The 115,504-nt window shown below is 33.3% G+C and overlaps 3 protein-coding genes across 5 annotated transcripts; 2 read left to right on the top strand and 1 right to left on the bottom strand.

Annotated features, from left to right (window-relative positions):
- Window positions 1-34,200: 34,200 nt before the first annotated feature.
- Window positions 34,201-113,816, top strand: LOC126858592 (serine/threonine-protein kinase meng-po). 2 transcript variants are annotated; one of them, XM_050609057.1, is made up of 2 exons: window positions 34,201-34,223; window positions 110,351-113,816. In XM_050609057.1, the coding sequence occupies exon 2, from the start codon at window positions 110,351-110,353 to the stop codon at window positions 111,515-111,517; it is 1,167 nt and encodes a 388-aa protein (XP_050465014.1). In that variant the 5' UTR covers window positions 34,201-34,223; the 3' UTR covers window positions 111,518-113,816. The 2 variants fall into 2 exon arrangements, with proteins under 2 accessions (XP_050465014.1, XP_050465013.1); XM_050609056.1 differs by lacking the exon at window positions 34,201-34,223 and adding an exon at window positions 106,669-107,026.
- LOC126858616 (uncharacterized) lies at window positions 92,344-95,478 on the bottom strand. Its single transcript, XM_050609100.1, has 2 exons — window positions 95,427-95,478; window positions 92,344-93,413 (listed from the first exon to the last, which is right to left on the bottom strand). Exons 1-2 carry the CDS (start codon window positions 95,433-95,435, stop codon window positions 93,105-93,107), a joined length of 318 nt encoding a protein of 105 aa, XP_050465057.1. The 5' UTR covers window positions 95,436-95,478; the 3' UTR covers window positions 92,344-93,104.
- LOC126858581 (uncharacterized) lies at window positions 96,637-100,956 on the top strand. 2 transcript variants are annotated; one of them, XM_050609040.1, is made up of 8 exons: window positions 96,637-96,782; window positions 97,468-97,811; window positions 98,009-98,259; window positions 98,458-98,991; window positions 99,438-99,563; window positions 99,699-99,830; window positions 99,927-100,097; window positions 100,244-100,956. In XM_050609040.1, the coding sequence occupies exons 3-8, from the start codon at window positions 98,043-98,045 to the stop codon at window positions 100,483-100,485; spliced, it is 1,422 nt and encodes a 473-aa protein (XP_050464997.1). In that variant the 5' UTR covers window positions 96,637-96,782; window positions 97,468-97,811; window positions 98,009-98,042; the 3' UTR covers window positions 100,486-100,956. The 2 variants fall into 2 exon arrangements, with proteins under 2 accessions (XP_050464997.1, XP_050464995.1); XM_050609038.1 differs by having other exon boundaries at window positions 96,638-96,782; window positions 99,924-100,097.
- Window positions 113,817-115,504: the final 1,688 nt, after the last annotated feature.

Here is a 115,504-nt window from a genome sequence, read left to right as displayed (position 1 = left end):
CGATAAATAATAAGCACTGAAGAAAAATATTTACAAAATTCCGCTCTTAAATATTTTATATTTCTATCGTATACAAGGAATTTCCCTTTAAACATTAATTTCCGTGTATAAAAAGTTTTTTAAAATAAATTTTATAAATTTATTTATAAATTAATATAAATTATAAATTTTTTATATATGAAAAAAATTTTTTTTTTTCTTTATACAGATATGATAAAAGCAATGAGTGGAGATATGCTTTTAACTCTTGGTGTCAAAGAAAGAAAACATTTTCTATCATAATTTATGATTAATCTTCAGTCTGTCATGCTGCATACTAGAATTTGGTTGCATCAGGGTTAATGGTCCGAATACGATTGCTTCTTCTCGGAGGATCTTGCCGTTCCAGTATCTCTTTGGTACTTGGAAATGCAAGAAAATCATTGGTAATCCTAAAACTTTCAACCGCGTGAAACATATATCAGTGTACTCGCTTCAATTCCCAGCAATCGTTCACCATCTTTGGTAATTTCTTTTGCTCTCTTTCTCTTCTTCCTTCCCTTTCCTTTACCTTCTCTCTTTCTCTCTCTCTCTCTCTCTCTCTCTCTCTCTCTCTCTTTCTCTCATGCTCTGAATTATAGAATGTTAAAACGAAGCGGTAAGGCACACCTGCTTCTCGAGAAAGGAAGAGTGAGAGAGAGAGAGAGAGAGAGGGTGAAAAAGGGAGGGCGCATCAGAAAAGATCGATCGAAACCACTTGCGAGTTCGCATACGTCCTCGCGGAATTTCACTCCAGCTCGTACGAGACTACGGTGGCAACTTTGCGATTCCGTATCGACTACGTATATCGGTCGGACTAACGAGCCGTCGGGAGAGAAATTGTTTCTCTCCCCGTGAATACGTCGATCGATGAATAGCCCGAGGCCGAGTGTAGACCGAGGCCGTCTCGAGCTTTAAGCGCACCCGCCAACTCCTTATCATGCTGTATTATCGAGGTGGGTTTACTATTACTCGTGCGCCATTTCACACGGCGAGCTCTTGTAAATTTTGAGTAATAACTCTTATCTTTTTTATATCACTCTCCGGTGTGTTAGGCGGCTTTTTAATCGGTCAAATATACCGGGTATAATAATTTTCATGATACTTTCTCGCGATTTATTTCTACAGGGTATTTCTAAGTGCAAAATCTGTTTCTCTATTCGCTCTTATTGATCCTAGCATGCAAGGTTCGTTTCTAGTTTTTTTAATTTGTTTAATAACTGAGGAGAAAAAATATTTCTCATTTTCTTGTCTTCATAAAACGGTATCGATCGCTCTACGTAACGCTTAATTGCCCTTAAACGGTACATAGATTTTCGATTAAGCTCTATCTAATCTTAATAGTGATAGAATGAAATTTTCCATTCATCGAAAAATTATATATTTTTTAAATAATATCTATAAAATATATTTATAACCGTCAAAAGAATTGATTGAAAGTGATTTTAAAATCGATAAAATAATTGTAAAGTCAGACGCGTTTTTTCGTAAGATACATCACGGATCGAAATCTCGCGAAAGTTCAAAATCTGGGCGAAAATGAGGACGGAAGTTGACGGTTGCGCGAACAGTGTGGCTCGTTATCCGCATTATCACGACGTTGAAATTTCTCCACGGATCGGATCGGCGCGTTGAAGAGAGTCCCGGAGTGCAATCTCGATGACCCTTCATCCTGCCAGCGTTCAGAACGCGCTGCAACCGCGCTCACGTGGGGGACAACGGCCGCACCTACGTGTACACGTCCGTCCGACCCAATACGTTCCCGTTCTACTGTCACCTCATTTACCGTCCCCTGACCGATCGCTCGCAGCTTTCACACTCGCCCCCGCTGCCACGCGCACGAGCTCTCAAATTCGAGGCTCCCTTCTGCCACCTGTTCCTATACCATCTTGCTCCTCCCCGCAGGGGGACAGAGCCAGAGAGTTTATTCACTCTACACGTGGATACCGGCGTTCGTACACGCACACGAGGCGACGCATACGCGAACGGATGCGGTCACATAATCAGCACTATTGACGCTATTATAGCTCCGCTACGGCAGCCCTACCGATGCTGTCGATGTCGCAGCCATCCAGCTCTCAAATGCGTGACTCATCATCGCTAATCCCTCTTCCTCTTCCCGGCGATATTTCGTATTCTCGTCGACAAACCTCGCCAGAGACGTACAAATAAACAGACCACGCCGCTTAATTGTCTTCGTCCCTCAGGATTTCCCGAGGATTACCCTTTGCAGCTCGGTAGACTTCCAGGTTCTTTGTTCTATCTCAATTTCTATTTCGCTGTCTTTTTCTCCGTCAACGTTTTTATGAATATTTTCCGCGAATTCTAAAACGCAATGCATCTAGGATTTTTTTTCGAAACGTATCGCTGGATAAAAAAATATTGCTATTAAGACTAGTAGAAACAAGAGATGCTCAATTTCCTCATTTTTATTTCATTATTTTCCGACGATCAAATTTCTCTCTTTTATTTTTTTTTTTCACATATTTTATTCGTTTACTATCTCTATTCCTATGCACTTCATTTCTCCACATAGATAATTTAATATTAAAATATTAGTAATCAAATATCATCGACTTTTCTCTAATAACCACGGCAAAAGTTTCGCTTCGACATCTATAACTAATAGTATTACAATATCGCGTAGAATCAAACATTTTGCATTGCTCTTGTGATTTAACACGCGGACTGTCGTACGTTCAACACGGTAACACGAACGTCCATGGGAACACTTATTGTTAGATTCACGCGCGCCCGATAAATTTACGTTGGTGCACTCGACTCTCCGCTGTAAAACACTAATTTCCTCAAGGCGCACAATTTGCGCCCGCGGTATGCTCCGCGATTATTACCACGTATCGCAAGGTCACGCTACGGTTATCATATTCGTTTTTTTTTTTTTATTTCATCGTTACTCGTAATACAGACCTTTCGTGTCGGTTATTAAAAGCGCCGCGGGAGAGCACGCGCTGCGTGATACGACGCATTATCGTTTATGAAAAACCTGGTATTATCCGATTTTATTATAAAGCTGGCCAGCAACTTCGCTTACGGAGATTTCACGTGGCCTACGTGGCTATCGATCGGCTATTAATTTAACGTTACGTTTTCCAATGACTTCGTTCAACTTTCCGGGAAGACGTACCATTGTAGAATCAACAGCAATTACTTTCAAAACAATTGAGATACATCAGGGAAAACGTTTCGATACAACTAAGTTATGCTTTCCTCGAGTTCTCGATATCGTTTTTTCGCGAATACATATCATTCTCTATGTATATATTGATTTGTGCAACACACATTTGTTGCAATTTCTTATTTATAGAACCAAAAGTTTCAATAATACTATTTTTCCAATAATAATAATATTTTTTGAAATATTTTTTTGTATTATATTTTCTTTCAGGAATATTTATTTTTATTGACCTGTAAAAATTAACATTCTTAACCGCATGAATAATGTTTGCAAAAACTCGGCATTTTTTGGTCCATAAAAATGACTCACGGATGACGCACTTTTGTGCATCTAAATGAAAACGAATCAAAAACGTATCTTTACGAAGGAACTCATCGTTCGACATACGATGTGCACGATTCGTGACAGATGTTAAATTTGGCGGGCGCGTGTAAACAACGCGATTTGACGCAGATGAGAGATGTTTTGCTGGACTTGGCGGGCAAATATAGAGGAAACTGCAATTTCGTCGACGTGTGTCTAATGAAGCGACGATGCCGCTACTTCTAGAACCACTTCGAGTCGCAATAGTACTTGTCCGAGCGAAAACTTTCATAACAGCGGATACATTAATTCCGTCTTTGAATGAACGCAATATTCGTCACAAATCCTTCCTTCATCTGACATGTTTAAACGATAGCAAATTCGCGAATACGAACCTTTTTAGTCGGTCTTCAGACAAGCGCTTATTACTATACATACTTCGCGATAAGAAAGCAGACGCTCATAACGATTCGAATAGCTTGTCTGAAATTTCAAAAGAGCCTCTTGAATAATTAATTGTAAAGAACATCGTGGATGATTCGTGAGCAAATGACCTGGTCGTGACAAATTAACAAAACGGAACATCTTGAATGTAAATGTCGCCGCCGAGAGACTCGTCGTTTTTCTTCCCCGACAGCTGATTAATATCAATGAGCGTGGAATCTCTTTGCGAGCAAAGCGAATGATAAAATTAAAAATTCGTCTTTACCTGTTCAAAGGCAAACTCGCGAAGAAGACGCGTCATCGAGGAGCGATCACATAGTGAAACGACGCAGAAAGTTCTCCTAGCGTTTCACAAAGTTAGAGAGTTAGGCTTGCTCGGGATTTTTTTTCGAGACAATTTTCCTAAGAGAGCGCATGCTACCTTTTGATGATTTACTTCTTCCGTTTATACTACTTTGAGAGCGAACAAACTTTTGCACGTCGCGAGACTGCAAAGACTAATAATAAGTCTGACGCGGTACCGAAGCATTTTTCTGCAACAAAAACTTAATGACTTCGTCCATTTTTATTTCTCCCTTAATACTTCCACTTAGTCGTTTTCAGTGCACAAAGTTCCAACTTTTTAATATAAATTCGTACTTGTGATGATTTAACGTTTATTGATTTAAATTTATGTATTTTTATAATGATTAGAAAGTATTGATAATTATATGCAATATATTTTTAAAATATAATATATTTTATAGTTTCTATATTTACGGTATAATGTACTTTTAATTTAACATTTCTATTTTAATATTATTATTTAAATTAATTTTATTTTACTGTACATTGTTAAAACTACATGTATGATGCAAATAAATAAAACGCCTAAATTAGTATCCCGCTGCATCAACTGCGAGATACAACAATTCTAGCAAAATAAGAAAACAAAAAATTTGCTTATCTACGGGTCAACGCGGAAGTGCAAAAGTCCATCCAAAAAACTTGGGACACCCATTGTAAAAATTATACTACGGTTGGGATATCATGTAGTAATTTTTCAGTGTTATAAATAACACGAGTGAGGCTGGCATCGGTGCGTTAATGAATCTCTAGCGAGCAAATGAACGTGTGTGTGTATATATATCTTATAAAAAAAAGTATTTGTTTGCAGATAGTTAAGACTCCAGGGCGAGTAGTCGGCCTATTTTAATTAAAATTTGATGAAATACCAGCCTTTGCTTGCCTATTTCAATTCGTATGATTTGCGGCCGCAGAAAACACGTAATAAATGCCGAGTGGCGGAAGTGCAAACCATATTACCGCTTCATATATTTGAGCGAAGTAATGTAAGAAATGACAAATATGCCGCTTGTCCGTGATGCATCGTACTATCAAGTTAACACGATGGATCACGAAGGATATATAAAGAAAGATAAATATATCGCGTTGCAATTCAGTAAACGAATATTTCGTTAATTCAATCGCGATTACCGAGAATTTAAACCGCTTTTACAACCGATAGCTACACGATCGTTCGCACATACAATCGAAAGATTTAGAACGAGTATCGTGGAACGATGGGGAGGAAATGGCGGGGGTGGAGGAAATCTGGGGACGAGGGGGGAGGGGAAAAAGCATACATTGGGTCTAAAACCAAGCGCAAATATTGATTTTCAATTATACCATTCGTGACTTCGCGCAATGTCGCCGCGTGGGAGCCTCGCGCGCACAGCAGAGTCTTAGCATAAAATAAACCTCTCCCTCCTCTCACCCCCCCCCTCCCCCCAATCTCTCAAGGTCCATCTCGATGCACCGCCGTCGCATCGATCTATCGCAAACTATGGTCATGAGCTGCTCTGATACTTAGAGTAAATACATGCCAAATTAATTTCATTAAAAAATTTCTTTTCCTGATTTTTTTTTCATTTTATAAATAAAAATATATAAAATATAAGAGAATGCGATAATTGGTGTCATTAACAATGACCAATTGTCAATTTATATGACGCTTTCATGACGATTTTATTTGTACGAGATTATCGACAACCATTTGTATTTATAAGAAGAAATTTAGTTTGTTACGCATAAGAGTCAAACAAACTTAAGGAGTTAGCGAGAAAAATGTTATTCTTTTCGATAAGACGGAATATCGGCACCTTTATTCGGAGATTTGAAGTATAAATATACGAATTGCCTTTGAATTGTTGTCATCACGTCGTTATCGCACACTATTGAAATATGTATATAAATACGTGTAAGAGATACGATAAAATTTGATCGCGAGTATTGGAAAGCGATGATTTGCGAAGGAATCGAGACGTGAAGAGCTTTTACCGGAACGAGAAACATCGGGCGTGCGCTTCATCGAAGTTGTACACGGACGTCGTCTCTCTCTCTCTCTTTCCCCGCGATTTGCCTCGTGAAATTTCACCCCCCTCGTGGACTTTGATGGTCGCTCCAGCGCCCGGAAAGAACTAGCACAAAAAGAGTGGCCGATAGGGGAAATATCGGTTCTCCGCATTGGATTACTTCCGGTGAGGCGATTTTTCGAAAGAGCGAATCGAATGTAACGTGACGAGGCGAATCGGAAGGAATCGACGTGGAAAGCGTTATGTCGAATCGATATGTCTACATTTCTACAAACATCCTCGTGAAACCTCCGAAAAAAACGTTCCGGAATCCGGGCGTCGTGCGCGCAGCGCGTTCACGCAATTGCATTAAATTTCATAAGCTTTTCCGCCCTCGTGATTCTAAGCTTTAAAGCGCCGCGTGCCATGACAAAGCGAGCGGCTCGAAACTGACGAGCGATCTTGTCGACCTTTAAAATATTCGACCGATACCAACGGAACTTGTTATCGCGATCAGCATGATGTACGCTCGTGCGTCATCGACGAGTAAATAAACAGTCGGGATCAAGTAAAGAGATTTGATATTTGTTGTCACAATAAATCGTGCGTAATTTTTTCCGTCACATGAACACTTAAATAGTATACCATCAGGATTCACATGAAGCGGACATATTCATATAGCTGTTCATCAAGCACAAGAACATCAAGTTTCCCATGGCATTTTTATGTTGAGGTTGACACTTGTTTACCATAATTCGCGCTGCATGTTTTCTTTTTCTTTTATTTCAAAGACTAAAAGAGAACACTGCAGTTACGAGAGGGATTTGTTTTTCTCCGATTTTTTTTTTTTACTATCTGAAAGTATACTCCCATTTTGCCACTTGAAATCAAATGTTTCTTCAAGCAATAACGAAGTCTACGCTTGCTTGAAAAACAGGGAAAATAACTGGAAGAAACGCGGCGGTAGAGAATATAGTGCTCGCTCTATGTGAACACTCATAAAGAAAAGAAATCTATAGATCGACGATACTCTGATACTTGTTTTTTTTTTTTTTGCAATAACTGGAGCAATCAAATACATTGATTATCTTTCATTCGTTTCTTGCGGTTTTGAAACAATGTAAAGTAAATGATTCTCGTGTAAGGAATTAAAGATTATTGTAATGTATCGACATTTCCATTTTCGCTGAAATTTAATTTTATTCACCTAATTAAAAATCCCATATGTGATGTTAAGTTGATATTGAATTTACAACAAGTTCATTAATTTGGATGTAAACAGATCTATTAAGATTATTGATTATGCTTATGCAACAAGATTGTCAAACTTAATTGTCAATATTAATCATACTGTCAAATTAGTCAATTTCTGGATACCTCTAGATATTCCCTGTTGCATAAGTCAATTGATTTGTCGAACAATCTTGTCATGTTGGTATATGTAATAGCACCCTAAGGTGTGTTTGCGATTTAAGTAATTTTAATACGATAACTCACAATAATAAATTTCCCTTACGACTAACATATACAATGATAAATTTCGTACACTTGCATAAGAGAAAAAAAAAATAAAATTATGATAAATATAAATATTATTTGACGAATAGATAGTCTTGTCAAACTATTCTTTTTTATAACTTGATTATAATTTAAATTGTAACTAGGAAATAACATTAATTAATTTTTATATAACATTATTTTATTCATTTCTATAATAACATTAATTAATTTCTATATAAAACAAAAATATTTTTTTTTATAATTTGACTTTTATATAATAACCGTCTTAATATAAATAACTCTGAGACATCCTGTATATCATAAAAATTCAAGACATTTGTGGCAGAGATAAATTGAATAAGATATTTGTAAAGATTTTTGCACGATACTGTAGCAATAAAATTGCATTCTACTTATAAAATATTGATTTATGTATGTATGGGCAGTACGATAAATTTGCATACGTATTTGCTTATCATTTTTTCACTATTTCATCTGCCTTATTGGTGGGTGCGTGTGTGCGGATAGCTGTTGAATAAATGATCCAATTCCACTTTCTTTGAAACATTCAATGTCATACGTCATGACGCAGACAGTGAGTTTCTTAACGGATAGTGAAGTATATAAGTTTCAGAATGCATTTTCTATTTAAATACTTAGGTACACAAACACCATAGACGAGTGATGTCCTGCCAGAGTTGAATACTGTAGTGAAACACTTCCAGCGGAGTCGATTTATAAATCTAGATTCCGCAAACCGCTTGAAGTGTTCGAGCTGTCACGCGCCAAACTTCGACGATTTATCGGATGTCACTAGGAGACAGAGGCAAGTTCGAGGGGTGAACTTATTTTAGAAAAAAAGTTAATGGATCGATGCTTCGAAAAATGTGGAACGCGTAAATAAGTCGTATGGAGAATCGCCGGAATATACCTTTAGGCATTCATAACTATAACAATATTTTCTTGTATCGTAAAATTTATTTGCGTACTCGTAACTATTTCATTCGAATAAATATTTCAGTATCTTATAAGGGGAAAACCATGTAAAATATCAAATGATATATGGATAATTTTATATGAGGATCAACTTTTCATTTTCCTCCACATCTAAAACGGCTTTAGCTAGAGTAAGTGTACAAATAATGTACAATCGCATAAATTCTACTATATAGTGTATATATGTATATATATATATATATATATATATATATATATATATATATATATATATATATTCAATATCCTGGTAAGGTCTTTTGACGTTCTATAAATTATATCAAAATCGTTTCTACAAAACATAACAAAATGTAAAATTTGATATTAATTTTTTATATAAATAACTACCAATAAATAATAAATAATAAATAATAAATTTTATACATATAAATATAATAGGATGTAAAATTTAATATTAATTTTTTATAGAAATAAAAAATTAATATTAAATTTTACTTTCTATTATATTTTATAGAAACGATTTCGATGTAATTTGCGGAACGTCGAAAAACCTTTTCAGGATATCGAATCGTTGCGTCTTCTCATCGATAACCCGGCATTGCTTTTTCTCCGATGAATTGCCCGGCAAAACTGATTTTCAAAGCATTCTTCTCCCGACTCGGACGTTCACTCGTTGGAAGAGGACTCGTCGCAAGTCTATGGAATGGAGAGAGCGGTGTCGTTCGTTTTGAAACGACGTTTTGCGTTAGAAAACGAGAAGTGGAAGTGGACTACGACAAAGAGCACACTCGCGATAAAGACGGAAGACGAGGAACGGGGAGAGAATGGAAAATGAAAAAGATGGACGAATCAGCCTGATGCTCTATAACGGATCTGACTCGCTTTGGATTTTTGCCTCGATCGACAATCTGATAATGCAGTCTCCTCAGGGCTCGAGCATCGGGTCTTTTTTTTTCGTGTTTATTTTCGAGACTTCGTTATTGAGCGATGATGACGAGCGTAAGTCATCCGCTGCGTGTTGATCAAAGTGTACATGAACTATCTTTCGCAAATATCAAAAAATTCGCGAGGAGCCAGTTATAAAAGTGAAAAGAAAAAAGGAGGGCACTGAGAGATGAAATAGGGCGAGAAGAGAGAAGAAAGGAAAGAAGAATGAAGAGAAAAAAGAGGAGCGCACAGTACGGTACGTATTACACATTTGTCGGTATTACCGGAAAAAAAGAGAAGAAGAAGAAAGCATGAATTAATTCGACCCCCTCTTAATTGCTGCCGATGGCTTTAGAACGAGCCCGCAATTAACGCCCGATTCCGTTAGAATCTTTGGCCGTAAAATTCTTTGCCGCTGGATATTCCCGCACGATCGAGACTCTTCTAAATCATTGGCGTCCCGTGGCGTCGATCTTCGGAAAAAGTCGAATCATTTCCAGCTCGCATCGAAACTCGATGTGGATGCACACCGTGTTGTGCGCATTCTAACAGAAGCTTGGAACGATTTCATCGCGTGCAAGATTCAATTTATCTCGCTCCGAAAAAAAAATCTCTATTTCCCGTTTTCTCGAAAAATTTCACGAGATCGACATGTAATAAATTTTATAAAATATGCGATGAGTGAAAAATTCGATAAGGTTGCCATCGTATTTTGAGCATTGATAATTTTGCATATTTATAATTTTGAAAACACGCAAAATAAACACGTATAAAAATACAATTAAATGTAACACAAGAGAAAAGAAGTATTTCAGTTCAAAAAGATAAATCGGATAACAAATAACGTCGATGATGGGCGAGTTGTGCCTTGGGCAAATAACTATAAATTTGCTAAAATCAATATATCGCTTTAGTTTACATCCGCGCACAATTTAAATTGTTGGAGAAAATCGCATTATTTTTTTTTTTTGCAAAATAATCGACATAAATATACATGTACTTGTAAACTGTTGCATTTTTTCGCGAGAGTTTTGAAACATAAAATCTGCCATGAGAGGTCGCAATTTCTGAAATATCCGTCAGCAGCATCAACATTTTTCGCAGTCGGTGATGTTGTATTGGTCGACCGGGTTGCATCTCTAAGTAAATTTGAATACAAATGCGCGAACCGGTCTCGCTGAAATAATGTCGTTAATTACTCGTTGAAAAGCAGACTGTGCCAGCGGTCCATTCGTCAATTCCACGCTCACAATACGCGTTGGATACTATGCAGCTAGTAGCGATAGCCGTGATCGATCGTACCGTATCGAATGATCGCGTGGCGAGCTGTGGTATATTCCGTGCGGGTGGTTCTACGCGTTCACACACATGTCAACAAACTATATCCGTGTATTATCGCGTCCACGACTAAAAACATCACATTGACGTGGCTGAAGAGAGCGACTGACACATACACTGGCATTCCCTAATGAACTTTCCAATTAAAAGGGGAAAATGATAACGGACACTATCACAGCTTAATCGACGCACAGAGAATGCTCGTCGTTTTACACATGAATTTTATGAAAGCAGCAATTTGTTCAATTTAGGTAGTAATCAAGAAGAACATCTCTCAAGGCAATTACGATCGAATAATGCGGGTTACTTATATTTCAGCCCCTAGAATATAATATCATAATGAAATCATTTATGAGTCGCTCGTCTTTTCTCGTTCATACATCTTATATCTGAGCCATATCTCATATTTGCTTCTAATAATAAAATAAGAATAATTCCTTCTTTCTCTTATCATATCATTCTTATAATATCATTCTAAACGCCATCCTTGAAAATATTTGCGCAAGATCAATAATAAATGCCAATCTTTAATTATGCCAGGCATATCTGATAAAAGGAGGATCAGTTTTCCGATTGCGTAATTAACGGGTGTGGAAATATCGAGTTTATCGATTGCAACACACGTTAATGGCGATCGAGTGTGCGGTGTGTGACCACACACATATTTTACTTCCTTTATCTTCTTTTTATGATACTCGACCATATTTCTCCGGAACGGGGCTTCTCGGCGCCGCTACCATCCCCGAGGACCTCCCTTCCAAGACGCGGGGGTTTCTCCTGTAGGTGCTCACCGACTCGCGGCTCGATGCGCGTAAAAACAGACAAGAAGGATATTCCTTTAGGGAACCTCGGGAACGTCGAGCCGAGAAGGCTACGTCGGCACGAGAGAAAACGGAGACGTAAATAACGATAGAATTCAGAGAGGAAAAAAAAAGCACACAGAAATGAGACGGATACGTCGTAACGGCGGCGGAATAGCTGCGTTTGCAAAAAGAATCAAGCCATTCCAAATACGTAAAAAATCACTGGCTGTGCGATTATATTCGCATAGTCGATGCGCTACCGAGTAACTTATTTGGAATTCTTAAAAGCGTCAAAAAAGCGTTCAATTAAAATAGAATAGAAGTAAAGCTGTAATAAAAAATCTAACAGCATTTTTTATATATAATATGTCGATGCAACATTTCGATCGCGAGCAATTTGAAAAAGATTGGCGCAGTCAATACCTCGAGATCTATTCCGAGTAAAGATACTTTTTTACGTTTTTTTATTCTAGATTTCAGTTTCATGTATACACACATATATACGAGTTTGTCGCTCAAGGCACATTTTTAACATTCAGATATTGAGGATATTAGAATATATGTATGCAGATAACATTAATATTCAAATGCTATTTTAAATTTAAAAAATTAAGAAATTTACAAACTTATTTTATCATTTTATTATTTTATATTATTTTATTATTATATTATATTATTATATTATATTATTATATTTTATATTATTTTATTATTTTATTTTATATATATTTTATTATTTTATTATTATTTTTTAGGAAACAACAGATGTATTTTCTTTACTTATTCGTAATTAACTCTTTATATATATATATATATAGATCAGATTGACCTATCTAATCTAAACTTCTCTAAAATTCTGGAAGATTTTTTAATCGCGTAGAGAAAATTCACGGAAATCTTTTCTCTTATAAAAATAAAAGTTAGATATCGAGAAAAGATTAATCAGAAACAAACAAAACGAACTCGGAAAGCTGCGGATTATACGGCTTCGTTTATCCGTGATTATGAGTATTCCCGCACAAATAACGATCGACGTATCAAAGGTCGAAAACTACTCGACCTTTTAGGCAGGCCGAAAACATCGATTATCCGATGACCTACTTGAAGGAGAATTATTGCCGCCAACCTTCATTACAAACTGTTTTCTCCAACGGCGCAATTCGCAATCGGTACTTACGATACCACACATTGCACCACACGACCACACATTACCACCACCATCACCGTCACTACTGTCGCTACTACCACTATCAATGCCCTAACCACCGGCGATTCGAGAAACGATGGAATTAAGAACAACGGCGGAAAATCAATGAACTGTCTCTACCACCGCGAATTTATGGTGGTCCAAGTCCGATAGCTAACCAAAATCACTTTTCGTTCACCGAATCCGATAAAACGAGTCGTATTTACTCGATTTTTCGCAACATTCTACGTATATATATATACGATTTCAGAAGATGTCAATAGACCTTGGTTTACCTAATCCAAATTGCACTCCAAGAATTCGAATAAAATTAATGCTTTATGCATAGCATGTATCAAAGCTATATCCTTCCCTGTGTGCTTTGTACGCGCTGATTGTTAAGGAAATAATTAATATTAAAAGTTTTTTCTTTTAAGCATTTAAAGGCAATATGCTCTGGATTTGGAAAACACTTTTCAGAGTTATTCGTAAAATATTGTTTATTTTTATACAATTCTTTATTTTTTTTCTAGATTTCGTTATATGAAATTGAAATAAGTTGCTTAATTAAAAAAAATATTTGGTAATAATTGCAAATTATTTTATCAAATATGTTAACTAAATTAAATGATTTAGTGATAGTTATAAAATATCTGATAAAGTTGCATTGAATGATTTAGTAATATTTATCAAATATTTAATTACAATTCTCAAAGATTTTATAATAAATATTAAATATTTAGTAATTGTTACTAAATTGTTTAATTGACTCAATTATGAATAAAATGTATAGTATAATAAAATTTATAAATAAATCAATTGAAGATTTAGTAACTATTATCAGATATGGTAATAATTATGAAATATTTAATTAAAAATTACAATTAAATATTTGATAATTATTACCAATCAGTTCTTTCAGTATACACAGGAAAAATTTGACGAAAATAAAAAAGCATAAATGAAGCGTCGTTTTGCACAAAATTATTTGTTTATTAATCGCTCTAAAATCTGTCGCCCTATTTTACCTCAGTTGATATTTATCAGTGTATATTTATTTTACCAGGCAACATCGGAATGCATTAGCATTAAATATTCTTCAGACATTCTCGCATAGCGCGACCTCGCAATCTTGCGCTCTTATAATTATTTATTTAGTTCATAGCGTTTACTGTAATGCTTCGTTTACTTGTAAGCATATTTATTCTTGAATTGCCTAGATGTATCTAAAAACACAATAGAACACATCGAATAATTCAAAATAATTTAATGCATTCATTTATCGTCTCTATCGCGAAATAATGTTACATCCGCGTACCGGTATACTTTATTAATCCCTGCGGTTAGAATTAATTACTCGTTATTTGCATATGGATGCTACAGTGATCTGAAGCCGCCTTGTTGATCGTACGATTACGTGTCTGTGTGTGTTTTAATCAGTCACTTTAATTACGTAACGAAGTATATCCCACGATGTCGTGATAAATTGCTCGATTTATCCGTCTAGCTCCTTCGTCGATTCATCCCATTATCTGCACGTCACGGATAATCTCCGCATACACTTCGAAGTAACGTCACGTCCCGATAAACGTCGATCAGTTGTCTGATATTTCGCGGAATGTATTTTATATCGGCAAAGAACGTACGTCAGAAATATTCGTGCAAAAGTTTTTTTTTGTCTTTCCACAAAATGTAATAAACTTCTTAATTATATTTGAGACGTCGTATTATTGTCTCTCTTGAATTCTACGACGAAACTCTCGTCGAAACGAAGAGAACAATTAACGCGCTAGCCTTCCATTAGATGTGTTGCCTGCGCGCCAACTTTTTTCATCCGCCTGAATTTTAACCGCGTCTTCGACGGATAAAACCTGCAGGGAATAAAACAATGCAAGTTTCCATTAAAAAAAATTAATTAGTTAAAGTTGCATTATTAACGGCGTTTGAGAAATGCTGTCAAGCTTTAAAATATTTTACTGTCATTTAGAAGATTCTAAAGAGAAACGTGTATATAAACTAATCGTTATCTATAATTAAATTAAATGTTAATCAATTTTAAAACCGACGAGCGGTTCTTCTAGATTATATTTTTAGCAATCCTTAAATTGAACAGAAAGAATTAAGACTGAAATATTAATTATTACAGTTACTGATAAATGCTCACAAATAATTTGGATTTTTCCACCGCTAAAGTTTCCATCTGATATTCATTTCGAAAAAATTTAAATCAAAAGTGCTCAGAGTGTATTATATTTAAATTCCGTTTATATAATATCAATAAAACTTAATAGGATATAAACGTAACCAATGTAGCTATTTTATATACGATGGCTCACAATTAGTCATTTAGAGATTTTGTTATATGTATATGTATAACAATCACGTATTTTTATCAAAATTTATTTTCACAAATATTGCTTTTAATTATTTTAAAAAATATTGAAAACATTTTTTAACTACATATATAAACAATATGGATTCAATATGAGATAAAAGTGCAATTTAATATAGTTATTATACGTATAAAATTTGTTGCACACATATATTTTTCTTTTTTTTTTTTTTTATACCTTTTGAAAACATTTTTCGCATTTTGTAGATTTTAAATTAATTCTGTTTGTGCAAATAAAGAGAGATTCAATAGGATAGTATAATTAAGCTAACTCGCGCATTAAATTTGTGATGATAATCAATATGTATTTATTGCAATATACTTGTTTCATAAAAAAATATTTAGAATCGCATTTTTGCTTCTATATATTAAATTAATATTAATTTAATTAATATTAATTTCTTCAAAATAAATTAGATAATTGTGCGTGTGATATTTTCTGAACAAGTAATAAGTAAAATTTTCTTTTTATTACTAAACAATAACATTTCTAACACTAAGACTATTTGGATGTGTTCGTATTATCTTCGAAAATAACTGTCAAGTGCATAAATCCCAATGCGCGTGAAACGTCACTTTCTTCCGTTGAGATACTTGCGGCCGAAAAACATCTTTACGTTCAGTTCGTGTTCAGCATGCAGTTTTCCCAGTTTCGAAGGGAGAAACCGTTCGATTGTACTCGAGACTTAACGAGAGGCTGTTAATGTCATGACGTAAATGAAGGTTGCATTTATGCGCGATGCATACTTGATACATAGGAATAAACAATTCCTGGTTGTCTGTCGATCGGTTTTCTTCCTTTCTTCCTCTCTCCCTCTCTCTCTTTCTCTCCTCCTTCCTATCGAGGGATCATTAGCGCGAAGAATAGGTACATTTTATGCATCCGCCAAGCCTGCACGAATATTTACGGCCCTTTCAAGAAGGGCGAACCGGAACTTTGGAACGCTACGAGAGGCGCTATCGGATTCTCGGTTAATAGAGAAGCCGCCTTGGTAAACACGCGCGTCTTCGGAAACTTTGTAACGCTATAATGACGATCTCGCGGTCGTTTCCATTCTCGTGGAAAATTCGTGACGTCATTTTAATAACGTTATACAAATTTTGCATAATATTAAGTATATTCGTGATGCATCTTGATAATCCCTAGTCCGTCAACCACGTTTCTTGTTGTTATTATTATAAATCGCATTGCAAAATGAAGAGTGACTTGTATTATTCATTCACAGACTAGAAAAAAAGTATTTTTTTTAAATCTATTATTATATAAGCACTGAAAGCGTAATGGATCCGCGACTGGACAGCGATTTCTGGCGGTTTAATTCGACGAGCACCGGCGCGACCACATACATAATGAAATATATTATTCGAAAATTACCGGAAATTCTATTATATTCACCGAAAATATTACGCTGTTCAGCCGCGTGCTCCGAAATTCTCCGACGAGCTTTTGTACGCGCTGCATTCCTAGTGCGAAATCTCGTTCGAATTCGACCTCGCGTACGTATACGCGAAAGTAGTGTATGCCTCTGTGTGCGTCGTAAGACTTGCGCCGGCTCTCGCACATAATTCTTAGGAAAGTCAATTTTCGCATTCCCGAAAGGACGAGGAATCGCATGATAAGAATCGCAGAATGTATTCGCGACGTTCATTCGTCCGTCCGGGTAGAATTTTCGTACGATATATAGGATCGTAAAGTCTCCCTTCGCCAACTATCGAGAAAGAATTGCGCGCGCGCGCGCAAATCAATGGTGCATGCCGATAAGTTCTTTCTCGAGGGTCTCGACAGATTTGTCGGATCTCCAAAGAGATAGAAGATATATCGATCGATTGCGGATCGCACGACAAATCTTCCATGTTGCGTTTTCTTAACATTTTTGTTTATCTTACTTACAATATATGATATAACTTTTGCAGGACATAAATAAACAATTCTTGAAACCTCTCTTGGTAATCTCGAGATCGATTTTTCTCTCACGAGCGTTGAAATAGCATATATATTTCAAATAATCGATCATTGATGACTAGTTTTTCAGAAATCAATCTTATGATTTTCGCATCGTTTTGCAATTAAGATTTTTTAATTTGTATATATTAATGCTTTATTAATATATTTCTTTGTATATTTTTTTGTGTTTATGTGTTTTATATAATTAGTACAATTCTTTTAATTTTTTGCGCAAATTATATATGTATATATGTGTATACAACTTGCACAAAAAATTAAAATACTTGTACTGATTATATAAAATCAAAACATAAAATATTCAAAAATTAAAAAAAATATATATAATCGAAAAAATCATATATATTAGAATACGCACACTAGATATTCTTTTATTCGGATCCTGTGTGTTTTTATAATGATTTTTCAACAGCAAGAAGATCAACAATGATCAAAGCGCGGCTGCGACGCGTAATAAAGCTATTCATCTAGCTATCTAACTTTTGTCGTTTGCAAGAGCTTCGAAATAAATTCCAATTCTTCTCCGCGTGATAAATGCGTCGAAATAGCTCAGGAGAGATTAACGATTTTCCAAGGTTTCATCTTTGTGCCTCGCTCAGGCTCAGATTAGAAATGACTCAATGATAAGCTGATTTTCGCATTGACTGCTCGAAAAGTTGCATCGACTTAGCGTTTCATACTCGCGTGTGCACGTTAATTAGGCTCGCAAATTAGCAAACGATAAACCGATTACGCTAAATATTATGTAGTATGTTGCGGAAAATTACGCGGAATATTGGTGAAGCTCCGTATTACGATCCGATGTAGCGAGTCTTTCTTGAATCCGATTTCGTATCGCTCGCAAAATTTATAAACTGCTGGTGGCGATCCGATTTCGATAAATCGATGCACCAAATTTCTTAACTCTATCACGTAGCGAGAACTTGCGGCAAATGTGAGGTCGGAGAATTCCTCCAGTACGCGAATCTCGCGTACGCGACAATCCTGGTAATCCCGACAACATGATCGAAATAGCTGCAATTGTTTCCGTGTATGTACAAGCATAAAAGTGGAGATTATTGCAATACGGTGCAATTGTAATCCTGTTCTTCATCGACTAACTGAATTTACAGCTTTCAAAGAGAAAAAGCATTAATAAATTACAATAAATAAAATTATATAAATTATATATACACACATATGAATTATGTAAAATGCACAATATTAAATACTTAGTCACGTTCCTCGATATTCAGATTATTTTAAATCTAAATATTTATAATATTATAAATTTAATTAATTTATATGAATTTTTATATGCAACATAAATTTTGGTGATATACATATTTATAACGATATATTATCAATCCCATAATATTTTTTTATCATCATGATTTTTTTTTCGAAGAAAGAATCGACTGTATTGTCTGTTTAGGCAGGAAAAGCGCGCATTAAACAAGATTCGCCTGACGAAATTTCAGTAATAAACTTACCGAGTAAACGATGAAAAAGACTAAATGACAAAGGTGACTCGACTCCGTAAAGAACTAGTTGAAACTGACAAAAGACATCGTGATATACAATGTGTCGTATAATAAATATATATAGAAAACATAAACTTGTTATAATAATGAAAAAAAGAAAGAATAACCCATAAAATATAAAAATTGATTTCTTTAATTGTATTATAAGTAGAAAAAATTGCAAGATATAAAAATATTATCTACGAAATGCAATGTATATATAACTGCAAATCTCGACATAATTAAAAATGATGGATTGAGAAACCATGGCAGAACACACAACACTCGCAAACATTCTTTTTATATTATATTTACCTCTCGTACCACATGCATATACACTGCATCTCGTGCATTTTAAGTTCTCATTATACATGTACTTTAATTACAGAAAAAAAGAAAAAAAACGATAATATTAATAAAAACTGGGAAGCTTTAATTTTTTAAGGCCATTCTCATAGGTATTTCTCATATATTTACACGACACCTTGTATATCTCAATCCTCTATCATTCGTCGTTCTTCGTTTCCTAGCATTCCTGACACGTCTTCGCCTATACGCGAAGGTATCCGAGCTAAGAAACGTCGGAGCGCTGAAAGTCGTAAAGTCGATTTCTTTCTGGTTCTCCTCTCAGGACTTGTGCCTTTCTGCTTCTCCCCTTCTGTTACGTTTCTCCTTCGTGTCTGGTATGCGTGTTTCATCTTATCGTTACGTCCCCAGCGGTACGAAATAATCTCCATAGAAGGTAGAATTTAACCGGGGTACTAATTAAGTTCGCGTCTTTCAATTATTCTGCTATTGACAGTTGGGCAATCTAGTTTCGCGGCGCACAAAGGACAGCCGGCGACCCCTCGATTTCTCGTTCGCGACCTACGTAGTCCTTGGCATATTCTAATCCTATCTGCATTCGTCAACGATATATATATATATATACTGCTGTCATAATATATATGAAATCAGAAAAATCGACGGATGTTGTTCAAACTGCAATTACTAAATAGCAAATTAGAAATAGGGATCATTTTTTTTTGCAACAAGATATCGTAGTTTCGAAGTTATGTGAAACGCGCTCGATGACATTTCTCGACATCAGCAATTTTAGCGACGAGAGGAGGTAATTGAGAACACCGAGACTTGGCCCCTCAATCGAGAGCGTCAAGCTGTTTCGCTTCAATTTTGTCCGCGTGTCGATGGCGTTCACCAAGTTTCGCTCTGTTCGCGCGCATTTCCTGATGAGTGTTCCAGAGAGCACAGAGCCTGACGAAAATCGATCAATACCGGATATGAAACATAAAATGATTGGCTTTTACATAAAGGAAACTCTGGAATAGATTCATATCATTCATATACAAGCTATTATAAAGAAAATGTTTAAAATTGCAAAGAAAAATACTATATAATTATTTATACACGTAATAAAATTTTTTATGCATTTACATTTTGTATATGGATTAAAAATGTGTATATAGATACATACATACATATATAATATATATGTATATGTAGTACGTGCCTCAATCGAGAAATATTTTAAATTATATTTTAAATTAATATTTTAAATATTTTAATTATTTATTTATTTGTATCCTTGATACAAATAAATAAATAAATAAAGAAGTATGTAAACGGCTAAACAAGGAGAAGTGCCATCGAATCTATTTTGGTCGATAGTCGCCGTCGATAGCGCGCACTGATGCCGTTGACGATGGCTGGAATTATTGTAACGGCGAGTGACACCTTTGATCTCGTTCCGCGCGGATCGAGAGCGCGCCGAAAAATTGGAGGCGACGCGTTACAAAGCACAACATACGGCACGTCGTCGTGCCGATACGCGCGCCGACAGTTTTCATATCTCGCACGATCGATATACGTCTGCCCTGAAAAATAATTGACGAACGCGCGCTCGCGGTTAGAAAGATATTAAAACCGATAGCGGGCCGAATTGAGCTATTGTGCCTTTGGAATTTGAAACTTTTCGGCGCTGACGATAATCTCATATGCAGCGGCATAACAGACAGCCTTGTAGATTCTACTCTGCAGGTGAAGGGGTGTCTTATGTTAAAGAGAGAGTAGGAAAAGAGAGATATTATGTACATATAAGGAAAAGAGAAAAGAAGGAGAGAAAAGATAATTATTCTGTGAATAAATGAATGGGTAAAATAAATTAATAAAAAGTAAATGAAAAAGGAATTAAAATGTGCTATATATATACAGAGAAAATAATTTAACAAAAATAATCTTTGTCAAATAAAAATTGCAACGCGTTAGGCGATTATTTATTTACGTATCCGAGTAAACATTTGTGTCAAATATAAACCGAGAGGGAAATATATAATACTAGGTATATAAAATATTTCCTCTTCATGTACAACCGGACGATATATCTGATTAAATATAACCGCGAAATTTTAAAGCTCTAGACAGGTGTAAATTAAGCGTCACAAACGTAATTCCGCTTTGGACGCCAATTGTTCCGAGCGCGTTGAAAATGCATGCGCACTTGTTTGCTAAATGTTATCAGTGTAATTTATTATTTATCACTGAATATTGGGTTCGGTCCAATGATGATATAATTTGCAAATTTCAATTTATATCATATATATTCTTCAATCCCCATGATTGCCATCATTTTGTTTGTTTAATTACGCGCGAGCATTGTAATGTGTATGCATTTTTAAAGCAACATTACAAAGCCTTGTGTAAATTAAATTATATATCTTATATAAAGTGTACAACTGATGAGTATCGAGGTATTCGGTATTCGCGAGATGTAATAAACAAATTCACAAGCATTAGGGACAAAGAATTAATGCACAAGTATTTTAAAACCTTACTCTAGTATTATTATAGCTTTTCTTGAGCGCGGATAATTTATTTTTGTGTCTAAAAATTAATTACGTTAAATTATCTTAGCATTAACAGGCACTAAAAAAGATAATAGCTTCCTTAAACGAATCACTGTTTAAGCGCATTTTCGCAAATCAGAATACGGGAAGAATTAAAATGCATTTTTAGAAATGAAAAAGAGTGTTATAGATTATAAAATTCGTATAACAAATTGTGTATCAAATATTGTATATCGAAAAGAGATATTTTCTCTTGAGATTAAAGCAGAAGGTAAAAGAGGATAAAGCAGAAGTGAGAAGAGAGAAAGATTTAAAATCATACACATATGTTTCGGACCGAAACGATAGATCCACTCGTCGCGTGATCAAATTAGGACGATTGAAATTTGTATGACAAAACGTATATCGTAAAAGTATATCTTTTCGTTATTAACCGTACGGTTCGCAGAATATGCAAACGGCGCAACGCGATGGCATTGCTCGAGGACGCACGATCTTGAGTAGCCTCGGGCAAGCGATCGAAAAACGTGTCCTGTCACTGTGGAAAAATTGCCCAATAGTCCCAAATCGATTCTCTATTTTACGATGTGTTCCCAAGCGATCGGGCACGATCGGTCCGCCGCCAGAACTGTATTCGCGCGAACTCGAGAATTTCAACCGACCTGCGAGACCCGCGATAAAAGGTGAGATTTGCATTCGCTGACGTCACGTTCTACCAACTGCCACAGCCAGCGGCAGTAGTTGCCATTGCCGTTGCATCCGGCATCATTCGGCATCAGATGAAAATAAGTAGAAGAGAGAGAGAGAGAGAGAGAGAGAGAGAAGGAGAGAAAAAGAGAGCTAGTCGAACGTGTTGTAGATGCACGTCAGATGCGTTTGTTTTTCAAGATTGTATTATTGTTTGGCAGAAGCTAGATTGTCTAAAGTTAGAATACGATACATGTCTTAGTCTTAAGAAAATGTATAATTATTACTTTATTTAATTAGTCACTTTATTTTTATTTTTCTATAAAGAACCAGCACACACATTGCTATTTCAAAAAAATAAAGCCTTTCATTATATCTATTATGGCTATTTGATATAAATTATTTTACGGAACATACAAACACGCACATATATATAATACTAAAGTTTTGTAAAGAATAAAATCTATTTAAAAAAAAAATAAAATCTAAGCAAATAATTTAGATTTTATTATTCAATATTTTTAAAGCTTAGCTTAAAAATTGTGATTCTTTTAAAACTACGATTAGACCTAATTGCCATATCGTATCGCATAATAAATTTTCTTAGATTTTATATGGCACGACAGAGGGATTATATGCGAAACTTTGTAAGATTATGTCATTCTGATCGTAACAACGTAAATGTTAATATTAGGCGATATAACGTAAATCCAGGAGTCGGCAAACTTTTGACATTCGCTAGTCGCATTTATCACTCAGTTTTAATGAAGAGACCGTGACTGATGAATATTGTAATGACTAGAGAAATAAAAATAAAGTGCATATATATATATAACACTTAAACTTTAATTTTGAAGTTTGCAGGCATAATATAAGATTTATTTTTAAATAAAAATAAAATTGTATTAATCTTTAATAATTGCCACTTGTCAGATTCTGACACGGACGATGAATAATGTAGAAATACAATTATAATTCTGTCACTTTACTTTCAAATAATGTTATCTTAGTGACAACGGAACGTTTTAATTTTTACATCGAGGAGACCATAGGAGAGAATATTCAGTAAGTTAAAGATAGCTTTCAACATAATCATATCTATTCTTGTAACTTTTCTCTCAATTTTGCATGCATATTTCTTAATATATTTCTTAGCGATATTTATATGCACATTAGCAGCTTTACTATTTTTACAATGTTTAAAGAATAACATCTGCTTTCTCTTTTAAACGGACAGAGGCTTCTCTTTATAAAAAGATCCACTCATCCAATGTCATTCGAGATATCATCGCGAGGTGGAATCTGTCTGATGGTGTGAAATCGCGCGGAGCCATCGAAGTGGCAATGCATGTCCAAAGGCAGTATATCCTCATAGACCTAGTCCCAGGAGGTAGGTGGCTGGCTTTCATGGCAGTACCGGAGGGTATTTATTTGCGTTCCGCCAATTAGCTAGCCATTAGTCGAGGTTGCGGGGACGCATATATGTGGAACAGATGAGTGGTGGAACCCGTAACCCTTTGGCCCTTTGGTATTTGTCCTATTTGTTCTCTGCTACCTTGCCTTCTAATTTATCTTTCTTCTTGAAATACGCTCCGTATTGTAGATGCAGAAGCATCTTATATAAAATTGAAGCTAATAATGCTCTACTTAATTGTCATCTCATTACGTTAAGCATCATATGTTATAAATTTAGGGAAGCGCTTAATGTGATTAAAAGATATTGTAATTATTATTTTATTAATACATAAATCTTTTATTTATTTATATTGCGTTTTGTATAAAGATAATTACTTAAAGCAACAGCGCAATAATTATTATACTTTTTATTATACTTTGAGACTGGCACACGCCTTTCGCGTCACTTGTCGTATCCTATTTCTACTTTTATCATTGTTTACTTTCTGGAAATTTTAATCATCTCCAATGAAAGTTTCCTCAATAGAGTGTGTCGTATCGACAAACACAAAAGAAAGAGAAAGAGAGAGAGAGAGAGAGAGAGTGAGAAAGAAAATGTGATAAAATTCAATGAATTTTCTGTCTGTTGACGTCTGGCTTAAAATGAGGGAGATCATTTACTAATACAAATTAATGCACAATGTAAACTAATAGTATAAATCAGTTGTACAAAATACCATTGAATACACACCGATCCTTTCGCGGTGTGAATAAGATTCTAAGAGAAATTTGCATTCGCAGAAGCTGATATTCGTGGTCGACAAAGCTACGTTCGCGTTCGCGATCATACTGCCTTCGTCGAAATCCACGCTGCTATGAACCGAATTATGCGGAGCGGGCATCGGGATACAATACAGTACCGCAACAAAGATATGAGATTCAATTTCATTCAATTAGAATGCACCGGCTATACACCGATGGAATACAGAAGGGAGATTTGCCGCTCTGTAGTCGGCAATCCGAAGAGAGACGTCCACCGCGATGAGGGACTCGACGCGAAAGCCAGCGGTCGCTTAAACAAAGGTGACAATCGTTCGTCGTGATTCGCATAATTTCGCTTGACGCGCGGCAAGCGTCTACAACGCTCTATATCTCCTCCGTCGTGTCGCGTCTGTCTCTTTATATATCTGTCGGATCCCTCTAACTGATCTTCTCTCTGTCTCTCTGTCGAACGCTGTCTACCAGCAGTTCTGTCTGCGGTAGACCGCACGTTCAACATCATGAAATTATAAACAAGATGAGCGAAATACTCTCGACACTTTGTTCTCGCCTAATTATTCAACGATGCGCGAGATTTTCGGTGAATTTCTCTACCAAATGTGAATTTTATAAACTGTCTTAGAGCACTGATTTTAATCAAAAAAATTGTAGAAAAAATTCATTTAAAAAAAAAATAAATAAATATTTGTACTTTTGAAAATTATTTATGGATCTTAATGTAGGTATTAAAAAAGGTAGTAAAAAATTAGATGATACTAAATGCTGTATGTAAAATAATTTTGGAATACTCTGTATGCGCGTATATTAAATGAAAGCTACTTCTATCTTTCTCATGTGATGCTTGACAACGCGTTATAATTTCATCAAGAGTACCAATATAGTATGCTTTTAACGTACATGTTGGACAAATCCGTAATGGCATGCATGCTAATGATTTTTTTCTACAAATTCTCGTTTTAATAATCGAGAATAATGGTACAAGTCTTTCGAATTTTTAAATATTATTAATATATTATATGCAAATAACGCGGAAAATGAATATATTTTGCAGATGACAATGACTGAAACAATTCTTATTGAGAGCAAATCAATTAACAATATCATAGAAAGCTGCGTCAGATGCAATCTTCGCATTATTTGTTACTATCGCTTCAGTTCCTCTTGATTTTCCAATTGACATATAACGCCGAATATAAAAAAGAGCGCGTGTCGCGAAACGAGTGCAATCAAATTTTCTCGATGATTTACGCCTGCCGCGCGATTCCCTGGGGCGAATCAATTTTGAAAGAGAGAGAGAGAGAGAGACGAATGCAGAGCAGGAGGGTGAGTTCCGAAGGGATGGAGGTGAAACGGGAGAGATGGAGCGGACAGGGAGAGAGACGCAAAGAGAAAGTGCGAGAGGGTTGAAGCGCGCGAGTAACAGCTTCGTCGGGGAAGTCCGGTGCGCCGCGGCGCGATAGCGACAATCTGCATTAATGCGTTTCTCGACCATTGGCCAGAACTGCTAAATATTGGGTCGGAATACATGCAGACATCGCCATTAACATGTCTGATGGGCAATTTCCGGCGAAACAAGCCGAGCGCGATGAGTACTCGGTGGCCGAAGAGTCGCGTCGCATGTGTCCGAAAGACCAAAGTTGAGCGGAGCATCAAGAAACCGATAAAGCACCAGAGCGAGATGAAAAAAAGAGGAGGTCTCGACTCTTTATTAGCGACTGTCTCTTGGGAGTACTTGAAAAAGCGTTCCCGCGAAACGGGGGAAAATGTCACAATGAGAAAACGATAGAAGAAAATATTCTATCTATACTCGAAGAATACCGAGTACGTGCGTGCGCCGAATGAAATTGAATTATTATTTCACGAGAATACGCAAAAAATCATTATTCATTTAATTCAGAAATTGTACATACGAGAGAAGGTTGAAAGAAATTCAAATCAGAAGGAAATCGAAGAAAAAAAAATACATACGTATATGTAAGTCAAAATTGTAAATATTTAATATTTCTTTAAAAAAATTAAATATAAGAATTTAATAATTATCAGCTGATAGTTATAACTAGTGATGACATGAAATATATTGCAGCAATAAAGAATTTAGTTAAAATTTGCCAACATATTTATCAGACGGCTATTATCGTTAGATTTAATATCTGAAAGCTGCCCGATTTCAATTCAACGATACCGATATATTCCATTGTAGTGCAACCGGAAGTTAAATATAATTCTCACCGTCGCTATTGCCAAGTCAACCTGTTCGCCATGTCACGCGGCGATCAATAAGAGATCCTGATGCGTTATCAGAACTGTCACCGCAATCGCGGGGAGATTAAATCACAGCTGGAGAAACTCGACGTTCGAATAATCGAGCGTGATCGTGCGGGAGAAACAAAATATTAATAAAAAAAAAAAATAGTGAAGAGCGCAGATAACGCGATAAACAAGAACGTTTCATTCGTTCATCGATAACGCGTGCGGCGAGTCGTAGCGTACGGTTTATACGAGCCAGAAGATCGAATAAACGGAAAATTCAATGTTGCAGTGCTTCCGAGAGCAAGCTCCTCTCTCTTCCTTTTGGTATAGGGAGAGAGTGAAACGAGGTTACTGTGTTTTTTTCTCCCGTTCTTTCACGATGCGCCATTCATAAAAATCGGCTGCTTGCTGGCCACTCTATTTTCCGCCCGACTTAAAGTCGATATCGTCTACTGATACGCGCTGAGCGAGATGGAAAATCATAGTCCCCGATAATCGAATCGATCATAATTGACGACGACGATGATATTGATCAGTGTGAAATTTACTCGATTTAAGGGGATAAAGATATTTAAATTGATTGCTTATAAATATATACAGACATAAAATATTTAACTTTATATGATATGTTTTGATTTTCCGTTCTGGATTATATAATTAATTTCAAACTTTAAGAGAATATGTTTTTAAAAAATATAAAAAGATGTAATATCAACATCAATTGACATCTTTGGAACGTTCTCGTACGATATTGTTGTTAGACAAATTTGCAATTGTTTTAATTAATGCTTGCACAGTTGAATGATCTGAAAAATGCATGGCAACTAGGTTTTCAATATGTTAATATTCCGCAAAAGTCTCTTTGATTCTCAATTAAAAATATCCGAGAGATATAATGTTATTTAAATCAATAGAAAAAAAATAATTGAACATTAAAATAATTGAACATTAATATATATTTGTGCATCGCTGGTATATGCTTGTTTACGGATCAATAAAGATGTTATCTATGCATTTATGAATCTATGTATGTACGAAATTATGTAAGTGATGGGATTAGAAAATTGAATCTACTAATTCTCTCTTTCTCTCTCTCTCTCTCTCCCTTTCCCTTTCTCTTTCTCTCTGTCTGCTTGTCTCACTCTCCGGAAGCATGGTGGTCGACGCAATATTCATTTCGAATTTCATCGATAAAGCATGATAATCGAATTCACATGCTAAACTACGGTGGTTATGAAACTATTAACGCGTCGTTGTCGAGTATGTAATTCACAATTACACACAGAGTGTAAAATATAAACCCATTATTAACTGTTATTCAATTGTTGCAATATTTCAGAAACGACAGATTTTTGCTCTAATAAAAAAAAAAGCAAGTAATAAATGAATTAAAATGTGTTACCCTTTGTCAAATTGATAATTACTATATCGATATAGAATAAAAGGTTGAAACAAATTTTATACATAATTTTATCGCTGTGAGAAAGTGTAGATTTATCTCCGTAATGCGCATGCTTACCTCATAGCAGCAAACAGAAAACTTTCAACTTTATGAAAGTTCTACTTTCAAAATTCATGCTACGTTAATTCTGGACGTGGATGTGACGGTGGTTGCCTTTAACGCACAAAGAGTGTTTAAGTTTCACTGCAGCAATATTGAAAAATGTTAATTTAGTTCTTAGATCGCTTGATATTACATTAGTTACTTCGTAGAACGAGGAATTTAGATACATTTAATATTCAAATGTTGAAAGTTTCGATAAGAAAATTCTTAAATTTTTAATAAGGTTTAGTTAAATCTGCTAGTGCACTCTATTTGATTCATAATTGAATATCTTTGAAGTAATATTCAGAGAGATTTCCTTAGTAATAATATGCGTATGCCATTTTTATATATTAGTACAATATAAACGCTATTTATTTTGTGTATGTGTGTGTGTATAATTTCTTATATGTTAACTCTAGTTCTCTGTTTTTTCAAACTTTATTAGGTTTATTAAGTAAGACTTACACACTCATTTAACATTTATTTAAACTCTCAAACGCGTCGCTCAGTCATAAGGAGTTCATCAGGTTTTTATTGATAAAAAGTAATGCACAGCGTCGCGTCAAGATAACCATTCAATATTGCAGAAAAGAGGTAACAAATACTTGCATCGATTTAACATGCCTTTTTAAAAGTAGAAAGATTCTTGATGAGAGCTGCTCAGGACATATTATTAGAATATTACAAAATGTGTGTGTGCGTGTGTATTATATAAAGTATTATAAAATACGCCATTATATAAAGTATTATAAAATAAGCCGAAATTGCAAAAAAAATTATCTTTAAAATATTTAAAATTTATTTAAAATATATACTTTACATAAAATTTAATATTTTTTCTCTATATATATGTCGTAGTAAAATATTTCGGCAACAATTTATCACAAGAACATGGTACTGTTAATATACGTATTCGGCCTTGGCAACATAAACATTGACGCGCTATTATTTACGTACCTCGATTTCGACTCTGTCTGTCATTCGCGCGACGACATTCAAGCTGGAAAGTAGAATTCCTTCTCTAAACGCGATCGCGACTAATATAAGAAAATTATTTGCTATTTTAATATAATTAATAATTATTTAATATTTATAATCGACTATAGATCTTCATATTTCGTATATTTCGTAAAATTTATTCATTTAATGAAATAAGAATTTAAATAATAGAAAAATAAATTATAAATTATCGTTTCATTGCAATCTTTACGGATATATTCATAATAATTATTTCTTTAACAACAGAGTCAGACATATTTTGTCCTCGATGTTATATCATTTGACTTTTTAAGGATCTAAATATAATTTGCATTAAGAATATGCTATAAAACGATCAAATCGAATAATTCACATAAGCTCCGTAATATATTAATCGTGTAATAAATAATTAATGCATGATTTAAAATACTTATATAATTTAATATTTTGCATATATATTTCACAGTACGTAAAATATTTCGGCAGCGTATTAACAATAATACCTAACATTTGGCTTCGATGACGTAAGCATTGGCGCGCTATTGTTTATGTTTCACAGCTTTGTTATCATTCATACAGCGATACTTGAATAGAACTATAAAAGTGGGAGGGGGAGAGCGAGACGGTCAAATTCCTTTCCTACGTATCATTAGTACGGCGACACTCGAACGGAAGAGTAACAATACGATACGCTCCGTTTTTCCTTCCTAAATGCGATCGCGACAAATATCGCGAAATAATTTAATAAGATTAATAATTAGTTATCTTTTACATATCGTAAATAATAATTATGATTTAATATTATAATTAAACATAATTATATTGCTATGATAGGTCTAGAAGCGCGTAATAATTATTTCTTTAAAAATATTTAAAGTTAAATATATTTTGTCCGACGTTTTATCGTTTGACTTTATCTTTCGACAGCATATAAATATGATTCGGATTAAGAGCGCGTAATTAAAAAATCGAATAATTAACATAATGCTTCGTATTATATAAATTATTTAATAAATAATTAATGATAATTTATAATACTTTATACACTTTAATATTCCACATACACATATAATATCATTGTAGTACGTAAAATATTTTGGCAACAATTTTTTTAATAACATAATGTTTAACTTTGGCGACTCTGTTGTTTACATATGTCTTTTTCATCATTCGTACAGCAACATTCGAGTATAACGTAGTGATACGGTACGCTTCATATATTTTTAAATTTTATTCCTAAACGTGATCGCGACTAGTTTCGGAATAGAAATCGCTATATAGTTATTGCAATTAACGATTAATTTACTTTTAATAAACAGCACCAAATCGTATTGTGAATATAAATAATTATAAATATAAATTTTTATCATCACATATTTAAAAATTGTAAATTTCATTACGAGCCTTTGATCATCGATCCTTTCGGATAATAATTATTTAACAATATTTATAGTCAAATATATTTTATCCGCTCAACTTTTCCTAAAATGTAAGCATAAAATAATTATTAATTAAGCGATTGCTATATGATTGCAACGACGCGCATAATTTTGACCTGATATAAATGAACCAGCCGCAGAATTATACTTTCCATATTATTATCTTATAATATAATAATGTGTATATCTCGTGTAATTGTTCCGCGATCGAGAGTGCCGTGAAAAGTATTTCGCGATCGTTGCGCTTATGACCAACCAATTAATTAAAGTGTTTTCGCGAGTGAATGTGAAGTAACGAGTACGAAAAGACAACAGAGAATGAACAAGAGAGAAGAAGAAGATCTGAAGCAGTATCAGGTGATATACTTAGCAACGATATGCAGTGAGTAATTTATAAATTGATTATCATTTGTATTATTTTTAAGACATACTAGAATATTATAAACACGCGCTACGCGCGCGCCATTTATTTTATGTGTATATGTATGATTACTTACATATTAATTCTAGTTTTCCACTTTTTCAAAATAAATTAAATAAAAATTACACACTCACTTAATATTTAAACTATCAAATGTGTTGCTCAGTTATGACAAGCTTTTTATTGATATAAAGTAATGTTCAATGCATCGTCAAGATAACCAATTAGCAAAAAGAGATAACAATATTGCCAGTATCGATTTAATAAACTCCGTAATATATTAATTGATAATTTAATAATTGATTTATAATTTAAAATACATATATAATTTAATATTCCGTTTGTATATACGTCATAGAACGGAAAATATTTCGGCAATGAATAATCAAAACATAACATAGTATACGGTCTTGACGATGTAAACATTAGCGCGCTAGTGTTATGGCTTTATTATTCTTACGGCGACACTCGAACAGTAAGGAACGCGATACATTCCACAAAATTTCTCTACTCAACGCGATCGCGACAAGTATCTAAAAATAATTTGATATCATAAATAATTAATTATCTTTCACACACTTTAAAGTTTGAATAATTATATCATAATGGATAAATTCCGAAGCGCGTATTTTGCGTGACGTTTTAATCGAAAATCGAAATGATTAGAATCAAAATTGTAAATTATTGTTTTATCGCAATCTTTCTTTCTCTTTCTCTCTTTATAAACAATAATTACATTGTTTAAAAATACTTGATTTTTAATTATATTTCATATTTTCTTGTTTTCTTGTCTTTTTTAAGAATGGATAATCTCACGTTATACATATATAATTTTGTAATATGATATATGAATCATATTACAAAATTATATAGGTATAATACCCTCCTAGGGTGTAACCTTGGCGTGGTGGGAGGGCATAGTACCTGGATGGTACCTTAAGGGCCTTAAGGCCTACTGAGGTATTGAGAAGGGGAAACCAAGCACCCAACGCCGTCGTTGCTGTCATCGTGCCGCGGACGGCTCGTCGTATCGTTAGTGCTGTCAACGTGCCGCGGACGGCTTATCGCGGCGTCGGTTCCGTCAACGTGCCGCGGACGGTTTTCGCGTCGTCGCGTGTCCATACTGCATTGCCACGAGTCGTACAATGACTCATATGTGGCACGCACATCTGTGGAGGACTTAGTGCGTTGCCTTGTTGCTCGTCATCGGAGCGTACGAGCAACGAGAGAGTCGCGTAACCGCATAACCGCGTTTTCGCGTCGTCGCGTCTTCGCGCCTTCGTCTTCTATCCCGTTTTCACGATTCGAGGATCGTACTTCGTTGCCGACTAACTGGGATATCTCTCAGCGTTGCTATCGGTAATATATTAATACCCTATTAATATAATTAATTTTATATGATATTAGGTAACGTTAATACAATATTAATGTTATATATATTATATAAATATTTATGTATTAATAAATTTAATATATTAATGGAGACGCAACGTTAAAACGCCTCAGTATCGCGGCTGAGGTGAATGCCGGCCGCGTAGCAACGTATGATCGTGCATAATATAGATGCGACGATCGCGCGGTTAATCAAGAACTTCGGTTCGAGAATTGGCTGTTGGGGCACGCTCTGCTTCGACGAACGGTTCGGCCCGAATCGGTTAGAATTCGATCGATTTTTGAATCGTCGTTCCCTCATCTTGTTCCGTCTATCAGCTGTACTGTATCGCATTGAGGACAGTTGGCTGTGTTTTATTAGGTTCGATTTTCGCTCGCTAGAGAAGCTGATTTCTCATCTTCTAAGTGATCTAAATTGTGACACTTAGGACTTGGGTATCTTCATTCTCGACCCGTCTCTCAGCCTTATGATAAGCGTAAGTTTCAGTCTGTATGATAGAAACTTGGTGGTTCTCTGTGATCGTTCCTAATAAAGTTCGAGTCGGCCCTCGGTGAGAACAAGCGCGGGCAAGAATTGAGCGTCGATTCCATCAATCGATTTCGTCTTCTTCCTTTGCTCGCTTAACCCTTGCTCGGAGTAATCGTGAATTCCCGACTTGTCGACTCGCAGTATGATTCTCGTGTGAAACGGGGTTCGATCGTACCGAAATTCGAAAGTGCGGAAGTGCCGCTCAAAGTATCGCGCGTGTGAATGTAGTGCGGAAGTATTTTTTAATAAAAGTGCGGGTGTGCCGTTTAAAGTATCGCGCGTGTGAATCTACCTGAGAGGAGGAGGAGGCCTAGGACAGGCATCGGGCATCGGTGGAGCAATTCTGTGGTAAGTAAATTGTTATTTGTATATTAATTACATACAATTTAAATTGACTACCTAATTACATAATTTGATTTTTTTTATATGATTGAAACAAGAGAGAATTAGAAACGCAAAAAATTTTTATATAAAAGCTACAATCTTGTAAAAGTTTCCATTTTTTAATTATAGCCTTTATATGAAATTATTAGTGTCTTTTTTCAAAATTTATAAAATTATTTTATTAATCTGTTTAATATTATATGCATTGAATATAAAATTCAATACAATTCTTACAATAAATTTTTTGACATATTAATTATTTTAATTATTAATTAATAATTTTACTACAATTTGCATCTCCTATTTATATGTTACAGATCAGCGCAGCGATCCTAACATTCTGAGAGGAGGAGGAGGCCTAGGAGAGGCATCCTGCACCGGCGGAGCAACCCAAGGGTGAGTATTATTATTTTTATATTAATTATTATAAATCCCGTACACGCATTAATTCAATTCGATCATTGTTTGAATAGTTTAAACAAGAGAGACTCATGCTATAAAAGTTTTTATTTAAAATAGTTTTCTTTTTAAGAATTTATAAAATTATATTTATCTACCTTTTTATTATTATACGTATCAGATATATAAAATTCGATGCGTACAATAATAATTTCTTGAAATATTATTTTAAGCGTTGCTATAATTTGGATTTTATATTTGTGTGTTGCAGACAACGTAGCCTCAAGACCAAATCTCCGCTGTTGCGCATCAGTGCCGGTGAGTGACAAATTTTTATTTAATTCTAAAGTAACGGATTTCTAGAGAGTGTAGATAAATTATAGATTGTAGATAAATCTGTTACTTTAAATGTGGATAAGCTAAAATAGTTTTATTTAAATAACTTTTAATAAGTATTTTTGATATGCATTGCATCTATTGCAAAAATAAATTAAAGTCTAAGAAAGAAAATTATAAAGAAAACATTTTTTTTAATTTGTAAATTTTATCTAATTTGATTGAATCAAGAATATTATTAATTTTATCAATTATTGTTCGATAGTAACTTTTTCTTATAACATGCACCGATCTTATTCTTATTTCTTATAGCTCATTCATATCGTAGAATTTGTTTGTAGATACTGCTTTTAAATTTTGTTTTTACTAATATAAAACCAAATAATCAATTAATTAAATTATCTGTAATATAATAATAAATGGCATAAATGTTGTGTAAATTAATTTATCTTTATCATTAATTTATATTTATCATAATGTGCCATAATTTTTTAATCAAAATTTTGTTTGATAATTTGGTTTATTTTAGTTAAAATAAAATTATGAACGATCTAACGTCTAACGAACGATCGTAAAGTTGCACAAGCGTGAACTGTTTACGCTCATCTGCCGGTGTTAATTACTCGGCAAAAGAAGGAGCTTTTCTCCTTATCAGCGCAAGAAGAATCTTGCATTTATTCGCCGGCGACTAAATAGTCGGCCTTACAAGAAGGAGTATCTCCTTTTTCACCATCTCTGGTTAGAGATCGATCCAGAAAGCGGCCAGGAGCAACGAAAGGTAGGTCCAACTGGCCTGAAGAATGAATAAGCTATATAAGGATACGCAAAATAGGCGGCTAAAATCGTAGCAAAAGGTACACAAGATACAATTAGGATCCGCGAGTAGAGCACATGGTTAGGACACGCGGTTAGGATACGCGGTTAGGGATATGTTTTCCAAATCTTCGCTGGTTCAACCAGCAAGTAAGATTGTTAGAGTTATAGGAACATTTTGGAAAATTAAATTTCAAAATGTATCATATCCTCCTCGGGACTTAGAAATATCTTGATACATGACACATATGAAAAAATAATTTCTGAAAAGCAGAAATATATTCTACTATAATTTTCCTCTAGTTTTGGACTTTCGTAAATTATACGAAAAATCGAAATATCTCTTGCAATATCAGTGAAGCGCGTAAAAATTAAGAGTAAAAATTAAGAATTTTTTTTATATTTTGTGATGTGCTACACAAGACTTTGTTTAAAAAAAGCCGAAACGCGAGAAAATCTATTTATCCTACTAATTGGATAGCTTTATGATATCTTTATACGACACACAAAAAATTATCATTTTCAAAACGCGGAGATCAATTCTATTATAATTATTATATTTACCTATAGTTTTAACCATGTTCTTTCAAATCCATAGAGTTTTAATCATAAACAGTGTTAATTAATTTTTTTACATACACATATTTATAAAATTACTTACAGATTAACCCTAGTTATCCATTTTTTCAAAATCAATTAAATTAAAATTATATACACGTACTTAATATTTAAACTATTAAATGCATTATGCGACTCAGCCATAACAGACTTTTATTGATATAAGTTTATAAGTAAGTAACACAATGTCAAAATAATCAATCATCACGGAAAAGAGACAACTAACGAGTAAACCATTTAATGTGTCTTTTTTTAAGAGTCGATAATCTTTCTTTGTTTAGTTAATATATCTTTTAGGTTATCTAATTTAGTTTATTAATATATTGAAATTTTGTGTGTGTTATACATCATCATGAAAAAATATTAATAAGTTAAAATTTTGCTATAAATAAGCTAGAGAATTTATTACTTTAAGAAATTAAAAATTAAATATGGATTTCATTAAACGTTTTTTAGAAAATATGCTTATTATCTATTAAAATTGTATAAAATAAATAATTTTACTAGAGTCAACTAATAAAAATCAGTTTTGCTCGTGCATATTTTATTTTTATTTGAATAATTTGATATATTTGATATTTTTTAATATGTGAAATTTTAATATTTTATTGTGTAATTATTATCTAGAAATATTTCCATGAATATTTTATTTCCAGTATTGAAAGTAATTTTAAATTTTTATAATTTTAAATTTAAAATTAAAAAAAAATTAAGTTAATTAAACTCAATATCATTAGATTTATGACTAAAAATAAAATTTTATTATAATCCTTAAAAATAATTTTTTGTAAAAAAATTTTAATTTTAATTGTATAGTTTAGAAATCATTAGATTAAAAGATATAATTTTTTTAACAATCCTTGTGTGTGTGTTGAAGAAAATGTAAAGACAAAAAATAAGGAAAAAAAGATAAAAGGAAAAAAAGAGAAAAAAAGGAAGAGAGAGAGAGAGCACAACACATTTTAAATTTCTGATTATGACTAAGGAATAAACAATTATCCGCAGTAAATATTGCGCCAATTATTCTTATCTATACATATATATGTTACTAGATATATAGATTACTTGTTATTATATTTTATTCCTTAAATTGCCAAATAAAATTTTTATTCATCACAAAATAATGTCGACAACGAAATATATAAAGCTCTTTATCCTTTTCGTATTGTATTTTCCGTGCTACTCGAAACCTGTTTTCCATCAACCTTCCTGATTCGGCGCGTAAAATAGGACGCGATCGCGAAAACGGAAGACTGCGCGGCGTTAAAACCGATTGAACGAATTCTGGAGCGCATCCAACGGCCATGAATCGAATAAAGTCGAAGCGACGATTTTCTCAAGCTCACAAACAATATCGAAGAATCGGATGACAAATTTGATGCGCGTATCTCGACAAATTTTCTAAAGTAATAATTAAATTAATGCCAAATGCACAAATTCCGTAACTCCTTCAAAGCGAAAATCAGCGAGGTCAGTAAGTCGATCGTACAATTAGAATCGCAACCGATGCTCGAATTAACAGAGTTCGAGGATAGTTTCATCGATCCAGTAATCGTCTTCTGACTTCGAGTAAATTGTCGTAGCCGAGTAATACAAGACTTTAATTAAGAAGGGGGAAGAAGTCTTCTTATTTCTCTTTCTCTGTATTTCGACTTTCGACTTTTGTTCCTATCTTTTGCTCGTGTAATTTTCTTCTATTCGTATTGTTATTTTTTCTGTTATTCCAATTTTGCACGAAATAAATAAATTAAAAGAGATTATATAAAGAATTGAATTTATAATGATATAATTTTCAAACTTAAAAGTTGCTTTAAAGATTTTCATCTTTTCCTTTGACTTTTTCTATTGAGCGTACTTTTTAATTTGCGATTAAATGCGTTCAGAATTTTTCCTGTCTATTTTTTTTAAACTTTGTCAAGATCGATATATACGAATCGTTCCTTACATTTTTGCTTCATTTTGTCATTTCTCGTTTTCTCTACATGCACGTTTCTTTTCTTTTTCTAATTTTTCTATTATCTTTGCTTTATTTCAACAAACATAATTGGGTAAGAAGACTTATGAAAACGGTATTAAAAAAAAAGAAATTATTCGCGCGATGGTGGATCGTAAAACGAGACCCTACCGCAAAAGAGGGGAAAAGAATCGATCGGCCTAATCTGATTAAGACTCCAGCCGCTATTGGATAGTGACTGTACATGCGAATGTATGTACAAACAGATGTGGTATCTGTACGTCAATGCGAAGGCGTAGGGCACCCTTCGAACACCCCCCAAGCAAGCCGCACCCGATCGTAAATAAAGTCAAGCTCGCGCGCGGTCGCTTCGCGTTAAATAGAATCGTTCGAACGAACGTGCGGTGGCGGCAAACAATGCGAACGAAGTCGTCCGAAACGCGAGAAAGCCGGTTGTTAGTCCGCAGCGATATCGTTACGGTAAATTCTGCCCTCCGTTTATCGCGCGCTTAAATCATCCTGACGCGCATGCACGCGCCTTGTGTTGCGCGCGCGTATTTGGACCTACCGGAATATTACGGAAAACGCACCGCAACGTCCGGCTAAATCGTTAATCCGCCCGGACAAATGTTCGACAATAAAACCGCGCACGATACGATGGAAAAATGTGGAAAATCAACCGTGGAAAAATGCCACAGCTATGTGCGCCCTCGTGCCCTTCTATTAGGCGTAAAAGGAGGAACGATACGGGCGATAGCGCGACGTATGCAAATTTCCGTAAATTTATCGATCTATTTTTTTATTTTTTTTTTTAATCTCGCTCTCTGTGCACAGCATGCGATATAGTAATATTTAATACTTGTGAGAGAATCTCGGCTGGTTACAATATAGATTCTTATTTTCTCGTAATTTGACTTTCGGGGGCTTTTGTCTGCTGCTAAACAGCCGATTACCAAGCCGAGGAAAGTCGAGTGAACTAATTGTAAGAGTCGTAAAGTGTACTTCCGGAGAAGTGCGAAGCTCGAGTTTCTTGCGCGTGCACCGAAGCTTAAACGCAAATTTGGAAAGTCGCAATATTCTCACTTAATTGAATGAAGAAGTAGAACGATAATTAAATGCAGATGTGTTAATGTATTATATAACGTACAACAAATTTATTTTTTTTACAAAAAACTTTCTCAACTTTATTTTACTATTTTTATATTATTGTTTTCTAAATCTTATTATTGTATTATTTTTTTTATAAATTTTAATTTCTTCTCAATTAATTCGGAGAGAAACTTGATCTATCTCTCGCATAGTGCTACTTGCTTGAATGATATGCAAGAATCTTTCTAGTATTATGCAGGCAAAGTCTGTGATTTGAGGAGAAAGGAGCATCGAGTATCAGCGACGCGTGTTACTTGCGTCGAGAAAAGTTTCTTTTCGCGCAAGAAGTGCGAAACTTGAAACGACGACAAACTACTAGGCGAGATACCAATGATACTCACGCGAATACGTCGCTCTCTTCTCGTATCATTTTATGGGCGCGATTATAAAATTATTATTTACCGTAAATTCGACGTGTTTTGAATCGTATCTCATCGCGGTGTTGGATTTGAGAAAACTTATTCATACAAACGTGAAAACCCGCGGAGCGATCGCATTTGTTGTTCATACGGCACGTATGTATTCGGTATTCATCGAAATATCGCTCGCGAAATAAGTTTCGAAACTGAAACCGGGACGTATGAATTGAAAAATAGCACGATGAAATATTCGTGGACAGAACGCAAACGATAATTCGCCGATAAATGGCATTGTCGCTGCATGTTTATTCGTTTGTAAAATAATTCTTTTTTTATATCGAATATAAATATATATCTAAGCTTAGAATGAAAGTGCAATTCTGTCAATTTTCTGATTCTGGATAACTTATTACAAGACATATATTCTTTCATAATCTTTATTAAAGAGATTAAAGGTCTCAATGGTGATGTAATATCATGTAATAATTCGTTTAGTTTCTTTAGTAAAACTTTTTATTGTTCCATCAATCATTGATATACAATCTCGCTAGATTAAATAATATTCAATTTCGCTAATTTAAATAAATATTCATATCGTTAAAAATCGGACGTCTTAAATTCGCCAAGTTTAAAAACTTTAACATTGTCGAGATGCATGGAGATTTAAATGCAAAAATAAAGAAAGAGAAATAAAAAGAATTTTAGGTCAAGACACAATATAATGAACAATTAAACACGCTTAGTGTTTATTAATACTAAGATACATACGTTAAATTTGATTCTCAATTGACTTCTTCCCACGAGATTAGATTGTACGCGACGGAATAATCGAAATGTGTAGCTACCAAATTGTTTTACCAATAATCCTATATCGGTTTTGTCGCAAAACAATCAGCTCTAATATATGTATATCGTGCAGAGCTATCGCGTCATGACTGGTACAAAACACTGTCTACAAAAGCGTCTAAAATTGCGGCCGGATGAAGGATAGCGGCGTTTTCATCTTCGTTCGTGGTGAAAATCAGCGACGCGCGTCATGCGGCGACGAGAAAAATTCCCTCACGAGGATGAAAACCGCGATATTGAATGCAGAGCGATGTACAAAGTATCTCGCTCTGCCACAGTCATGCTCCCTCACATCTAATAAAAATAATTCTGTATATGATAATTCGATTTTAAAGTTGATATTTTCAACGGAATTTTATTTAGCATCTAGCAATAGCTCCAAAATTTAATGCTAATATTTTTATTAAGCTTTAAATAAACGTAGAGCCCGCGAATAATGTTACGAATGTTCGTCATCTAAGGAGATATTTTGCATTTTCGTTAAATCGATATAGACGAATAGCGAGATTCAAAAGAACAGATTGAGGATGAAATATCAGATAGAAATTGATTTGAATGATTTCGCGCGAACGGCTGCATCGGCCGATTAGATAACACGGATTATCAATTATCATGCGTACCTCATGACAACGTATCGCTTGCCCTCGTTGGATTTCCGCGTGCAAATCGCGTGATGCGAATCCCATCGATCGATTATTTGCCGTTAATAGATATCTCGTGCTCACGTCATATGTTCAATCAAAATTTAAAGTTCGTAGTCTCGTGATAGAAGGTACGAGACGAAGCCACGAAACAAAGTAAATATTGCAGAGAACGGCACGTTCCTACTCTGAACTGGTTGTTTGGCTGCTTTCCGTTTGATTGACACAAATTGCTCATCCAAGCTCTTTCCCATTTCATGCTTTCAGCCGTTACAGTTGTTTATTCAGTTTTCATACCAGCTCGTACCAATGCTCCAATATTTATTAAACAATTCTTAAGCGATGAGAATGCCGAAGCGCCATAAGCTTGCGGTAAAGTGGGCTTGTAGTTCTTACATTCTCGTGGTGTATTTTTGTATATATGGGGGCCAAATTGGATCGAGCATGATATAGCGCGGAGCGGATCGAGATTACAAGAACGATACATTTTTTGGGGCAGAAAATAAATTACCTTTTCAAAACTTCATAAATCGCGCAGTGATCCGGTCAGCCTTGATGAACATTACGTTGCGAAAAATCACATCGTGACATTTGTCTTCGTTCGTTTTGTAACATATGATGTTGCATGGTTGCATGGCCAATCGGTCCTGTACACATTTTAATCATGTCGGATAATTCAGATATATATTATCGGACAAATATACGAGCCGCCAGCGCAAAATCCAGTTCCCATTGTTATTGCAATCTCTAATGTGTCCTAAATATTTATCGAGAATCGATACCGCTGGAATCATTATATATCCTGCTACAGATGGAGTAATTCTGCCGTAAAGACGATGCATTATCACGTAAATGAATATGATTTATTTGTCTTCATAACACGCTGTCAATCGATAACTCGAATCATAAAGTAAAGAAAGTATAGCATAGATGGAATATTTTTTTCATTTATTGTACAATCTTTTAACTATATATTTATTAAGATTTTATATTTATGAATAAAATTAAATGTGCATTTGACTAGCGACTAATACGAAATGAAAATGTGAAAAAAGTGAAAATTGTGAACATTATGAACAGAATTTATTCATTAATTAACAGAATTAGTTCAACGGACTGGATGCTATTGAGATATATGATGTAAAAAGCTTAACACATTAATCATGTAAAATAATCCAATACAACTGACCTCATTTATTACGAGATGGCTTAGTAAAGTATAATAACTGGCAAATTAATAATTTCCTGCAAAAAAATATATTGCAAGCATAAATTTTTATAAATATTTTTTTCAAAAATTAATAATTTGTATTTTAAAATTTAATCACTAAAACATTATTAATTATTTATTAAATTTGATGCTCATAACTTTTTTAAAATTTCTTAACTTTTGTCACAACATATGACAAGGAGAAACACCTTTCATTGCGTTAAGCATGAGTCGAAAAGGCGGTAGCAGGCTTGCTCGTTCACAACTCTTGGTGTTACAATGAATGACAGCGAAAGAATACGAAGCAAGGGGGAGATGACTGGGTACGAGTAGACAAACGGGCAGACAAACGGGACTAGAGAGGGTGGTAAATGGGGGTCGATTCGCATACGCGTATAAAATATGCCGAGGCGGTGCTATCTCGCGGCCGATTGCCTGGAAAACTCACGCGAAAATATCGATCCTCGCTCGTAATCAGATTAAGCAAGACCAACGGCTCGACCTGACCATAGGTATAACGGGGCAGCGCGGCGGAGTTCTCTCGAGCGCCAACACCTTCGTGCGTATATGTGTGCGAGTACGCACACACTTACGCAACGCCCCGGACCCTCCGCAATGTAATGTGTATATGCGTACCGGCTGTTTCATGCATGCGGTCATAGACGAGCCACCATGATTCTGATGTTTGCACGCCGTCTCACTCCCCCCGTCCTTTCTCCCTTCGAATTCGTTCTTGCAGGGTCGTGAAACGCGATTCTATCGAGCAAATCGGTTAAAGCTTCATTCACATTATATCACATCATCGTACAGTCATCGGTAGAAACAGGTCGGAGGATCAATGAAACATTACGCAGTGTAATTAATATGGATGCAATATCAATGTGGACCGATATTGTTGAAGAGGATCATTTGACCGTCCGCATCGAGACAGTCCTGGTATAGTTAAATTTAACATTTGCTTGTTAATCACAATCAAATGAGTATTTAAGCACTTTAAAAGTAAGACAATTAATACTTAATTATCACGATACTACTTTTTTAATAAAATTTTTTTATTAATAGATAACTTTTTAATAAGACACTCAAAAATATTGACAATATTTTCCTACATTCTCCGACAAATGTACGATGTAAAAAATTTTACTTCACTTTTCCTATGCAAAAAAAAATTTCTATTTATTTATATACATTTTTACGTTTTGCTTTTCTCTTTTTTTTTGCAGTAACTGCGGAACCATATTAAATATTTCGTTTAAATCAATTCATTGTCATTATATCGATCTATTAAATAAATAAATGAAGAATTTGATAGTATCGAGCAATTTTCTACTCTCGGATAGTGTGAATGAAGCTTAACTTTAGTCGGTGATTGGTCGTAAATATTGTGGCGTGCCAACTCGGTCCCACATGTTTTTATTATTTCGTTTTTTATTATTTTAAGCAAGAAAGTTGAAGAAAGTTTCTTGAAGACAATGTGATCGACAACGAGGTCAACTATCAGATAGCGCAAGAATAAGAATTCTTACGTAAGAGATTCTTTTGACGAAACTCCTGAATAATATTTTTTCCTCCCTCGTGCTCAACGCGTGAGAAAGCTTCGTAAGCATATCACTATAATATTTTTAACATTATTATCAATGTCTTAAATCTTGCGTTACCAGTTCGTTATTAGAGCGAACTGTTCGAGAAAAAAAAGTAGATACAAGCATAAATAATAATCGACGGATGTAATAGCAAACTACTCGATGAAGAGAGAAGCATAAAGTTTGAAGACCAACCAAACGTAGAAACGCAATTTAATGTAGATTAAATTTCGGAATTTCTCGAGCAAGCGCGAGCCTGTTTGCCCCGAGTACACATTCCTAATTTACAACTATAATTTCGCACGAAGCAGCGGTTCAATATCTCACGGCAGCCCACTCGTGCGTCATTATAGAATCTCCCATTTTCTACAGCTGATCTTCCAGCTGATCGACCGTACGAACGAATGACCAGCTTTCCGTCCTTCGCGAAGTGAAATTTCGAGCGAATTGTCGCCGTCGCGCTCCGTAAGTGCTGTTGTATGTTCTTTCCTCTCGGTAGTAAAATATGTAGTCCGCGCGAAAATGCCCGGGATCTTATTCAATAGTTAAGTCCAATTTGAGAAATTCCACACGAAAAGCCCATTGTCTAAAGTTTGACGTGAACTGAGCGCGCACACTTGGAAAACAATCGCATCCATAGCTCTCAAACGTAAAGCTCGACAAAACCTCGGCTGCTTATACCAACAGTGTCTTTCAGCTCGTCAGAAATATCATTCCTACTTTTTACGTTGATATCATATTTGTACGAAAATAAAACGGCAAATAGAAATAAAAATCACGATAGTATTCATAGAGAAATTAATATCGACATCAATAAATGCTTTTTTTTATTTGACTCGATAAGAGAAAGAAAGAAAGAAAGAGAAGAAGAGAGAAGGAGAGAACGAGACAAATAAAATTATTTAACTTTTGTTTAACTGCCGTCAAACGCGTTCTAAACATGTAAGAAATTCAATCGAGGACACACGCAAATATTGCAGTATGACACGCACAGTAAGCATGCTACGTTAGTTTATATTAGTACTGAAATTAAATTGCGATTCTAATATTTGTATATTTCAAATATATATAGTGAGACTAAGACTTGTTTTTATTTATTGTTTTCTTGATCGAGTCTTCAAATTACATAAAACTCCACAAGATTAAATATAAAAATTTGTATAGAAATGCTGCATATAGTTGATAAAGTTTTAGAAAATTTTCATTAACAGAAAAATAGGAATATGATTGATTAACAAATACATTATACGATATATTGAGAAGCGAATAGAAGCGAGTACATTAAGAAATGAAAGCCGAGAAAAGAATATTTGCATGCAAATATTATAGCCACCAGAGAGTAACAAATCACAGGCGTTAGATTAAATGGTTATCTTAGATTAATAAAAAAATATGCATAGAATATCTGTAATTAATATTTATATGGAATTTAGCATTATTAATTATTATCATAATAGTTTATACTATTTTCTCTTTAGTTTTTCCGTTGTTTGTGTCAATTTTATTGTTGCATATCTACCTTTAAACGTAAATTTATAACGAATAAATTTATATACGAAGGATCGCATAAGTTGCAATGAGATAAGATGCCGTAATATATTTATTTTGTGGCACGAAGATTGCGATTAAAGGTTTTTTTCAGAATCGAAAAAACTCATCGCACGATATATTGTGCGTCGCGAGAGATATAGAACACAACGGGATTGGTATACAAACGAGAACTCCAGGCTGTGGTTAGACGAACGACCTACATCTACATATTCGAAACACGAGAGACTTCGATTCTTCTCCTACGGTAACTTCCGGTGGCCACGCGATACATATGTAAAACGCAAATGTTGCCAATTCCTCTTTTCCCATTTCTCTCCAGTCCGGATACTGAACATGAAGAGATGCATCCAGACTTGTAATGTATCGTATTGTTGTAACGTTACAAGTAAAATCTTACATTTTTTGTTACAACCTATAATACTTTATGTACATTTTCCATATATAAACTAACAACAAGTTTACTCCGAATAGGAGCTGGTTTGTTATAGAAACATAAAGTAAAATTTAATTTTATAAAAAAGAATAAGAATTTAATTTTATAAAAAAGAATAAGAATTTAATTTTATTAAAATGTGATTTTTATTCTTATAAGATATATAATCTACGCATGCTATAAATTTGTCAGTTATTAGACTAACTATTATGCTTACTAAAACTTATTATATGTTAGTATTTAAACATTTAATGCATTAGATTACAAATCAAAAATAAATGTTAAAATATTCGTGACATCTAATGTATACTTGCATGAATTATAACACGCGATGAAGTTACAAGTCGGGATGCAATTCAAAGCTTATGGTAATTTATGCATATTCGTAAATATTTTGCTGTCATAATAGCCATATTAATCGGTCATTTTCATTATCAAATTGATAGTCATAAAAATTTTAATAACCTTTCAAATTGTGGCGAATGACGAACGCGAAAAGAATGATAAAACGCATTAATCGTAATTGTATGAGATGGCTTATAATAAATTAAGAGACTTTCAATGCAATAATACGATTGATGGAATCATTATCGAATAAGTATTTTTTCATATATTGTCTCATATTCGCGAAAAAATGTCATTAATACATTAAAATTTGATCGATAATCATGAAATGATCGATATGATCGAGACGGTAGAGTAAGCTTGATTGAACATGTCAATTAGACACGCGAAAATACGAAAAGTCGAGAATAAAATAGTAAGAGAGATAAAAAATGATCCCATAAATTGGAAACTATGAGCAAAAGAGACAAATGTAAATGCAGATTTGATATTATATCACGTAACAATGCTCTCTCACACACACGTTAATCATTTTATTCACAGTGAAAAAATAAACGTATATTCCAGTACATAAACGTGTTTCTACCTTTGATCGAATCAGGATGGCGCCGATCTATAATTTGTCCGCGAAGCGGTTTGAAGCTAATAAAAACATCACTCTTCTTAAGCACCAACGTTATTCACTGTGCTCGACTTTCTACGAGTTCCATTTTTTTCCGAATGTCCTTTGGCTGCTTGTAGAAACTAGTTTTTCGTCCTGGAAACTGTGAACAAAATTGACGTCAAATTATTGTGAATATAATATTATATAGTTTAATTGCAATATCTCGTATGCAGTTAAACATAAACTCAAAAGATTACAAGATTATAATTGATTGATTTAATTAAGCCAAAATAATTATTAGTAGTTTAATTCTTTTGTGTCAAATCTTATATATGAAATACGTTATATATTTTGTATATAGCACACAAAATGCGCAATATCATCATAATTGGACGTCGTGCGCATTGAATATGATATACAACGTGACCTCGTACACGCGCAAATTGAACTAATCCTCGATAATGAACCATTATGGCGCAGGGAAACATCGCTCGTAGCATCGGTCGGCTTCTCGCGATACCGTAGATGCAGTCGCTTGACCGCCGCGATTAGTAACTTAACTGAGAATAGACGTGCATAATCCCCGAACATTTATCGTTTGTTATGTTATGCAAGGAGGATCGGTTTACAACGATGCCACGTGCAATTCGCAAAGACAGAATACCGAATGTCAATGTAAATCACGCCACACATACATACACATACGGATATAAAAAATAGACAAACCATAAAATATATAACAATCTAAATTAAAATATGATCAAATAGATATATATCCGCTATTTAAAAAATTTTTTCTCTAGAACTATGCAATCAATCAACATATTCTCTATTTATTTTTTACTTTATTGCTGGCTTTTTATATAAAATTATGAGAGAATTATTCAAATATAAATAAAATATTAAATAAAAAAAGGATTTAAAAAAATTAAATAATAAAGTGTATGTAACCATACACTCTATTATTATATGCGTTTGTATATATATATATATATATATATATATATATATATATATATATATATATATTTTGTTAAATGATGTGCGGGAAAAACAGGATTAAATTACTATGCGTACTAATATAAAAATGAGTGAAATGTGGAGCAGAAAAAAAAATATTAAAGATTTCTTCACATAATAATTCACAGATTCCAATTGGAGCTCTAACAAAATATTTGAAGAATTCAATTTGCTATACATTCCAAAGTAAGTGAATATATGCACTTGATGCGGGACACCGTGCTTCTTGACATAATATAAAGCTATTGCAATTTTCCAATAATAGCGCAATATCAGATTAAAAACATGTTAAATTAGAACGTTTATCCGTTTTTTTTTATTATTATTATTATAGCTGTTTTTTATTATTTTGTCTTGGTTTCTTTGCTTTTCCATCTCGATGCGAGAGAATCGAAATTACAATCCAATCTAAATGAGTTTAATCTCCCAAATATTTTCGGGCAGTCGGCTCGCGGAAAATCATTTTTGTGGGTGAAAACACGTAAGCGTTATCGTTGCTAATTGAGTTTACTGTACAACGACCTTTCGGCTGTTTTTGAATCGAGATAACTCGGCGCGGTCTGTATAATTCAATATGGATATAACCGCGATGTATATCGGAAAATGAGATTGCTATCCTACTTCATAATATACTCATCCGAAGCTCTTTTTCACTATAAGATAAAGGGATAAAATAACGATATATACGTGTGCAAAAATAATTAGATCAGGAATCGAATTTCCTCTCTAAATTTAATTATTGCGCTCGATCCCTTTACAGATAGATTATATCGATAACATACATACATACCGATGTTATTGGTGTTAATTATAACTAACTGTTAATAGAAATATTTTTATATTCATTTCATACATTATGTTTATGCAATAATGCTTGTAAAAACAGTAATCGATCTGATTAATAACCAATATTATCTGATTTATGAGAAAAGAAAGTATGTATTTTCATGTGATAAAAATATGATTAAAATATCATTAAAACGAAGCTTTTCGTTGATTGAAAGCTAATGAGCAAACTTGCGACAGTAGAGCAGACAACCAACAAAGCATCTATCTAATTCGTAATCTATCACTATTACCGTCTTGTCAATTATGATTATTCTAAGTTGACATTGCAGTGCACTTCGCGGATCTCATAGTAATTGAATTCCTCAAATACATACACGTTACATTTGCAGAATCGGAAGATAGTACGTATTAACTTTAACTCATTTGCTACAATTTTGCTCGCTATGTCTGTTATATCTTATGTAATTTTAAAAATCCATGTCATATCAGCGCATAAAACACGAGACTTTACAAAATATAATAAAATGTTGAATATATTCGTTATTACTTATATAAAATTAATATTTATTTAATGTTCGTTTTTCAAACATCAAATAAATATGAGAAAATTTGTTAAGAGAAATATGTTTAACAATAAGAAAATACTAATTCAATTCAAATAGTTTTTCTTTTTCTTTTTACATATATCAGTTTATTTATTACAAATAATTTCAGTAATTTGACTGAAATAAATATCGGGAGTCATTATCGGCCTATTTATTTTGGCATGTGCATTTTCTACTGTTTCGCGACATAGCAGATACGCGCGATCGATATAATCCCCGCGAATAGTTTCATGCGTAGGTGGATGCCCGGTGGGATTAACGATTACATTATGTTTTAACGATCTGGATCAACGCGGAATCGCCGAGTCGGGCAAAGCCGATCACCGCAATGCCCCGCGCACACGTCCGGCCGCGCTTGCCAATCGATTTGTCAAACTAATTAGAGAGTCGCACGCTCGCGAGAGGGATTCGCGAACTTGCGATCACGCGAACCGTACACGTGCGCCGCCAATTTGACAAGTTATCTATCTCGGATAGGCTTAGGCGTGCACGTACATTCGCCGGTTTAAGCTACTTTCTCCCTGTATCGTCGAATTTCGATTTAATATAAAAGGAATTTTTTATGAAAAAATAATAAGAGGCAATACGTATATAACTAAAGTTCTCATATGAATTACGTACAACATTTACATAGAAAATTAATTTCTAATTTAAATTTAATTAAATATAAAATTTTTTATTTTTTATGGTTTGTTTATATACCAAAAATGTTATCCATTTTTTTTGTATTTGCAAATAAATCAGATAATCTATTGGGACATTTTGAGAATAAAAAGTAGCTTATATATATATATATATATATATATATATATATATATATATATATATATATATGAATGTATGTGTAATATAGTAAAATATTAATAATATTGACATTATCGTTGTTTATTGGCCTGATTGTCAATTACATTTGTTATAAGCATCGTGTAAATTTTCACCGTCCATCACGGTAAATATAGCAATAATGAAAAATATTTGTTTTTGTATAAATAATGTTAATATAAATTGACAGAGCATAATGTATCGAAATCGTCTAGACTCAGGTAATATAGAAAATTATCCATTTATATATAGATATTAACGATATGTCCATATTAATTATCCATTTATATATATATATATATATATATTATATATTATTAAGTATTTAAACATTCTAACAAAATCATTTATTTATATATCCAAAAGTTGGAAAAATAAATCTTAAACTCGATATATTTGCCTGTCAGAAAGCAATAGAGAAAATATGCAACATGTAATTTGTACATATATGTAATTATGACAAAATGAAATATAATGTAATTAATGAATAATTAAGTGAATCAGCAGCAACTGACTGCATAAATAAATTAAATTAAATTACACGTAACAAACACTGTCTCGTAAACGAGTGCGATAAATGTCATTGAATCAAGATGGCAAGAGAAATAAAATAAAATAAACAGAAGCGTGATATAAAACCATGTTGTAATAGGGTTTTCAGTTTTGATTTTTAATCACATTCCCGCTGGTCTGTCTTCCGGTCAACAATAAAATCCTCTCCTGCCATTAAACATTACTCTGCCCGCATTGGATTGACCTCGATGCAGGTAGGATCACTGGCCAGAAATAGCTAACAACACATTGAAACACACTATCGGCTATTTCTCTTTTATTTTTAGTTTCCAGTTTCCAGATCTTTAGAGACGGATTCGCATTTTCTCCTGTTCTCGGCCGATACCGCGGCGGGAAATTCCGGAAAAACGGACGAACGCGGGAGAAAGAACGGGGTTTGGTGTGCCGGGCATTTCCCACGGATCGGGGAACGAATTCGTAACTTTCGGGGGAGGGGGAGAAAACAATTTTGCAGGAAAGCCACCGCCGATGGAGAGCGAGAACTGTCGAGAACCGCCGGCGCGCACCCAATAGGGGAATCCAATTTGGATTATCGAAAATTCATGGGGGGTGATCGGAGTGTGTGTGCGTATGTGTATTCACATACGCATGGCATTGTCCGATGAAAGACACGCGGTGGCAAACAAGCGAGCAACAGCGTTGTCTTCGTGACCGGAACACAGAGATTATTCAAAGAGCTTGTTTCCGAAAGGGTTTGTACGCGACTCAGTTTTACTTCTTTTTTTCTCGCTACGTTTTTTTTTTTTCTTTTAGAAGAGAAAAGGAGTAAAAAAATAGAGAGTAAACGAGACGAAAAGCAAAAGAATTTTAATCGCGATGGTGATAGTGTCAATTTTGTTTTGCCGTTTCGATTTCTCATGTAAAAAGGACAAATAAATTGTAAAGCATAACGATTTAATTACTTAAATTGATCAAATACAGTTTTCATTGCAAGCAATATAGCCGCCGTTCCCGGTTGATGCAATAACGAAGCAAGATAATGATACAAACAAATAACAAAATTTGTGGCATATTCCCGCAGAGTCCGAGCATTCCGAGCATTTATCCAGTTTGTTCATGATAGAGAACGGTACTGGCGACCGAGAGACACATGGATAATATAAAGCGTCGAGTTGGCAACTTTCAACGACAGCAAAGTGTGGTTCTATGTTTGCACTGTCTCATTCTCGTTACTCTTCTCCGTTTCCCTTGATCTTTCCTATTTTCTTACCTTCTTGTTCACCTGTTTGTTTAGCCCGTTCTGCTTTCTTTCCGCACGCCATTATATTCTATTGCGGTCGTTCGCGTTTCTTAGATTGTATATCATAATAACTTCACGATCGAAATTTGAAGGCAAGGAAAATAAAAAAATTATAAATATATTATACAAATAAAAAAAAATACTGAAAATAATGAAACCTTTGTGATTGTAATATTAATTTGAAAAATCTTTGAGTGATAATTAATTTCAAAGTTTGAAAAATTGTTTTCTTACAAAACGCGTTTTTTATATAAACTGCCTGCTTCTTGCCTATTATTTTCAATTGATCTTAAATATATTTAAAAAACGTATTTATCAGTATATCGGAAACTCACATATTTTAAACAAATTCATTTAAAATTTCCAAATTTTATTTCAAAAATCAATATGACAGCAAGCTTGACGATGCCAGGAACTATTTTCGCTCCAAGAGCGTGAATAATATCGGATAACGTACCAATAGGCCGCACGAGTGAGCGAGCACACGCGAAACAGCGCTCATTAATCATCTGAACACCTAAGAACTGCAACGTGTAACCAGGTGTAACTCAACCAGTTACACCCCCTCGGTCATGTAACTATAGCCTAAACGCACAGTCAAGGTATTCCCGCGCGTGCCGGCCAACCCTTTTGCCATCGTCTGGTCCATCTCACCCTTCTTAAAAGTGGGAGTGGGAGAGGGGAAAGGGAGGAGGGCGAATATAAAACGATGTGCCGCGCGATGTAGAACGCGATATATATTACGGCGGTATATGTACTTCGCGCGTGTATATATATCACGCGGGATTTTCAGCTGCGAAATTTATAGCGCACCAACTCTGGGGGCCACGGGACATCCCATGTAAGGTTTGAGAGGGAGGGTCGGGGGGTGGCGAAGCGGTGTACAGCGGTAACCCGTATAGATCACGTATGGCATCACCGCGAGGAGAACTTCCTCGCGGAAACCGGCGTGACCCGGCGACGCGCGGACGCGACCAGCGAGAGAGGAACTTCGTATTCCCTGTTGCAACACTTATCTTCCCGCATAGTCGCATTTTCCGGGCTCTCGCGTTTGTCCTTCCTCTCTCTCCTTTTACGCAGTGACGTTTCGCGACGACTCGCCCTGCGACGACTCCGTTCCGCGACGTTCCGGCGCACGGAGCAAAATTTTTCCAATCTAGGGGACAAAAGAATATTCTACTTGAGTCTTTCTACAAACATTCTACATTTTCCTCTGTATATTATTTAGCATAAATACATTAAAATCTAAAAGTGAAATATATGTAAAAACTATTGAGAAAATACATAGATATTAATAAATCGCAATAAATTGACTAGAAAATGAGCACTCGCAAAAAAAAATCAATGGAAAATATAAAATATATTTTTTAATTATTTGAGTCATTTTTGAGAATAATAATTTTGCATATAATAGTGAAATTTGTTTATTTAGCAAAAAATATTAAATTTTTATTCTATTACAATAAAAAAATTTATAGCAATTTATATTTTATTGAAAGTTTTTTTAAATTTCTAACAAACTATTTGTTTTGATAATGCATATTTTAATGCATACTTTAATAATTAATTATTAAATATTATATTATTATTCATATATATAACAAAAAAAATTAAAAAATTAAGATTATACCAACTTCAAAGAATGATGAACGAAACCGATATGTCAACTTGAGGGAAAATTGAAAAAGTGATTATGCATGATTACCACCGCATTGCAAGGGTTTTAAAGATTAAGCGGTTAAGGAAACGTGCTACAGTACTTTCATCGACATAGACAAATGCATTCGAGATTGCCACGGATCGAAAGAATTCGATCCGGTCTGTGATTTTAAATGGCGAAGAGCGGTTGATCAAGCGTCAAGGAAAGGATTGGGTTAAAGAGGAAACTTTGGTGTTCGAGGAAAGTGAAACATCCATCGATCTCAATGTCCGCTTGGGTTTCTTCCTCGGCAACGTTCGATGTCTTTTTTACACACATACGTACCCACATTTATATATAATTTAATATTAAATTATAAATATTTATTCTTATTCCTATTTTATTTCTCGCATGACTTATATGACATAATTATACTAAAGTATATCTCGGAATTGCAGAACAATAAGTTATTTAATATCTACGTAATATTTACGCAAAATATATGACTTCCGGGGTACAATTCTGTATAAATAAAATCCACATTACATCTTTTATATAGTATGATATATACAATGTGGGTCGAAAAGAGGAAATTTCCTTCGGATATGTAGCCAAAATGATTTCTATATAAGAAAGCTATTTCGAGAATCGATTTTCCATTAGTACGACGTTTTGTAGGAGTTGGGCATCGTGGCTATAATGCTCCCCCGCTTGCTTATATCGTTGAACATTTCGCGACTGTTTGCGACCACGCCGCTGATTATCCCCCCGAACCCTCTCTCATTCTCTTTGGCGCAAAAGCCGGCCCCCGGAGTTGTTGCCGGAATAGTTATACTTCGACGCCATAATCTACTGCCAGACCACGAGGGTAATAAAACGTAATCCGTTTCCCGCGCATGGAAATTTATTGATACCAAACTACGTGCCCCAAGTATACACGGAAAGTTCGCCGTCTCTCCCCTCGCCGAAGGGCGTTAATACTCGAATGGAGTACAATGATACACCGGCCTCTCGTTAAAGGGGGCCTAAACGATGAAATACGGTACGCGCTTCGCATGTCTGCCATACGCTCGCTCGATATCCCCTGTCCTGTTTTTCGGACAAATTAAGTCACTGCTCGATAAAAGGTATACAAGTACACGATATAATAATAACTTATATTTCGATCGTGCAATATATTATATATATACGAAAAAAAATCCAATATAATTGCCGTTCTCTTATATAGGTTCATTTATAAATTCTTGTTTATAGACTTTCTTTCTAATCTGACCTATAAAAAATAATTGATTTGCAATTCTAATTTTTGAATTGTAATCAATTAATTAAAAAACACAATCAATAGACATAACAAATTTTGTCTGAAATATTTCTTTTACAATATATAAATTACATTTTAATAAAATATTAAATTTTAGCATACATTTAAGTTTTACAATTTGAATCTTACAATCTGGATATTTAATAGTCTTATTCAAGTATTATGTACAATATTATTTTTTCAAAAAACTATAATTCTGTCTTAACATTAAAATTTTATTTTAAAAATTAGAACTAAAAAATAAACTTTTTTAAATAACTTAACGTTGAAAATCTAATGCTAAAAAAATTTTTCACTTTATAATAAACACTGCGACAAAAAATGTCACACTATGTTTCTCTTGTGTAGATTCTTCATTACATAAATTATGTTGAATTATTCAATTTTCGAAATACATACTTTTGTAAGAATTGGTTTTTGTTTAAAAAAAGATAATAGCTATCAATCGCTTTAAATAATATCGCCTGCATTATCTTCTATCAAATAAAATATAAAATTAATGAAATCGGAATTGGATCACTTGAGCTATTGACGATTGAATAAATAAAAAAACGGATACCATGGAATATTAATTCACTCGTAAAAATGTGAAACATATGTCTGTTGCTGTAAAATCCAAATCGAGAATTTTTATGAACAGTGGACGTAATATGATGTCAATTGATACAACGATACGTTTATAAAACTTCGAGACTAATGTGTATGTGTGTATACATGTGTTTGGCCATATACATAGTAAAAGGTAAAAATATTGTTTTTCAATTTAAATACGTACATTAATAAAGTCAAATGCAAATACGTACATTAATAAAGTCAAATGCAAACTAAATGATGTCTTTAAATGTCAAATAAACTTCATTATTTTAAACTCGATATAAAAAGCTTATATGAAACTTTTAAATGTGTGCTAATAAAAGTAATAATTTGACACCATTTTTTTGTCAGAAATTTTCAACTAAAAAAAAACCGATCATAAATTCTACGAGCGTCTCGTTAAAGTTTCACTTTCTTTTTGCGATCTTTTATTACCAACGCGTATGCTACCACAATACCGCAGAATCGTTTTCCCAGCCACGTTTTCTGTGACTTTTCTTGTCTACTTTTGCGACAGCTATGACGAAGTTTGACCGATACATTGATCGATTGACGTCTAAATTTTCACATCATTTCTTAGTAGAATCATATATTCATGAAATAATTATTTGATATATACTTTATTATAATTTTAATTATAGAAAGTAGTACTCTTCCATAAGATTATTATATTTGTTATAAAAAAATAAAAAAGAATTGAAATATATAATTTAGCAAAGATATAAGCTTTTATTTTCGCTGTGGCAAGAAAATGTGCAACGTAATTTAATCGTACAGCTGTAGGAAAAATCACAAGCAAAATAGTATAATTAACTTTTATTTATTATAAAGAAAGAAACACTGGGAAAATTAATTTATAAAGAGAGAAAAAGAAAGAAAAAAGAGAAAAAAATTGATGAGTTTTTTATTCATTTAATATACAAAACAAGGAAAAACTAAAGCTGCTGATGCTTTTCAGCCTATTAACATAAATGATGATGCTATTTAGTTAATGGAACCGAGTTGATCCCATATTAGTTATATAAACATATAACGACAGTATAATTGAAAAATTATCATTTTAGTGAAATATATTTTTCACGCGAAATCTCAAATTTATATTGCCACAAAGTTAGTCTGTACCGTGAAATTAAACTTCTGAGTTGTCTGGTGCGAAATGGAAAAAAACGGTTGCAGTCACTAGTTACTATCTATCCGATGAGCCCCACCTCTTATCGAACGCGTGAAAAACATGCATTCGCTCTCTCGGCGCTATCAACAGGAGAGACGATGTCGCGAGATACGCAACTCTATCGACGCCACCAATCGAGTCCGCTTTGAAATTCCGACATTCTCTCTGCCCGGGAATGTCGGAATTTCAAACTAACTCAGTCTTCGATGTTTTTTCCCCATTCTCGTTCGCGTCGTCATCGATACGAAATCATGGTGTCCCGATAGAACATTAGCCAGCGTTCCTTCCAGTCGCAACATTCCGCAAATGTACGGTCGCGCGAAGCGGTAGAAAACGCATTTCACGTTTAGTCGTAATTCAACATCCGGTGTACTATTCAAGGTGAAGAAGGAAGAGGTTGTCTCTTTCTCTCTCTCTTCCTTGCCTCGGGAAGGTAAATCGAAATCTTCGAGGCCTTAAGGGCCGCACGATGCGAATACTGGCAGTAGACCGAAAACGATGAATCGTATCTCCATCGTCGGCGACGCCGGCGTCTCTCCTCGTTTCCCATCTCGGCCTCCCCTTCTTCTTTCTTTCCGCTTCCTCGCTTCTTTCTTCGCCTTTGCCGTTCTCTCCGCGCCCATCCCGAGAGATTCGTCGGAGATTCAAGAGATAAAAAGATCGCCGCGTCATACCTATCGAAACGTTATTTCTGTATTCGTTTCGTCCTCGAACACATCGGAGAAAACGGAACTTACGCTTCCGCGAACGCACACGAATTTCCGGAACGATGCCTGCGCGAGATAGTTCCCGGGTTGACCGATTTCTCTACTTCCTGCGTACATCACCGTAAAAGATAGAGACATAAAAAAATATATTTCAAAACTCTAATACACGCGTTAAAGAAAATGATAACATGCACAATCTGTCTAAAATTGTTCTACAAGAAAAGATGTCGATCTTCGCATTTTCTCGTATCTATTGAAAGCACATTTTAATTTCAACTAAATTAATAAGAATAAAGGTTGAGATTATTTTTTACATCTGAATTTCCATTTTATACAAATCGTAAAATATTATGAAAAAGTTTAAATCATTTTATATATTTCATTTTTAGAAAATGAGATAATTATTTAATATCATGAAATATGCAAAAATTCAAACAGAAATCGTTATAAAATATTGATGTAGAAGTATTAAAATTAATGACATAATTATGTAAATATAAATTTAACGCTTTATTAATTGGAATGAATATACATTGCATGCCAAAATTAACGTTTTGAAAATACAATAGTACCGAAGAATTAAAATATGATAGAGAATAAAAACAGAAACACAAGCCAAGAAAATTTAATAATTAATAGCGCATCTTCCGAGTATAATTTTATGGTTTATTTATAACACAATTCACACAGTATACTAACATAAAAGTATCATTATAAAGTTTAGCATATTTATGATAAATGGAAAAACTATGTTTTTATCACCAATTATATAAATTTAAATATTGCAATATTTCTTTTCTCTTTTCCTCCCTCCCAAGGAACAAATGTGCTTCTTAAGCTACCTGTCTTGCTTACGATCGGTGGTCAATGCTACAGTTTGTCAAGTTCTCGAGAAATACCGACCAGCAATTTCACATAACGAAAAACAAATAGCCGACTATCCACCGACGTGCATGAGAAAAGAAAGCAGTCTTCAGCAACAGAAAAATGCAGAGATTCGAAAATCGGAAAGACAGAAACAATGGTGTTATTTGACCGTTGGTATAACAAATTTGTATATGCATATAGATTTTCCATCTCAAGATATTTCTGAGATTAAAGTGTAAAAATAAAAAAAAAAAAAGTAAACAAAAAGGAAGAAAGAAAAGAAAGAGAAACTTATCATGTGCGTATATTTTCAATCAAACTATATTTTCATATTATATATTTCATTTCTTAATTATATCGTTTGTATACGATTATATCGATTATATAATTATATGTATAGACAGAGCGTAATTTATATATTTTACGTGCATATATTATCATCCATTGTTATCAAGAAAACTGTGAAACGCGAAGAAGTTTAAGAACAGGATAATCGAGATCGACATCGCGTAAAGTAAAGGGTGAGGAGTGCCTTGAGTGCCCGAACATCGATTACGTCATTGACCGGAAAGGGATTTCCCATGGTGGAAGGGGAGCGACATTCGTGTGCAAATCGCGAAGAAAAGCCGATGTGAGCCGCGCGTTTTTAAGCTCCTTCTTAACTCCCTTCGCGCCGATCTCTCGCCTCCCTTGTGCGAATACCCGGGATTCGGGCTTTGTGCCTCTCGTGGGGATCGCCAAAGTGGAAATCCTTTTGACACGATGGACCGCGCCATCCACCGTGCTGTCACAGGCGAACACTTCCGCGACAAAGGACACGCGCCTATTGAGAGGACGAGCGAGTGGCGTGTACTGAAAAATTAAGTTTGCCAAGAGTAAGTACTAAAGGGACTCGCTCACTGCCTACCTAATAAATGCTTCGTAACGGCACTTGAGTCTTGTTACGCAAATTGTTACTTTTGGTTAAACATATAGGATAAGACAACTGGATGAAAATTATTATCGCAGTTACATATTAATTTAACAATATTTAACATTCTTCTTTTTTACACTCATATTTTGCTAAGCACAAAAATATATGAGAAGATATAATTTTTATCCTATAGTTTATTTGCAGAACAACCAAAGTACTGAACTGAAAACAAGCAATGATAATATGACTTTATGTATATATTATTTAAACTATCTCTTCTTCCGCTTAATCCAGATTGATATCGCATAACTTGTATTATAGCATTAGATTTTTTTTGTTTGTTTTTAAACAAAAAAATCTTTCACTATATAATATAATATATAATAAATTAATTTTATATATTATAATAAAACAAGTTAAATTTTAGAAAGTAGTTCTTTCTCTCTCTCTCTCTTCATTAAAAACATTTTAAATATCTTCTCTATAGAGTCCATAAAGAAAACACAATTTAATTTAATAACTTGATAGTTTTATAGCTATATATCCAAATTTCATGTAAATTTCTGTTCTCTTCCCGCAATGCTTTTTTCTTATTTATCGATTCTATTGCGCCGACCGATGTTGTCTCTAGAGAAAGGTGTCTAAGAAAAACATCCGCAGCTTGGTTTACGGAAAATCCGCGTAAATATTTGAATACCGTCCATTCTGTCGTGCGCCGACTCCGTACAGTTCCTTGTCTCATGTCGGATGAGAAAATCCTCCTTCTCGAATCTTAAAATCGTAATACGTTCGATATCGACCTGACCTTTCTTTCGTTTGCAAGCAAGATAGCAACAAAATCTCTTTAAGATAAACGCTTCTACAAAATATTAGTTTTCCAAATTTTAATTTGATTTATTTTAAAGAACACGATATATCCCCATTAATAATCTCGAAGAAATAAAAAATTTTATACATTGGCAAAATATATGAAAATTGTTCTCGCATCAAGGATTATTTTTCTTTTCTTGCACGCATACGCGAAAGTTTACGTTATAATTAATAAATCTTTAAATGTAATTTATTTTCTTTTATTTGGGAGTTGATGATTGAACTCTAGCGTGCCTAAGAAAAGCGTTGGTCAAAAGGTATTGGTAATTGTTACCTAGAAAGTTACGCTGCAAAAAATTGCATATCGCGATTGACACATAGGATTAAGCGCGATCGTGGCAAAGAGAATATAATAATAGTTAGACAGTTGTAAAACGTAAATCGCGGCGCGGCGAGAACCGCGTTGAAAATGCCATGCGGAGAAACCGTCGAGTGCCCTGGCAGATTGCCATTGTCGCCGGCACAATTCAATCGCGAAGTTAGCCCGCTCCCTGTAGAAATCACATAATGTGCGGTTACCCAGTCCACCCACTGCCACCCACTCGCCCGAGACCTGCACCTCGGCACAACTCGGGTTCTACCTGTCTCTCCCTTTCCCTCCTCCCTCCCTCCCCCTCCTCTGCCATCCCGTCCTCCACTGTGCTCGGTAGGCGCCGCGGGAGGCAACAAATCAAAAACACCCCCAAAGAGCCACCCCGAGGAACTCCTCGAGCACGACGTCTACTCAGAACTCGCGGGCACTCGCGAGAGCGAACGAATTAAAACGCATCGCGCCACGGGGTGCCAGTTTAGATTCGCATTGTTAGCGTTTCGGGATAACGAAGCTGCTGACGGATCCGAGGATTCGGCGTTGATTAAATTCGCAATGAGTGAGATGGACCAAACGATTGTTAGCTTGCCTCTAAGCCATTTATTATCACGGAGCGTTTATATTCTCGTCGAATCTAGAATGTTGTTTGCACATTCGTGATGTAATCTCTGCGTGCGAATAAATCGTTCTCGTAAAAGCAATATTCGAAAAATTTAATTTAGAAACGGTCGTTATATATTCTGTTAAATTAAAAATATACAATTGTCGATAGCATGTTTGGGCTAATGGTATTCATGTTTGCATTGCAGTTAGAATAAAAATAGCCAATCGCTTTAAATACGTTAAAATTCTATTTCTGTTTGCTCATTGTCAGAGGTGATAAGAAAAACTTTAATCGCGTACATTAATGAGAACAACATAATGCTTTATTTTTGAAACATTCGCTGCGCATTGCACTGAAATGTTGTACCCTTAACAAAAATATTTTAGAATACTTGTCTTTTAATTATCCACTGCCGTTCTTGGTTGTTATTAGATTGGAGCGAGTTGCGCAGCCGTGCTTCCTGCCTTTGAGGTTCTTATAGAATTTTCACGAACTTTAAAACAATTAATTACTATAATAATCGCTACTGATGCAGCAGCTTATTGACTGTCGGGTAATGTAAAGTCAGTATACTAAAACGTATTTTCCATAAAATAAGAAGTTTTTTAAACAACTGCATTTTTGTTATTGCATCATGTGATTTTGTAATAAATACACTAATTATCATTTATAATAATTAATTTATATATTCGCAACTGCATATAATATAGTATGTATTGCAACGTAGTCTGAAAGTTTGCACAATGATTGTTTAATATGTATAAAATTATTAAACGTGATCTCCATGATTGAACTGCAAATGTATGTGTGTAAGTTAAGTACAGAGCAGAAGATGATTAAATCGCAATCATTGGTCGCGATAGTAACAAATAATTATGGCTAATTGTTTAGTTATGCTCTTCCCGTGTGTAAACCACATGTATAATTAATCACCAATGTAAATATTGTTGTCACAATAATGATCACTAAATAATTGATTTGATCGATACAACAGCTATGTCACCATTCTTCCTTATTTCATGTATTATTACAATTTTTAATCTTTGATAATTAAACAATTTTAATTAATTTAATTTTTTATAATTAATTTTTTATTTAATTTTTAATTTAAAATATTTAATTTACTACGCCAGATATTTTTTTTTATCGAAAAATAACTGATATCACAAAATATCGCAAGATTTAATTTTATGATAATTTTATGTTGAAGCGAAGAAGCGTTTTTATCTTCTTTTCATCTATAATATGCAACCATGCGTCACAAAAGAAGGCAATATATTGTAGTATAATATATTTTACTTTGTAAATGCGCACACGAGTGTAATATCGGCTCGCAATTATATACATCAACGGAACCGTTTGCTAGATCACTTGCACGCGAACGTGCACGCAATGAGCAGTCTCGACACTTAATCAGCGTATTAAGTCAGCGACGACGCAAAGGGTTGTAAAGGCTTGTCAAAGACGCATCTTGATCTTGTCAATGGCAAGCGCAGCGTTATGAATGAGCAAGATAAGAAGCTGCGATAAAATGAGATGATTTCAGGAATACCCGATATTATCGCGATACATCGATAATAGCAAAGACGCGTGTTTGACATTTCGCCGATGAAAAGAACCTTTAGCTATTAAAAGCACCTATTGTGTTCTCGATTAAAAATTAAGAAATGCCAGATTGAAAATTGATCCATTTAAGCTTTAAATATGAGCAGAATAAACAAGAATATAAATATAGATATAGATTATAAAATATAAGATATAGATGTGATAAAAATACATGAATGGAATTTTATAATGACAGTTATAGAAAAAATTAAAATTTTTTATGAGTATTAAGAATAAAATTTATAAATTACACATTATAATAGAAAATTGATTATTACGATAACTTTTTTTATAATTTGATTAACGGACACTCCGATATACAATCAACATTCTATTATTATATAGCTCTTAAGAGATTTTCGTGTATGTATATGTGTATGCGAGTGGTTTTCACAAATTTTTTATAAAACAAAATTGTGCATCTGATGACTTAGATTGACTGTCGACGTTTGTAATCTCGCAAAATGCCTAGGACAACAGCTTTGCTATTCCAAGACTACTCTCACGAAATGTATGTCACTCAGACGCTAAAAAGGATTTACGACAGTGCCCAATTAGAGTAACGAAACGCAGATGGCGAGAAAGAGAGATGCGCAGAGAATGAGGGACTGAGAGGGCGGGGGAGTGAAACGCGAGCTGGTTGATTCGTGGCTCGGAGTGGTGAGTCGAAGTAGGTACTGTTTGACTCAAGCAGGTGTTTAATTTAGCGGTACTTCGTAACACATACGTCCGTGCCGTGCTATAAACGTAAAGGCAGGCGAAGAGTCACGATGCAGCAGACGAAGGGTAAGAGGGTGTAAGGTGGTGGTGGTGTGTCCTGGATTGAGGGAAGCGGGAAAACCTATCTCTCTCTCTCTCTCTCTCTCTTCTGTTTCGGATCCCATCACCTATCTTTCTCTTTCGCTATCACGCCTGCGAGAAAGAGAAGTAGAATGGGGTGAAGGAGCCGAGCGGAGTGGGCTCTTGGCTTTAGCGTGCGCGCAACCTGCCTACTCATGGTAATTAAATGCCAGGCAATTTACAGAGCATGCATTTACCGAAGGCACGGCCACGGCACCGCACGCGGCTTTCTGCTTATACCCGCAAGCTCGTCACCGTTATACAATGCCTGCCGAGAGATACACACGACTTATGCGCGCGCGGGGAAACTCATCCATCTATCCTTTCGGCCCTGAGTTTTCGGCCCTTCGCACTTAAGCCCACCGTAGTCAGTTTAGTCGATTCGTACTCACGCTCAAAACGATTAAGCGTATTTAAGCCGTTCGATCCGCTTTACTTTTTTCTCTCTTCAAATGAAAAAGCAAGTGTATATAGGTATTGACGAGAGTGTCTCGTATGACTTTTTACTTCACGTGACTGAGTAGAGGGTTAAAAATATTACAAAGATATACAAATTTTATCTAAAACAGAACACACACATACACGAAAACACTCTTAAACATTCCAATATATTCTGTAAATAAAATCTTTGTAAAACGCATCGCGATAGAGTAACATATATTACGCATTAGAATGCATAATATCTTTTGACAAGATATATCGCAAATATAATTTTACTAAATGCAAAACGCATTTGCAATGCGTTACGCTAATAAATCCGTAAAACTGAGAAGCTTCAACTGCAATTTGAGTGGCAATTTGCTTGATAAAAAATCATTTGCAATACATGCGGTGATAAAAATGCTTTCCGATGAAATCTGATTAAGTATCCATCACTATTTTTCCACATGAATACGCAAGGATTAAGATAAAATCTCTGTAATATATTGTACAAAATTGCGCTAAACCGAACAAATATAGTTTGCTTTTCACTTTGCAGGTAGCTTTTTTGTCGATAAAAATAACGTTAAATATCGAAAAATCATACGTCGAATGTGAGAGAATGTGGGAGAGAGAGAAACAGGAATCTATGAATAATTTGATATACTATGATTTGAAATATTATATATCTCTAAAAAATATAATTAAAAATTTAAATAAATATACATATTACTTTTATTAATTAAAATATTAATTAAGAAATAAAAAATCAGAAGTATATACTAGTATTTAATTAAATAGTACAATTTATTTTTAAACTTTGTTTTATATAAAATATTGCATATAATTATAATGATTTAAAATTGATGCAAAAATAATTGCATTTTAAACTATCGACAGAATTATACTTATGACTTTTCTCAATTGACTTACTATTATCGAATTCTCGATTAGACGCATATAAATATCGGAAACGCATTAATCTCATTAAATATCTTTTTGACACTATCACTGAATAAGTTATTTAAGTTCTTTTCTCTGAAACTCAAATGTTAATATATTGATTGACAATTAATTAAAAAAGACATGACCTCGGACAGTTCATATGTCATGATAATTTTAAAGCGTGGCTATCTCGGGAACTCTCTGCGACCGTTCGCAAGTTGTCAAATGTCAAACGTCTATCGTGGGAGTTGAAAGTTATTGTCGAAAAAGTGGCGAGATAAAAATTAAAAAAAGCATAAGATTCTTCGCAAATGCATGATTGAAAGATGAAAGTAGGAGGCATTGCAATAAAAGTGCACGGATTCATAGACAGAGCCGGTTTTAGATATCAGAAATACAAATAATTCTTTAATTACGCATTTTTAAATAAACTTAGCACACTGCAAAATTAAATATGCAGGATAATATTTATATAATAGAAACATATAACCGCTCTTAAAACTGGATGGGAAAAGAAAAGAAACATTAGCAGACTCGTTTGTTCGGGGCATGAAACAACTCAAAGTTAATCCTGCGTGGAGATGAAATCCTCGTAACCCCGAAGGAGCGAGCAACCAGGTTTGAGAGCTGCATGTCGTGTGAATGTCTCGTCGTCGTGACACCCTTCTGGTCCCTCACGATCTTCGTCGACGATTGACACAGAGTGGCAAAAAGTCCCCGGAGGGTACGTCACGCGCACGATAAAACCCCGGACGCGATAAGGAAAGTTATGGCCGTTAACCGATCGAGCGCGAATCGGAAGCTGCGACTATTCCTCTTCTCTCCAAAGCCATTTAATGTCTCTCTCCTTCGGCACTGGCCTGTCAAACGACAGAAAAGTATTGGGTTAACGCTTGGCTCTCTCGACACGCTGTGATTCGCTGTCGTTAATTTATTGAACGCCGTGCAATAAAGCGACGTATCGGAGAAGTACGAAAAACCGATCTAGCGGAGAGATTTACCTGTGCACCAGTTCAATTTGACAACTAGATTGCCACGTCGCATTTTTATTTTCATATGTACGTTACTATTACAGTTACAATATATAATATGAATATTACTGTAAATCTTTCGATGTAATATAGAAAAAAATATAAGCAATTTATATATATATATATTATTATTATATTATATGTGTAGAAAAATTTTAATCACAGTTTATTATTTCGATATCAAATATTGTTTCGTAATAATAATGATAATTATAATGAAATTATTATAAATTCTACTATTGTTATATATTATATTAGAAATATATATTATCATACACATACAAATTATTATTTATATGTGTTGGATAATAATATATAACATAATAATATAGATAATAATATATAACAATGTCAATAATAAAATTTGCAAAATGAAAAACGTAATATGCAAGGGCCAAATCCGTCTCTCGATCAATGCACAAATCTCTGAACCGCATCCCTCATGGGAGCCGACGTCTCGACGTCTCGTTAAGGTTCTTGTGCTCTGACCAATTTCCACCGGAACCTGTCGAGATAATGCCCATTTGCGTAACATGACGAATCAATTTCCAATCTGAGCTCGCCGATTTGATCCTTATTTCGAGCCAAATGAAAATCCTGCGTTGCATCATTATTGTATAAAAAGAATCATCATATCGCTGCAACGATAATGATAATTGCATAAAGTGCGAGAATGATTGTGATACCATTGAATGATTCTTATACCAAAGAAATCAAGCGCTGAATTTTTAAACAATCTAGAAATATTTGCGTAGCAAAAACTATAATATATATTATTATTATAGTTATTATTTATACAAGCAAAAAATATGAGCTTGATTAATGAAATTTTGATTATTTTATCATTTGTTGCAGTCTATGAAACTCTAAAATTGCAATATATCCGAGAAGTTTATAAAATTCGCAATATTTTTCGAGAAAAGCATTCTTTTAAAAGAATTAAAACTTTCTGTTTCTTTAGCTTAAAAAAAGTACGTTATTGATTTTTCGACCACTTTAAAGTCACTTCTCTTGAAAACTAAACCTCTCATACAAAGTCTCGCACTTGAAAATTCTATTCTACACTTTTGACCTATTTTTATACCAGAATTCATCTTTTCGTTACCAATACAATTGTGACGATCATATATACAGTATATCGCTGTACGTATATTCGCTCAATTTCGCATCATCCTATAGCCTCGCCTTTAAGACACGCGCTGTGCAGACCAAATTTACTTACATCCCGCAGATATATATATATATATATATATATATATATATATATATATATATATGTTTGCAAATCTCTGATTTTGCCTGGTTATATACCACATGTGGGCATGCATCATCAATAAGCGAGTAGTGTAAATTCCCTTTCACAAATCACCCGATTTGTTGTGCACGTTGCATGACAGCATGTCTTTCGGTTGCGAAAACTAAATCGCATTATATAGGCATGTATAAAGCGGCGGTGCATTGTGTAAATATGCATGCGGCTAAACCGAAGAGTCGACTTCGCGAAATCGAGCGCGGTAATGCCGACGCCTGAGTACGACGACGACGACGACGACGATGATGACAACGATGCGACGTCAATGGGCATCAAACCAAGGCTCGTCGTCGTTATCATCGCACGACGTCATTACCCCGGCCCGTCGAAGCGAATACATATTGCATCCGCTGAAGTAGTAACACGCGCAACAATACCGACATCATCGTCGTCGTCGGCGTCGTCGTCATCGTCGTCGTCTTAAGAGATACACGCGCCACCACATGATTCTCTTTCGTTTGCAAATCTCGAATCATCTACTCCGTACAAATCCCTGCGATAAGTCGTTAACGATCCGGTAGCAGAATTTCTGTGTCAATGACATTCGTACTAATTATTTTGATTATTTAATCATACGTGGCATATAATTTCTATTAACATTGCGATCCTTATTTAGCTAATTTCTTATTTCTCATTGTGCTTTCAAATCTAAAAGTTAATAGCAGCATCGTAATTTGACAATTTCGATAATAAGAGTGCAACTTGTCATTTTTGCTTCTCTTATTGGATATTAATATTTAATGCAAAAAATGTGTATTAAAACTGTTTCTATTTGATTAGAAGACTTAAAAACATCACTCCTAAGAACAAAGCGATCTTTTGCCTTGCGAAATTATTAAAATAATTAGAAATTATTAAAAATTACTAAAAATACGCAAAGTACATTTTGCTTTAATTTCTAAAATCATCTAACGATTAAAGATTACTTAAATTAAAAATAACATAGAATAGAAAAAGATAATTTGATTTTTGAAATATTCTATGATCAAAATGGTTTTGTATGCTCCTTCGAGTGGCAATCTACATTTTTGCCAAATTTGTGTGTACACTGCCGTTTTATTACCTTCTCCCGTCATTTCATCAAAAACTCAACAAACATCTCCAACCGTTCGATACCGTTTCGGTGCAACTCGAAACATATCTCCCGCTCGGTTTAAAAAAGTTTGCGTCACAAGCCACAGGGCCGTTATCTTCTACTTCTTTTTTCCGTATTGTAACGGGCATTCGGTATAATTCAATAGCCGACGACTGCTTTTCTATAGACGGTGGACGCGTTCGAGGGTTTCGAGTCGACGAGTTGTGACCGTTTTCATGCGGACAGACAGGAAGCACCGAACGAACACAACGTGAATTTCGCAGCGTCGAACTTTTTCTGATTAAAAATTTGAGCGTGCGAAGGACAGCCTCAGGAAACGCACAACGCACCGTACGCATAAAACACACTTGTGCGGAAATTCCCTCCTTCCTTCCTTCCGCAACTCGAGCGAACTTTTTTCTGAAATACGGGACAAGCAACAATGGCTCGTCCGCGTCCATCGGGATGTTGCGCCGCGACACATGGAATACAATAAAAAGGACGAAATCTGAAACTTGACATATGTCAATGACACAAAGAAAAAAAAAAAAAAGAAAAGAGTCCAGTCCGATTTGATAGATCGTTTTATTAACGTCAGCATAGTATAAGGACTAAATCGTAAAATTTGTTATTTTTCTATATTATATAATATTGTTTACAAATAAAGTAAAAATCAATACTTTTAAAATCTACTTCTTCTTATATGCTACAAAAAGTACGGTAATATCAAGAATTTTAACTTAAGGAGTTACCTACGTTTGACAGACTTAAAACTATATCGAAATTAACGAATTTTTATTGTAAAGGGTAAAATTATATTTTATTAAAAAATAGAAATACATGTCTTGTAGAGTAGTCTTTTGAAAATATCTCTCCAAAATTTTAATAAAAAATATCAAAAATTGAGATCTTGGCAATTATTTTCTCAAACGATGTTTTTAAAAACGATACCAGAGATTCTCTCATTTGAAACAAAAAACCAAAATTTTTTGTTAAACTGATAAATAAAACTAGTGCTTGTCATAGGATATTTTCGATTTATGGTTTAGTTTTTTTTTTTTTTTTATAAATAAAAAAGACCTATTTTTTTAGGTCGAAAATCATATGTTTCGTTATGAAACGTTGCCATTTTTTGAAAAATCAATATCAAAATATCATATTCAAAATCAGCTATGACAAGCACTAGTTTTATTCATCTAGTTTAAGGAAAAATTTTTGTTTTTTATTTTAGATAAGAGGGAACGGAACTATCTATCGCAAACGTCGTTTTTAGAAACGACGTTTCTATTCGGGAAATAGCTGCCAGTATTTCTATTTTTTAATAAAATATAATTTTACCCACAATAAAAATTCGTTAATTTCGATATAGTTTTAAGTCTGTCAAGCGTATGTAACTCCTTAACTTAAACATTAATATATAAAGAAACTTGATTATTCGCGCAGAACGTTAACAGTTCCGTCCTCTATTTTTATCTTTATGCGTACCCTCCGGTAAACCCCGCGAACCTTGTCGAGGGAACTAATCTTACGGCGCCTCTATTATTACCGCGAAATTCTTCGCGACGAGGAGCACATCTCCGGTTTACCCTCGGGTAAACGACCTTTGTTAGCGCTCTTCGCTATTCTTCATCTCTCCGGAGTCTGATGAGCGCAACGTTAGATCGAGAGCACCGCAACCGGCACCGGGAACGACTATCACGTAAATCAAAGCCGCTGCTGTATCTCCGGCGCAGCCATCTGAACCGGTCCGAGATGCCGTTAAAATGCAATTAAACTCTTCCTTCCTTAGTAACCCTTCCTCCCCTATTCGGCGTTTTTCATTTAGCGCGTTACGGCGCGATCGCTGGAGCGCGAGAGCCACACTGCGTTTCTCGCCACGCTCGCTCTACCGTCATTAATAAAAAATACAATAAAGCGAAGCGAAGGAAAAGATACAATATCGGGGAATTTCCTCGTTCCGCCTCATCACGCGTGCAACAAAAATCGCGAAAGAAACGAATCCAATAAATGGATGAATTTATTTAACTTCATCCAGTACGCAGATTTTCACTCGTCATACTCATAAGAGATCAAAGTTGTCCCTAATAAGAAATTTATATATAATAATTTATATATATATATAATTTATTATATATAATATATTTATTATTCTTATTATAGATATAATTTATATATAATAATATTTATATTAAATCAATAATGGCGTTGTAAAATGCAAAAATTGCCTTTTTATTTTATATACGATAAAATGAACGAAATGCATCACCGTATCGATTTCATTTTAAGTCGCGTTGCACATCCTTGCACCACGTGAACCTTTCGAAGATCGCTTTCGATGCTTGCGGTATGCAGCGTCAGTAGGAAAAGTCCCGGGACTAATCCCGAGTGTGAGATGCGACGCTCCGGTGAAGTGAAAGGATAAAAGGTACGGCGAGCGAGAGCGCGGAAGCAGGACGAACGCGAGTACGACGAACACCGTAAGTACGCGACTTTCCGGTCACGTTTCAGCCGACAATTCAATTGTCGCGGGACATTTGGGCTGCTCGTCGAGTTTCCGGTTTCGTGTTCTTCGAGGCTTTTAACGACACTCTCCACGGGCCACCAGAACGCGAGTCCCTCCCGTCAATCCACGCGCGCGAATATAATCTTTTGCTTGTGAAATGAATTCAGAATAAAGTTTCTACTTCAAATTAAATTCAATATTTAAAAAGACGCGAGAACTCTTTTATCGTCAAGTTATTGATGAATGCAGCGCGCGTTTCGATATGTAGATATGATAAAAATTAGCTGCGTATCTCTCTCCGTCATTTGTTGAATCGGAAACATTCTCGCGACTCGTATATAATATCTAGCTGCGATCGAGCATTCAATCAAGCGTACACATCACACGCTCGGAAGATGAGTTGACGATAGCTTTAACGATAGACAATAAAAATCGCGCGTTTCTCACAATCGCTCGGCGATTTACGACTATCGCGCCGTGTAGTCATCGAATTCTTATACCTAAATAATTTAATCCGTTCGTCCGACACCGCAAGGTGTCCGCGAATCGTGTGCTCGGATATAATGTAATAATCGCGTGATCGCACTCCAGTAAGATTCCATCACCGGCTTTAATCGCATAATCGATAGAGCTCGTCGCTTTGAAAAATATATCTCGGCTCGATTCCGGGCGTGTGCGCACGATCCGTAATTTTCTACAATTTCCACCGGTAATTTAAATCGCCGAGTACTTGTGCGTTTTGTCCCTGTGAAAAGTACAAATCCCACAATTCACGAAAGATCAGCGGCAATGAATTGTTTCTGACATAACGTTTATCGAGTTTGTTTTATATATTTTATATATGTGGACTTTCTTTTATCTAAGCGAACAGAAGGAACCAAGTATAATCGATGTAATCTTTCGGAAATAAATTGTCCTTTTTTGACTATATTTTCGACACTAAACGAACTTACAATGTATTACTGTCGTACTATATATAATATAATTAGCATTCAGGTCGTATATTTGCTAAATGCGGTCACACGCGGTATTTAAAGCCTGATAATATCAATTGCGGTCTTCATATTTTAAATATATTTATAAATAAACTCTAAAAAGTTATATTTAAAGATGGAATGTAAATACATTTTTATCTTTATTTGTCACATATAACATATCCTCTTTAAGATTTAGTTAAATTAGAATTCTTATTACAAATTATTTATTTGTTTTGGAATAAATTTCTCGTTGATAAAAAAAATTAATGTCTTTCAAGTTGGAAAAAAAAATTATCATTATTTTTACCTCTTATTTTTTAATATAATATATTTTTATAATCAAATCTCGCGTTAGAATTTTGATATTATTGCAAAAAGAGAAATTGTTTCCAGATTGATAAAAAAAAAACCTGTAATTAATATTTTATGACTCTGTGACTTCTGTATATTTATTTTTAAAATAACCCGTTTCTTCCGATTCAAAGCTAAATTCGCAAAAATATTATCTTTCAATTTTGCGAGTCGGAGAACAAATGCCGAGAGAGAGAGCCACCAAATAGAACAGTTTCTTCGCACAGTTTCAGGCAGACTCGTTGAGATTCGCGAATGCCTCGGCTAAATCTTATTTTGGTTCTGTACCAAGAAAGCGAACCGCCCCCTGACCTCTCGAACTCCCCTCTGTCCCCGGCATGTACTTACATTAAGTTCGACCGGTAATGCATCTCGATGCAGCTGCACGCGCCACATTCCCCGTCGAAGACCGGTTGGCCCGAAAGTTAGTGAGTAGTTTCCGTGCCGAAGGGGGAGCCGAGTAGAAGCCCCGTATTGCAAGGAGTATAGCCTCAACAAGAGCGAACGGTAAACAATTTTGCATCCACTCACCATACCTAACAACAACCCGGCGGCAACGCTAGGAAAACTATCTCAGAAGATCTTAGAAGCCAGCTTCGCTTAAGTGTTCAAAGTGATGATTACGCCATCGCTTCCACGTGTCTGTCGCTAAGCGAAAAATGACAATAAACAACGTCATGTTTAGGCTTATGTATGCATTTACATAAATTCATAATGCCTGCATTGCTCGTGTATTTTTGTAATGTTGGCGCTATCATTTCAACGTTCTGCCAAGACTTTGCAAACCATTATCTATGCAATATTGGATTAATATAAAAAAATATAGAAATAATCGAAATATTTATATTCTTGTGAAATCAGTTAGAAAGTCTGATACTCTGTCTTTTTAGGAACCTTTCTATTTTTAAATTATTCACAGTTATTGGCACATATGTCAATCGAAATAGAACCAAAAAAGAAGCTCATTTTTATTTTATACTTACTTCTTCGAGAGATCTAATCAAAATGAAAATTATTTTGGTATATATATTAGAATGTGAATGAGAGAAGAAAACACTCGATAAAATTCTCGATAATTATTTTTATATCTTTTTTTCGATGTAGTTCATTATAATATTCACTTCTTCAACCTTCTAATCGCTGCAGTTACGTCTGACAGTTCGACTGACAGCGGGAGTTTGTATCAGCACCAGCATCAAAAATATGGGTTAACATTATCCTGCTCCGAGCAATTTTGACATACGCGAAAAGTAGGTCGGCCTACCACATCCCGTACGTCAAAATCGTGCGTACCAGCGCGTGCTCAACTCGGGCGAGCACGCGAGCGAGCGAACGAACGAAGAAGAGAGCTTGACGCGCGAAGAAATTCTCGCATAAACGTAAATATTTCAAGAAAATACAAATTCGAGATGCATTTTATCGATCTTTGTGGCGCAGTGTCTAAAAATGAATTTACCAAAATTACTTTCTATGCGCATTTTTTGTTGCTTATATATATGAACGCGATTTTACAAAGTTATATTTAATTAAATCATTTAACTTCTCCGCTATTTTATTACAATTTTCTTCATAAAAAGAAATATATATTATTATATATTTCTTATTACTATATATATATAAGCTTGTTTAATTTAGCTGAAATATTTAACAATTTGTGGCTATAATTTTGATAAGATGTCCAAACTATTTTCACAATTAAAAAGTATTAATATTTCGATTTTTATTAATATTTGTCGCGTTATAAACGGTTAAAAGAAAAGAAACCGAACATCAGTAGAGGAAAAGAATAAATAGATAACAAAATTATATTTTTCAGTTCATTTAAATTAAATTTTAATAAAATTCTAATTTAAAGCTTTTAGTTACAAATACTTATAATGTCCAAAATTGGAAATTGGCGATAAATGATAATTTTTCTCGAATTATTAGGTCAAATAAACTCTAAATTTATGAGAAAATTAAAATAAGGTCATCACTAGTCATAAAATGAGATAGTCTTTTTAAATTTACACGTGGTATGATATGTCTCAATTTAATGCCAGCGCACAAACCGTGTTATAAATTAAAATCTTATTTTGAAAGCCATTTATGTAATAACATTACATTAATAGAAGTTAAGAGAACATCGTTATTAGATAGAGGTGAATTTCTACATGATTTTCTATTTATATAAGTTCATCGTCTTCATCTTGTGCATTCTGTATTGTCGCAGTAGCATGCTTACGCTAATATAAACTTGCACGGTGCACCTGCTCGTTGAGGTAAATTGTATAAAAAAGACACAGCGCAAGTCTTACATTCGCGAATACGTGCTCGCATGTCCGTTGAGAACGTGCCGGAATATGTTAGAACAGAATCTCGCGTTAAGCACGAAGTCGCAAAGTTGAAGATTGAGGTGAGAGAAGCCGACTCAGTGCGACGTTGAAACAAGGGTCTGTGAGTCAAACACACATCTCAACACAATCAAAATGTTGCCATAATATTACATTTCTGCCGATCAGAAATCAAATCGCAAAAATTTCTTCATCTTCATCGTTAAATTCTCTCACGTACGCCGGTATCAATCTTTTCAATTGCTTAAAATATATACGACCATCTGACCTATCCCTGAAAAGAACATTGTATATGATCTCTTGGCGATTCCCGAGGTCATTCGATCCGTCTCGAGTCGCGCGCGTTTAATCGAGGACGATACGAGACGATACGAACGAAGGTCGTTACCGGCGCGGAAAGAACCCCGATCCATCACGCCGCTACATGAACGACGGAAATCGATCGATCTTAGGACGGAAGCCGCGGCACGAAGGCTGAGGAAACCGGCAGTGGATCCAATCGTTACGACACCGCGCGCGCGCGTACTGCCGTGGCACGCAAGGCACCTCGGGGGGTCGATATTTTTGAAAGTTTAAAGAGAACATTCATATACTTAGGTAGTTTGACATTACATACATGTCATTTCGGTCAGCCTATTTTTTTTTTTTTTTTTTTAATGAAATGAAACTACATTCTTTTCTATATAAAAGATTCGTAAGAAATGTTGAGATAGAATGCGATTATTTACACTATGTTGCATTTTGCGTCCGTTTTATCATAATTATTAGCGTTACAGTCAATGTTTAAAGTTACGATGAAATTTGAAACTTTCTGAATGTGAATGAACATCCTATCCATTCACACATTCATCGCAGTATGTTAGGGATTTACATCAGGATGGTATCGCGGAGATCGACAAAGTAAGGGTTACATGGTCCGCTATTTCTCTTCGACACACGACTGGTAAATAGAGGACGAAAGCGTGATCGCGGGCCAAAAGCATTTGCTAAACTTGTATGCGCGAGGCGAAAGTTCGCCGAGGACGAGAACGACCCACGGTGAGGATTTACAGACGGGTAAAGCTGTCGTAAATACACGTCTCGTTGCTAATTAGCGCCGGTTTCGACTACTCGTGGTAAATTATATCGTAGACATAGCAACGCGCTGGGATAACTATTGGATCGGGAAACAATGATAGCCTCGCGTCGAAAAAACTAACGAGGTAACGCGCAGAGATGTTTCTTTGAACATGTTGATATTAATTAGCACGATCGGCTGTGCATATTCGATTACGTGATTAAGAAGGAAGAGAGATTGAAAAGTATTTAATTTAGAATGTGAACAGCGCGAAGCAGAAAATACGAATATTTACAATTAAAATTGTGACATGCATTGTTATAAGTTGCAATTGAAAATGCATAACAAACATTCATACATCCAAGTAAATATATATACGCATTTATGCAGAAAATATAAAAAAATCGTTGCCAAATCATACACATCAAAAATATGTAATATTTAAAAAATAAACACGAACAATTTAAGTAAAATGTTTGGTTAAAACACTGCTCACATTTTGTTATAAGGTGTTATCTCTAATAAAATTTTATCTATAAAGTATTCGATATATCCACCGTACATTTCAATATACACTTGAGCACGTTTCTTCAAAGAATTTTCTCTCTCTATATGTTCTCAGAAAAGATTTTTCCACTTATTTTATGACAAGTTTTGAATCTGTTGTTCTTTGATTCCAAAATACATCATATGATACTATAAACTGTCTTTAAATAGCTTGAAAAATGTTGTATAAAATCTGTGCACATATATATATATATATATATATATATATATATATATATATATATATACATGAATTTTTATTTAAAGAAAAAAGTTTAAAAAAAAAATATATATAGATATATATATTAAAACAAAAGATATATCATATACTTGTTATAAACGTAATAAGAGAAGTAACATTAAAAACTAGTCTTACAATAAATAATTATTGAATGTCCCTAAATCTAGCCTGTTTTATTTGTTGTATGAAAAAATTTTTCTGCATCTATAAATATTGCATAATTTAAAAAAATAAGAAATATAGATTAATTGCGTAAACGCGATGCTCATAACGTAACCACTCTCAAGTGTGAATGAATTCTTTCTTATTTTATATTCTTTGCCATGCGCGTAAGGAATAATCGTCAGCTATTACGAATACTACGAGTATAATGATATTCGCGAGCGTCCCAGCCTTCTTGCACGATAGTCGGCGCTTTTCGCGAATTTTCCCGCCGCGGATTTCGCCGTTATTACTCGCGGCACGCGTTGTATACGTGGGATCCGTTTGCGAACGGTTCGGTAATTTCTCGCGGGGCGAGTCAGGCAATGATTAAGCCCTCGCTCGCGCTAATTACGCGCAGCACGAGAACGTAGTCCGAACCCATACAACTGGAGACGTTTACGATACTTGGACTATCGAGTTTATCGAGATACCGAATCCTCAGTTTCAATCCTGATAAATATAAACAAATATAATAATTTTGTAGTTCTGCAGAATTAGTCGAGATAATTACTTTGCACACATACACACACAGCAATAGAGTTGAGAGAAATGTAGTATATTATTGTGAAAATTTGAATCATGTAAATCTTAATATATATAAATAAGAAAATATAGACATTGAAATTTTATTAATTTGAGACCGAAACTTTACGTTAAAATTTGTTGGAATAGAAACATGTTATATATAAAATACGATAGAATGAGATTAAGAAAAATATTATTATAATTTCAGTTTCTATTTAAGGATACAAGTAAATTGTTCCTAAGAAATAACACTATTTCTGATTAATTATGATTGAAAGCGCCAACAATTACTAGTCTTATGTATATAATTAGACAATGCAAAAATTTTCGGATTTAAATATTTATTGATTCGATAAAATATTATACACCTAAAATAAAATAAAATATACATTTTGTATTTTTCAGGAAAAAGATCTTTAAAAATGTTCTGTCTCTTTTATATGCTACGGTGCTCCAAACAGTTAAATGGAAAGCATCGATAATAATATTAATGATGATAATCATACACAAAAAAGTATGACTCCCTTACAAACATGCTCATACGCCGGACTTATATGGAAAAGTAAACAAAAAAGAGTGAAAAATAGGAAAGAGTACTGGGGAAAAAAGAGAGTGCATTACTGACAATCTTATCAAAAATCGTAGTGTACGCGAATATTACGTTCGTCGAGAAACACGGACCATGGTAATCCTGAAAACCCTCGTCTCCGCATCTCGCGTGGCAGACGAAATAATTTCCTGGATTTTTCCAGGTTGCATTAAAACTCACGCGATTCGCAGGAGAAAATTAAAATATTTACGACGACGGAGCATCGCGCTGGTCGCAATAAAAGGATTTGACAACGATTCTCTAAGCAGCATTAAGCGTTCTGTACCAGCGAAAGAATCAATCGAAAAAATCATTTTGAATATTGCTGCTATATTTAATATGAGAATCTTATAAGTTGTGGACTTGGTTTATTTCATTCAGAATTCACAAAATCTCATTCTTGATAAAGACAATTTAATTTAACATAATTTACATAATAAAATCGCGCTCTACAATGCACTGTATACGTAATCGACAAAAGCTACAATTTTATATAAATTCTGGAATAAAAATCCGTGAATGTCATTTGTTAAAAAAAAAAACCTTCAACCATTATTTAATGTTTTTCAACGGTTACATAATAAGGACGCGGTATAAAGAATTCCCACATTATTAGGATATCAAATTTTGTCAACGCGAGGAACACTAATATTTTAGAATGGCTTCGTCCTAAACGGGCTTTACAGAGGGACGGCAAGTTTCTCGCCTCTCCGTTAACTTCATCGTCCGTATAATGCATACGGGTCGCGCACGCTCGCCCAACCACGCAGTCGCACCGAGAAATTAATTATTAGGTTCCCCTGGGAAATAATTGCGGAGTTTTGAGCGTTGATTTCGCGGCGCCCGCGCGAGCGTATCGAAATCGCGAATATTTATCTACCATAATTTATGACGGTTATCGCTTACTACGCGATGCGGAACTTCCTCATAATTTATCGCCGACAATCGCTGCTCCTTTGCATTTGTCGTTTATCTAATAATAAAAGAACTTTCCTTTCATATCTTGCAGGTGTACACGCGATATTTGCAAAATTTCACTACGCAAAAAAATATTTAAGTTATACGAAGTATACAGAAATATAAAACGGTATATACAGGGTGGGCTCATAATAATATATACATATTATTCATGTATGTGTTTAATCGCATTTATTTTAATTAATTTAATTAATTTTCTAACTAATTTTAATTTTTCAAAGATTATTATTTCAAGATTTCACTACATATACTCTGTGTGAATAATTGAGTAAAATCCATTTTATTAAACTTCATTGTTCTTCATCTTAATAACTGTCGTAATAGTGATATAATTAACATTTCAGTATATTTATATCCTTGTCATATATAATTGAATCTTTTAATCATTTATAAATCATGCCAGCCAGAGGCACATTGATAGATATTAATATTACTATACATTGCTCTAATTGCAAAATTCTCTAGAAATTAATATCAATATATATTTAATTTTAATTTCTCTATCTCTCTTTCTTTTCATATATAATTAAGTTTAAAGATAACAAATTAAAATTTAAATTGGAACTGAAAATCATATTTAAATAATCGCCGATAGATCAAATTCGTATCCATCATATCTATTATAATCAATTATCGTCTTTATTAGAAATACGTGTTTATAAACTTGTACAAGTTTCTCGAATCGGATGTTTACCAAGTCAGCCAGAAGAATAAGCATAAGAAAATTGTGGAAAGGTTTGCGAGAGGCGAGAAAACTCGTACGAAAGCGAGCAGATAAAGGGAAGAGATATCCAATGAGAGCGCTCCAAACACATAACTGAGAAAACGAGAAAGGAGCCAAGAGAAAGTGAAATAAACACGTCGAGTAAAGGAGCCAACTACATCGGCAACATCCTTGTTGTTTCCCTGACTCGACGGCGCATCACCGCTAGCCGGAAACATTGTAGCTGCAAAAGGAAACAACACGGCTGCTTTCCACGTCAACAATGTGCGTTAGCTCGTAGAATTAAACGCAATTGTTGCGTTTCGGCAACATTGTGCCGATGTTGGTCAAAGTAAGTGAATACGTCAGGAAGTTCGTCTTCCTGAACAGTATAAGTTACGGCAATTGCGTTTTCCCCTTACGTGAAAAGTTTTAAATTAAACTTCTTTAGAATTGCATAAAGTACATATCATTATAACAGCCACACATACACTGGGCTCCAAACTGAGAATAAAAGTATAAAACGACTGGTTTAATTAATAAACTTTATATAAGAACAAATATTTAAATTAGGATACTGATATTACAATATTAATTATATAATTCTTTTGATTTATGTTTGTACGACTATAGACACAATGGTTGGTAAAAGATAATTTAATCCTTCAACAAATTGTGCTCGTTAAATCAAACTCTCATGCAGAACATTTTTAACAATATTCAATTGTTTAGCTAAACAGTTGTTGAAAATTCAATGGTACTTTTGCAGGACGTATTAAAAAACAATATACACAAAGGATTTTAAAAAAGTACAGGAAAAATATGTTAGTTTAATCGCTTTTTCACAGGATGACAAGCAATTGCGCTTGAAAGATTTTTAAAACGATTTAACCGGGCGATAACTTGAATACACAGGCCATCGTCGTCTCCCGATGTAGATTTAGTCTATGGGGGAGTATGACATCACTCCGGCACGTACCGCACTTCCGAGAGGGATGTTACACGACGACGACTCGCATACACGTCGGATACGACGCGTTCCGCTCTGTGACAACGTAACGTATTACTATTTACATAATAGAGAAAGAGAATGAAAACGAAGGAGGGGGTGGAAGAAGCGTAAGAGGAAAGGTAGTATGCGCTGTGTGCCTGTCTAACCCGACTAACTCGAGTCTACAGCACACACCGGAGAAGAAAGATAGCCAAAGGGATATAAAACGCCATCTCGCCTTCTCTAGGGAATGTTTCGCTCGAGTAAAGTCCGTAAAAAGGAAGCGTAAAGGCTGTCGAGCCTATTAGGAGGAAGGAACTTCTGCACTTCGCGATGCCCACGAGGAGCTTGAAATACGCCTTACGAAAGAAGGTCAGAGTCCTTTACCCTGCCAAAAACCACAAAATCCTCCGTCTATAATGTTCAGAATTTGTCGGTTTCAGCGTCATAAAGCAGGCGTCTTTTAACATTATTCAGTCTCGTGTCTCTGTTATTTTATTTTTCAATACATATATCCATTTATATATAGTACAAAATCAATAATATCAGTTGAAATCGTTTCAGATTTTTTAAATTAACATTTTACAATACTAAATTAGCATCAATGTATATCTATATATAAACTGGATAGCATCGGAATGATCTATATAATAAAAATATAAAAAACTTCCTCCGAATCGAATAAAAATTGGGCTTGAAAGGCTAAAGAAAAGTGAATATAATAATCTCGGTCAAAGGGAAACAAGTATAAATTAAATAAATTTTGATATACGTTAATTAAAATTGAGTACTGAGACATCATAATAATGACAGAAAGTAGTAATGCAGTTAGATCTCTAAATGAACGCTATTTGCATTAAATGTATCATGCAAAGATGGCATTAAATAATATTAAACGTCAGAGATAGTCTCTGTTCTCGATAGGTTATTCTCTCTATTGTGTAGTAGTAATAATTAATGTCGTAATACCCGTCACACGACGAAATTGTTTATCCTTTGTTACGTTACATCACAAACGGCACGCGTTATAAAGAGATTGTCGGGTTAATTGTGTATATTTAATAAAACGAACAAATACACGGTATAATTAAATAATTAATTTGCATATCGCGGAAAACGCGCGATATTTATAGGGAAGAAACTACGAGAAAAGCGTACACCCATTGTTCTGAAAACAGCGTCAATATTGATTATTTTCAACTTTGTCATGTATTCATATCGTGATAAAGTTATTATTAAGATGAGCTCTGTCTGAAATTATCTTGGAATAATAACTTAACTCAAAATAATGTATTATTAACTTAATACTAACTTAATCCTCTTTATTTATAAAGATATATTTTATATTTTATTCTTGAAAAGAGAAAAAAAGAGAAATATTTTAGTTTATTAAATTTCATAAAAAAAAATTTAGAGATAAACTTATCTAGAGATAAACTTAATTTATTCTTTTAATCTTCCTCTGATTTTAATATAAATTATTATTATGAATTTATAATCGTTATATAATATATCAATTTACAAAGTGATTAATCTAAGTGATATAATAATTTCTGGCTTGTTTATTTATTATTTTAAAAAGAGGCAATTAATCGGCAATTAAAGGATTCGTAAGACGTAGTGATCTGTTATCCGATAATCCCGACTGAAAGGACAAGGAATGACGGAGTGTGCGTTTTACAATAATACGCTAATTTTCTTGTCAAAATGAAAGACACCTTTCTCGCGGTCGCCCGTTATCATTTCCCTGCAAATTGCACAAGCGTCAGACACGGCTGTAACGTCGAGAGACAGCAGGGGATTATTCTGAATCGGCGATCTGGCTTTCTCTATCGAATTGTCCACTCGATAAACCAAGTGAGCCGCACGCGGGTTTGCCCGGCACGATGGTACCTAATGTAATCACTATAATGGCCACGCCAGAACCACCCTAGAGCTCTACCACCGTTGGTAGCAGCATCCCAGACATTCCTGTATCACTTCACGATTTGTTTGGGGAAAGGGGAAGGAGGAGAGATGCGGATGAAGAACCGCCGATGAGAGAGAGAAATCCCATATTCTCGAGGTTTCACCGTTACCACACTAACAGGCTTTTAAACAAGAACGGTACATCCGCGTAGCGACTTTTATCGGCGATATCGTGAGTGCAGATGTGATCGAACGACATCGTTCTCGCGAGTTCTTCGAGTTAGAATAGCGTAAACCGTACATCTTACATATAAATTCTCCAAATCAATTTTTAGAATAAATTTTTTTCTCATCAGAGTTGAAAAAGTATCTCAATTTTTTTTTTATTTTAATTAAAATAAAAAAAAAGAGAAAAATAAAAATTGAGTTAAAATATTAGGTGTCGAAGATATATACATATATAGATTTAAGAGTTTTCATACATAACAAAAATATTCTTTAGCTGTCCAATTAATATATAAATATATATTAATATATAGATAAATATATTCTTTTTACATATAATTTTAAATAAATTTTACTTTAATAGAATTTTTTATTTTAGATTTTATTTTTATGAGACTAGCGGTGTGTAAAGCGAATAAAAAAATATTTAAAATTTCTCAGTTCATAATCTTTATAGTTTAGTATATTACTAAAAAAATAGAAAACACTTTTCATACGCTAAAAATTGGACTATTTTCAAACTGCTGAAACTCGCGAGAAATTATCAGAGACAAAAAATTAAAAAAAGCAATTTTTAGTTTACTGTTTCAGCTTTAAAATGCTATGGATAAATCAAAATCTTTTTTTTTTATTTTTTTATTTCTAAAAAATTCAAATTTAGTTTCAAATTCGTATAATACGGTTAAAAAAAATTTTAGGAAAATTTAAAAAGAGCGTTTTATAAGCAAAACTTTGTAGTTTATGAAACTTGAAATTTTTTGAAAAAATTTTTTAATTATTAGTATTCCCTATTTTTTGTTTAATAGGATATTATTATCTTGCATCACACGTTCTAAAAACATTTTTCCAATACTATGCCAAAGTATATCGGCACGGCTTACCTTTTACACTACAATAAGTTATGTATTCTCACAGTATATTTAACGTTGAATGTTACCGTTTGATTTTCATTTTGTGTCTACATTTAGACGGAATTCACCGCATTAGACGAATAAAACGTAAAACTTAATATAGTCACATTTGGTGGAAAATTCGCGGTACAGATATGGCTCCCTTTCCCTTTCACTGCAAGAATACCGTAATGTATTCGTCCACATACGGGAGAATTGAAATTTATGAAAATGCCAAGTACAGCGTGTTTAATGTAGCGATAATAGCATAATCGGATTCATTGCATCAATGTTAGAACGAACATGCGATATCGTGAGTATCACGGCAGAGTTATTATAGCACGCATTTTGTGACACCGAAAACCAATTGTTTCCACCACTTTTGTTGCATAATGAAACGTATGCTAATGTGGGATTATAACAGACTGCAATTGCTTTTTATCGCCCACGGAAATGATGTATATTGCTGACACCGTAATAAACGATTACACTAAAATGCAGAAACGTACCAAACAATTATTTTGCAAAAACCACCGTATGCAAAAATTTCCATTTGTGGAATAAAATGCTTTCATATATTTCAATAAAACATGATGTTTAATAAATATTGCGAATAATTATAAATATTATTAAATTGCCTCAAGAAATCTATTTTTATACTGGTACTGTAATTAGAAAAAATGGATACTTTAAAAAATATATACATATGTAATTCTAATTTTTTTTTTGTTTAGATAAGATAGCAAGAATCTGCTTCAAAACAATATCTATTGCGGAAGACTTTAATTTTTCTCGCGTTATCCAACTCGTAATGTTGTATTTTTAAGCGGGCGTTAAAGTGCATCATAGCACTTTATATTTGGTATTAAAGCTCAAAATCCAACATTACGTGACGGCTAACGCGAGAAAAATAAATTTGCTTATGCTATGCAATGAGGATACCAAACATACATTTAAAAAAGAATACGTGACATACTTTTAATACGTAACACATACTTCGAAATTTTTTATGGCAAAAAAAAACTAGATCTCTATATATCAATTAAATATAAAAATTCTGAAAAAAGCGAGATAACTTCATAGAAGAACCAAACACGTATTTTGCGCGAAATATAAAATCGTTTAGCTATCCAGCAAAACGAGTAGCGACTTAGCTCTCATGATAGAACTTGCCATTTATCCCGTTCTGCCAAGGTAACGACAATTTTACTACAGTTTTTACGACGCCTCTCTTTCGACATGGACGTATCCAATCCACAAATGCAAGGTCCTGTCAATTATTTCTCCGCAAAACTTGAAAGAAAGATCGACAGTATGTGCATCATTCGATATTTTCTCTCTCTCTCTCTCTCTCTCTCTCTCTCTCTGTATTTTTCTCACAATGTTCTTCAAAAGCGTTTTGATGATAAACCTACTTAAATTATCGAATTGTTTGCTTGTAAATTTGCCATATAGAGATAAAAGTAAAAGTGCTGTCTATTTTATGTGCTCTTCAATATAATGTAAGAAATAAGCTTTACAGGCTCGATATGAGGATTGGATATAGGAAAACATGTCATTATACAAATTTTAGTAGGGCAAATGTATTTTGAAACTGGCTATACGATAATAAATATGAAATATCTTTTGACCACTGTAGCTCGTAACGGAGACGACAGTTTTATTTTAGTGGCTTTTACGATATCTTACTTTTGACGGCTTGAGGGTCTAATAGAAATGTATTTTTCGTCTATACTACATATATTGCGCCCAGTAAACACGGAAAAAATATCAAACGGACAAAACGCTAAATTTTCACACACACACACATATATATATATATATATATATATATTGCTCCGTGCCAAATTCTGTCTTCGTCACAGTACAATTAATTCCGCGTAATCGGATACGGGATTAAAATAACTGGATTAAGCGCATTTTTGAAAATACAGCGTGCTTTCCATTATCATCGCATCCGGATAATGTTACTGCTCGTGATATTAATATATATGTGTATATACTAATATATATGTATATATACGAAAGTGTGTATTTCAATATATCTAGAATTGGAAAACATCTGGAATTATATATATAAAAAAAAAGAGAAAAATGATTTCATATAATAGAAAAGCAAACGAGAGAAAGTCAACAAAAACCTTAATCTAGTTAAAGTAGATGAAAATTGATAATTAAAATTATAAATTATAAATTATAATTTAGATATTGTACTTAATATACAAAAACCTCAATCATAGATATTGTTTCTAAAATTCAATTCAATCATAGCAATTTCTAATACGGTTGTTATAATGACATTTTTCTGAAAGCTTCAGAGTGGAAACCGGCCAGGCGAACATTACAGGGTGACGCAAATATCAGTCCATTACGGACTCTGCGCAGTTAACGACCGTTTTATTACAATTTTTACGACGTACTTCTTTCTGCGCGATCCAGAACACCGGATCTCTTATCCTCACCCTAATTTCCTATCATTGTACAAATTATACGATTGCCAATTCCTTATACATGGTCCCTATATATATATATATACTGTTTTATTTCGAATGTTTTGCATATTTGAGTATCTTAATAAAATAGAATAAATATACGCAGGAAAGAGCTGCTAACTAAAAAAAACTACGACTACACATAGGCGTCTCACGATACTCAATATTAAAATAATTTTTCTCTTTTATATTCTTTTCTTATAATTTCCTATATTTTATACATTTTAAGATATACGTCAAAAATTTAAAAAAAATATAATATATTTTGTTTATATAAATATATATACAGGGTATCCCATATTTTAATTGCCCCAGGAAAATATTTCGAAATATATAAAAGATATGGAAAAATGTCTCAGACAAACGTTATATCAAGGGGGACAGATAATTCTGACATTTGATTAACTTTTCGATTACCTTAAAAACCCATGCCAAAATTAATTTTAAATTTCTAAAAGGGGATTTGTACAGGTTTTCATTTAAAAATTAATTTAATAATTATTTTAATTAAAATAAATTAATTTTATTAATTTTAAATTTTTTAAAGAGAATTTGTACGGGTTTTCATTCAAAAATGAATTTAAAATTAACTTTGACAAGGTTTTCAAGATAATTGCAAAAATCAAATGAATATCTACATCATCTGTCCTCCTTGACATCTTACAATTTTTGTCTGAAATGTTTTTCTGTATCTTCCATATTTTTCGAAATATTTGTCTGGAGCAATTAAAATAACACCCTATATATATTTTTTATCTGATATTAATTTTTATTTAAAGGAAGTTAATTAAACAACATAAATATTTTTATTTAAAAAATAAATGTGAAATGACTGATTTACTATAATATACAATTTAAGAAAAAACTAATTTTTTTAATATGCAACAAAATAAGTCTTTTAATTATAATTAAAAATTATTTACAATTTTAATCAAGCATTTCAAAATTTGACAGAAAATTATTTAAATATCATTGTCTAAGTTTATTGGAATAGCCTGTATAAAAATTACTTGTGAAAATAATGTAGCATCGAGAGCAAAAAGGAGAAAAAAGAGAATGAATGCGCACGTTATATTCGTTATTCTCCGGTTATTTGTTCATTATTATTATAAATATTCACAAAAATTAAAAAAAAAACAATACGAACTTAATGGCTCTTTTTGAATCTTCAATCGCGCGCTCTGCTCCATTGTTGCTCACGGAGTGAGCAATCTTAAGATAATTATGCTATTGTTATCAATTCAATTAAAGCGGTATCAACAAAAGTTACCAGATATTCAATTTCATTTGCATTGATTGCATAAGAAGAAGCCGTAATATTATATAAATGTAAATCTTAGTCTTTAAGAAAAAGAAATCATTTTGTTGTTACACTATCGATTATTCTTATATTCAATATTAATTGTTACATTAAAATAAAAAGAGATATATTTTTATAATAATTTCTTCTCTAAATATGATTTACATCTCATATATAATGTTATTTTCATTTTTTATGATACTGCATTGGTTGAAATGAAAATACGTTATATGGTCTAATTATGCAGTATGTACGTTATTCGTTCGCGCAATATGCAAAACTAGTTTGCCGGTTTAGGTGGCAAAGGATGCTGTTACGCAGCGAGAGAGGAAGGAGAACGCAGGTGCGTGGATGACGAGAGAAGCGAGCTAGTTAGACACATTAATAGCGCGCGGATAACTTTCGCTTACAGTGCGAGGATCTATTCGTCAGCGCCAAAGTTTCTTCTTTCTGTTGGATCGCTTCCGATTTCACGACAAACATGAGCTGGATCAACGAAGTCGTACGTCAGACAGGACACCAAACTGAACTCTTAGCGTTGAAAAGTGAGAATTGAAAAACTTTCTAATTCCCTGTTACGCTCGTTATCTACAATTTTACAAAGTGCAGATATAATTTTATTACAAATTTAAATGCTAAATGGCAAAAGTTGGCCAGTAGATTTAAAGTTATTATACAAGCAGATTTAACACGTTGATGAGTTTAATAAACAAATTTTGCGCAACGCGAAGATATAAAAATTCTACGTTTTCTATATGAAAAGTAACATTTGATTCTCTTTTATTTCTTTAATACCCATTTTAATATATTATGCGTTTTATTTTCTATAATTTACGCGCTTTAAAAGCGAACTCCTCTGTCTGGCTTGTAAAAATATATACTTATCGTCTCTAACTTTTACGACTTGATTCTTTGAAATGCCGAGAAAGTTGAACAATCAAGAACGGCAATTCGAAAGGGATTCCATTTTCCATCATCAGATCCAGAGTCGTCGTTACTGGGGACGAACAAGAGACGTAAAGTGTCTTTGCATTTGATTCGTAGTTAGAATGGCGATTGCCTTCGCCAAAGCGCGACTGCAGTTCGCTATTGTTTCTCGAAACATGTTGCTTCGAAAAGGACATTTCGACGAGGTGTAACTTTGCAAGATCCATTGGCAATAGTCGACAAATCGTGTAATACTTGGATCAGAACATATATCGGATATCCCGTTAGGGAGTTTACGGTGACATACAATGTGTATCTTGATCGAGTGGTCCTGAACAATTAAAGCCATTCAAAGTCGAGGAAAAAGTAGATCGGTAGACTGTACAAGTTCTTAATATATCACGTTGCAATTCATGAAAAAGGAGCTATTTGTCAGAACAATTAAATTTTTTTAGTTCTACGGACGCATTGAAATATTTATTATTATTATATAATATAGCCGAAATAAAGGCTAAACATTGAGTAAATATATGATTTCTTACATTATCTTCATTATATCATTACATCATAATGTAAAAATTATTCTAATTTAACATGTTACAAAATTTAATTTATAACAAAATATATTATTCAAGTATCAAGTGACAAAAATTTTCTATTTATTGATTGCGTGAAATAAAATATAATTTTGTTGTTGAAAAATAAAATAAAAATAGAATAATTTTGGAATATTTTTTGCTTGTTTTTAATATGTCCTATTCATACGTATACATACATGTAAATCTCTTGTGAAAAAATATCGGGTTTGAAGATTACTAACAACTGCACCGAAAAATGGACTTTGATGTAAACGAATTCGAGGATCGTAGTTTACAACACAACGTGTCGAAACAATTTCAGATCATTCCAAAAATGGTATTTGCTACGGTCTGTTGACCTTTTTTCAGACTGTTTCATATTTAAAGAAGCAGTCAACCGATTTATTCTCCCTTCTTGCTCGATAAGCGTCAAAACGTGTATTTAGCCGACATGCAAAGCGATAAATCCTATCAATTAAGCACGATTGTGTTTATATATATATATATATATATATATATATATATATATATATATATATTAAATCTTTTATTTTATATACAATTTTGTTAAATGGTAGATTATAATTTAATTTATCTAATATAGTTTGAAATTTATCGATAATTTAATCACATTAAATTTAGAAAATTTAAATATTTTTTAAATAAATATGCAATAATATTTGTTGCCACTTTAAATCATGTCATACTTCTTGGTGCAAACTTTTTTTGCATAAAAATCAAGGTAGCGACAAAAATCTTTAAACAACTAACAATTTACAAAAAAATCATCAAATATCCTGCACTATTAAATTTTTTAAAAATGTTCTGCCCATTTTTTTATAAAATACACTTATAAATATGCGACGCATGTTTACATAAATGCTCACGGAACTTATTTCCAACGATATTGCGCATAAACATATATAATACGTGCGTTTACCTAGCTACTCCGCGTAACATTTTCCATTAATGAGTCTCCTCACGTGCCCCTGTACAACTTAAAATGTTATGACTTCGTACTGGAGACTATTTCGCTAAAACGTATGCACCATTTTAAGCATGCAGCTTTAGGAAGCTCTGTGTTGGGGATTCTTTTCTATTTAATTTTTTGTATGCTGACTTTTATGTAAACATTTAACTAAAAAATATTAACAATTATATGCCAAAAACATTAATATGTTTGATTATAGATGAGAGTCGTGGAAGAAAAAAAAATTAAAAGAAAAGAAAAATATATTAATACATTATAATGCACTTTGTGTTGCCATTCGACAAGGAACAGTCAACTTTGGCGCAACGATAGTGAGTCCGTTCATCGAAATCGTAGTACTATACATATAACTCCGCCGAATCGCAATCCAATATGGTAAAAGCGAGTAACCGTAGTGCTTTTTCGGTATCGTGTTTTCTCCAATAAATGGATGCGTCGTTAGCTTCTGTGCAAGAGAAATGAATCTATTACTTGAAACGTACAAAGCAAAAACAAACCATGCGTATAATTTGTAAAAATTCAGTCTGAATACAAAATTATTATTTAAATACGAATGTGTAATCCATTTTTGCTCTGCGTTATTATTCCGTTTTATTACATTTCATTTAATATAATATATTAAAAATGTAACATAACAAGGATTGAAATCATTCGGTTTCTCGCGGCCACTGTTAATGGCCGGCAGTCTTTGAGTCTCCGTGGCCAATAATACGACCTACTCGACGAGTTATCGGTATTTGAACGTGGAGTCATCGCACCGGATACGGATTTTGCGTGTACATATGGATGGGCGGCTTTAATCGACCGATTTTCAGCGCAGCTCGACGTCGGTCGACGTCGCTCAAAGTTAGAAGCCGGTTAACCCACATGACCGGAGGGCATTGCCGTTGCACCGACGCGACGCGGTCGGTGTCTTTGACTCGCCCCTGAAACCGTAATCCGCTCGCGCAGCCCCTAACTTACCTAGTGCAAACATTATCCCCTTCCGTTAAGATTAGCGACTGTATAGGAGCAAGGGCTTGCTCCGAGTCGTTTCTCTCTCTCTCTCTTTCTCTCTTTGACCTGCGTAGCGCGTGTGCTCCGATCAAGTCTACACGTATCTCGATGTACATACACAGGCACGAGCGCAAGAGATGACACCGACGCGTGCTTCGAAGCAACAACTTGGCATGAATATTAGATTTCACACTTCGTGAAGATGTCGCGTCGTAATGATACGTAATAGGGCATGCATGAAGAGGAAATAAGCGTCATGAAACTGGTTTATCAATTTTCGACGCGTTACGTTACTACGAGTTCATGTATGCTTGACCGAAATAATTGATAGTAAAAAGAGAAATTGTAGTATAGAAATATTTTTATGTACTTTCACAATGGTATCACATTCGTTCCACCTTTCTAGCTATTTTAGTTTCTAGCTATTTCAAACCGATAATATTTTAAGAATCCTTATAATTTATATGAACATTTTTCATTTATTTCATTTTTATATCTTACTTTATATCTTCATCATTTTTATATCTTATATTTTTATATCTTTATATTTTGCTCGAAAAAAAGAAAGAAAGTTGATTGTATTAAAATAGATCAAAATTTCAAATTTTTATAAAAAATATTTCACACAAAATTCGCAATTGATTCACAAACTTTAATGGATTTCAGCTGCGAATATCTGATATAGAAATAAACTAATTAAATTGTTTTTATCTCGGTTAATTAATTTTTAATTTAGCTTAACTTTTTATTCTTTTATTTCTAATTAATAATAGCTCCGCTTGTTAAAGATGAATAGAGTAATAATATAGAGAATAATATTTTATTTCTATTTGTATTGATAGATTGCAGATATAGACAGGCTTGGTAAGTCAAGTTTTTCGAGAGAGATGAAAATATTCTATTATCCTCATACTTAACGATCAACACGACGAGGCGTTACTAGAATAAGGCGCAATATTGAAGATACGCGAAGTTTAGCTAATTTTAGTTTAAAGCTACCATAAGCTCGACGACTGCACGTAGAGCCCTGTGTAATCTCGCTGTTAATCGGTTGCGTGTATTAAATCCAAACGCCGACCGGATTAAAGTTCCAACACGTACGAGGGACTGCCATGACTTGGTGTTATTCGCTAACGGAATAATGTCCAACGAGTACGAAATAGCAGTAGTTGAAGGATGGCACGTCAATCTTACAATGGGGCAGTATATTGAATCGTATATGAAATTCCTTAGCTTTCTTTCGTAAAAAAAAAAAAATAAAAGGAGAAAAAAATAGCCTAATTAGATAGGAGAAACAACCTAATTGTACGCAAAAAGTAATTATATCTAGAAAAATAGTCTAAATAAAAACATATTCTTAAATTATAATAGCAACCATTTATGTAACCATTTATTATATTGTATAATAAAATAATAATAAATGTTAATAAATATTTTAAATATTTTAAATATTATAAATATTTTAATAAATATTAATAAATATTAATAAGTATAATAAATATTATATTGTATATTAAAATAAAATTATAATTTGTTGTCTATGAAAGATATTTGATGCGCTTTCATCTCTTATTTTAACACAAATTTGAAATTTCTTTGTAGCATAAAAATATATATATATAAAAATTTAATTTGTATTACTTATGTATCTATTTCATTTTATTATTCATTTGAATTAACACAAGAAAATATATTATAATTGGACATCTCTCTTTTTTTGTTAAAATTTTTAATTATATATATATATATGCTTGTATCCTTTTGAAACTTTATTTTACATTATTGTGTTTGTATTTAAAATATTTTATTTTTTAATCCGCTGAATTTTATTCGTGGCGTTATCTTTCGAACGTAATAGATAACAAGCTCAAATCAATACAAACGCTGTCGGCAGTTTCACTGTAATTAGAACGAGTAGAAAGCCGCTGTATACTGGCTGCTGATATTGTACTATTGACTGTTGATATCTTGGATTTATAATATAAAACAGCAAAACTATAAAATAAGCATAGTAGCATTATTGTTGCATTTTCAATTTCAATCTAATTACAATATAAATATATATATTTTATCTAATAATTTCATCTTTACCGACAAGTGTTACATGCACGCGACGCGATGCGAAGAGCACATAGGATGGCAACGATCTTTCGAAAACAGTAAAATAGAAAACAGATCATTTATTCAATCAAGTAATCAAAATTTAATATTGTTATTTATTTTTCTTACCTTTTTGCTTTATATGAGAAAGATAACTTACACATTTTATCTAAAATTGTGTATAACATTTAATAGATATGCTAGTATTGTGTGAGAGGTAAATTCTACTTTTCAATTCGACTGATGGTTCTGATGATATTTTCAAAATAGTGCAAAATATATACAAAAGATGGAATAATAGATTATATAATTGCATTTTTAATATAAAATGCATTTCTTTATTTTTCTTTCAAACAGGACATAAAACGCATAATACCATCGTTCTTATGCCTTTGTCTATACAATTGCTATTCTAGTGCAAGTAATAAAAGTAATCTTACGAAATACTAATGGGTTCGATAACAGAAGAGCGACAAAAATGCAAATTGTATACTTTCTCTTCGAGAATTTATTCGTTTGCGAATGGCTACAAATTACATTGTTATCGCGTAATAACCTGAAGTTAAATAAATATATAATTCAAATAGATTAATAATAATAATTATAATTTATCGATGTAATGATAATACATACATACATTTTTCGCGATGAGATGATATCGTAATTATTTTAAGAGGCTAAGTTTTGTCAAAAATAATTGATTAATTATGTCAACTTTATAATGCAAAATTCATTTACATTAAAATAAATTGTACGATTAATAGAATATATTAACTCGTGATTTCGATAATTTGTATCTTGTTTATATTTTCTATATTATTAATATAATTTACATACATTTTAATTAATATATTATGATATAATCGTTAAATGATGGTCAATTTTCTAAAAGATTCTTTGTTTCTTTTTAATAAAAAAAAAACGTTTCCAAAGAAAAGAGTCTTTTTTCAATTGCATTTAGCAAAAAAGATTTATGCAGTTTAGATTATCCAAGATATTTAAATATCAATAATAGTTAAATATATTTAAAAGATTATGAACAAGATTATTACATCTTTCAGCACAAGATTTTCTTTTTTTTATTCTTCCAACAGTTGAAATAATCTCTTCAGAACGATATCGGGAATTCGTTTCTCCGCCAGATTTTCCGTCCCGGGAAGTTTTTGAGGCACCTGAGATCTTTCCGCCAGATTATTCTTCGCTGGCAGATCATTTGAATCCGTGGCAAATAAACGAGATATTGGAAGCGCTTTCTCATTGAGGTTCTCCGTACCGGGAAGCTGTGCTTCAATCACTTCCGTATTATTATCCAGATGAAGATCATGATGCACATGGGGTGCGTGAGGAGCCGCCAGTACCCCGTAAACGCCAAGGAATAGTATCAGAAACTGCATGAAAAGCATTTGAATGCAGCGTGATTGCATCGAATTACGTGAGATTTTCATTTGCATATAGAAGATGATTATAAGTATAATTACGCATTTTACAACGTTGATCTTGATTTTAACAGCAGACTCGTTGAACTTTGAACCAAATCTTTTTTTATTTGGATATCAAAATTTCAATGGCTTTGAGTTACAAATAATCAAAATAAAATATTTTTAGTTAATTAAATTTTGCGAACAAAATCGTTCACTTAAATTCAAATAAATTTCAGTTTATAAAAGCCTTAACTAAATATTAAATGTTATATTATAATTAACATATATTTTAAAATACTTTTTTATTCAGTCATTTTAATATATGTAATTATAACAATAATATAGATGAAGTAACCAGATTTAAAAATAATCTGCGGTTCTGATCTGACAGGATCAGAAGGGAAATTTCAACTATTGGAAGATCATACGTGTAAAATTTATTTTTTAACCTGGCATACATCACGCTGAATTTACGCGGTATTATAATTCAGAATCGTCGAACAATCGACGCGAAAATAAATATGAGCTAGACGATGCGGTCGTAAATTTATGATCATTTATTACATCGCGCAAAATACGTTGAATCGCATGATTTCGTGCAGCGTTTTGTTCAGAGAAATCACTCGCAGATTGAATTCGAGAAACCGTGAACATGAAAATTTAAAGCGAATGACGACAATTTTCGTAGGTAGGTAGGTGTAGATACGTGCGATTCTCCACACCCTCGTGCTATTTCATATAGAGACAGTCTCAGGCTCCACTTCGCTTGACCCAAATCTCGACCAGGTTAAAAGATAACCCACTTTCTCGCAATTGACTAGAAATTCTTCGAACGGGACAAAGCTATTTTTACTGCGGACAAAAAAGAATTTTTCCGATCGCTAATCGCAAGAACGGATTGTCGCGATAAAATTATTGAGTCTTTCGCTCAGTGGTATTTAACTGTATTAAAACTGCTTTCTTTCTAATTTATAGCATACGAATTTTTGAGATTTTCACTTTGCTTTATTACAGAAACTATTTACAGTAATTTCTAAAAAAATCAAATTTTAATCTAATTTTTTACAAATGTACAAAAATATTATACAAATTTCTCTCAATTAATCATCTGAAATATTGCCAGTTGTATATGCTTTTTTGAGATTTTGCGACGATATTAATTACTGACGATCTATTTTAATCTTTTACGAGTAACCATTTCTTTATTTTCAGCGACAAATATATAATTAGATCAATATTTAAAATTAAACAAATCTCCCATACGATTACACTAACTATTCGCGTAGTTCACATCATAAAATATAATTATAAATTTTATTGAAGCAAAATTAGCGAAGACTCAAAATAACTTGGTTTGACAATAGCTTTCCAAAAATACTTGATTTTGTAATAAAAAGAAAAAAGGTAATCAAAACTCGAACGTGGGTGTAGGCGCGTAAATCTATCTAACAATTTATCCACCTTTGCGTTTAGGCTCTGATTAACTCTCTTCTCTTTTTATTACGGTTTAATATCAGAAAGAGAATCTATTTTTTCCAAATATTTCATTTGTTAAGAATTTGAGAAGAAGATGAATAGGGAATAAAAATATGCTAAACTGGTATACAATAAGACATTATTAATAATCTTAAAATACAAAATAACGGTATTGCTCACAGCATAACTAACTAAATCTCGAAATAACAATTTAGCACGTTGACGATAAATGTTGGCTGCACTTTAATTGTTTAATCGTTACGTAATTATTAATGTAAACTCTCTTTATTTTTTAAATTTTGAATTTATTGTAATTCCCATGTTTTATCAAATCTCATTATTTTGCTCTGAAGTTACACGATCATGATTTCAGCGAATTCATAAGGAAATTTTCACTTTTCTCGAAGAATTACACGATCAACCGAACGACACGCAAATTCAACGTCACTCGCGGAAAACACACATGCGATATTTATTATCACGGAATTTCCAATTTTCTCTTACCTCTATCATGTTTGCTCGATGCGCAGTGTCCAACTATCCTCGAGAATGGCAGGATGACACTTATATATAGGTGTACGTGTATTTGTATGTGTGAGGGGTACCGGTCTTACAGCGTGTTGAATCGACGTGTTTTTTGGTAAGCAAACGATCACGATCGCCTGAGGGCGAGATTTCTTTCGCAGAGATTTATCTTTTTTTGTTTTTGTTAAAGTTATTACTAAGTTAAAATTATAATCCATTTTATATTGGCAATGGCGTAATTGCGTGCTTTTTAAAGAATTTATTGATTGTTATAGAAAGATAACTGTAAAGAATTACTAACACATTTTGATCGTAAATTTTTTAAAGAGAATCTATTTACGCACACATGTTTCAACGTATATTGCTGGCTTTATTTAACGTGTACATAAAAAGCAAATATATAAAGACATATTATATTTTTCTTTTTTTATGTATCATAAAAAATTATATCATATATATATATATATCTCTCTATATATTTGTCTATATAAGTCATATATGTGTCACGCATATATCTATAATTATAGATAATTAATTAAAAATCTAAAAACTAGTTTCTTAATCGTGTGTCGATTAAGATCAATTGCGATTGCTATTATTACTTATAAAAAAATTTTTTTCACGTGAATTATTTATAAAATCTATAATTCTATATTTTTGCACGCACAATTATTAATAATAACTCAATATTATACCGTACTATAAAATCAATTTTTTTTACAACGATGTATATTTCTTCAGTATTTGATTATACAAACTAAATATTTTATGTCTTTCTAGATTTTAAATGTTCATAGTTTTATTTCGGAGCAAACGAAATATTTTTTACAAATTCAGTATATGTCTATTAATGTAATATATTTATTCTCTATTAACATACCAAAAATAATTTTTAAAAAAATGTTATTAGTGCGTAACAAACGGTTTTATCCGTCAAAAATAAACTGACATATAACAGAAAAAATTGTCTCTGCCCTATAAAACAACTAACTTCCTCCCCTATAAAACAATTAACTTCCTTCATTTTTCTCGATGATTTAAAATGAATGACGTTACGGCCGACGCGGTGGGAGTATATAGTGATATCACTTGCGACCAAGTGATCTCATCGAGGGTCGTGTGACGCCATAAAGCCCTTCTATTCCACTCGATCGATCAGGTATTACGCGGCCTACCGTAAGCCGTCTAGCTGTGTAAGAAAAAACGCTCGTGCGCCGGTACACGATGACGTCACTAAACTCTATTCTATCTCACTGAGAGGCACGCTCAATAATCCGGTTTTTCTGACGTTCTCTTCTACCTACGCATGCCTGTGCTGTGTATGTAGTTGTAACGGTAACGTAAAAAAAAAATATAACATACGTAAAGAAATTGCGACGTAAAACCGTGATGCAAATATGTATATTGAATCTTTAGCTTACTTCTGTGCTTTATAATCGCCATCTCTTATAAAAAAATGTCATATCTAACAGAATATCTGAAAAAGAATATTTTTCTTAATAAATTTAAACTTTTTCTCGTAAAGAGATAAATTAACATGTTATTACAAAGTTATTTAATGTCAAAAGTAAAATACTTTTGGCAGAAGAAATTTTTTTGTTTGATAAAAAAATCAATTCTAAATTAGAAAAAAATACAGGACTTCTAAAATATTTTTCAATAAATCTCGTTAATATGTTATTCTTTTTTATTTTTAATAATGCTTGAAAGTTTTTTTTAATGAAATAAATAAATTTAAAAAATAAAAGGATCCAACAGATTTATATAATAAATATTTCATATAATATATTTCAAAATTCAATTTTTTAGATCTGAAATAATAAAATAATATTCAAATATTGACGATATAAATCATGTGTACATACACATTATATGTAAAATATATTAGATAATACATTATATATATAATGAATAAATTATGCAAGCTTTTTAATAATCATGTTTTACACGATGCCATAGGTATAATTATCTTTGTGTGCAAGTATGTGTCTATAAAAATATTTTCTTATTTATACGTTAGGCATCATAAATACGGTAAGGACATAAAAGAAAACATCAGTTTTTCTGATGACAATCTAAGAAGATTAAAATTTATATAAACATGGCACAAGTCAAACAGTATTCCTCAAACGTACTGGATATAACGCTTATTATTAATATGCGCAGTTCGCAATTCACATAGTAATTAACATTTTTCTACAGTATTTCGCGAGAATATGTGTATGTTTCTTTAATTGGTTTTAGTATTTTAATGAAGGAAATTAAAATACTTTAAATAAATACGTTAATTACGCGTTTAAGACAAGTCATAAAGAAATTAATCTACGAAAAAAACAAGAAGAAAATCTGAGAATTTTTATGCAGGTAAATCAATTATATTTCCCCTAGTTTCTTGAAATTGTAAAAATATAAATTGCAATATAATTTTGCTTGAAATTTCTCGCCGGATAATAACTGTTGATATATCGGAATTATAATCATAAAGACATATCATAAAGGATGTGCTACGTCAATTCTCGACTATATTGTAAGAAAAATAAATATGCGTTATTGATCCTCAGTAAGATACTTCTTGAAAAGTGCTAATGTCCAAATATGAGTCGTAACACGAAAAGTCGTAAAAATGTACAAAGAAGATCCGCGTTGTCGTTTGCTGGTGCGGATGATTCTATTGACCATTATATTGATAACATTATTCAATCTGATCATTGCAAAAACGTGGCGGAAATTGAAAAAAGTGACGCCGCTTGTATCCAGAATGTGTTGAACGATTTCGATAAAATGATTATGGAACAAAAGGCTTCCAAAGCAGGTAAAAATTTTAAACTATTCTCCGAATAATAATGCTATTTGCTAAATATATCAAAGAGCTTGTATAAACATATAATATAAAAATAGAGTTATAATAATAAGTAAGAATATACATATGAGAATATTATTGAGTTTTAAAAATTAATACGAGTAAAAAATTATTTAAAATTTTGTATTTATTAATAAAATGTTTATTAAGGTAATGCTACGAAAAAAAAACCGAAACAACCAAAGGAAAAATCCGCGATTAAGGATTCAACGACATCAACTTCTGAAGGAACTTTTTCAAATATGCATTATGACATGCTCGAACCCAAAACCAAGGTTCAGACAAAAAAGAAAAGTTCAACAAAACAAACTCCCAAGACGGTAGAAGAAACATCTTCGCGAGAACTCCAATGCAATACAGATGATGCAAAGAGAGCAGTTCAGAAAACTCCAGAACCTAGTGTCAAAGAGATTGCCGCTAAAGAATCAGTCAAAAAAGTAAACAAGAAAGACGTAAAAAATACGATTGATACAAATCTGTTAACAAGTACGCCCCAAAAAAAATTGTTTGAAACAGTAGGAGGAGAAACGGCGAAAAGCGAAAAGTCGACCGTAAATAAAAAGAAGCAAAAAATGACAGATTCTGAAAATACATCGAAGAAACATGTCAAGCGCCAAATAAAAAGGCAAAGAAAAAGAACATTGAAAGAGAAACCGAAAGATATGGAGCGTTGTCAAGATGAAGGTAAATAAATCCAATTATATTTTTTATTATTAATTACTATAATAAATAATATTTTATGAATATAGAAGAACAAACTTTTAAGAACAATTCAAAGTAATAGATAATAAAAAATTTCAATGGGTTGAAAAATAAAATAAAAAAATGCAATGCAAGTATAAAAAAAGACATTTATAATATTTGTCCTATTAATTATTTTGATAATAACATTTTCTTCAAATTACACAAAACTTGTTAGTAAAATAGATTTAAAAAAACATAAAATTTAAAAAATTGACAAATAATGTAAAAAAAAACCGTTAAATCTAAAAGTACAGTAAAATATATGCACAATATATAATAATATTTTTTTGTTTTCGTTATATTATTTGATAGTGAGACATATATTTAATATATGCATCACATAAATATCGTACAATTAATTTTTGTAATATCTATGATTTTTTTAGATAATACAAAAGTTTCTAATAAAAATGATAATTTAAAAGTGGAGGAACCTAAAAATGTATTAGAAGAAAACGTCGAAACAAAATTATATAAAGATATGATGAAATGTAATGTAGAAGATGAGAAATGTGAGTTCCAAAGTAAGAGAAGTGTTTCCACTAATTCTTCAACAACTTATTTTGTTTTGTACAATAAGCTATATTTTTATAACATTATTTATATTCATATTTTTTTAATCTTTGATAATTACATATATTTTTCAGGCAAATTGAAAATTGTTAAGAAATTAAAAGATCTGAAGAGCTTTATAGACAAATCACCTAAATGCGCTATATCAAATACATCTTCCAAACCATTAAAAGATAATATGGAATGTACCAAAAATCAATGCAAAAGTAAAAGAATACTCAAAATATTTTCAAGTACATCATCAAACGCATTTGCAACAATCTAACATTAATTAATAATTATGATTACACATTTTTCAGAAGAGGGCGCAAAAAATTCTCGCACATATGAGGAAGGCTTACTACAAGCTAAAAAACAATCAGAGGAAAGAAAAGAATTTAGAAAATCTAAAAAGGCAGCAAAAGCTATGGCTAAACTTAGTCATGAAATATCAGCTGTCAAGAGAAAAATGGAATGCATAAAAAATGATTTAGGTAAAACGAATTCTATTGTATAATTAATCTTTATCGCGGCAGTTTATAGAAAACTTTTGTCCAACGATTTGAATTACATTGTTGTTTTTTAAATCCGCGATATTTCCGGAATTAATCTCTCGTTTCTCTTTTTCTCTCTGTTACAGAAAGCAGAGAGTCATTGGATTCTAGTAGCGATTATTCCGACGAGTCATCATATTCGTCTTATTCGTCATATTCATCTTCATTTTCCTCCTCATCACACTCGAGCGATTGTAGTTGTTCATATTGCGATTATTACACGAGCGATGAATACACCGAGTATACGTGTGGTTCGTCTGATTCTTCGACTTATAGTGCAAATAGCGAAACAAGATCAAAAGGAAGTAAAAACAAAAGCTCGCATTGAAATAAAAATTATAAAAAAAATAATATTCAAAATTAAAATCGCACACACATATACGACAAATTCAAAATTTTATTTTAATATAATAATAATTTATATAAAAAATTTTATTGCTAATACTTATATATAATAATCTGTATACTTTATTTATAATTTATGTTTTTGTAATAAATAATTATAGTTTAGTTAAAGAAAGAGAGAGAGAAAAAGCGCGAATTTAAATGGATTGAATCTAACAGGATACAGAAAGTTTTTTAAAATCGATGTGTACATTTTTGTACTATATTCAATATGTCACACTTAATTCTACACTTAAATTATCATATTTTTTATCCATGTTAATTATTATTTGTTTTACAACAATATATAAAACTATAATTTGTTACAGTTTATTACTAAATATAATTTTATTTTATAGTTTTATTCATTAAATATCTAATTAGCTAAATTCTTAACTGTATAACTATAATTATAAAAATGAGCTTTAAATTTCGCATGTAATTAATAACATATATTATTTTGTCAAAAAAAAGCTTTCAAATTTTTTGTAAAAATAATTTTAATTTTTTAAATAACAGAAATTATATTTAAGATAATGTTTAAATATATCGCAATTAATCATGTGTGCAAGTTATAGTTTTATATGTTGAAAATAAATTATGCATGCTGTAATTATTTTGTATTTTAATATCTAAAGAATTCTATATAATCTTTTAAATAAATAAAAAAATTGCAAGCATTACTTAAAGTACATTAGAATATTTGATAATCTTCAACAAATATATTATATAATTCTTGGGAAATATAAATATCTCGTCAAATATTTCACATACGCAAAATCGTAATAATTGTAATTAATAATTTAACCAAATTGTTATAATCAATTTCATGTGTTGTGTTTTTTTTTATTCGCGATATAAAAATAGAAATATTATATAATCTATATCTAATTTTTAATAAGGTATTTTAATCTATTTTAATCTATTTTAAAACTATTTTCATTTTTAAAAATGCAATATATGACTGCTTCTACTTGCGACGATTTATGGTATAATATTTTTCCGATTTATTAATAACTCTCAAGATATGCATGAAGCTTTACATTTTTAATTGCTTAACTTTAAAACTTCCAAGATTTTGACAGTTTTGTTGAGGCCAAATTTATTAGAGCGTCTTACTACGTGAAACATGAATATAGATTCGTGACTATCCCTATATAAACATGATTCAAACGACCCTCGAATAAAAGCAATGAACGCACGTACGGTGCATACGATCGGGTGCATTAATGCGTACATATCGCGATTCTTAAATTCATCTCATCGTTTCTTAACCCCCCCTCCTGCTTGTTACTATTTATGGCTTTTCGGCACCTGCTCCATGCGCTGCCGTATTTTTTCTTAACGTTCTAACTGAAAACAGAGAAAACTAAAAATAGACAGTTTGACGCACATTGCCACATGTTAAGGTAAGTAAGCATAAACCGTATGTTTGCTCTTTTCTCCGGGACAATAATCTGACGCCGTTACGCTGCTTGTCATTCTCACAAATGCAAAGTAGCTATTGTGTAATATAAAAAATATCAAATGTTGTGTGTGTCAAACATCGCGTTTACCTAAACATCACAGAATACTACAAGACCATCTTTTATTTAATGTCCTATCTAAACATTCCTTAAAAATAATTTTATGCTAAATTACTTTAATTAAAAAATTAGAAATTATAAGAATAACATGAATATAATGAACTAAATTAATTATTTATATTTATTTTTAGATTCACTACATTCAAAAACGAGATAAATCACAATGTAATAAATTAAAGCAATAAATTATGAAAATAAATAAAATTTTTGCTTATTTTTCGTGTTTTTGTAATAAAGAATTTATAGATTAAAAATTTTATATTTACTTATTTTTTATTATTTTTACTATTTTATTATTTTATCGCAATATTTAATGATAATGTTCTATATGTTTTGCTCAAAATTTACGTATAAGACATATAGAATAACTCACAAAAAATATATAATTATAGTTTATCATTGATTTATCAAGTTTTGACCAAATGAAAAACCTTAGTTTTATGATCTTTATCTTCAAATCAATATATATTAGATAATTCAAAATAGTATATATTTTGTAAAAATAATTTTTTGCTGAATTATTTTAATTAAGAAATTAGAATGAAAAGATTAACATGAACACAATAAACTAAATTAATACTTTAATATACTGTCTTAATTAATTAATTAATAAACAAAATTAAAGTTCACAGTAGGAATTAGAAACAATTTTCTAAAAATTTATGATAAGAGATAGAATATAAATAAAACGGAATAAACGAAAATCGTCTATCAAAGTTAAACGATAATCAATCAGATATTTTCGAAAATAAAGAAAAACACCTAAAAATTGCATCGTATTTGTCGATAAATCAATGGAGAAAGATAAACAGTTTAAAGAAAGCAGCAAGAAAAATCAATGTTATCAGAAAGAGAAAATAACTCAAAATCAAAGGATAGTAATTTCACAGAATCGCATTTCTTATTGTTAGTTGACGCGCTACGTATCATGTATGTACTCTTGTTTGTTGTAATGGCTATGCACGCAATCACGACGAAAACAAAAGCGTCCTTAAACTAGCATATTTAAATCAAGCCAAAGTTAAACCAACTTTCCGAGATGGCAAAAACCACGAACGTGTTGCGAAATCTCCCAGAATCAAGAATGCAAAGTAACGGTATGAAGAAACTAATCTAAAACAACCATTAAAATCCGCCAAAAAACATGATATACGTATATTTGGCAAAGCATGTAAAAGCTGTAAACAGAAAATTAACTACCAATTAAACTGTTTTTATGTTCACCAAGATCAAAACGCAATTTATTTTGCGATAGTATTTTGCGGTAATAAAAGATAAAAATAATTAATTTACGATATGTATATATTTATAATAATAGCAATAATAAAATAGTATTTAAAATAGTTTAATATGTATATATTATAAAATGTTATAAACTCTGATTTTTCTTCTCTATATATTATATCATATTTTATTATCATATATTATATATATATTCACATATAAATTTTTATACTTCATAATTTAAAGTTTTATATGCTCATTCTTGTTCTATTTCGATATCGCAAAATTTTTTTATACAAGTGTTTCGACGTATATCTATAACCAGAATTTGTTATTCAGATATTTTCGGTTGAGCACAATGTTTCCAGAAGTCATCGTTGACTTCTTTTTTTTTATCTTCTAAAAACTAACAAGTCATTGGATTCTAGTAGCAATTATTCCAAGTATTATTCCTTCATTTTGCTATTTTTTTCACATATATATATATATATATATATTTACATATAAAATTTATTGTTTTATTAATTTATTTACATTTAAAATTTGCTTTAGGATTTTTTGCATTTATATTGTATAAAATACTAAACACTAATACATGCAAATAATATCAACTACAATTACATTATATGAAACGTTTAAACTTATTGTATTATATTTTTGTATTTGATTTTTTTATTGATCTATCAATGAAAAAAGAAATTACACCTTTGTGTCAAATCTTATTTTAAAAATTAAAATACTTGAAAATAGTTAAGATAAGAAATCTTTAGATTATAACAGGTAAAACGTTTTAAAATTTTGCCTAGGAAAAGTCAATTTCAAATTCAGTAAAAATAACACGCGAGGGAATAGGTGATAAATGTCGAGGAACGAAGAAGAACTCAGCATTCACGCGCTATTGTTTGCGATGAAGATCTCAGAGCTCTCTAATATAGATGCTTCGTCAACCGCGTTCCGCGAAGCCATAGATTAGATAATTATATATTTTCGATTCAGCGGCAATGGCAATTTTTTCCGTTCTCGCTAATTTTTCCCTTTTTACTCGCATTTAATTTACATTGCATCATACTAAACGTTGCACGTGTGTTATCAAGTTACACGCACGTGGGCGATCTTGATGTGTATACGTATTGTATTTGTACTTGTACTGCCTTTGCGTAGATGGAACAAAGATGCATGCGTCGATAAAGATAAATCTCCTCTTGGACAGGAGTACCTTTTTTTCTCTTCTCCTCCATTATTCTGCTCACATACACTTATTTACAGTTTTTCTTTCTTTTTTTTTCTTTTTTATTCTCTTTTTCATCGCGACTTCCCTTTCACTCGATATTCTACACTCTGTTCAAGAGTTCTTCAAGAAACAGTTACCTTAATAGTGAAGTCTTGTATACTTTTGTTTATTCAACGATGACGCAAAGTATACCAAGAATAGCTTAGATATAAGATACATGAAGTTGGATAAATTATTTTAATACATATCTTTTTCTGTAAGCTTCTCCGAACATTGTTAGACGACAAAGTTCGAATTCACGGAAGAATGATTGTGGAAGAAGCCTTCCGCGAATGATAAATCCTCTCAAAGTTCAGTGGCTGTTTGGCAAGTTAGATGTGTTCTACGTGAATATTCTACGTCCTCAAGCAAAATAGACAATAGCGTCTACGTCTGCGAAACTCTAATCTAATTGTAGTTGAAGATAGATACATACAGAGATTCGTACAATAATAAAATTTGGTATAAAATTCGATTCATTTATTTTTTGTTTCTCTTAAAAGTTGTCACACGCGATTGTCACGGGATCCATAAATCAATCGCGTCTACCCCGCGTAATCCCAGAAGACTTATATCTAAATACACCTATGCAAATGTGTAGGTACGGTGACGCCAACATGTTTCCCATCTATCCTAGATTCTTTCCGTTTCTCGAAACTCGCCAACGTCAAGACTTTTCGCATAATTCGCGAACTAACGAGCGCGAGCCGATTCACGATGATTACACAATAAGTCGCACTTGTACTTTACTTCCATTGCGCGATCGTTTCTCTTATTTATATCTTTAATATCCGGTGGTGTACAGCCGAACATCTCTATGGACTCCGTATACTTGACATACATTTTAAAAATACTTTCAGGTGTAAATTCGGATTCGTGACGAACGCGTAATCTGCATTATTTAACAGCGTCTGTCATGAATTTAAGAAAATAATATTAGATAAAACAAAATCACAGAAGATGAATAAATGGTAAATTTTAAATATTTAAATTCCTTATTTTAGATCATTCTCGATGATAGATAATAATAGATTAGGTAGGATATGATTATGATAATAAATTATAAAAGAGCAAAAAGACAGCCGGATCGCAGAATCATGTGGCGTTTCCTTCTTTTTCATTTAGCTCTATATTCGTAGAAGTTGGAATATTAAACTGGCGGCAGAAAGTCAATAAATCCACTTTAAGTCGATCCGTGTCAATAATCCATTCATGCAGATACAAAAATATACTTTGCAAATTCGAACGGTACCAAAATGGTATTTATCCTGCAAAATTCACATGCAGACAGGCAATAAAGAGAGCGATATGAAAGAATAAAAAATGGATATATTATACCATTTCTGCAAAAAAAAGCAGGAAATGTCATAGATGAAACCCAAATTCTGCAAGACTTCTCTTATCATCATGACCATCGTTTTCGCTCACAGGAATTCTTATTACTCACAAATAGTTATCGAGTCCTTGCTCCTAAATCTCGAGAATGCGCTATCATCGAACGCGTACGAGTAACATACTCGATCGCAAATAATTAAAGATATACGCACGAATTAACACAGATATAATTAAAAAGAAAAAAATTAAAGATTTAATTTCTTTATTCGATTTACTTCTATCATTATTATTTTACTTTTTACGATCAGTAAAATTCGACAATTGAATTGAAAATGAAAATTTATTTAGAAATTTTATCATGATCATTACAATTTGTGATTGAGAGAATATATCGTAACGCATAAACCGATCAATGATCGGTATCGTTCTCAACGTAAGCACATGGAAGAATTGTGCGGTGAATCTCGTTCCGGGTAACTCTTTCTCTGTTCATCGGGGTATCCGTCCTGACGCAGACTCATCGACTCGCATATAATGCGCCCGTTAAAAAAAGCTACGGTGTGCCGCGGCGTTACGCTTGTTCTACCCTACGTTAGTCGACGTTCGTCGTGTATTCCGCACCCTTTTACCCTCCACGTCTGCGCATTTCCCAGCCGTGTCTATAAAAGCGATGCGGGGCGTCACGACGCTCCAGACGTTTGAGATACGCGCACCGCGGAAAATGTGACCGAGCGCCATCGTGTCGATATCTCTTGTCATCAAATCTCTATTTTTGTGCTCGTCTCTCAAATGACACCTGCTCCGAAAGCGAAATTGTCAGTGAATACGATTGACATAAATTCTCGTGACACGCGCTAACTTCATTCGGTGTTTGTGATATTTGTTTGTGACTATCTGATACATACGCTTGTGCTGCAAAGACATGTCGTGATATAAAAATGTAGAGGAGAACGTGCTAATTAAAATTTAATCGAGCAAGAAAGTGATTTAATACACGCATATTTATTGACATTGATTGCAGTGTGCAGCGACGTTTTTCACGATCACATCAAACGGATTTTCCTTTCGTGGTACGTATCAGTTGCATTATCACTTCTCTACATAAAATTGTTGCTGTATAAATTTCATCTGTACGATTGACGAGCTTTTTATTAATGACAATTTTTAATAAAACTTTAATTTCTTTACTCCCTGATAATTAGAATAAATCTTATTAAGCTTTTAATACTTTAGAATCCTATATAATCTAATTAAGAAAATTTATCAATAGAATTTTTAATAGAAAACAATTTTATTTTCAATTAAAACACTTTATGTATACGTTTTTTTATACTTTACTATTAATTATATTATATAATTTTTTTTATATTATTAGAGTCTAAAAGATATTTCTATATGGTACTTGTTGAGAATTAAAAATACGTATATTATAAAAATAAAAATATTTCAAATTGTTTTCAGTATTATGCTTGGTGGTTTACAAATTTTTATAATATTAGATTAAAGCGAACAATAATGATAAGGCTGATAACTTCTTAAAAAATTAATAAATAATGAAAAAATTAATAAATAATGAGTTAATATCATAATTGGCACGCACTTTTATGATTTGAATCTAATGTATTAAAGAGTTGACACATTGGATTTTCACAGCACTTGCAGAGCATTTAATCGTTCATTGTCTATCTCTATATACGCGTGTCTGTTAAACTGTCTCATTAAACGCACGACGTGCACGCACGCTCGTACGCCAAAGTATAACACCACTAACTTCTCGTATTAAAATAGAGTGCCCAGTAAACATAAATGCTAAATATATCTACATCTCTAAGGCTTGTCAGACTGAACCGGTCTGAACCGGTGGTAATGTGAAAAAAATAACCGTGACACAAAACAATACACAAAAAAAAAACGATATACGTCTGCATCGTGTCGACATTAAAATCATTATGATGCGCAAAATGTAAATTTAAATAAGCGCACCATATACACAAGAACATAATGATTCTATGTACGAATGAAGAACATGTGTAATTTGCCCTTTATTAATAATTAAAGTGAAAAAGAGAGCTCTTTGCCGTTGCCTTTTTCGTGTTATAAAGCATTATATTATTAAAATATTTACGCCACCCACAAAGTCCGATCATTTTATGTTGCATTCATTTCGTCACATGATGACATTTATGTTGTCTCGAATTTCCAGAAATTTATGGAACGATTCGAAGTGGATAGATAGATTTTTATCATCGAACAAACATATGTTTGTTTTCACGTAATTTAAACGTCTATTAATGGCTTGTGTTGTAACAAAAACGATTTCTTTGAATCATTAAAAATACAACTTAAATATACAAAGTCTTTAAATCGCGTTTCGGATATTTTAAGATGCATGAAAATCAGGAATATATGTACTTTCATTTCTAAATTAGTTTTAACATAAATATTGATAAATAATGCATAAAAGTACAAAGATAAAATTTATGTTATTCTATGTAAGTAAAAAGTTAGAAATCTATAACAGTTTCGATATATCATGTGTGTGTATCAATCTATAACTTTCAATTTGTGTAAATTGTATTTTAATATCGTTAGATTAAATAAATAAAATTTTAAAGCGTGTTTAAGCGATTTGTTCAAGATAAAAAGAACCATCTATCTGTCGTATCTATCTTCTCTCATTCGCACTCGATCTAGCAGTGCATTTAACCTGTGCAAAAAGTTAAACGAATGCTCAAATCGAAATCCGTGTGTAGAACCCGATGGAAAGTTTCGGAATTTAGTGGCGAACAGGCGTCGTCAGCCAAACTTGTGAGCGGTCCTTGCTATTGATCTAGGGGGTCTAAATGTCCTGGGTTCACCCGGCTACCCACCGGCCTTTACTCCGGCTCTTTACTGCATCGCGAGAGTGCAACTCTCTGCGATGAAAACGGCGAAGAAACTGTGATGCACGCGTATATAACAAAACGGAGAAGACGAGGGGGGAGGGGGCAAAAATCGTCTTCCCTGGTGGCGTGGTTCCAAAAATCCCACCCGCGTATTGCTGTCCAAATTATCGATTCGCGAGATACGCGATCATAAATTCGAGCGCAAACATAACACTCGATCGCGAGTTTACACGAGAGAGAGAAAGAGTGAGAGCGACGTGCGATGACGCACGTGCGAGATCGCACGACTGAAGAAAGACGGCATCTCAAAAAGCGCAAGAACTATCATTAGACAAATCAATGGCTGCTTAATGTTACCATTATGCAATAACAATGTGATGAATTCAATGTGCCGATTTACACATTTTTAACGATAAAAATACGTGACATCCATTGCATAAAGGATATGAGATTTTCAACATCTACTTGCTTTCCTTATAGATTCCTCGAATCAATTTAGAATTGAAATTTTCTCTCAAAACTTGGATTATACATCATGCTTCTTACAAATTTTTAACGCTTTAACACGATTAAACGTGTTTGTAATTAACTATCAAATTAAATTTACATTTGTAAAAATAAATATTTGTTAAAAAATAATTCCATTTTATTGTATTATTAAAAAAATGAGATTAATTATTTATTTTATCGAAGCTTAAAAATGTTCAAAGATGTCCAATATCTTATAATCTTTTTTTTTTTTTAGAAAGAGATCAAAGAATGTTGAATTTTTATTTGAGAAATATTATCTCCCATTGAGATAATCTTTTTTGCAAACGATCTCTATACGTCACGCAATCTACAATATCAAGTCGCACGTGTGCGCAATATCATATTCCAGAACTGCGATTGATCTACGCTATTTATGAACTAGGACGCGCGTTGTATGATCAGAGAGGTGAGAATATTATCTTTTTGCGGAAGGAAGCGTGGGAACATTCCAGAATACGATCGTACGTCTGTCACGTTGACAACTGTAGGCGTTGCATATACCTGAGATTTATTGTACTTACCGAACGACGACACTTCTTCGACAAAGCGACCCAAGCATAAAATCTCAACGTAGACGTATTTCCGACAGATGAAATTCTAATTTCCGCACTTGACAGAAGAAGGAAGCCATCTATATAAAAAGAAAATAATAAAATTAATTTTTATAACGGGCGACCGTAAAAATATATTTTTTAAAAATAATGATAAATATTGTACATTAAAATGCACTGAAATAGCAAAACAATTAAAGTAAAATATCTAAATATAAACTTAAATAATTTTGTATTCAGAATTTAAAATAAAATATGATTTAAGATATCATTGGTAATAATATATATTCTCGCATTAAATTCTTTGCAAGACACTTAAACATCGTTCATTACATTCAACTACATTATATACATTATAATTGAGCTAAAAATAAGAAAAATCAAAATTTATCAAAAATAATCATGTATTCTTTTTCTTTTATTCCAGATGAAGCTGCACGAAAAGAAAGAGTCAGGCATCCACAAAGTGCAGGAAGTACCTCTCGAAGAGCTGGATCTTTCAAAGGAATACAATGTGGAAAAAACTCTGGGCGAAGGTAGTTTCGCAAAGGTTTTACTGGCGACGCACAGAGCTACCCAGACAAGAGTAGTTCTGAAGGCAGTTCATCAAGAACTCACGTCAGAGAAGGATTTTTTCCGAGAGTTTCATTATTCGTATCACCTAAGCCCACATCCAAATATACTTTGTTCGTATGCTGTTGCTTTCAAGGCGGAAAAGTGTTTCGTTTTCGCGCAGGAATACGCGCCCTATGGCGACCTTGCCGGTAATGTGAAAGCCGGCGGACTTAACGAAGACGCGTGTAAAAGGATTGCCGGACAGCTTGCTTCGGCTCTCGATTTTATTCATTCAAAACAGCTGACCCATCGTGACATAAAACTGGAAAATGTGCTGGTATTCACGCAGGATATGAGCAAAGTAAAATTGTGCGATTTCGGTTGCACGAGGCGCGAGGGCACTCTAGTGAATAAAATCCGTTGCACCTGGGTGCCGTTTCAACCGCCAGAGATCCACGAAATTATCAAGAACGAGAGGTATGCCTGTAAAAGAAGCTCAGACTGCTGGCAGTTTGGCATTGTCCTCTTCGTTTGTCTGACCGGTAATCCGCCGTGGCAAAGCGCCGACCTAATCCGAGATCCGGACTACTCCGCTTTCCAGCGATGGCTGAAGCGACGCACCACCAAGATTCCGCCTACATTCCGGCGATTCACTCCTAGGCTGCTCCGATACTTCAGACGAACGTTCGAGCACAAGCCGGAGAAGAGGCCGCACGTGACTGAGATCAACAAGTACCTAAAAGATTCATGGTGCATCAATAAGATCAGTCATAGCGCGACGTCGACGTCAGTTGACGTGAGCGAAAGTCTTGCCAGGCGAGGCGACAGTCTGCTGTACCTGGATACTATTTTGGATGATCGACACAACGTAGACGAGAACAAGAACAAGCTGAGAAAGCTGCTGAATAGCTACGGCCTGGAGACCACGGTGGATCAGAAAGTCGTCACCAAAAGGATATGGGAGTGGGTGATGCAATGTGATTCTAACATGGACATAGAACAGGGTCTGGTCAGCGGCTTCAGCACGGAGGATATGTGAGAGATAGTGAGAACCTGCAGCGAGCCGTGCCTTCGGATCACCCAGGAGGAGCCGAGTAAATTCCGAATGGGCAGCTTCCATGTGTCGTACAGACATCGTGCCAAATAATCAGTCGGAGTTGTGTAAACGAGAGATGATTTTTCGAAAATCTCGTTTGAAATGTATTCCGCGAAAGAGCAGAACACGGCCTTATTCCAACGGCGGCCTGTTCTAGGATGTCAAAATACTATACATAGGCGGACCAACTATTATCGATAAACTCTTCCTTCATTAATAAAAACGGAGATCGTAGAAAAAATTTAAAAAAAAAATGATACTTTTAGATAGTGAAATATCGGCGTAATAAAAATGACAACTACTCCTTAAAAAATAAAAAGCAACGTAAATGTTTAAAAAACATCGCATAAAGTCTAAAAGACATTCTAATCTCTCAAGCATTCTCCTGACGTTGTTTAGATATTCTTTGAAATTTTATGCTGTTTTGGGACTTTGAGAACAAAATAAGATATGCGTCTCTCGAGACATAGCAGTTAAGTGTAAATGTGATATGTACGTATCTAAGTATGGGAAGAATCCACTTCTTGACCGAAAGAAGAGCAGTGTCAAGCTGGAGATTAGCTTGGTGTACTAATTATAGAGACAATAAAATGCCGGTGCATATGATCTTTACGTTAGTCAGTTGTTCTGGTAAACAATGATCTTAGTAATGCCTTACGCGCAACTTAGACGCGAGATTAGAGACAGCCACTTAGAAATATTTTGCACATAATTCAAAATTTTCTTTTTAGTTCAAATTACATAACGATATATTCTCGATCGTTAGACAAGAGATAAAAAAGCAAGAAGACTGTATAATCCAGGGATTCCCAAAGGAGATCGTAACTCCAAATATAGCGTAGATTACGAAATCATTTTCGGAAACAATCCATTCAATAAGATTCGAGACAAGCTATGAAAAATATTAACTTTCCACTACGTAAGTCAAGTAAATGTGAATCTCTACCTTTTTAAAATAATGGATCAAAATTTTGATTATAATATTTAATTTATAATTTTTTCAAGCAAAAAAGATTTAGCCGAAAAATGTAATAAGATATAATCGAAAAATGCGAATAGAGATTATAATGCAAAATGGATGGTTACCGGAAGTACTATTAGCGACAAGTGTATAAATCATACAGATGTAAATACATTTATATACTTAAATAGCTATATACATTCGTATTTGCTAGACATGTACATATATATATATATATATATATATATATATATATATATATATATATATATATATATACACACACGTATATACGTATATACATTAGAAAAATATAGTACACACTTATATTCTTGTAGAAGTTTATCGTGTGTAGTGCGTAGAGGTTCTGTTTGTACAATTAGTTACGCTACTTCGTAACGGTGATATAAACATAGCGTAATATTGCATGCGCGTTGCAATTCCAACAGTTGTAATAATCTTTCGCAAACGATTCTGCATTAAAACGCGCTCACGGATAACGACAAACATAATATAAAACGGGCACTTCGTAATGAAGTGTGAAAATCGGTGGGAAAATTCATCGTTTGCATCCAGCGATCGATACATTTTTTCAGATGCATGCGAATTAATTCATATCCAATCCAAAATTTACATAATAATATTCTGATTTTAATATTAGATAATATCTAAAATAACTTTTATATAATTTTATCAGAATTAATATTCTCAGTATTATATATAGATACGGGAGAATGTACACTCTTATGAATAAACATAGTGATTATTTTCACATGTCTATAAAATCTGTGAAAATTGAACGCTAGAAAAATCTTAGTGCGAGGAAAAAGGTATATATTCGTTTATTTTTATCTATCCACGAGGTACCTAATTTCCTGTTGACATGAGATTACAATAGTAAGAATATCGTTATCTATCAGACTTATGATCAGATATAGAAAATTGCAGTCTCTCTTAAAGTTCCCTGCAAGTGGATCGTTATCCAGACAAAATGTATAGCCGTAAGGATCGGTGTAAGAAACGCGTTAAGAATTGGAATGATGCAGACGCGTATTTCTATACATTTGTACGTGAGAACAAGCACGCGACGAGCATTATCGCTCATCTACAATATTCGGACAATCATTATTATCTTAGTACTGTTCCTCTTGTTCGAATTGATTAAGTGGCAAGACAAACGAGTGATGTAATTTTTGCGAGAAAGCCGACGTGCGTGCCCTCCATTAATACGAAGCAATGTTTTGTATATATTGAAATAAATCTTAAATTGTACAAAATTAATACAGCGACATATAATTCCCCCATAACTCATATTTCAGCTAACTCTTATTTTAATTCCATTTATTTCAAAATTAAGCTAATAATTTATTTGTATTAATAATTTTTTATACATTATTTAATATTTATTTTTAATATTATTACCACTAATTATTTTATAATAAATTTAGATCTTTTTATTAAAACATTCTTTTATTAAAACAATTTTGCTATTAAAAATAATTATCTTTATATACCTATATATTTTATCCATACATAAGAAAAAGTTTATTGCTTAAATAATTTAACTTTTATCTATAATGTAATTTCTAAATTCTAATTATGATGTAACTTCTAAATAAATTAAGTTTGCGCATCAGCGAATTAATTAAAATTAGAGCGCGTCACTGTGAAATCTTTCAACCTGTAACACCTACGCGATTTACAGCCAGCTATATTGCGGAATGGGGTGGTGTTAGCTATCGCTCGGGGTGTCGCTATGGCGACGAACCCTGGATACCCGGGCCAGCTGAGAGAGAGATACAACCCTCGCGTTTCTACCCCACACTCTTCCAAAATCACCCCATCGAAGCAAACAGATGCGCGATGTAACAGGCGCGGCTGTTACATAGATCACGCTTCTGCCGCGGCTTGTGATCTCGTCATAGTAATTGGCAGAAAGATCGACGGACATGTAAATTTCTGGATCACAAGCAATTCGCAACGCATTACGCAAGTCGAATATTCGCGTCATCCGATATATGCAACCGTTTCTGCGTTCACCCTACATCGAAAAACGCAAGCCTGCGCGCCATTAGCGAAGTCATTAGTCAGCTTTAATTATATGAAAATCTTTCTACTGGCTCGACCTTGATATCGAAATAAGAGCACACGACCGTGAATATCTCAATCTTTTGATAAGCTCGCGTGAAATAGTTTAATTACATCTCGACAACATTTAAAACTTTCTTTGGCATAGACAAGAGAAGCAACTATCTTTAAACTATCTTTACCCCTTGAACAGTTTTATTATATTTTGCTAATATTTAATAAGATTTTTATGTATACATTTTTTAGTTTTATCAGATTAATATTTTATTGTAAATCTCTCTCTTGTTGACTCCACATATCTTGAATTTTTTTTTTATATTTTAATAAAAATTATTGTTATATATAAAAATTAATTAAATAAAAGATAAATAATAATTCTGCAAGCATAAACAAATAAAAATGTGTCGGCGTATTCTAATCTCAAAATTTGTTGATAAATAGAAAGAAAACAAAAAACTAATAAAATAAATCAATTACAATGTGAAAATAGCAAATTAAAATTTAACTAAACTTAGGCAGTTTAAAAAAAATTAAAATCTTTGTTTTTATTTTTAAATAGAAAATCATATTTTTATATTATTGGATTATAATATATTTTCTTACATTTTTTAATTCTGTTCTGCTGTGTATATAATATTGATCTTATATTTTTGACAAATCTTTATATTCGACGATGATATATTTTCTCGATTTATTTACAATATTAAAAACATCGCGTTAATTGCACTCTAATTGCAATGTTACATCCAATCTATCATCAATTACATCTGCGCGTTATCACACTTATGATGGTCGATAAGTACGCCTAGACGTCATTCGCTCAGTCCCCAGAGTGCCAAGATAAATTCATCGTTCGTGGCACGAAGCGTTTTGATATTCGT

The sequence above is a fragment of the Cataglyphis hispanica genome, chromosome 26 (assembly GCF_021464435.1).
Source record: "Cataglyphis hispanica isolate Lineage 1 chromosome 26, ULB_Chis1_1.0, whole genome shotgun sequence".
NCBI classification, from domain to species: Eukaryota; Metazoa; Arthropoda; class Insecta; order Hymenoptera; family Formicidae; genus Cataglyphis; species Cataglyphis hispanica.
The sequence above is the reverse complement of the archived record's forward strand: the minus strand, read 5'-3'. Positions and strand labels throughout refer to the sequence as shown.

Bases quoted from the DNA above. Each gene is read 5' to 3' on its own strand.
- LOC126858592 (XM_050609057.1), top strand. From the start codon at position 110,351: ATGAAGCTGCACGAAAAGAAAGAGTCAGGCATCCACAAAGTGCAGGAA.
- LOC126858581 (XM_050609038.1), top strand. From the start codon at position 98,043: ATGAGTCGTAACACGAAAAGTCGTAAAAATGTACAAAGAAGATCCGCG. The intron at 99,564-99,698 runs GTGAGTTCCAAA...TATATTTTTCAG, and splicing joins TAATGTAGAAGATGAGAAAT to GCAAATTGAAAATTGTTAAG. The intron at 100,098-100,243 runs GTAAAACGAATT...TCTCTGTTACAG, and splicing joins ATGCATAAAAAATGATTTAG to AAAGCAGAGAGTCATTGGAT.